Below are 144,179 nucleotides of genomic sequence, written 5' to 3'. Positions count from 1 at the left end.
ATGCATGGTGTTTGTACGTGACTGGGTGGGTTTTCTCCGGGTGCTCCGGTTTCCTCCCACATTCCAAAGATGTGCGGGCTTGGAGGTTCATTGGCTTCTGTGAATTACCGCTGGTGTGTAGGATGCAAAAGTGGGATAACATAGAATTAGTGTGAACGGGTAATCAGCATGGACTCAGTGGGCTGAAGGGCCTGTTTCCAGTTCTATCTCAAAAACTAAACTAAACCAAACTACAGAGGACAATGAGGACTTCATGAGTCTGATGAAGGGTCTCGATCCAAAACGTCACCTATTCCTTCTCTCCAGAGAGTTTGACCCACTTAGTTACTCTGGCATTTTGTGTCTATCTACGGTGGACAATTATAGTTCTCGGTTCTATCTATCACCATATTGGCTGGGACACTTTAAAAAGGGCCTGTCCCACTTAGGCGATCTTTTAAGCGACTGTCAGTCGTAGAAAGCCGCCAAAAAAACAGTGACTGGACCCCCCTCCCCCACGACGACAATGTCCACGACAATCTACAACAACCTGCCACCTAGTCAACGGCAAGCTACGGCAAGTGACCGACAACCGGCGACCCAATCGTCGCGACTTAGGACGTCCACCTACGACCGCACCTACAACAACCAACGACCACACAGGCGACAACCTACGACAGCTGTAGTCAACCTACGTCCACCCACGACACGCTACGACATGTTACGACACGCTATGACACGCTACGACCGTGTCGGCGACAACCTACGTCCACCCACGACACGCTACGACCGTGTCGGCGACAACCTGCGTCCACCCGCGACACGCTACGACACGCTACGACACGCTACGACCGTGTCGGCGACAACTGAAGATAATTCACTCCATTTTGGCCTCCAGTTTTGACGCCGGTACCTGTCGCCGGTTGACGTAGGTTGACGTAGGTTGTTGCCAATGGAATTCACCGAAGTCAGCACCAGGGACAACCTACGTCACCTGGTGACAACCTACGACAGCGCCCCCGCCAGGAGACGTCAGGCTACGATCATTAGCGTCAAACTAACAGTCGCCGAAAAATGTTAAACATCTCAAAATCCAGTGGCAATCGGATAAAGGCTACAGCTGTTTGGAGACGACCGGCGACCGTACAGGCGACACCCCGGCAACCGTACAGGTGACACCTTGGCAACCGTACAGGCGACACCCCGGCAACCGTACAGGTGACACCTTGGCAACCGTACAGGCGACACCCCGGCAACCGTACAGGCGACACCTTGGCAACCGTACAGGCGACACCCCGGCAACCGTACAGGTGACACCTTGGCAACCGTACAGGCAACACCCCGGCAACCGTCTGGCGACAGCCTCGTCGTCTGCAGTCGCCTAAACAATCGCCTAAGTGGGACAGGGGCAAGAGACCAAGTTCCAGAAGAAGTCTTATAGATGTGTATAAGATCATGAGAGGAATAGATCAGGAAGAAACACAGGGTCTCTTGCCCAGAGTAGGGGAATCGAGGACCAGAGGACATAGGTTTAAGGTGAAGGGGAAATGATTTAATAGGAAGCCGAGGGGTAACTTTTTCATACACAGGGTGGTGGGTGTATGGAACAAGCTGCCAGAGGAGGTAGTTGAGGCTGGGACTATCCCAACATTTAAGAAACAGTTAGACAGGTACATGGATAGGACAGGTTTGGAGGGATATGGACCAAATGCAGGCAGGGGGGACTAGGGTAGCTGGGACATTGTTGGGCGGTGTGGGCAAGTTGGGCCGAAGGGCCTGTTTCCACACTGTATCACTCTCACTCTAAGTGAGGAGTATGTCTCGGGTACATGTCGAACATAGAACAGTACAGCACAGGCCCTCGAGTCTTTGACATTTGCACCGTGGGGAAAGGTTCTGACAGTCTGTGCTAAGACCAGCTCTTATCTGCCTCACATTGTCACACGGTGACCAGCCTCACATTGTCACACGGTGACCAGCCTCACATTGTCACACGGTGACCAGCCTCACATTGTCACACGGTGACCAGCCTCACATTGTCACACGGTGACCAGCCTCACATTGTCACACGGTGACCAGCCTCACATTGTCACACGGTGACCAGCCTCACATTGTCACACGGTGACCAGCCTCACATTGTCACACGGTGACCAGCCTCACATTGTCACACGGTGACCAGCCTCACATTGTCACACGGTGACCAGCCTCACATTGTCACACGGTGACCAGCCTCACATTGTCACACGGTGACCAGCCTCACATTGTCACACGGTGACCAGCCTCACATTGTCACACGGTGACCAGCCTCACATTGTCACACGGTGACCAGCCTCACATTGTCACACGGTGACCAGCCTCACATTGTCACACGGTGACCAGCCTCACATTGTCACACGGTGACCAGCCTCACATTGTCACACGGTGACCAGCCTCACATTGTCACACGGTGACCAGCCTCACATTGTCACACGGTGACCAGCCTCACATTGTCACACGGTGACCAGCCTCACATTGTCACACGGTGACCAGCCTCACATTGTCACACGGTGACCAGCCTCACATTGTCACACGGTGACCAGCCTCACATTGTCACACGGTGACCAGCCTCACATTGTCACACGGTGACCAGCCTCACATTGTCACACGGTGACCAGCCTCACATTGTCACACGGTGACCAGCCTCACATTGTCACACGGTGACCAGCCTCACATTGTCACACGGTGACCAGCCTCACATTGTCACACGGTGACCAGCCTCACATTGTCACACGGTGACCAGCCTCACATTGTCACACGGTGACCAGCCTCACATTGTCACACGGTGACCAGCCTCACATTGTCACACGGTGACCAGCCTCACATTGTCACACGGTGACCAGCCTCACATTGTCACACGGTGACCAGCCTCACATTGTCACACGGTGACCAGCCTCACATTGTCACACGGTGACCAGCCTCACATTGTCACACGGTGACCAGCCTCACATTGTCACACGGTGACCAGCCTCACATTGTCACACGGTGACCAGCCTCACATTGTCACACGGTGACCAGCCTCACATTGTCACACGGTGACCAGCCTCACATTGTCACACGGTGACCAGCCTCACATTGTCACACGGTGACCAGCCTCACATTGTCACACGGTGACCAGCCTCACATTGTCACACGGTGACCAGCCTCACATTGTCACACGGTGACCAGCCTCACATTGTCACACGGTGACCAGCCTCACATTGTCACACGGTGACCAGCCTCACATTGTCACACGGTGACCAGCCTCACATTGTCACACGGTGACCAGCCTCACATTGTCACACGGTGACCAGCCTCACATTGTCACACGGTGACCAGCCTCACATTGTCACACGGTGACCAGCCTCACATTGTCACACGGTGACCAGCCTCACATTGTCACACGGTGACCAGCCTCACATTGTCACACGGTGACCAGCCTCACATTGTCACACGGTGACCAGCCTCACATTGTCACACGGTGACCAGCCTCACATTGTCACACGGTGACCAGCCTCACATTGTCACACGGTGACCAGCCTCACATTGTCACACGGTGACCAGCCTCACATTGTCACACGGTGACCAGCCTCACATTGTCACACGGTGACCAGCCTCACATTGTCACACGGTGACCAGCCTCACATTGTCACACGGTGACCAGCCTCACATTGTCACACGGTGACCAGCCTCACATTGTCACACGGTGACCAGCCTCACATTGTCACACGGTGACCAGCCTCACATTGTCACACGGTGACCAGCCTCACATTGTCACACGGTGACCAGCCTCACATTGTCACACGGTGACCAGCCTCACATTGTCACACGGTGACCAGCCTCACATTGTCACACGGTGACCAGCCTCACATTGTCACACGGTGACCAGCCTCACATTGTCACACGGTGACCAGCCTCACATTGTCACACGGTGACCAGCCTCACATTGTCACACGGTGACCAGCCTCACATTGTCACACGGTGACCAGCCTCACATTGTCACACGGTGACCAGCCTCACATTGTCACACGGTGACCAGCCTCACATTGTCACACGGTGACCAGCCTCACATTGTCACACGGTGACCAGCCTCACATTGTCACACGGTGACCAGCCTCACATTGTCACACGGTGACCAGCCTCACATTGTCACACGGTGACCAGCCTCACATTGTCACACGGTGACCAGCCTCACATTGTCACACGGTGACCAGCCTCACATTGTCACACGGTGACCAGCCTCACATTGTCACACGGTGACCAGCCTCCCATTGTCACACGGTGACCAGCCTCACATTGTCACACGGTGACCAGCCTCACATTGTCACACGGTGACCAGCCTCACATTGTCACACGGTGACCAGCCTCACATTGTCACACGGTGACCAGCCTCACATTGTCACACGGTGACCAGCCTCACATTGTCACACGGTGACCAGCCTCACATTGTCACACGGTGACCAGCCTCCCATTGTCACACGGTGACCAGCCTCACATTGTCACACGGTGACCAGCCTCACATTGTCACACGGTGACCAGCCTCACATTGTCACACGGTGACCAGCCTCACATTGTCACACGGTGACCAGCCTCACATTGTCACACGGTGACCAGCCTCACATTGTCACACGGTGACCAGCCTCACATTGTCACACGGTGACCAGCCTCACATTGTCACACGGTGACCAGCCTCACATTGTCACACGGTGACCAGCCTCACATTGTCACACGGTGACCAGCCTCACATTGTCACACGGTGACCAGCCTCACATTGTCACACGGTGACCAGCCTCCCATTGTCACACGGTGACCAGCCTCACATTGTCACACGGTGACCAGCCTCACATTGTCACACGGTGACCAGCCTCACATTGTCACACGGTGACCAGCCTCACATTGTCACACGGTGACCAGCCTCACATTGTCACACGGTGACCAGCCTCACATTGTCACACGGTGACCAGCCTCACATTGTCACACGGTGACCAGCCTCACATTGTCACACGGTGACCAGCCTCACATTGTCACACGGTGACCAGCCTCACATTGTCACACGGTGACCAGCCTCACATTGTCACACGGTGACCAGCCTCACATTGTCACACGGTGACCAGCCTCACATTGTCACACGGTGACCAGCCTCACATTGTCACACGGTGACCAGCCTCACATTGTCACACGGTGACCAGCCTCACATTGTCACACGGTGACCAGCCTCACATTGTCACACGGTGACCAGCCTCACATTGTCACACGGTGACCAGCCTCACATTGTCACACGGTGACCAGCCTCACATTGTCACACGGTGACCAGCCTCACATTGTCACACGGTGACCAGCCTCACATTGTCACACGGTGACCAGCCTCACATTGTCACACGGTGACCAGCCTCCCATTGTCACACGGTGAAGGAGCAGAGAAGAAACTGCTCTCCTTTTCAAAACCCCACTCGGCCATTAACATTGCTTTGTTAAATGTCCGTGTTCACCCCCCATCTGATCAAAGGCGGTCACGGTGGTGCAGCGGTAGAGTTGCTGTCTTACAGCGAATACAGCGCCGGAGACCCGGTTTCCATCCCGACTACGGGTGCCGTCTGTACGGAGTTTGTACGTTCTCCCCGTGACCTGCGTGGGTTTTCTCCGAGATCTTCGGTTTCCTCCCACACTCCAAAGACGTGCAGGTTTGTGGGTTAATTGGTTTGGTGTAAATGTAAATTGTCCCTAGTGGGTGTAGGATAGTGTTAGTGTGGGGGGATCGCTGGTTGGTGCGGACTCGGTGGGCCGAAGGACCTGTTTCCGTGCTGTATCTCTAAACTAATCTAAGCTAAATATTGGTGTCTAGAGGATTTATGAGCAGTTGATAACAGACAGGAAAAATCCACACATAGCACAGCACAGAAACAGGCCTTTCAACCCATCATGTCTGCTCAGAACCTAGGGTTGCCAACTATCTCACTCCCAAATAAGGGACAAGGTGGCATCACCGCCCCACGCCCCACGCCCCACGTGACCTCACCCAGCCAGCGGCCACGTGCTCCCACTCCACCAATGATGACCGCCCGGGCCAGGAGGCGGGTTGCTACGCAACCTCTGCTTGGTGGCGCCCGGGCCTCCGGACCTACACTGTCCGGGCCTACACTGTCCGGACCTACACTGCTGGGGGCCTACACTATCCGGATCTACACTATCCAGACCTACACTGTCCGGACCTACACTGTTCGGATCTACACTGTCAGGGCCTACACTGTCAGGGCCTACACTGTCAGGGCCTACCCTGTCAGGGCCTACACTGTCAGGGCCTACACTGTCTGGGCCTACACTGTCTGGGCCTACACTGTCCGGGCCTACTGTGTCTGGGCCTACTGTGTCCGGGCCTACACTGTCCGGACCTACACTGTACGGGCCTACACTGTCCGGGCCTACACTGTCCGGGCCTACACTGTCCGGACCTATACTGTCTGGGCCTACACTGTCCGGGCCTACACTGTCCGGGCCTACACTGTCCGGGCCTACACTGTCCGGGCCTACTGTGTCCGGGCCTACACTATCTGGACCTATACTGTCTGGGCCTACACTGTCCGGGCCTACTGTGTCCGGGCCTACACTGTCCGGGCCTACACTGTCCGGGCCTACAGTGTCCGGACCTACACTATCTGGACCTATACTGTCTGGGCCTACACTGTCCAGGCCTACTGTGTCCAGGCCTACACTGTCCGGGCCTATACTGTCCGGGCCTACAGTGTCCGGGCCTACACTATCTGGACCTATACTGTCTGGGCCTACACTGTCCAGGCCTACTGTGTCCGGGCCTACACTGTCCGGGCCTACACTGTCCGGGCCTACAGTGTCCGGGCCTACACTATCTGGACCTATACTGTCTGGGCCTACACTGTCCAGGCCTACTGTGTCCAGGCCTACACTGTCCGGGCCTACACTGTCCGGGCCTACAGCGCCCCCCGGGCCTAATACAGGACAAGGGCGGTCCCATGCGGGACAAACCAATGTAGCCCAATATACGGGATGTCCCGGGTAATACGGGTAGTTGGCAACCCTAGCTGAACATGATGCCAAGATAAACTAATCTCACCTGCCTGCACTTGATCCGTATCCTCTGCATATCCATCTGCCTCTCTAAAAGCTTCTTAAACACCACGATCGTATCTGTCCAAACCACCACCCCTGGCAATGCATTCCACACACACACGACCCTCTGTGTAAGAAAGCCTGCTCCAAACCTCCTTTAAACGTTGCCCCACTCACCTTAAAGCTATGTCGTCTCGTCTTTGACATTTCCCCCTGAGGGCGTGTTTCTCACTGTCTATCCTGCCAATGCCTCTCAGCATTTTACATTCTCCCACCAGGCCTCCCCCAGCCTTGGGCATTCCTGATAAAACAATCCAAGCTTGTCTTTAGTTTAGTTTAGTTCAGTTTAGTTTAGAGATTCAGGAGAAACAGGCCCTTCGGCCCACCGAATCTGTGCTGACCAGCGATCACCCCGTACATTAACACTATCCTAGACATCAGGGACAATTTACAATTCTTACCGAAGCCAATAAACCTACAAACCTGTACATCTATGAAGTGTGGGAGGAAACTGGAGCACCTGGAGAAAACCCACGCAGGTCACGGGGAGAACGTACAAACTCCATACAGACAGCACCCAGAGTCAGGATGGAACCCGGGTCTCTGGCGCTGAGAGGGCAGCTCTGGAGAGAAGGAATGGGTGACGTTTCTTCAGTCTGATGAAGGGTCTCGACCCAAAACGTCACCCATTCCGTCTCTCCAGAGATGCTGCCTGTCCCGCTGAGTTACTCCAGCATTTCATGTCTACCTTTACATATAGGATATCTAGTTTTGTTCAGTTTATTGTCACGTGTACCGAGGTACAGTGAAAAGCTTTGTTGTTGCGTGCTAACTCATCAGCGGAAGGACTGATGCCACCTGGTGGCACCATACGATGGCAGCCTCGCTCGCCCAGTCTGTTCTTGTCCCTTTCTTTTCTTGTTGTTTTCAGTCTGTTGTTAAATGTATGTTTCAGAGTATCTTTAGTTTTGTATTCTGTGGGGGGGGGGGGGGGGGGGACTTTTTAAAATCTCTTTCCTCAACGGAGATGCGACTTTTTCCGTGTCGTATCTCCGTCCGCACTGCGGCCTAACATCGTGGAGCTGGTGACCGCTTGCTGGGGATCGACTTTGGGAGCTCCAACCGCATCCAGCCCGACTGTGGATGGTTCAACCGCCCCGATCGCAGGAGATAAAGGAAGGAAGAAGTTAAGACTTTATTGCCTTCCGTCACAGTGCGCTGTGGTAGATGTTTCTGTTACATTTCATGTAGTTGTGTGTCCCTTTTAAAATCCACCATCCCTCCCTGCCTGAAGTCCGCCATAATCATCCCACTGCCGAAAAAGTCTGTCATCAGCGGTCTTAACGACTACCGTCCGGTAGCACTCACACCGGTCATCACAAAGTGCTTCGAGAGACTGGACCTGCAGCACATCAAAGCCAGCCTCCCACCCACCTTCGACCCACACCAGTTTGCCTACAGAGCAAATAGGTCTACAGGGGATGCCATCGACACTGCTCTTCACACTGCACTGACCCACCTTGAACACCAGGGGAGCTATGTGAGGATGCTCTTCCTCGACTTCAGCTCTGCCTTTAACACGGTCATCCCGAGCAGACTGGTCACCAAACTTTCCAACCTTGGATTTTCCCAAACCATCTGCCAATGGATCAAGGACTTCCTGACCAACCGCCCCCAGACCGTCAAAATAGGCCCTCACCTCTCCTCCACCATTACACTGAGCACCGGCTCACCACAGGGCTGTGTGTTGAGCCCCATCCTTTACTCCCTCTACACTCACGACTGCGCCCCCACCCATCCCACCAACACCATCATCAAGTTCGCGGATGACACGACTGTGGTTGGACTCATCTCAGAAGGAGATGAGACAGCCTATAGGGATGAAATCCAAAGGCTGGCAGCATGGTGTTCAGTGAACAATCTGGTCCTGAACTCCTCCAAAACAAAGGAACTTATAATTGACTTTAGAAAAACCGGTGGAGATTACGACCCACTCTACATCAATGGGGTCTGTGTGGAAAGGGTACCAGCTTTCAGGTTCCTGGGTACGCACATCGCAGAGGATCTTACCTGGTCTACCAATACCATCACCACCGTAAAGAAGGCACAGCAGAGACTCCACTTCCTGAGGATCCTCAGGAAAACCAACCTGCAGGAGAAGCTCATGTTGTCCTTCTATCGCTGCTCCATCGAGAGTGTGCTGGCATACTGTATAACCACATGGTATGCCAGCTGCTCAGAAAAGGACAGGAAGGCCCTTCAGAGGGTCATCACGACGGCCCAGAAGATCATCGGCTGCTCACTGCCCTCCCTGGAGCACCTGTTCAGCCTACGCTGCCTCAGTAGAGCAGGCAAAATAATAAAAGATCCATCCCACCCCGGCCACCGTCTGTTTGTTCATCTGCCCTCTGGTCGACGTTTCAGGTCGATCAAATCCCGAACAAACAGACTTAAGAACAGTTTTTACCCCAGGGCCATACGAGAACTGAACACTACCTTTGCACTAGGCAACACCGTTAAAAAATCTTGTACTTAATATAATTGTATTTTATTGTATTTATGTATTTATTTGTTTTTGCATTTATTGCATATATGTTTGTACGCACCGTCAGGATTGGCTATTTTTTAATTTCGTTGTACTCGTTGCAATGACAATAAATGAATATTATTATTATGGTGCTTTTTCTTGGTATGACTGAAAATGGCCAATCATATTCGTTGTATGTTCTCCTTACATACTTGGCGAATAAATTTCCTCATAATCATTGAAATGATCATAATTGAGCTATTCGCATATATTTTATAATATTTATTATATTTGTCATATAATATCATAATGATCTTTAAAATTCAATACGTTTGGTGTACATAATTTCGGATGCATGTTGAGTAGGCTGTTGAAATATAATCATTTCGTAATGCTTAAAGCCTTTTGCACATTTTAATTAGATTTCTATGTTTTGATATGATTACTACCACAATGGCCGTTTAGTTTAGAGATTCAACGTAGAAACGAACCCTTCGGCCCAACGAGTCCTCACTGACCGTCCTTCACCCATTCACACGAGGTCAGTTTATTGTCACATGTACCAATTAAGGTACAGGCAGTGAAATTCTATTTACCATACAGCCATACTAAAGAAAAACGCAACAAGACACACAACTACATAAAAGTTACCATAAACATCCACCACAGCGGATTCCCCACGTTCCTCACTGTGATGGAAGGCAACAAAGTCTAATCTTCTTTCTCTTTATTCTACCACATCGGGGCAGTCAAACCGTCCGCAGTCAAAGCCCCCGTCGGGGCGGTGGAAACTCTTGCGTCGGGGCGGTGGAAACTCCTGCAGCTCGTAGTCCCCGATGTCAGTCTCTAAACAGGGACCGTGGGCTCCGCGATGTTAAAGTCCCACGGCACCCACGGTTGGAGCCCCGAAGCCGACCCCCGACAGGGACCGTGGGCTCCACGATATTAAAGTCCCGCAGGCTCCCGCAATGGAGCTCCCGGTCGACCTCCCGCACGGCCGCCAACTCCACGACGTGAGGCCGCAGTGCGGACAGAGATACGACACGGAAAAAAAATCGCATCTCTGTCGAGGCAAGAGATTAGAAAAAGTTTCCCCCAACCCCCCCCCCACATATAACACTAAAACAACATACATTCATCACACACAATTAAAACACAAAGAAGGGAAGGACAGACAGACTGTTGGTGAGGCAGCCATTGCTGGCACCATCCGGTGTGATAGTTCTGTGATATCCCACCTTCTCATCCACTCCTGACACACCCACGGCCATTCACAGATGGCCAATTAACTTACAAACCCGCACGTCTTTGGGATGTGGGAGGAAACCGGAGCGCCCAGAGGAAACCCACGCAGTCACAGGGAGAACATGCAAACTCCACACAGACAGCACCTGAGGTCAGGATCGAACCCAGGTCTCTGACGCTGTGAGGCAGCAGCTTTACCCACTACTCCACCACTGGAGGTTCCTATCAAATTACTGAGAGAATACAAACAAGATTTAACTGGGTTGTCACTTTTTATAAGAAGATTCCCTACACAAGGAAAGATAATCTCATTACAGAGCCGTATCATGAATGGGCAATGCACTGGTCTGTGTTCACATCTGGACATTGAATTTTCAAGCTTGCCCTTATTTTGCGATGTTTGGAAATGTTTACTGAGAATAAAGACAGGCACAGAATGCTGGAGTAACTCAGCGGGTCAGGCAGCATCTCTGGAGAGAAGGAATGGGTGACGTTTCGGGTCGAGACCCTTTTATTCAGACTGAGAGTCAGGGGGAGAGGGAGACACAGATTTATAGAAGGGTAAGGTGTGAAAACGAGAGATCAAAAGGGACGAAGTAAAAAGAAAATGATTCCAGCAAGTTTGGGTGGAGAGTGGTATGATTACAGTACAGAATGAAGATACCTTATTATTGAAGGTGAAGGGTCTCGACCCGAAACGTCACCCATCCCTTCTCTCCAGAGACGCTGCCTGACCCGCTGAGTTACTCCAGCATCTTGTCCTTCTCTCCAGAGACGCTGCCTGACCTGCTGAGTTACTCCAGCATCTTGTGATACCTTCAATTTGTAGCAGCATCTGCAGTTATTTTCCTACATATCTTATTATTGAAGTCATGTTTACTGGAGATGAGTTACACCCAAATGTGATGACCTTTCCGATGATAACGCAAGCAAATGCCCTGCCGCTTTCACATTATCATCTCCCTCGCCTCCCTCTCTTAAGTCCCACTGAAGCTTTAAACCCAGAGGGCTCTCCCTCTTGCAGCCTGTCATCGTTAACTGCCTGCAGGTGTCAGCTCACACCAGAGTTATCCTGTTGGCCTGGTGATGTGTGCTGGCCTAACAGGCAGCAGGAGGTAAAGGAGTGAAAGGGAAGAGATGTGTTTAAACAATGATCCTTGTCCAAATGGCAAGCTGTGTTTCAAACCAGTTTGTGCTCAGAATGGGGTTGAAGCTAAAGGTCATTCATTCCACGTGTAGGAAGGAACTGCAGGTGCTGGTTTAAACCGGAGATCGACACAAAGTGCTGGAGTAACTCAGCGGGTCAGGCAGCATCTCTGGAGAGAAGGAATGGGTGATGTTTTGGGCCGTGACCCTTCTATGAATCTAGTTGACCATTGAGGACCACTGGTGCAACCAAACTCAACAGCAATCCGTGGAGCAAAGCTACCTTGGAGTGGTACTTCACTCGATGGTCGATGTGCTTTTATTGTCAGGTGCTAAGTGCTAACACACAGTGACATGACTTTCCTTACTAACAGTCCAGTAGAGTATTGGCATAGCCCCCATTAGCAAGTGTGCAGAAATAGTCCACTGACCCCGCCTGTAAGAGGCGCCATGTGTGGGCGCAAAGTCCACACTCCAGATGTGATGAGCGGAGCTTGTTCCAGGCGAGTCCCAGGCTGCTGTGGGGCCTCTAGCCATCGCCATGTCCCTCTCCTCGCCCGCCCGCCCACCTTTGTGCCCCGAGGGTGTGCTGTAGGCCCGGGGTATGCTGTAGGCCCGGGGTGTGCTGTAGGCCCGGACGCTGTAGGCCCGGACGCTGTAGGCCCGGACGCTGTAGGCCCGGACGCTGTAGGCCCGGACGCTGTAGGCCCGGACGCTGTAGGCCTGGGGTGTGCTGTCGGCCCGGACACTGTAGGCCCGGGGTATGCTGTAGGCCCGGGGTATGCTGTAGGCCCGGGGTGTGCTGTAGGCCCGGACGCTGTAGGCCCGGACGCTGTAGGCCCGGACGCTGTAGGCCCGGACGCTGTAGGCCCGGATGCTGTAGGCCCCGACGCCATAGATTCCGACAGTTTATGTCCCGACACTTTAGGATTTGGACAATTTAGCTCCGGACAGTTTAGGCCCGGAGGCCCAGGGGCCGCCTGACGGAGGTTGTGTAGCAACCCGCCTCCCGGCCCGGGCGGCCGCCATTGGTGGAGCGGGAGCACGTGGCCGCTGGCTGGGTGAGGTCATGTGGGACGCGGGGTGGTGACATCACCTTGTCCCGTATTTGGGAGTGAGGTAGTTGGCACCCCTACTAAAGATGGCACCGAGGGAGTGCCTATATCAGCCAGGGCAGCCTGCCAACCCCTTCCCACAGACGGCAATGAACACTGGACTTGCCTGGTGGCCCCAACTTCCACCAGCCATCGAAAATGAAGTACATCGCGGTTAAAAGTTAAACGGTGCGTGGAGATGTGAGAAAACAACTCCAGGCTCATTAAGGGCTGGACCTGATTATGCGGCTGAGATTGAATCTGAATATTGCTGCTCAGATTGATTCCAGAGGTGGCATGTCTGATGGTTTGATCTCCGCCAGAATTCTTTGTGACGCGCCTGTGATGTGCGGCTGTCTTTGATATTTCACCCTAATTGATGCCACATGACCTCCGCCAACCATAGCCATAGGTGTGGCACCTGTTTCTCCAACCAATGTTGACACAGACGTGTCTAGACTGTGACCACCTTCAGCAGGATGGTAGGACCCACTGCTCTGGGCGCCTTGGTGCCAATGCCATCCCTCCGTCCGTCTCATCAATACCCTGCGTGTGCTAACCTGGTGAGGCCATCACCCACCACTGAACCCATCACCCACCACTGAACCCAGCACCCACCAGCCACTGAACCCAGCACCCACCACTGAACCCAACACCCACCCACCACTAAACCCAACACCCACCCACCACTAAACCCATCACCCACCACTGAACCCAACACCCACTGAACCCAACACCCAGGCACCTTGCTTGAGACAGAGAGACAGAGAGACGGAGAGACGGAGAGACGGAGAGACAGATATCAAGACATATCGAGACATACAGAGTTGTAGTGTGACACGGTGTGAAAACTGTCCCTTCAGCCCAACCTGCCCACACCGGCCACCACGTCCCAGCTACACTAGTCCCACCTGCTCACACATGGTCCATATCCCTCCAAACCTGTCCTATCCATGAACCTATCTAAATGTTTCTTAAACGTTGGGATAGTCCCAGCCTCAACTACCTCCTCTGGCAACTTGTTCCATACACCCACCACCCTCTGTGTGGAAAGGTTACCTGACAGATTCATATTAAATGTTTTCACCTTACATCTATGTCCTCTGGCCCTTCAGCCCACTGAGTCCACACCGGCCAGCTGCCACTCCGTACACTAACACTATCCTACACACGAGGGAGAATTTACCATTTTTTTACTGAAGCCAGTTAACCTACAAACCTGCACGTCTTTGGAGTGTAGGAGGAAACCGGAGCACCCGGAGAAAACCCATGCAGGTCCCAGGGAGAACGTACAAACTCCGTACAGACGGCACCCACAGTCAGGATCAAACCTGGGTCTTTAGTGCTGTAAGGCAGCAACTCTACCAACCCCTTACCAACCCCTGTTTTTATGTTGCTGTTATTTTTATAAACGTGAGCAAGGTTTGACCTTCATTGACAGAACATGGAAAATACCTCTTCCCTTCCCACAAACGACAGCTTTTTAATGTGTCCTCAGTGATTTCCTACTCTGATTTTCCCATGAATGTGTAATAGTTTATTTCCTGTTGATCAAACTCAATATTTGAAACATCGTTCAATCCAGTCTAACAGTCGAAGAAAACACATTTTATCAGTCATAGTTTGAAATGGATTTTCATGACCAGGTAGCAGCTTTTTAACAGCATCTAGTAGGTTAATTGGCTTGGTACAAGTGTAAATTGTCCCTAGTTTGTGTAAGACAGTGTTAGTGTGCGGGGATCGCTGGTCGGTGCGGACCCGGTGGGCCGAAGGGCCTGTTTCCGCGCTGTATCTCTAAACTAAACTAAAAGTATCACCAGCACTTACAAAGAAATACAAGGTCAGGACCTCTGGAAATGTGGAGCTACACAATGTGTCATCCACATAACATAGTGTATACAGCATCGAATTTACCGTGAGCATAGAACATTGAATATTGAACAGTGCAAGATAGGAACAGGCTCTGGCCCATTCTAACTGTGCCGAACATGATCAATTGAACTAATCTCCTCTGCCTGGTACAGCACGGCACGGTGGCGCAGCCTCACAGCACCAGAAACCCGGGTTCGATCCCGACTACCGGTGCTGTCTGTACGGAGTTTGCACGTTCTCCCCGTGTCCTGCGTGCGTTTCCTCCAAGATCTTCGATTTCCTCACACACTCCTAAGACGTACGGGTTTGTGGGTTAATTGGCTCGATAGAAATGTACATTGTTCCCAATGTGTGTGGGATAGTGTTAGTGTGCGGGGATCGCTGGGCGGTGTGGACTCGGTGGGCAGAAGGGGCTGTTTCCGCGCTGTAGTTGTCATATGGTTACATGGTTATATCGCTGGGCGGTGTGGACTCGAGGGGCAGAAGGGTCTGTTTCCGCGCTATAGTTGTTATATGGTTATATGGTTATATCGCTGGGCGGTGTGGACTCGGTGGGCAGAAGGGTCTGGTTCCACGCTGTATCTCTAAACTAAACTAAGCCTGCACATGAGCCGTATCCCTCCGCTCCCAGCATATGCAAGTGCCCAAATAAAAGCCTCTTGACCACCACTATTACCAGCCCCCTCCACCACCACTGGCAGCACATTCCCAGCACCCACCACTCTGTGTATAAATAAATAAATATATCAACAGGATAGATAGATATAAAAACAATTGCCCCCACACATCACCATTAAACTATTCCCCTCTCTCCTTGAAAGCTTTGCCCTCCAGCCTTTTCTTGCACTACCCCCTGTGTTTAAAAAAGAAACCTTTTAAAGATATTTTTTAAAGTATTCATATCGTTGTAGCTGTTTTCACCTCCCCTGAATTGAATGACGCTTCCGAATTTTGCAGATAAATGTCGGTATTACAACCAGGGTTGCCAACTTTCTAACTCCCAAATAAGGGACAAAAGGTGACGCCCCACGTGACCTCACCCAAGTCAGCGGCCACGTGCTCCCTCTCCACCAATGACGGCCGCCCGGGCTGGAGGGCGGGTTGCTACGCAACCTCCGTTAGGCAAACACACTCCGTTAGCCTACACTGTCCGGGCCTACAGCGGCCCCCGGGCCCACAGGGTCTGGGCCTACAGTATCTGGCCTACAGCGGCCCCCGGGCCTACAGCGTCCGGGCCTACAGTGTCCGGGCCTACAGCGGCCCCGGGCCTACAGCGTCCGGGCCTACAGTGTCCGGGCCTACAGCGGCGTCCGGGCCTACAGTGTCCGGGCCTACATTGTCCGGGCCTACAGTGTCTGGGCCTACAGTGTCCGGGCCTACAGTGTCCGGGCCTACATTGTCCGGGCCTACAGTGTCTGGGCCTACAGTATCCGGGCCTACAGTGTCCGGGCCTACACTGTCCGGGCCTACAGTGTCCGGGCCTACAGTGTCCGGGCCTACAGTGTCCGGGCCTATAGTGTCCGGGCCTACAGCAGCCCCCAGAGCCTAATACGGGACAACGGCGGACCCGTACGGGACAAACACATTTAGCCCAAGATACGGGACGTCCCGGCTAATACGGGACAGTTGGCAACCCTAATTACAACCCGTGGTTTTGCCTCTTCTGTCTGCAATTCAGCTGCAGGTTTGTGATGTGAAGCTGCAGGCAAAGAGGGCCTGTAGCACGATACTCATGACGATACTCATGACGATACTCATGACGATACTCATGACGATACTCATGGCGATACTCATGACGATACACATGACGATACTCATGACGATACTCATGACGATACTCATGACGATACTCATGACGATACACATGACGATACTCATGGCCTGAAGCCTTCACCTCTCAGCTGGTCACAACTCTGACTGAACAGTGGTTGGTTTGTGGTATGGTTATATTTAGAGTTTAGAGATACAGCATGGAAACAAGCCTTGGGCCCACCGTCCACACTAACCATCGATCACACTAGTTCTGTGTTATCCTACTTTTGCATTCACTCCCTACTCATTAGAAACTATTTACAGAGGCCGATTAACCTACAAACCCGCACGTCTTTGGCATCTGCTCGACACACAGTCTCTCACATGGAGTAGATTTAATAGGAACCTGAGGGGTAACTTTTTCACACAGAGGGTGGTGGATGTATGGAACGAGCTGCCGGAGGAGGTAGTTGAGGATGGTAGTATCGCAACATTTAAGAAACATTTAGAGAGGCACATGTTTAGGACAGGTTTAGCGGGATATGGGCCAAACGCAGGCAGATGGGACCAGTGTAGATGGAGCACATTGGTGGGTGTGGGCAGGTTGGGCCGAAGGGCCTGTTTCCACACTGTATGACTCTGTGGAAACCCACATGGTCACAGGGAGAACGTACAAACTCCACACAGACAGCACCCAAGGTCAGGTACAGCAGGCAGTGAAGAAAGCCAATGGAATGTTGGCCTTCGTAACAAGAGGAGTTGAGTATAGGAGCAAAGAGGTCCTTCTACAGTTGTACCGGGCCCTGGTGAGACCGCACCTGGAGTACTGTGTGCAGTTTTGGTCTCCAAATTTGAGGAAGGATATTCTTGTTATTGAGGGCGTGCTGCGTAGGTTCACTAGGTTGATTCCCGGAATGGCGGGACTGTCGTATGTTGAAAGGCTGGAGCAATTAGGCTTGTATACACTGGAATTTAGAAGGATGAGGGGGGATCTTATTGAAACATATAAGATAATTAGGGGATTGGACACATTAGAGGCAGGAAACATGTTCCCAATGTTGGGGGAGTCCAGAACAAGGGGCCACAGTTTAAGGATAAGGGGTAGGCCATTTAGAACGGAGATGAGGAAGAACTTTTTCAGTCAGAGAGTGGTGAAGGTGTGGAATTCTCTGCCTCAGAAGGCAGTGGAGGCCAGTTCGTTGGATGCTTTCAAGAGAGAGCTGGATAGAGCTCTTAAGGATAGCGGAGTGAGGGGGTATGGGGAGAAGGCAGGAACGGGGTACTGATTGAGAATGAACAGCCATGATCGCATTGAATGGCGGTGCTGGCTCGAAGGGCTGAATGGCCTACTCCTGCACCTATTGTCTATTGTCTATTGTCAGGATCGGACCCGGGCCTCTGGCGCTGTGAGGCTGTGGCTCTACCCGCTGCGTTACCGTGCCGTATACTGGACATTCTACACCCTGTACCTGAGGTGAGCAACTTCAGCCCATTCTTTGGTCTACCCTTAGTACGAGAAAAAAATGACACAGTCATTTGGCAACTGATTGACTGACTGCAATGATGACATTATTAATTACACACTGCATGGGCAGTTCCTGGAAGCAATGACGGAAGGAATCCGGGTTATTGTTTACACAAAACCTGTTGGCAATTATTTCATTTATAAAACGGAATGTCCGGTCTTCTATTCATTTGCTGATGCAGTGTGGAATTTGCTGGCCCTGTTTCCCAGCACTTTAAAAGTATGGTGTTTGTGGTAAAGAAATACTCTGTTGCCAATAGTCCAAGGTTTCTGTGATAGTAGTAGGAAAAGAAACTGCAGATGCTGGTTTAAATCGAAGGTAGACACAAAGTGCTGGAGTAACTCAGCGGGTCAGGCAGCGTCTCGGGAGAGAAGGAATGGGTGACGTTTGGAGTCAAGACCCTTCTTCGGACAGTTTCTGTGATGGTGTCTCCCAAACCTAGAGCTTCCACCCTCAGGAGGAGAGTAGAGTGGTCACAAGGGAACATCTCATGGTGTCGCAGCGGGTAGAGCTGCTGCCTCACAGCACCAGAGACCCGGGTTCCATCCTGACTACGGGTGCTGTCTGTACGGAGTTTGTACGTTCTCCCCGTGACCGCGTGGGTTTCCTCCGGGTGCTCCGGTTTCCTCCCACACTCCAAAGGCGTGCAGGTTTGTAGTAGGTTTATTGCCCCTCGTGTGCAGGATGCGAAGCTGGCCCAACATAGACCTAGGTACATGTGATCATTGGTCGGCAAGGACTCGGTGGGCTGGAGAGCCTGTTTACACAAAATCACCACATCCACTTTATCTAGGCCTTTCATTATTTGGTAAGTTTCAATAAATCCTTCATCCCAGAAGCCAGAGGAAGCAATATAGATACGTGCAAAAGATCGACTCAAAGTGCTGGAGTAACTTAGCAGGTCAGGCAGCATCTCTGTAGAGAAATGATGGGTGACGTTTCGGTTTGGGACCCTTCTTCAGACTGAAGTGTCAAGTGTCTGACCCGCTAAGTTACTCCAGCACTTTGTCTTTATCTTTAGCATAAAGCAGCATCTGCAGTTCTTTGTTCCTAGATATATGCAATATCAGAAATGTCAGGGGACGTAGTGGAGGCAGGTACAGTACCAACATGTAGAAGACACTTGGACAGATACATGGATAGGGAAGGTTCAGAGTGATATGGATCAAACGTGGGCAGATGGGATTAGTGCAGAAAGGAACTTCAGGTGCTGGTTTAAACCGAAGATAGACACAAAAAACCTGGAGTAACTCGGTGAGTTAGATAGCACCTCTGGAGAAAAGGAATAGGTGATGTTTTGGGTCGAGACCCTTCTTCAGGCACTAGTCTGAAGTGGGACTAGTGGAACTAGTGTAGATGGGACATGTTGGTTGGTGTGAGCAAGTAGGGCCAATGGGCCTGTTTCCATGTTGTATGACTCTATGACTCTAATTTCGATGGAAGGGGAGGTGGAAGGGGAAAGTATGTGTGAGTCAAGGTGGGCCACGAGGAAGTGGGGGGGAGGGAGGGGGGGAGGGGGGTTCATAAGATCATAATTGACAGGAGCAGAATTAGGCCATTCGGCCCATCAAGTCTACTCCACCATTCAATCATGGCTGATCTATCTCTCCCTCCTCACCCCATTCTCCCATTCTCCTGCCTTCTCCCCATAACCTCTGACCCCCATACTAATCAAGAATCTATCTATCTCTGCCTTAAATACATCCACTGACTTGGCCTCCACAGCCGTCTGTGGCAAAGAATCCCACAGATTCACCACCCTCTGACTAAAGAAATTCCTCCTCATCTCCTTCCTAAAAGAATGTCCTTTAATTCTGAGGCTGTGCCCTCTGGTCCTAGACTCTCCCACTAGTGGAAACATCCTCTCCACATCCACTCCATCCAGGCTTTTCACTATTCTGTACGTTTCAATGAGGTCCCCCCTCATTCTTCTAAACTCCAGCGAGTTCAGGCCCAGTGCTGTCCAACGCTCATCATATGTTAACCCACTCATTCCTGGGATCGTTCTCGTAAACCTCCTCTGGACCCTCTCCAGAGCCAGCACATCCTTCCTCAGATATGGAGCCCAGATATGGGTTGTAAGCTACACAAGTGGAATAGGAGGTACTGCTCCTCGAGTTTGCCTATGGCCTAGCTCAGGCAATGGAGAAGGCCCAGGACCACATTGTCAAGAGACTCTCTGGTCAGGACCAAATGCCAGAGATGTTCTCCATTACCACAGCATTTGGCCCTCCAGCGGGAGGAAACTGCCATGGTTTTGAACAACTATTCTGAGCAAAGTGAACCATTTTCCTCCAGCTGAAGAAATTCTCAGAAATACATTCACTTTCTGAGCATGCTGCTTCTTTGTAGTCTTCCCATTGAGCCAAGTTTCAAATGTTCAGATGTCTGGCACATGTTCTGTCAAAAACTGTGAAAAGTTTAACTCTAAAAATGCTGCATATCAGCGGGGTTCAAGAATATTATTCATTGAGCATTATTTTTTACACAGGGACTGGGTAAATCGAACAGTGCCAGAAACTAAGTGCTGGCATTGTAATGTTCCCAACCTTGAGGCCCCAATTGTACCCGGTCACTCTGAGTATATTGGGTGGTGCAGCGATAGAGTTGCTGTCTCACATAGACAAGGTTCGATCCTGATTATGGGTGCTGTCTGTATGGAGTTTGTACGTTCTCCAGATGCTCCGATTTCCTCCCACATTCCAAAGATGGCATGTTTGTAGATCAGTCTGAAGAAGGGTCTCGACTGAGTTACTCCAGCATTTTGTGTCTATCTTCGATTTAAAACTACATCTGCAGTTCTTTCCTACAAGGTTTGTAGGTGAATTGGCTTCTGTAAATTGTGTAGAATAGAACTGGTGTATGGGGTGATTGCTGGTCGGCACGGACTCGGTGGGCCGAAGGGCCTGTTTCCACGCTGTATCTCTAAACTAAACCAAACTGAAAGTTGGAAAAGGTGCAGAGGAGATTTACTGTTTGAGGATGTTACCAGACTCCTGAAATAGTCGTGTTTGCCGCTTGGTCTCAGCAAGAAAATACAATGGGGTGCAGAGGAAATAATTTGAGAAACATAGAAAATAGGTGCAGGAGTAGGCCATTCGGCCCTTCGAGCCTGCACCGCCATTCAATATGATCATGGCTGATCATCCAGCTCAGTAGCCTGTACCTGCCTTCTCTCCATACCCCCTGATCCCTTTAGCCATAAGGGCCACATCTAACTCCCTCTTAAATATAGCCAATGAACTGGCCTCAACTACCTTGTTTTATCGAAACTTCCTTGCAAAGGTGTGACATCTCCAATGGCTGCTCCATGTCTCCACAAACCGAGAGAGCTTACACACAGCATAAATGGTGGCTTTATGCACACAATGAATGCACACCAACCTGCAACCCACCTCTAATCTGCACAAGGCCTGGTCTGCACACTATGGGTTGTCTTTAGTTGCAGTAAAGGCTTCATTTTTCTTTACACTAATATTGGAGTTATTAAGTTATTGATCTTTATTTATTATATTTTATTTATTTGTATTGTTGCGCAGCTCCTGGTAAGGTTGTCGTTGTTCCATTGTCAGTACATATGACAATTGCAGCCAACATAATCAAAGACGTGTCATTCCTTCTCCCCGCTCCCATCCAGCTGAAAGTAAAGGAGTTTGAAAGTGTACACCACCACTCAGGAACAGTTTCTTCCCCTCTGCTTTCAGGCTTCTGAACGGTTCCACCATCAGCCAGGGTACTGTCCAATTCATCTCGACCCTATTGCGGACATTGGACTTTGTCTGTGGGACTGGGGTGTTTCTATGCCAGGAGATATATTCCATACTCCCCTAGCTCTATCCATTGTACTTGAGTTTGACTTGATTGTATTTATGGAAGGTATTATCTGATCTGTTTGGATAACATGCCAGACAAATCTTTTCACTGTAGCTTGGTACATGTGACAATAATAAACCTAAACGTCCTTAATGTGGACAGATCCCACATCAATACAAATCACCTATCAGCTGAAAAATGAATAATAACAGCTGAATGTACCTCCCATATAAGCGTATCTTCCGACCAAGATACCCTTGTAGTTCTATTCAGAGGGGCTGACTCAGAGAGATGAATTACTTATCCTTTGTTAATGGGTAGAATATTAAAGTTATTGACAATGTTAGTGAAGTAAATTAGAACGTTTGCACATGCCTAATATTTAAAATTACATTTATATTTCATCAACTGGTCATTTCAGTCCATTTGTTTGGATAAATCAGATAGTTGCACTTCCCGTAAAATTTAATTTACTGAAATGATTTTTAATTTAAATATAGTATATATTTTGTAAATTAGTAATGGCTGCACAATAGTTTTTATATTTAGTTTTAGAGACATGGCTTGGAATCATGCCCTTCGGCCCATCCAGTCCACGCCAATCAACTGTCACCTGTTCACTAGTGCTAGTCTACACACTAGGCACAATTTACAGAGGCCAATTTACCTATAAACCCGCACGTCTTTGGAATGTGGGGGGAAACCGGAGCACCCGGAGGAAGTCCACGTGGTCACAGGGAACGTACAAACTCTGTACAAACAGCACCTGAAGTCAGGATCAAACCCAGGTCTCTGGCGCTGTATGGCACAATCGATGAATGGATAGATGCAGCGTGAAAATACTTAGCATCAATACTTAATTTTGAAATTGTGTGCAACATGATCTTAAAATGGTTACAAATATATGGCACTGACCGCAAATGAACTTGGACAATATTAATAAAAGTAGTGCCGCCTGACAAACATATTGCGTTTAAATTTTGCAAATGAACTGCGCCCAATTGGCATGATTAACACATTATTTCTTCAACTTCAACAGGTCTAAATCAACCATCATTAAATACATCCCGCAGCTCCGCTCTTGCTCCCCCTCCCCCCATTCGTAACAAGGAATCTGCCTAGCAGAGCTGGTTCTTACCCTCAACAACTTCTCCTTTGATTCCTCCAACTTCCTCCAAACCAGAGGCGTAGCTATGGGCACTCGCATGGGCCCTAGCTACGTCTGCCTCTTTGTCGGGTACGTTGAACAATCCCTGTTCCGGGCGTACACTGGCCCCATCCCCGAATTCTACCTCCGCTACATCGACGACTGCATTGGTGCTACCTCTTGCACCCATGCAGAACTCACTGACTTCATACACTTCACTTCCAATTTCCATCCCGCCCTTAAATATACCTGGACTATCTCTGACATCTCCCTCCTGTTTCTGGACCTCACCATCTCCATCACAGGAGACAGACTAGTGACTGACATCTACTATAAACCCATTGACTCGCACAGCTATCTGAACTACACTTCTTCCCACCCAGTTTCCTGCAAAAAGTCTATCCCCTACTCCCAATTCCTCCATCTCCATGAGACCGTTCCCTCCATAACTCCCTGGTCCGCTCGTCCCTTCCTACCCAAACCACCCCAACCCCGGGCACTTTCCCCTGCAACCACAGGAGATGCAACACCTGTCCCTTTACCTCGCCCCTCAACTCCATCCAAGGACCCAAACAGTCTTTCCAGGTGAGACAGAGGTTCACCTGCACCTCCTCCAACCTCATCTATTGCATCCGCTGCTCCAGATGTCAACTTCTTTACATCGGCGAAACCAAACGCAGGCTCGGCGATCGCTTCACTCAACACCTTCGCTCAGTCCGCCTTAACCAACCTGATCTCCCGGTGGCTGAGCACTTCAACTCCCCCTCCCACTCCCAGTCTGACTTTTCTGTCATGGGCCTCCTCCAGTGCCATAGTGAGGCCCACCGGAAATTGGAGGAACAGCACCTCATATTTCGCCTGGGCAGCTTGCAACCCAGCGGTATGAACATTGACTTCTCCAACTTTAGATAGTTTCTCTGTCCCTCTCTTCCCCTCCCCCTTCCCAGATCTCCCTCTATCTTCCTGTCTCCACCTATATCGGTCCTTTGTCCCGCCCCCCTGACATCAGTCTGAAGAAGTGTCTCGACCCGAAACATCACCCATTCCTTCTCTCCTGAGATGCTGCCTGACCTGCTGAGTTACTCCAGCATTTTGTGAATAAATACCCTCGATTTGTACCAGCATCTGCAGTTATTTTCTTACTCTATCACTAAATGTGGCATTCAGTTGATGGGCCTTACCTCCGTAAACTGTTCCATGTGTTTCTTCAAACACGATAGCACAATTTGTGAATTCTTGAGTCAAACTGCCTGAGTTCCAAGCCTATATTGTTGGTATGCACCAATGCACATTCCTGAGATCCAGAGGCAGCTGTTACTGCAACAGCTGATTTCACTCGAAAATGAGACTTTAATTTATCAAATGCTGTAGATTAGGAACGTTTCAACTGGCGCTGAGAATAATATTTTTCTGTTTAGTGTTCATAGAATGTTTGGTGTGCTTTTCATATGGATTTCATCGGTCTCTTTTTTTCATTTCAATGTCTTTACCTGTTACATGATAGGATTGTAAATCGAATTGGGAATCACGCAGTTAACTTTGCACCAGAATAAAGCAAACACGAATAAGTTTATTTCCATTTACAGTTTTAAACTTTTTTTTAATTACTTTTGTTATTATCCATTCATGAGTTACTATAAAAATATTAATTTTTATAAACATATAAAATACTTTAACTAATATTTCATAATGTTAAACTATATAGTTTAAGACTAAAACAAAATATTTTGGAAGATCTATTTAATTCTAATTCAATTTGGCAAGGATAAACTAATACTATATTTTAATGTCAAAGTAATTCTCAATTGAGAAATCAAACATATATATTTAATTTCAATGAAGCAATATCAAAATTAAAACAGAGATGATAGAAGCATTAATAAAATTTAAAATATGAAAAATGTATATGATCAATTACATTTATGGAAATACAAAGAAGGCGATAACGGAACAACTGATAGATACGCAAAATACCTCTCGTATTTATAAAAGAGGGAACAAAATGAGTGTGCCTCTAGAGATTCAATGGCTGTTGCTGGAAAAATAATATGATATGATAAAATCGTTGGCATTTGGCACGGTGGCGCAGCGATAGTGTTGCTGCTTTACAGCACTTGCAGCGCCAGAGACCCGGGTTCCATCCTGACTATGGGTGCTGTCTGTACGGAGTTTGTACGTTCTCCCTGTGACCTGCGTGGGTTTTCGCCGGGTGCTCTGGTTTCCTCCCACGCTTCAAAGACGTACAGGTTTGTAGGTTAATTGGCTTGGTATAAATGTAAATTGTCCCTAGTGTGTGTGGGGTAGTGTTAAAATGCTGGGCACTAGTCGGTACGGACCCGGTGGGCCGAAGGGCCTGTTTCCGCTCTGTATCTCTAAGCTAAACTAACATTTGGCAACTAGTGTATGGCCAGTTATTGAATATTTCTATCAAGGCCCTGACACTGTAATGTCCTATTAAGCACAAGACAAAAGCAGGGTGTCAAGGGTTATGGGGAGAAGGCAGGAGAATAGAGCTGTGAGAGAGAGATAGATCAGCCATGATTGAATGGTAGAGTAGACTTGAGCCAAATGGCCTAAGTCTGCTTCTATGATTTATGAACTTTGTAGCCAGAAACTTGCTCATATTGCCTCCTTTTACTTTATGATGAAGTGGGACTTGTATACATAATGAAGGCCCACTTAAGCGTGATTGCCAAACAAAGGCCATGGGGAATAGCACAATAACAAATTGCAGAAAGAGATTAATGAAGTTGTAGAAAAACCATGTATAAGTGGGATAAATGAACATGAAGATTGAGAAGGGAAGCATCACTTAGCAAAACTGATTAATGGATACACACAGCATGGAAACAGGCCCTTCGGCCTACCGAGTCCACGCCGACCATCGGTCACCTGTTGACATGTTCCATGTTATCCCACTTTCTCATCCACTCCCTACACACTTAACTAGGGGTAATTTACAGATCAAACTCGCGCGTCTTTAGGACATAGGAGGAAACCAGAGGCACAAGGAGAAATTGCACGCATTACAGGGGGAACATGCAAACTCCACCCAGACAGCACCCAAGGTCAGGATTGAACCCGGGTCTCTGGCGCTGTGAGGCAGTAGCTCTATCTATACTCTACTGTATAAATGCTGATAAAGATTGGAAATGAATCCCAGTGCTTTGTTTGGATATTTCACAAAGATAGAAATAGAATGCTTGTGAAAGCAAATACATAGCCCCTGAGTATTGAGCGCTTGGATAAATTGTGAGCATACAGTGCACCCGAGAAAGTGCAAGAAAGAATGCTGTGTAAACCGACTTGAGATCCATTCTATTTGTCAGCAGTTCATGATTTGTCAGGATTAGGAAACTGCAATTAGTAACCTTAACTTGTATGAATGCACGAGCACTTTGCAGAAGATACTTGGTTTAAGTTCATCACTAGGATCCAATATATTCAAGCATGTGCGATGATGAATAGTCTGGACGCATTGATTCCTTTCGCAAGCACCTTGAGTGTGGACGCAGACTATTTTCTTTTCACGGCCGCTGCAATCCTGTGTTTGATTTCACTGATGGATGCTGCCCCCCCCTTTGTTGGGTGCAGCACTGGGATGACAGGCAACGAGATGCAGCCGGCACTGTTTAACGGGCTGTTTTTTGCCGGGAGCCCTTGCAAGCTGTTGGCCTTTGACCAACTGCTGTTGGAGGGTGAGCTTTGCATCTTGCGCGCCTGGTTGCTGGCGGGCGAGGAGCAAGAGCTCAGGCTTCCTTGGCTGGCTGACAGCTGAGAACGTGCAAGCTCTCTGCTCAGCTTCTTCAGTTCCATCAGTTGTTCTCTGGCCTGACTGAGGGCCTCCGTCAGCTCATAGCGTTCCTCACACTCTCTGCGCACGGTTTCTGCAAGGAAAGTGTTCTGTACGGACAAATGAATGAATGAATGAACGAATGAATGAATGAATGAACGAATGAATGAACAAAACACATGGTGCTCGTGTTTTATTTACAGAATTGATGTTTTATTTGTGGATAGGACAGGTTTGGAGGGATATGGACCAAACGTGGGCAGGTGGGACCAGTGTAGCTGGGACATGTTGGCTGGTATGGACAAGTTGGGCTGAAGGGCCTGTTTCCATGCTGTATCACTCCATGACTATGAAAATGCTTAGAATTTACACAGAATTGAGAATAAATCGATCTGGAAATCGGTGTATTGTGAAACGTAGAAAGGCCTCTTGCCCAGAGTAGAGGAATCGAGGACCAGAGGACATTGGTTTAAGGTGAAGGGGAAAAGTTTTAATAGGAATCTGAGGGGTAATGTTTTCAGCCAAAAGGTGGTGGATGTATGTAACAAGATGCCAGAGAAGGTAGTTGAGGCAGGGACTATCCTAACGTTTAAGAAACAGTTAGACAGGTTTGGAGGGATATGGACCAAATGCTGGCAGGTGGGACTAGTGTAGATTGGTCGGTGTGGGCTCGATGGGCCAAAGGGCCTGTTTCCACACTGTATCACTCTATGACAGCAAGATCAGAGAACAATTGAGTTTAATAGACAGCTAACAGTTATTAAATTGGTCGTAGAGAGACACTAAGAGCTGGAGTAACTCAGTGGGTCAGGCGAAATTTCTGGAGAAAAAGGATGGGTGCCATTTCAGATTGGGACCCTGGCCATATTGAATTACATAATTAAAAACACTTACTTGTACAACAATGATTATATTACAGGAAAACATATTTTGTACGATTTTGATGATGACGGAATATTTTTTCAAAAGGAAAGTATTTTTCAGAAACTGGGAGAATATTTTCTGATCTATGTTCCCATTGAAGAAGACTATATGTTAACACAATATCTAAAAAAAAATGTACTTTCATCTTTATGTAGTAATGCATTAATGGAGTTTAGAGAGCAAAGTTGAAGTCAATAGCCAGAAAACATGGAAAGTGGAGAACAAAATATTTGGTAGAAACAAGGAACTGCAGGTGCTGGTTTATACCAAAAATAGATACAAAGTGCTGGAGTAACTCAGCGGTTCAGGCAGCATCTCTGGAGTCAAAGGATGTGTGACGTTTCGGGTCAGAATCATCTTCAGACAGAAGATCTCCAAGAAGGTCTGAAGAAGGGTCTCGACCCGAAACGTCACCCATTCTTTTTCTCCACAGACGCTGCCTGACCCACCGAGTTACTCCGTCACTTTGTAGTCTCTCGTTAACAAAATATTTGGGGCTGTTTGTGTACTAGATCAACAATTTATCTCTCTACATCATCATCTATATCTCAATAGACAATAGACAATAGACAATAGGTGCAGGAGTAGGCCATTCAGCCCTTCGAGCCAGCACCGCCATTCAATGCGATCATGGCTGATCACTATCAATCAGTACCCCGTTCCTGCCTTCTCCCCATACCCCCTCACTCCGCTATCCTTAAGAGCTCTATCCAGCTCTCTCTTGAAAGCATCCAACGAACTGGCCTCCACTGCCTTCTGAGGCAGAGAATTCCACACCTTCACCACCCTCTGACTGAAAAAGTTCTTCCTCATCTCCGTTCTAAATGGCCTACCCCTTATTCTCAAACTGTGGCCCCTTGTTCTGGACTCCCCCAACATTGGGAACATGTTATCTGCCTCTAATGTGTCCAATCCCCTAATTATCTTATATGTTTCAATAAGATCCCCCCTCATCCTTCTAAATTCCAGTGTATACAAGCCCAATCGCTCCAGCCTTTCAACATACGACAGTCCCGCCATTCCGGGAATTAATCTAGTGAACCTACGCTGCACGCCCTCCATAGCAAGAATATCCTTCCTCAAATTTGGAGACCAAAACTGCACACAGTACTCCAGGTGCGGTCTCACCAGGGCCCGGTACAACTGTAGAAGGACCTCTTTGCTCCTATACTCAACTCCTCTTGTTACGAAGGCCAACATTCCATTGGCTTTCTTCACTGCCTGCTGAACCTGCATGCTTCCTTTCATTGACTGATGCACTAGGACACCCAGATCTCGTTGAACTCCCCCTCCTCCTAACTTGACACCATTCAGATAATAATCTGCCTTTCTATTCTTACTTCCAAAGTGAATAACCTCACACTTATCTACATTAAACTGCATCTGCCATGTATCCGCCCACTCACACAACCTGTCCAGGTCACCCTGCAGCCTTATTGCATCTTCCTCACAATTCACACTACCCCCCAACTTAGTATCATCTGCAAATTTGCTAATGGTACTTTTAATCCCTTCGTCTAAGTCATTAATGTATATCGTAAATAGCTGGGGTCCCAGCACCGAACCTTGCGGTACCCCACTGGTCACTGCCTGCCATTCCGAAAGGGACCCATTTATCCCCACTCTTTGCTTTCTGTCTGTCAACCAATTTTCTATCCATGTCAGTACCCTACCCCCAATACCATGTGCCCTAATTTTGCCCACTAATCTCCTATGTGGGACCTTGTCGAAGGCTTTCTGAAAGTCGAGGTACACCACATCCACTGACTCTCCCTTGTCAATTTTCCTAGTTACATCCTCAAAAAATTCCAGTAGATTTGTCAAGCATGATTTCCCCTTCGTAAATCCATGCTGACTCGGAACGATCCCGTTACTGCTATCCAAATGCTCAGCAATTTCGTCTTTTATAATTGACTCCAGCATTTTCCCCACCACTGATGTCAGACAAACTGGTCTATAATTACCCGTTTTCTCTCTCCCTCCTTTCTTAAAAAGTGGGATAACATTTGCAATTCTCCAATCCACAGGAACTGATCCTGAATCTATAGAACATTGAAAAATGATCTCCAATGCTTCCACTATTTCTAGAGCCACCTCCTTAAGTACTCTGGGATGCAGACCATCAGGCCCTGGGGATTTATCAGCCTTCAGTCCCATCAGTCTACCCAAAACCATTTCCTGCCTAATGTGGATTTCCTTCAGTTCCTCCATCACCCTAGGTTCTCCAGCCCCTAGAACATTTGGGAGATTGTGTGTATCTTCCTCAGTGAAGACAGATCCAAAGTAACGGTTTAACTCGTCTGCCATTTCTTTGTTCCCCATAATAAACTCCCCTGCTTCTGTCTTCAAGGGACCCACATTTGCCTTGACTATTTTTTTCCTCTTCACGTACCTAAAAAAACTTTTGCTATCCTCCTTTATATTATTGGCTAGTTTACCCTCGTACCTCATCTTTTCTCCTCGTATTGCCTTTTTAGTTAACTTTTGTTGCTCTTTAAAAGAGTCCCAATCCTCTGTCTTCCCACTCTTCTTTGCTATGTTATACTTCCTCTCCTTAATTTTTATGCTGTCCCTGACTTTCCTTGTCAGCCACAGGTGTCTCTTACTCCCCTTAGAGTCTTTCCACCTCTTTGGAATAAATTGATCCTGCAACCTCTGCATTATTCCCAGGAATACCTGCCATTGCTGTTCTACCGTCTTCCCTGCTAGGGCCTCCTTCCAATCAATTTTGGCCAGCTCCCGCCTCATGCCTCTGTAATCCCCTTTGCTATACTGCAATACCGACACTTCCGATTTTCCCTTCTGCCTTTCCATTTGCAGAGTAAAACTTATCATGTTGTGATCACTGCCTCCTAATGGCTCTTTTACCTCTAGTCCCCTTACCAGATCAGGATCATTACACTCTCGTTTCCCTTTCCCCTAACTCGTCTGCAGAAGGGTCTCGACCCGAAACATCACCCATTCCTTCTCTCGGGAGATGCTGCCTGTCCCGCTGCGTTACTCCAGTTTGTTTTTCTTTGTGTCTATCTTCGGTTTAAACCAGCATCTGCAGTTCCTTCCTACACAATTTATTTCTCTGTCCACATTATTACAAGTGACCCCCCTCCCCCTCTCCCTCCCCGTGTTTATGCATTTGTCCCTATCGCAATGCCCTGTAAAGCAGAGGCTGGTTATCTGTGTGTGTGTGTGTGTGTGTGTGTGTGTGTGTGTCAAGAAATGAGAGTTGAAAAAGAACACATTTTGTGTAGATTTATTTACTTCATTCCCCACGTCTATTTTGTGAGAGCTAAACGTCATTCTGTGATTCTAACTTTTGAGCCGTGATTTGGGACTTCTGTAAGGGTGAATTTATCTAGCCCTAAGGGCCATAATGCAATCAATAATAATTAATCCCTTCCTCAGCTCCAAGTGTGTGGTCGTGACGTCATTGTAAATGTTAGCGTGCTATTTGACTGTCAACAGTAACCCAGCAAAACACTGTCAGTCTTGTCAATATGCTAACATAATTACAGTCAGTGAGAAAAGCACTTGTACAGAGTACACATGCTTAAAAATTCATCACTGGTGAATATGAGTAAATATGCTGTGAATAGTCTCATCAGTCTGACTCTTTTCTCAAGTACCTTGAACTTAGAGACAGACTGCTTCCTGTTTTACAGCTACTGCAATCCTCTATTTAAGTGCCTGGAACGGGCTGCCAGGGGCGGTGGTTGAGGCAGAATAGATTGTGGCATTTAAGAGACCTTTGGATAGGCACATGGATGTGCCTGGAATGGGTTATGTGCAAGCACATAAGAGTTGGTCTGCCTCACCTGAAAGGACTGTCGGGGTCCTTGGACGGAGTCGAGGGGGTGAACCTTCTTCAGCACTGCAACTGATACTCTTTGGTATAAACCAGTATCTGCAATTCTTTGTTTCTAAGGCACTTTATGTCTCCAGAGATGTTGCCTGACCTGCTGAGTTACTCCAGCACTTTGTACTTCCAGAGATGCTGTCTGACCTGCTGAGTTACTCCAGCACTTTGTGTTTCCAGAGATGTTGCCTGACCTGCTGAGTTACTCTAGCACTTTGTATTTCCAGAGATGTTGCCTGACCTGCTGAGTTACTCTAGCACTTTGTGTTTCCAGAGATGTTGCCTGACCTGCTGAGTTACTCCAGCACTTTGTGTTTCCAGAGATGTTGCCTGACCTGCTGAGTTACTCCAGCACTGGGTCCTTTTTTGTGAACCGGCATCTGCCATCTCTTGTTTCTACACTTTGGTTTGATATGTGTGGACCCATACCTCTTTCTCAGTCTGGCACAGCTCCTCTCTGAGTTGCAGTATCTCCTGTTGGCTTTCTCTTGTCTCGATAGATTTCTGCTGCACCTCAGTCCTCAGTTCCTCGTTCATGGACTCTACTCTGTTCTGTTCCTGTTTTAACTGGGTCTCTAGCAGAGAGATTCTTTTTCCCAGTTTACTGATTTCATCGTCTTTGCAGTGGTCCTTTTGGCTTAGTTGGCACTGGGCCTCCTGAAGCTTTCTCTTCACGCTGCTGATTTCCATCTGAAATTCTTTGGTTGCAGCATTGACTAAATCAGGAACCTGATGATTAAAACATTGAAAAGCTTAATTCACAGTAAACTAGCTGAAGTCAACGTGAACACGCGATTTCCCATTGCTTGGTTCGTATTGCCCTCCAACTAATAATTAGATCGATGTGTACAATTGTTTTAATTATAGTCTCTGGAACGTCAGTGGTTTGGCAGATATCTAGACCGGAGTCTGAAGAAGGATCTCGACCAGAAACGTCACCTATCTTTTTTCTCCAGAGATGCTGCCTGACCTGTTGAGTTACTCCAGCATTTTATGTCTATCTTAAATGTTTAGTTCAGTTTAGTTTATTGTCACGTGTACGGTGAAAAGCTTTTGCTACGTGCTAACCAGTCAGCGGAAAGACGATACATGATTACAATTGAGCCGTCCACAGTGTGCAGATACAGGACAAAGTGAATAATGCTTAGTGCAACGCATAGTCCAATTAAAGATAGTCCAAGTGTCTCCAAAGAGTAGATAGTAGTTCAGGACTGCTCTCTAGTTGTTGATAGGATGGTTCAGTTGTCTGATAACAGCTGGGAAGAAGCTGTCCCTGAATCTGGAGGTGTGTGTTTTCACACTTCTATACCTCTTGCCTGATGGGAGAGGGAGAAGAGGGAGTGAGACTGGTCCTTGATTATGCTGGTGGCCTTGCTGAGGCAGCATGAAGTGTAGAAGGTGTCAATGGAAGGGAGGTTGGTTTGTGTGATGGACTTGTCTGCGTCTACAATTCTCTGCAATTTCTTGCGGTCTTGGATGGAGCCCCAATCGTGCTGTGATGCGTCCTGATAAAATGCTTTTCAGTTAATGAGGAATAGTTCTTATTGTTGGAGTATCCTTGATCGTGATTAATTCTTTAAAAATACAAGCAATTAAAAAAAATAGCCTCTAGGAAAAGGGAAACAGAGTTAATGTTTCATGTCAAACTCCATTTGTTATTATAATAAATAGCTGTAAAAAAAAAAAGACCTAAAAATCAGAAATAATGATATTTGAAGCAAGCTATGAAGATATGGTAAAAGTCTAAACCTCATCAAAGAATAAAGTACATGTTTTATACGAAGTACTGAGTGAAAAGCCTGGTCCAGTTTACCAATGCCTTATTATTATGGAGGTTATGTTAGAACTTCATACTGATTTTATTAGCCTGGCTGCTTCTTCGTCTGGATCATGATGTTTCAGCCATTGGAATTCAGTAACACAGAAAATATTGAGATTTAGAACGATGAGCTAAATAACCTAACAAATTACAAAGTGCTGGAGTAACTCAGCGGGTCAGGCTGCATCTCTAGAGAACATGGATAGTCGATGGGCCTTCTTCCAACCCAAGAGATTGTCTGTGTAGGAAGGAACTGCAAATGCTGGTTTAAACCGAAGAGAGACACAGAAAGCTGGAGTAACTCAGTGGGTAAGACAGCATTTCTGAAGAAAAGGAATAGGTGACTTTTTGGGTCGAGACCCTTCTTCAGACGTGGGTCTGAAGAAGGGTCTCGACCCGAAATGTCACCTATTCCTTTTCTTCAACGATGTTGTCTTACCCGCTGAGTTATTCCAGCATTTTGTGTCTATCTTCTGGGAGATTGTCTGTCCATGTTCTCCAGATATGCTGTCTGAACTGCTGAGTTATTCCAGCATTTTGTGTCTGTTTCCATATTAAACCAGCATCTGCAACAAGGAACTCCTTGTGTCTAAACTTGAAATGAATTATTTAAGTGACATAAAAGTTAAGAGGTTGTATACAAGTTGGATGAAGGAAATACAAACAATATAAAGGGTAGACTGCATTGGCAACTCATTATTTTTAAATGCAATGTTAAACCAGGGCCATCATGTATAATTTCAGCAACATTACTATCTTTTATCTTATTGCAGTGAATGAGTTGCTGCTATTTTTAAACTGTCTGTCATGTTCTGTCCAACACACCCATATCTACAGTGTTGGTGAAGTGCTCTAGATATCGTAAGGACATGACAGCTTAACATAATGGAATTGTTTTGCCTTTCCTCTCAAATGACCAACAAGATTTCACAACAAAGGTAGACACAATACACAATAGACAATAGGTGCAGGAGTAGGCCATTCAGCCCTTCGAGCCAGCACCGCCATTCAATGCGATCATGGCTGATCACTCTCCATCAGTACCCCGTTCCTGCCTTCTCCCCATACCCCCTCACTCCGCTATCCTTAAGAGCTCTATCCAGCTCTCTCTTGAAAGCATCCAACGAACTGGCCTCCACTGCCTTCTGAGGCAGAGAATTCCACACCTTCACAACTCTCTGACTGAAAATGTTCTTCCTCATCTCCGTTCTAAATGGCCTACCCCTTATTCTTAAACTGTGGCCCCTTGTTCTGGACTCCCCCAACATTGGGAACATGTTTCCTGCCTCTAATGTGTCCAATCCCCTAATTATCTTATATGTTTCAATAAGATCCCCCCTCATCCTTCTAAATTCCAGTGTATACAAGCCCAATCGCTCCAGCCTTTCAACATACGACAGTCCCGCCATTCCGGGAATTAACCTAGTGAACCTACGCTGCACGCCCTCCATAGCAAGAATATCCTTCCTCAAATTCGGAGACCAAAACTGCACACAGTACTCCAGGTGCGGTCTCACCAGGGCCCGGTACAACTGTAGAAGGACCTCTTTGCTCCAAAGTGCTGGAGTAACTCAGCGGGTCAGGCAGCATCTCGGGAGGGAAGGAATGGGTGACGTTTCGGGTCGAGACCCTTCTTCAGACTAGACGGGTCTCGACCCGAAACGTCACCCATTCCTACTCTCCTGAGATGCTGCCTGACCTGCTGAGTTACTCCAGCATTTTGTGTCTACTTTCGATTTAGACCAGCATCTGCAGGTTTGTTTTCCGACAAGATTTCACAACAAATGGCTCAAAACTTTCAGAGTTATTTTCCGGTTCTAAATATCTCCAACAATGTTCATTCTCTCAACTTTTATTCGGTCAAGTATTGTGATGCCATAGAAAGCACACGATTGATTGCTGTTTGCTGTGATGGCTTAATCTGTATCAAACATCAATCAGGGAGATTGCAGCTTGTAATCCTGATATCTAACGTCTCTGAGATTTCAGAACTTCTGTTAAATATAACACTTTGAGACAATAGTAATTTTCCCCACTGTTGTGAGAACAATCCCAGCGAACAATGTGACTAAGGGGAAGAGCTTCACCTTTTGGCCGCTTACACCAAACAAGTGTGCATTAATAACTGTGGAATTATTATTTTTTGTTGTTGTTTAGTTTAGAGATACATTGCAGAAACAGGCCCTTTGGCCCACTGATTCTGTGCCGACCAGCGATCCCCACACACTAACACTACCCTACACTCTAGGGACAATTTATAATTTTTACCTAAGCAAATTAATCTACAAACCTGTACGTCTTTGGAGTGTGGGAGGAAACCAGAGTATCTGGAGAAACCCCACATGGTCACGGGGAGAACGTACAACCTCTGTACAGACAGCACCTGTGGTCGGGATTGAACCTGGGTCTCTGGCACTGTGAGGCAGCACATCTACCGCTGCGCCACCGTGCCACCCTTGAATTTCTGAAATAGTATACTTACAGTTACTGTTGTCAGTGTGAGTTTAGTGTCGGTGCCCCAGGGATGAATCTCTACCTTAACAGCATTATGGTAGTAGAATCATTGTTGTTATTTAGTTACACAGATGCACATAGTCACTGAGATGATAGGATGTTAGAAGTTATTTTGATCAAATGACTAGAGACCTTTGTCTGGAGTGCCTTGTATTCTTCTCTGTATTTGGTTATCAGTTCTTGATGTCTTTCTCTCTCAATATCTATTTCAAACGTTGCCTCTTCCTTCATTTGCCGTGTTAACTCCTTCAGATCCGAGGAGTGTTTTGCACGCTGCTTGGATAACTCTGAATCCATCTGGAAAACACAACAACGAATATTTACTGATTAGCATTATACCTTCGATAGACACGAAAAGCTGGAGTAACTCAGCGAGTGAGACAACATCTTTGGAGAAAAGGAATAGGTGACGTTTTGGGTCAAGACCTTCTTCAGACCGAGTGTCAGGGGAAAGGGAAACGAGAGATATAGACGATGATGTAGAGAGAGATAGAACAAATGAATTAAAGATTTGCAAAAAAGTAACGACGATAAAGGAAACGGGCCATTGTTAGTTGTGGCCTAGTTGAAAACGAGTATAGACAATGAGAGAACAAGACACCTATGAAGCTGGTACGACTTGGGTGGGGGAGGGATAGGGAGAGGGGGATGCTACACACAGAGTGAAGTTACAATGTACGGTAATCTTTCTCACCTGGTCTTTGAACCCATAATATGTTTTTATCCTACACATAGCAATCATACCTTACCTGCCCGAGCCATTGGGATTTTGTACTAACAATGTAAAATCTATCTAACAAGAGAATTGTTTGCTTCAGTATCTCTTTTTTACTTTTGTTATTGTGATACAAGTAGATGGGGTTTTTTCACAATCAAAGCATTATTATTACAATTGGAATATTAGTTATAGTTGAATTAAACAATTTTTTTTTAAAGGCACAGAGTGCTGGAGTAACTCAGCGGGTCAGGCAGCATCTCTGGAGAACATGGATAGGTGATGTTTCACAGAGTGCTGGAGAAACTCAGCGGGTCAGGCAGGGCCGTTTTTACAGCATTATGGGCTCCCGGGCAAAGCAGTGTACTGGGGCCCCTACCGTTACTCTCCCCCACCCCCCTTTCCCTACCAGCCCCCCCCCCCCCCCCCGTTGTGCCGGCGAAAAGCACTTACCGAAAAGCACTTAGCGATGGACTTAGGGTGCTACATTGTTGCGAAAAGCACTTACAGATCGCTGTGAGAAGCACTTAGGGATGGAAAATGTTGCAAAAAAAGCACTTATTGAACTTACATTTTTAAAGTAGTATTTATTTATTGCAAGTCACTTAACATACACAGATCAGCATGGGGCCCCTATGCTTGTGGCCCCCCGGGCAAGTGCCCATCAGGCCCATGCGTTAAGACGGCCCTGGGGTCAGGCAGCATCTGTGGAGAACCATGGATCGGTGACGTTTGGGATCGGGACCTTTCTTCAGACTTCCTCCATCCGAACCAGGGACCCAACCCAAAATGACACCTATCCATGTTCTGATGAGATGCTACCTGACCAACTGATATACTCCAGCACTTTGTGTCTTTTCCTGTAAGCCAGCATCTGCAGTTCCTTGTATCTCCAATTTATTATTTTTATTTGCATGTGGTGCAAAAAGAATAATACTTGGGAAAATCTCCACGTAGAGAAATTTTCAGTGCTACTTTATTCTTTTTAAATAACATTGCATATGCAGGCAATTCATGTTTTGTAGGTAGGGTCCCTGCTACAAAATGTCATGAGGACCAAGGTATCATGATAAATAAAACAACCCCTATAGTGCACTTCACAGTTACCTCCATTAGCTCCACCATTGTGGAGGAACGTGTGCAGGTTTGGGGCTGTGAAAGACGGGTTTGCTCAAAAGGCAGGATCGAGTCAATTTGGGGGCTTAGAAAATCAAGGGAATTTCACTTCAAGTCTGTGTTGTTGAACTTGCTGGTGATATTGTGCATCCAAATAACCACAAGGTTTTCAACACCCACCACTGGGAATATCATTCCACAAGTGGAAGAGCAGGTGCTAAAACACCCAGAAAAAAGAGCTTCACTCTATAACTATAGATAGGCTCACCACAAGGCTGCCTCTGTGCATTGCGGAGAATGAGAGCTTGACTTTAAGCACTATAACTATGAATTCTGTGGCTCTGTGCATCCCATCTGTGCTGTACTGTTACAATGTACAGTGAACTTCCTCACCTGGTCTTTGAACCCATAATATGTTTTTCTCTTTGCTAATACTTTCTATTTTTGTTATTCAACATTCATAGTCACGCAAGACAATGCTCTTCAAACTCAGTTACCTTTGTGTCAATCACGGCACACGCAATCACATTACCAAAACAAATTCTATGTGTATCATACTTTGTGTGTGTATGGAGCTTTAACAAATGTGTGACCCATGTGGCATTACTTGTTTGCCACACAAATGGAGAGAATTTGTGGCAGGGGGCGTTACAGTGGCACAGCGGTAGAGTTGCTGCCTCATCGCACCACAGACCTAGGTTCAATCCTGATTGCGGGTGCTGTCTGTATGGAGTTTGTACGTTTGCCCCGTGACCGCGTGGGTTTCTCCCGGGAGCTCTGGTTTCCTCCCACACTCCAAAGACGTATAGGTTTGTAGGTTAATCGGCTTCTGTGAATTGTAAATTGTCCCTGGTGTGTAGGATGGAAGTAGTGTATGGGGTAATTTCTGGTCGGTGTGGACTCGGTGGGTCAAAGGGCCTGTTTCATTGCTGTATCTCTAAAGTCTAAAATCTAAAGAATCGTAAAGAAGGCATATGCTTGCCTTCATTGGTCAGTATAAAATTTGGCAAGCCGTGTTTGGTTAAGGTTTATTGTAGTATTGTGTACAATTCTGATTGCCACATTACAGAAAGGATATGGGGGCCTTGGGGAAGGTGCAGAAGAGATACAATAAGGATGTTGTTTGGATTGAAGAGCATTAACGATGAGGAGAGTTTGTTCAACTTTGGATTGCTTTTGTTACAGCTTAGGAGGCTGAGGGCTGACCTGGTGGATGTATATCAAATTATACGAGGCACTGATTGAGCAGATGTTCAAAGTGTTATTCCCAGGATGGAGATGGCAAATACTCGAGAGCATAATTTTAAGGCGAGGGGATAAAAGTTTAAAAAGGATTTATGAAGCATATTTCCCCCCCAGTCAGGTTGTAAATGGCTCAATGCGCTCCCTGGGGAAGTGGTAGAAGCAAACACGATAGCAACATTTTAGAAGCATTTTGGAGAGTTCTGTATGTGAACAGACAGGGAATAGAGGGATATGGACGAAGATAGACACAAAGTGCTGGAGTAACTCAGCGGGTCGGGCAGCATCTCGGGAGAGAAGAGATGGGTGACGTTTCGGGTTGGGACCCTTCTTATAGACTACATCTTTCATTCTGAAGAAGGGTCCCGACCCAAAACGTCACCCATCCTTTTTCTCCAGAGATTCTGCCCAACCTGCTGAGTTACTCCAGCACTTAGTGTCTATCTTTGGTATAAACCAGCATCTGCCGTTCCTTTCTATGCAGAAGGATATGGACTTTGTGCAGACTGATGGGATTAAGATAGATCAGCATCATGGTCGGCATTGATGTTATGGGCCAAAGGGCCTGTTCCTGATTAATACTATCAATGTTATGTTGGTATGTTGAACACTGCAGATAGCTGAGAGCTGTTCGCCTTCAAACATACATACATAGTTGGAAGTTTTGAGCCTTACTAGATAGCCAAATGGAAGAACCAGCAGAAGTCACGATATAACAATTATGACAGAAAAATCACCAAAATATTAATGGTTGACTCAAGGAACTACGGATGTTAGAATCTTGAGCAAACACAGTGCTGGAGTAACTCAGCGGGTCAGGCAGCATCTGTGGAGAACATGGATAGGTGACGTTTCACAGAGTGCTGGAGTAACTCAGCGGGTCAGGCAGCATCTGTGGAGAACATGGATAGGTGACATTTTGCATGGGTCCTTTCTTCAGACTGATCTACATATAGTGTTGATTGATTTACCCCTAGTTTTGAGGCTTTGTATCCAGAGTCTATCTCTGCATATCCTATTATTTACAGGGCACCGTGCTATGCCGTGCCACCTTCTCCAGTGACTCAGCAAAGTGTTCACACTGATAGTAGTAAGGGGGAGAAAGCTCCCTCATTGGTGATCCTCAGACTATCCTTGATCAGACTTTGCTGGCTTTGCTTTGCACTAAATGTTATTCCCTTATCAAGTATCCATACACTGTAAATGGCTCGATTGTAATCATGTATTGTCTTTCTGCTGACTGTTTAGCACGCAACAGAAGCTTTTCACTGTACCTCGGTACATGTGACAATAAACTACACTGAACTAAACTAACCTAGATAGACACAAAACGCTGGAGTAACTCAGCTCAACTGTTGCAGCTGGAAAATATTATGGTGCTGTTTAAACCACCTAACTTATTATATATTTCTGAATTAAAATGTAAAATAGAACTAGTACCAGGCCTGTTCTATGCTCGACCAAGCTGAAACTTGAACAATGTTTTGGTTTCCATAACCATTGCAAAATGGGTCACACTTGAACTATTCTTACATTCTTGATTCGAGTGTCAATAACTCTGCAGCCTATCACTCGACTTCAATCAACGAGTTTGCCATTCTGAGCTATAAAGTGAGCCAATGCATCTGCTTCCTCATCTCTTCCCAAAGATACAGCTGGAATGCTCAACCACTGCCAGTAATGCTTCCAAAATAGGAGGAAGTTCAGCCACAGGAATGGCTGCATTCTTCAGGGTAGCTTTCAATTTGCTGTTTTCACTGAAAATCAAGTGGCTGAAGATTTACAGGCAGCAGTGTAGCGCAGGAAGGTGAATTATCCTGGAACTAGTTCCTCAGCAAACTCGTGAAACTCCAAGGTCAAAGGATACTTGCATCCCTCCCTCAAAACCAGATGGATAGAACTGGATGGACAAAATGGTGCGATCCCAAATTTAGTTTAGAGATACAGTGCGGAAACAGGCCCTTCGGCCCACCGAGTCCGCACTGACCAGCGATCCCCGCACATTAACACTATCCGACACCCACTGGGGACAATTTTTACATTTACCCAGCCAATTAACCTACAAACCTGCACATCTTTGGAGTGTGGGAGGAAACCGAAGATCTCGGAGAAAACCCACGCAGGTCACGGGGAGAACGTACAAACTCCGTACAGACAGCGCCCGTAGTCCGGATGGAACCCGGGTCTCCAGCGCTGCATTCACTGTAAGACAGCAACTCTACCGCTGCACCACCGTGACCACCTTTATTTATAATATGAATTTTTGATGGAAAGAATTATTAGAGAGAGGATAACGCCAGAAAATTATCCCTTGAAAATCCTTTCAATATGTATGTCGAAAGCATTTAATCTACTTTGTAACAACACAACAAGATTAACACACAGCTAAACAAAGCTGCATGAGGAATGTGCATTTTCTTATTACATGTAGTATTCATAAAAATCCCCAACCCGAAACGTTGTCTGTCCGTTCTCAACACAGATGCTGCCTGACTTGCTGAGTTACCCCAGCACTCTATGATTTGTGTATATTAAAAACCCACTATTTTCTTTGGCTGGCCCGGGCTGCAATTTTGACTAGTCATAGTAGCTGTTCTCCAGAAAGGCATTTGAAATAGGCAGAGAGTGATCACAAGGCTGAAGCTTTTATCAAAGCATTACGTGGGAAGGAACTTCAGAGCAGAAATGCTAGCATCTCCCTGGAGCAAGACAGATATCGGAATGTCAACAAATGGTATGTATCAAAAACACTGGCAGAAAACCCCCTGGGCCAAATCGCTCATTTCAGTGCAGTAGCATTTTATGAAATTGTAGCATCCTGAGATCCAGTTATAACAGGTATAACAGGTATAACAGAGCTTTATTTGTCGTTCGGTACCGAAGTACCGAACGAAACTACATAGCAGTCATAGAAAAAAAAAAAAAAAAGAACACAAGACACATGACCCCAACACAAACGTCCATCACAGTGACTCCAAACACCCCCTCACTGTGATGGAGGCAACAAAACTTCCCCTCTCTTCCCCACGCCCACGGACAGACAGCTCGTCCCCGACCGACCCGCACAGTCCCCGCACCGGGCGCTGAAACGTCTCGCGGCCGAACCGGGCGATGAAAGGCCCGCGACCAAGCCTTGCGCAGCTAAGTCCCGCAGCCGAGCCGCACCAGCGGTGAAAAGTCCCGCAGCCGAACCGCACCGGGCGGTGTTAAGTCCCGCAGCCGAGTTGCACCGGGCGGTGTTAAGCCCCGCAGCCGAGCTGCACCGGGCGGTGTTAAGTCCCGCAGCCGAGCTGCACCGGGCGGTGTTAAGTCCCGCAGCCGAGCTGCACCGGGCGGTGTTAAGTCCCGCAGCCGAGCCGCACCGGGCGGTGTTAAGTCCCGCAGCCGAGCCGCACCGGGCGGTGTTAAGTCCCGCAGCCGAGCTGCACCGGGCGGTGTTAAGCCCCGCAGCCAAGCCGCACCGGGCGGTGTTAAGTCCCGCAGCCGAGCTGCACCGGGCGGTGTTAAGCCCCGCAGCCGAGTAGCACCGGGCGATGTAAAGTCCCGCAGCCGAGTTGCACCGGGCACTGTTAAGCCCCGCAGCCGAGCTGCACCGGGCGATGTAAGTCCAGCGGCCAAGCCGCATCGGGATGTAAAGTCCAGCGGCCGAGCCGCACCGGGATGTAAAGTCCAGCGGCCGAGCCGCACCGGGGGATGTTAGGCCCCGCAGCCGAGCCGCACCCCGCGCCGTGAGGAAGAGAAAAGTTCCCCACCCACACCCACCCCCCACACACCACCACCCCCTCCCACACATACACAACCAAAAAAATATATATAAAAATCATCCCAACACCGACACTCAACAAAAAAAAGACGGACAGACTGCTAGTCAGCCGCTGCCGTTGGACCTGGAGTCTGAACACAGGACATTATAGGGCGTACAGCAAGCTCAGTGAAAACACACACTGCAGATGTTACTGTATATTTACCCTCCATAGAAGCTGGAGGGGAAAATTAAGGAGGGATATTTAGTTTAGCTTGGTTTGGTTTACTTTAGAGATAAAAGGCAGAAACAGGCCCTTCAGCCCACCGAATCTACGATGACCAGCACTCCCCAGGCAATTTATAATTTAACCAAAGCCAATTAACCTATAAACGTGTACGTATTTGGAGTGTGGGAGGAAACCGGAGATCCCGGAGAAAACCCACGCGGGTCACGGGGAGAACCATATCACTGCGGGAGAGATATATTTGGACATTTCTCAAATTTAATTAAAGTAATCGCTCAATTGTTACTCGGGTCAATATATTGTAAGGGGAAAGAAATGTACAATTTCATGACAAATGAAATTTTTAAGTGGTTATGAAAGAAAGTAAAATGGTGTAAAAGGGGAAAGCAATAATTCTACAGAGGTGTGGAAACAGATTTATAAGATCTCATATTCCACTTTGATAGCTGACAACCTAACGGTATGAATGTTGAATTCTCTACTTTGAACCTACAACTACCCAAGCCCTCTTCCCTCCCTCCCTCTTCCCATCTAGACGCACCTATTTCTCCCCTTCCCACTCTCCTTCCACCTACATCCCTTCCTCTGGGTTCACAATTTTCACCTCTTCTATCCTTATCTCACCTCTTTTGTCTTTTCATCTCTGGCCTTTGTCCAACCATCTGGCCATCAATCCCCCTCCCCTCTCCTGTATCCACCTATCACTTGTCGGGCTTTGTCCTGCCCCAGCTCTCTTCCAGCTTCCCCCCACACCCCACCACCCCACCTTCAGTTTGAAGAAGGGGCCCACTCAAAGATACTGCCTGACCCGCCGAGTTATTCCAGCACTTTGTCTTTTCTTTTGGTAAACCAGCATCTGCAGTTCCCTGTGTCTAAATTTCCAGTCTGGTTAGTTATGGTGTTTATAGTGACATACTGGTTAGTTATGGTTAGTTATGGTGTTTATAGTGACATACTGGTTAGTTATGGTTAGTTATGGTGTTTATAGTGACATACTGGTTAGTTATGGTTAGTTATGGTGTTTATAGTGACATACTGTACTTGTTATCATCTTCAACTACTCTATTTCCAATTATTGTACATTGACAAAACACACGGGTTTATTATCTGTAAATGCAAAATATATTTATGCAAACACAGCCTTCTAAATCTACCCGTGAGGTTGCTGAGTCTGAAAGAGTAGGTCAACCAGTGACATTTGACTCACTCCCTGTCAATCAGGAACCCACAAGGCAGGACCAGGACTGTGATGGAATATTCTGCACTTGCTTGAGTGAGTGCAGCTCTAATGCCTGTCAAGAAGCTGGACTCCATCCGGAACAGAGCAGCCCATTGTATTGGTACCCCGTCATAGCCTCATACAGCGCAGAAACAGGCCCTTTGGGCCACCGGGTCCGCGCTGCCCACCGATCCCCACACATTAACACTATCCTACACCCACTAGGGATAATTTTTACATTTGCCCAGCCAATTAACCTACATACCTGTACGTCTTTGGAGTGTGGGAGGAAACCGAAGATCTCGGAGAAAACCCACGCAGGTCACGGGGAGAACGTACAAACTCCGTACAGTACAGCACCCGTAGTCAGGATCGAACCTGAGTCTCCGGCGCTGCATTCGCTGTAAGGCAGCAACTCTACCGCTGCACCACCGTGCCGCCCGTTCCTTTAGGAGGGAGATGTGGAGGAATTTCTTTAGTTTAGAGGGTGGTGAATCATTGCCGCAGAAGGCAGTGAAGGCCAATGGATATTCTTAAGGCAGAGATAGATACATTCTAAATTAGTACGGGTGTCATGGGTTAGGGGGTGAAGGCAGGAGAATGGGGTTAGGAGGGAGAGATAGGTCAGCCATGATTGAATGGCGCAGTAGACTTGATGGGCCGAATGGCCTATTTCTGCTCCTGTCACTAATGAACTAAGGGGTGGGTACAGAAGTGTTTAGGATTCCACCAGGTTCTCGAAGTGTAAAAGCGCACACCTCCAAATTCAAGGACAGTTTCTTCCCAGCTGTTATCAGGCAACTGAACCATCCTACCAACAACTGGAGAGCTGTCCTGAACTACTATCTACCTCATTGGAGCCCCTGGGACTATCTTTGAACAGACTTCACTGGCTTTATCTTACGCTAAATGTTATTCGCGTTATTCCCTTCATCGTGTATCTGTATACGGTGGATGGCTCGATTGTAATCACATACTGTCTTTCCGCTGACTGGTTAGCACGCAACAAAAGCTTTTCACTGTGACAATACACGTGACAATGAACTAAACTCAGACTAAATATTCACTCCCTCCACTGGGTCCCATCTATGAAATGCACTGTCGTTCCTCGCTGAGGCTCCTCTATCAACACCTGCTAACCTGTCACCTCTACACCATGAAGGACAAGGGCTTCAGGCGCTTGGGAACATTATCACCAATGGAGCCAAAAGCACCGATAGTGCTTTTTGTTTGGAGACAAAATGGTGGCGGTACGTTCGGAACCACCCTCGTGACAGTGCTGGCTGCTATACATCAGGGCGGCACAGTGGCACAGCGGTAGAGTTATTGCCAGAGACCCGGGTTTGACCCCGACTACGGGTGTTGCCTGTACAGAGTTTGTACGTTCTCCATGTGACCATGTGGGTTTTCTCTGGGTACGCTGGTTTCCTCCCACACTACAAAGATGTACAGGTTTGTAGGTTAGTTGGCTTCAGTTAAAAATTTGTCAATTGTGTCTAGTGTTTAGGCTAGCGCTAGTGTACAGGAGATCGCTGGTCGGCACGGACTCGGTGGCTAAAGGGCCTGTTTCTGCGCTGTATCTCTCAACACCAATCTCATGTGCCGTCACTAAAACGCACTCCATAAGAATACATTTCAGTTTCCATGTCACAATTGGGCCTGTGTTCAGGGTACAGCTTTCCCAAGAGAAACTAGGGATGAACAATAAAGGCTGGCTTTATTAGTGATGTCAAGCTCTCAGAAAAGTGAATAAATGAACAAAAAAGACATCCTATTCCTATTGTATTCTTTAGTTTAGTTTAAAGGTACAGCGCTGAAACAGGCCCTTCGGCCCACCAAGTCCACACTGACCTGAGATCCCCGCACTTTAACACTATCCTATAGACAATAGACAATAGGTGCAGGAGTAGGCCATTCAGCCCTTCGAGCCAGCACCGCCATTCAATGCGATCATGGCTATAAAATTAGGGACAATTTACATTTTATACCAAGCTAATTAAGCTACAAACCTGCACGTCTTTGGAGTGCGGGAGGAAACGTTCAGAAGCAAGAATGTTTGAATTTATTCAGGAACAATAAATCTGTCCCAGTTGTTATTTGCTTAGATGAATTCTTTAATCTTTGGTGAGGACTAATCTATTTACACACCCTATTCATAAACAAAAATTCTATTCATAATCCGCTGAATCACGTTAAAAACGAAGTGAACTATTAAATAAAACAAAGTCCAGGGCAAAATGACATTCATTAGATGGAATGAAAGATAATCTCTGTGTTGGCAGGCTGTACACTTTCATAAGTGAAATTAAAAACATTAATAATACACTTGCACAACAATAAAATCCACCCAATTAAACATAATCTTTGAGATACGTTAAAATCCTATATCTTATGAATATTCAGTATAAAAATCCAGTTAAACCATTTGTCTAGTGAGGCAAAAGAGAAGTGTAGTTTTATATTTTGTATTTGACTTCTTTACTTTCTTTAATACAACCTATGAATGCCATCAATATCCAGGATCACATCGCCATTCAATATTAGAAATATAATCTATGGCGCGGTGGCGCAGCAGTAAAGTTGCTGCCTTGCAGCGCCAGAGACCCGGGTTCAATCCCGACTATGGGCGCTGTCTGTACGGAGTTTGTACGTTCTCCCTGTGACTGCTTGGGTTTTCTCCGAGATCTTCGGTTTCCTCCCACACTCAAAAAATGTACAGGTTTGTAGGTTAACTGGCTTGGTATAAGTGTAAATCGTCCCTAATGTGTGCAGGATTATGTTCACATGTGGGGGTAACTGGTTGGTGCGGACCCGATCGGCCGAAAGGCCTGTTTCCGCACTGTGCCTCTTTACTAGACTAAAGCTACGTAGTTGATTGTTTCACACATTAATTAAAGATTGATCATTTATTTTCATTTATTGTATCATTTGAGTTCAATTTTCAATAACATTGGGAGAAAATAAAGGTATCACAAAATGCTGGAGTAACTCAGAGGGTCAGGCAGCATCTCAGGAGAGAAGGAATGGGTTACGTTTCGGGTCGAGACCCTTTTTCAGACTGATGTCAGGGGAGGGGGCGGGACAAAGAAAGGATGTAGTTGGAGACAAGAAGACTGGTGGGAGAACTGGGAAGGGGGAGGGGAAAGAGAGGGACAGAGGACCTATCTGAAGTTAGAGAAGTCAATGTTCATACCGCTGGGGTGTAGGCTTCCCAAGAGAAATATGAGATGCTGTTCATCCAATTTGCGGTGGGCCTCACTATGACAATGGAGGAGGCCCAGGACAGAAAGGTCAGACTGGGAGTGGGAGGGGGAGTTGAAGTGCTGAGCCACCGGGAGATCAGGTTGGTTAAGGCGGACTGAGCGAAGGTGTAGAGCGAAATGATCGCCGAGCCTGCGTTTGGTCTCGCAGACGTAGATAAGTTGACATCTGGAACAGCGGATGCAATAGATGAGGTTGGAGGAGGTGCAGGTGAACCTTTGTCTCACCTGGAAAGACTGTTTGGGTCCTTGGATGGAGTTGAGGGGGGAGGTAAAGGGACAGGTATTGCATCTCCTGCAGTTGCAGGGGAAAGTGCCCGGGGTTGGGGTGGTTTGGGTGGGAATGGACGAGTGGACCAGGGAGTTACGGAGGGAATGGTCTCTGCGGAAAGCAGAATGGGGAGGGGATGGGAAGATGTGGCCAGTGGTGGGGTCCCATTGTAGGTGACGGAAATGTTGGCGGATGATTTGTTGGATCCGCTGGCTGGTGGGGTGGAAGGTGAGAACGAGGAGGATTCTGTCCTTGTTGCGAGTGGGGGGAGGGGGAGCAAGAGCGGAGCTGCGGGATGTAGAAGAGACCCTAGTGAGAGCCTCATCTATAATGGAAGAGGGGAAGCCCCGTTTCCTGAAGAATGAGGACATCTCTGACGCCCTAGTGTGAAACACCTCATCCTGGGCACAGATGCGGCGTAGACAGAGGAATTGGGAGATGGGGATAGAGTTTTTACAGGAGACAGGGTGGGAAGAAGTGTAATCAAGATAGCTGTGGTAGTTAGTGGGTTTGTAGTAGATGTCAGTCACTAGTCTGTCTCCTGTGATGGAGATTGTGCGATCCAAAAACGGTAGGGAGATGTCGGAGATGGTCCAAGTATATTTAAGAGCAGGATGGAAATTCGTGGTGAAATGTATGAAGTCAGTGAGTTCTGCATGGGTACAAGAGGAGTAAATGATGTTAGATATGGAAGTCAATGATGTTGTGGCAGTGGAACTAATTGTCCTGACACTGGTTCTGTTGGTTGAACCACAGCAGGTTGCTAAAGATCTACATGATCTGGTTCAGTAATGAGTGAGGGTATAGGTAAGAGTAATAAAGTGAGTCTGCAGTGAAGGTTAAAAGTAATGGCTCAATTATAACATTTAGAGTCAGAGGGATTTATGCCTCTAATTTCGACTTTTAAACTTTAGAGATACAGTATGGAAATAGGCCCTTCGGCCCACCAAGTCCGTGTTGACCAGCGATCACCCCGTACACTAGCACTATACTACACACTACGGACAATTTACAATTTTACAGAAGCCAATTACCCTACAATCCTGTACGTCTTTGGAGTGTGGGAGGAAACTGGAGCACCTGGAGAAAACCCACATGGTCACAGGGAGAACGTACAAACTCTATGCAGACACCACCCGTAGTGGGGATCGAACCTGGGTCACTGGCGCTTAAGGCAGCAACTTTACCGCTTAGCCGTTCTATGCTGCCTCTAATTTTAAATGGAATTAGGATAAGCAGGCATCATGGTTGGAGTACCCAGGAGTTTATTTCAATGTAGTTGGGTCAAAGGGAGGAACTTAATGGACTTCTGCATGAGCAGATTAGAGTGCTGTGGATATCATCATCAGGTGAACCTACTTTCCATTCAACAGATTTGCACTGCAGCTGTGAACATGTTTAATTCAATGCAGATGTAGTTGTATATGTGAATGAGCTAGAAGGAGTGACTGGTCCCAGCAGCAGTTCTAAATGGGAAAGCCAGAGAATCAGCATTTAAAGTAATTTCAGAATTGACCCCGAGTAAGTTTGGGTTTGAATCTGTGGCTGCACACTGTCCCTAGGCTCCCCATAGCCTGAAGGAGCAGGGACCAGCCTAGCTGAATTCCTCAGCACTGCAATGAGGAATTGCCGTGATGGTCTGGGCAGAGAGAGTCACACAGTTGCCTAAACCAGAAACAGGCCTCTCGGCCCACCTCGTCCATACCAACCGTGGTCTATCCATGCTCATTCCATTTGCCTGCCTTAGACCCATATCCCTCTTCTTTCCTTTCCTTTCCATGTACCTGTCCAAATGTTTTTTAAACATTGTCATTGCATGTGACTCCACAACTCCCTCTGGCAGCTCTTTCATGTACCCGCCACTGTCTCTCGGGCCTCCTTTAAATTTCTCTCTTCTCACCTTGGACCTTTAGACAATAGACAATAGACAATAGGTGCAGGAGGAGGCCATTCGGTCCTTCGAGCCAGCACCGCCATTCAATGTGATCATGGCTGATTATTCTCAATCAGTACCCCGTTCCTGCCTTCTCCCCATACCCCCTGACTCCGCTATCCTTAAGAGCTCTATCTAGCTCTCTCTTGAATGCATTCAGAGAATTGGCCTCCACTGCCTTCTGAGGCAGAGAATTCCACAGATTCACAACTCTCTGACTGAAAAAGTTTTTCCTCATCTCCGTTCTAAATGGCCTACCCCTTATTCTTAAACTGTGGCTCCTGGTTCTGGACTCCCCCAACATTGGGAACATGTTTCCTGCCTCTAACGTATCCAACCCTTTAATAATCTTATATGTTTCGATAAGATCCCCTCTCATTCTTCTAAATTCCAGTGTATACAAGCCTAGCCACTCCAGTCTTTCAACATACGACAGTCCCGCCATTCTGGGAATTAACCTAGTAAACCTACGCTGCACCCCCTCAACAGCAAGAATATCATTCCTCAAATTTGGAGACCAAAACTGCACACAGTACTCCAGGTGCGGTTTCACTAGGGCTCTGTACAACTGCAGAAGGACCTCTTTGCTCCTATACTCAACTCCTCTTGCTATGAAGGCCAACATTCCATTGGCTTTCTTCACTGCCTGCTGTACCTGCATGCTTCCTTTCAGTGACTGATGCACTAAGACACCCAGATCTCGTTGTACTTCCCCTTTTCCTAACTTGACACCATTCAGATAATAATCTGCCTTCTTATTCTTACCACCAAAGTGGATAACCTCACACTTATCCACATTAAACTGAATCTGCCATGCATCCGCCCACTCACACAACCTGTCCAAGTCACCCTGCAACCTCATAGCATTTTCCTTTCAATCTGTGGAATTCATTGCCACAGATGGCTATGGAGGCCAAGTCATTGGGCATTTTTAAGGCAGAGATTGACAGATTCTTGATTAGTCAGGGCCGATGGGGAGAAGGCAGGAGAATGGGGTTGAGAGGAAAGATAGATCAGCCATGATTGACTGGCAGAGTGGACACAATGGGCCGAATGGCCTAATTCCGCTCCTATGAACCTTCTAGATTTATGCTGCCCCACCAAAGGAAAAATACGTTTTCAGATAGTGTCATGGAGGAACCATTCACTGAAGGTTTTTCAGAAGAAATTTCTGCTTCTTTGCATTGAGTCTTTAAAAAAAAGGACATTCCTAAGATCTCAAACAGTCGTTCTGGAGCAACCGTGACATTTGGTCCAGGTGCCTCTCATGACCATGTCCACCAGTGATACTGAAATAGGGCATCCAGAATGAGAATCTCACCAATTAACCACACTTTTGTAAAAGTTACTTTCAAAATAAGACAATGGAGAGAAAAATCGCAGATATTTCTCTTCAAAACAAAAACAGAATTCAGCATCAGTTGAGTTCATAAGTCATTGGAGCAGAATAAGGCCATTTGGCCCATCAAGTCCACTCCGCTATGAAATCATGGCAGAGTAGACTTTCATTCCCTCTCAACCCCATTCTCCTGCCTTCTCCCCATAACCCCCGACACCATATAAATTATACCCTATAGTTATAGATATTTTACGCTGCGTAGGAGTGACTCATTTGAAAAAACAAAAAAAGCCGTAAAGATTTATATTGCGACAATAAAAATGTGAAAAGATTTAGCAGGTTCCTTACTTTTGCTCTCCAGCTTTCTTCATTGCTTAGCTTCTGTCGAAAGCTTTCTTGTAACTGCTCAATCCTGTTTTGATGTGAAATTATCGTCTGTTCCCTGTAAGAGATCAATCCGTATACTGGTAAAACCCTTAACAAAAACTAACTTGCTGTTAACATCGTATTCAATACATCGTTTCACAAAATAAATAACCCTACAATTATCTGTTTAACCAAATCATTCTGCTGAACAACCAAATAGAAATAGACTGAACCCAAGTTAATAGGAAATCTGTGGAAAATGTTACTCAATTGATGGAAAAGATGGTGTAATATTGGCAAATGACTATCCCTGTAGATAAGGATGAGCTCATTCTGACCGCATGGGCCAATGGTCTATTCTTGTGCGGCAAATTCTATGTGACAGAAGGAGGTTGGGACATGGTTGGTTGTGGTTCTTTTGGTTTCAAACAGACCTTTTGAGATCTTGGAGGATCTGTATGAGAAATATGATTCTCCAGAAAAGTTAACATAATTTTAAGAGATCTCAGTTTTAAAATGCTAAAATGGTTCATTGGAAATAATCAGATGTACCTTAACTAAAGGACCCAAAAAACTGGAGTAACACAAAATGCTGGAGTGGGTTTCCTCCCACACCCCAAAGACGTACAGGTATGTAGGTTAATAGCTGGCTCGAAGGGCTGAAGGGCTGGCTCGAAGGGCCGAATGGCCTACTCCTGCACCTATTGTCTATTGTCTATTAATTGGCTTGGTAAATGTAAAAATTGAATCTAGTGGGTGTAGGATAGTGTTAATGTGCGGGGATCGCTGGTCGGCGTGGACCCGGTGGGCCGAAGGGCCTGTTTCCGCGCTGTATCTCTAAACTAAACTCAGCGGGTCAGGCAGCATCCATGGAGGGAATGGACAGGTGACGTTTTGGACCCTTCTTTAGTTCGATTTTGCCTGCTTTTCTTGTCAAATAACATACCTATTTCACAGTGAGACTGCAAGTACTCAATCAGCATAGACTGATCCCATTGTACAAACTGCAGGGCTTGTTTTTTTTAAAGAGATCCTGAACAGGGGTGCTTCTCCAATTCCACAAGAATTGTGACACTTCTGGAAAGGATCCGTGTGGGACAATGAATCATCCTGACAGATTATTCTAAGTTAGGACCAAGTCTCTAATGATTCAGAACTGGACCCGTTTGTGCTGTTCATTCTGTGTGCAAATAGCGCACAAAAGCCATCTTGCATCTATTCGACCATGAAAGTAGAGACAATTAGCAATCGTTCGGGAAATTGGCCAAGACACTTCTGTGTGTGATTCTCAGCTGACCAAATCATAGATGGCACAGCACACATTTTGCCTACAATGGCCAGAAAATGTGAATGTCTTAAGGCAGCCTTTGTTGTTAATTCACAAAGAAGCTAAAAGCACATTATGCAGCTTAGGAATGAGATGAGAATGAAAGGATCTATAGATCTCGTAGACCGCATCTTCCAGCCTCAATTTGTAATGTGCAGGAAGGTACTGCAGATGCTGATTGACACCGAAGATAGACACAAAATGCTGGGGTAACTCAGCGGGACAGGCACCATGTCTGTAGAAAAGTAATACGTGACATTTCGGGTCGAGACCCTTCTTCAAACTCAGTATCTTAAGAAGGGTCTCGACCCCAAACGACACTCAATTTTTAATGGGCAGCAACAGATTAACTACATCACGGAAGCTTTGTCTGCTCCTTACAGCCATTATTGTTTGCAAATCTATTGTGTGTCTCTATGTAAGGATCACCGGTACTTTGATCAGCCCACACCCAGAAGCTCAGGAGCACTTGTGGCACAAAAGGTAGTAATCCTATTGACAAGCACAAGGTCGCAATGCTTCAATTCAATGGTTCAATGCTGCTTCCTTGTCACTTGAGGGTTTAATGAAGATCGATGCTGTGTGGATATTGTTCCTGATGGGGCAGGGTGTCCAGAACCAGGAGCCATAGATTCGGGAACAAGGGGCGCCGAATGGAAGCGACGAGGAGAAATTCTTTTTCTCTGAGGTTATGAATCTTTGGAGTTCTCTATCCAGTGGTCAAGAATTTTCTATCCAGCGAGACTGATTTTTGGACCACAGAAATCCTGACCTAAGGGAATAACTTCCTGTCCTGTCCTGTCCTGTGGAGTTGGAGCCACTTGTGGTCCAATGGTCACAGGACAGGCACATCAGGCTATGTGACCTACTCTTGCCCCCCTGCTACTGTTTCAATGATCCATTGTGAAAGCAATTAAGGTGTTATCTTCTTGTTAATTGTTTGGTCCAATAGCTAATCTTGAATTGATTTTGAGGAACTCGTTAGCATGAAAAATTCATCTTATAAAGCTTCATCACTCCTGCGGGAAGAATCGTGCAGGTTTAAATATTTTCTGTCGAACACTGCAAAATGTTAGTCACTGTGAAGCAAGGTACAAAATGGCTTGCCTAGTAACGTTAGAGAGTGGCAGGATTTATGAGGAGACATTTCAGGATAAGGACGAGCCCAGACAATATGTGTCAGATGTATATGCATTTAGTTTAGCTTAGTTTAGATTAGTTTAGAGATACAGAGCAGAAACAGGTCCTTCGACCCAACGTGTCCACGCCGACCAGTGATCCCTGCACATTAACGCTACCCTACACCCACAAGTTTTACATTCACCAAGCCAATTAACCCACAAACCTGTACGTCTTTTGGAATGTGCGAGGAAACCGAAGATCTCGAAGAAAACCCACGCAGATCACAGGGAGAACGTACAAACTCCGTACAGACAGCACCCGTAGTCGGGATGGAACCCGGATCTCCGACGCTGCATTCGCTGTAAGGCAGCAACTCTACCGCTGCGCCACCGTGACCGCATTTGTGAGCCTCCGTGAATTTATCTAAATAATGCTGCCATTTTTGACGTGCCCATGGACTTTTAGTTTGGTTTAGTTTATTGTCACGTGTGCCGAGGTACAGCGAAAAGCTTCTGCTTTCCATGCATTGCATGCATTTCCAGGCATTCTGTTCTGCATACATGATGGAGATTTGTACACTTACAAGAATGAAGAGGAAGCGAGGTGAGAAAAAAAATAGAAAAGTCAAGTCCTAAGGAAAAAATAAATAAGTCAAATGTAGCTAAACATATTAAGAAATATAGAAAAATAGGTCAGCTTTTTCAACTGAAACCACGATTCCTGATGAGCTCAACTCATATGTGCAAGGGCCAGTTTATGTGGCAAGAGTTTTGGCTGAACTTCTGTGTTTCTCAGTGGGAACCTGTTTACATTCATTTATAACTGCCATATCATTTGGCAAAATATTTGACAAGTTAATAATAATAATAATAATAATATTCATTTATTGTCATTGCAACGAGTACAACGAAATTAAAAAACAGCCAATCCTGACGGTGCGTACAAACATATATGCAATAAATGCAAAAACAAATAAATACATCAATACAATTAAATTAAGTACAAGATTTTTTAACGGTGTTGCCTAGTGCACAGGTAGTGTTCAGTTCTCGTATGGCCCTGGGGTAAAAACTGTTCTTAAGTCTGTTTGTTCGGGATTTGATTGACCTGAAACGTCGACCAGAGGGCAGATGAACAAACAGACGGTGGCCGGGGTGGGATGGATCTTTTATTATTTTGCCTGCTCTACTGAGGCAGCGCAGGCTGAACAGGTGCTCCAGGGAGGGCAGTGAGCAGCCGATGATTTTCTGGGCCGTCGTGATGACCCTCTGAAGGGCCTTCCTGTCCTTTTCTGAGCAGCTGGCATACCATGTGGTTATACAGTATGCCAGCACACTCTCGATGGAGCAGCGATAGAAGGACAACATGAGCTTCTCCTGCAGGTTGGTTTTCCTGAGGATCCTCAGGAAGTGGAGTCTCTGCTGTGCCTTCTTTACTGTGGTGATGGTGTTGGTAGACCAGGTGAGATCCTCTGCGATGTGCGTACCCAGGAACCTGAAAGCTGGTACCCTTTCCACGCAGACCCCATTGATGTAGAGTGGGTCGTAATCTCCACTGGTTTTTCTAAAGTCAATTATAAGTTCCTTTGTTTTGGAGGAGTTCAGGACCAGATTGTTCACTGAACACCATGCTGCCAGCCTTTGGATTTCATCCCTATAGGCTGTCTCATCTCCTTCTGAGATAAGTCCAACCACAGTCGTGTCATCCGCGAACTTGATGATGGTGTTGGTGGGATGGGTGGGGGCGCAGTCGTGAGTGTAGAGGGAGTAAAGGATGGGGCTCAACACACAGCCCTGTGGTGAGCCGGTGCTCAGTGTAATGGTGGAGGAGAGGTGAGGGCCTATTTTGACTGTCTGGGGGCGGTTGGTCAGGAAGTCCTTGATCCATTTGCAGATGGTTAGGGAAAATCCCAGGTCGGAAAGTTTGGTGACCAGTCTGCTCGGGATGACCGTGTTAAAGGCAGAGCTGAAGTCGAGAAAGAGCATCCTCACATAGCTCCCCTGGTGTTCAAGGTGGGTCAGTGCAGTGTGAAGAGCAGTGTCGATGGCATCCCCTGTAGACCTATTTGCTCTGTAGGCAAACTGGTATGGGTCGAAGGTGGGTGGGAGGCTGGCTTTGATGTGCTGCAGGACCAGTCTCTCGAAGCACTTTGTGATGACCGGTGTGAGTGCTACCGGACGGTAGTCGTTAAGACCGCTGATGACAGGCTTTTTCGGCAGTGGGATGATTATGGCGGACTTCAGGCAGGGAGGGATGGTGGATTTTAAAAGGGACAGGTTGAAGATTTTTGTGAAGACCTCAGATAATTGGTCTGCACATTCCCTCAGCACTCTGCCCGTCACACCATCGGGGCCTGCAGCTTTCCTGGGATTCACTGCTCTGAGCACTCGCTTAACGTCATACTCCTGCACAGTGAAGGTGTTGCTCTCAGGTGCTGGAGAGGGTGTAATGTCTGCCACTGTAGCTTTCACCTCGAAACGAGCAAAGAAACAGTTAAGTTCCTCAGCCAACGAGGCGTCGCCGTCGGCAGTCGTGCGGTTGCTGGTCTTGTAATTGGTGATGTGCTGGATGCCTTGCCATACCCGCCGTGGGTCATTGTTGGAAAAGTGGTCCTCAATCTTCCTCTTGTAGGACGCTTTGGCATCCTTGATGCCTCTCTTCAGGTTGGTTCTAGCAGCACTGTATAGAGCTCTGTCACTAGACCTGAAGGCGGTGTTACGGTCCTTGAGGAGAGACCTGACATCCTTTGTCATCCAGGGTTTTTGATTGGGGTACAACCGGATGCGTTTGTCGACGGTGACATTGTCAACGCAGTTTTTGATGTAGCAAAGTACAGTTGATGTGTACTCCTCCAAGTCCTGATCCTCAAAAATATCCCAGTTGGTCCTTTCGAAGCAATCCTGCAGCTGCGAGGAAGCTCCTTCAGGCCATGTCTTTACAGTCTTTATGGTGACTGGAGCTTTCCTCCTGAGTGGGGTGTATGCTGGGGTTAGGAATATGGACAGGTGATCTGACTGCCCCAGGTGTGGTAGTTGAACTATCAGAGGACAACTATAATTTATGGAAAAGGGGGTGTGATTACTTTCTTGGCAAGGACGGGTGAGCAGAAGAGATAAACATAGAACATAGAAAAGTACAGAAAGTGCTGGCGTAACTCTGCGGGTCAGGCAGCATTTCTGGAGAACATGGATAGGTGACGCTTCGAGTCGGGATCTGAAACGTCACCTAGTCATGTCTCTCCAGAGATAGACTCCAAAATGCTGGAGTAACTCAGCGAGACAGGCAGCATCTCTGGACAGAAGGAATGGGTGACGTTTCGAGTCGAGACTGAATCAGGGGAGGGAGATACAAAGATAAGGAAATGTAAGGTGTGAAAACGAGACAAAGGGGATGGAGATTAAGGAAAATGTAGAATTGATAATTGTTAGCAAGAAGTTAACAACAAAGCAAACAGAGATAAAATGTAAATGAGGACAGTCACTCTAGTCAGAGAACTGGGAAATGGGGGAGGGATGGGGAAAGAGGGAAGGCAAAGGTTACTTGAAGTTAGAGAAGTCAATATTCGTACCGCTGGGGTGTAATCTCTCCTGGCCTGACCTACTGAGTTACTTCAGCACTTTGTGTCTTTTTGTGTAAACCAGCATCTGAAGTTCCTTGTTTCCACATAGAAACATAAAGCACAAGAGCAGGCCCTTCAGCCCACAATGTCAATGCTGAACAAACTCTTATCTGCCTGCATCTGATCCATGTCCCTCCATTCCCTGCACATCCATTTGCTAATCCAAAAGCATCTTACATGCCATGAATGAAGAAATTGAATATTGAAAAATTATTACTGACACCTTCATATGGGTTAACTGTTCTAGAAATTGCTCAAAAAAACCTATTTGACCACTTACATTATTGAGATAGTTGGAATTAACAGTAGTAATCCAAGTTTTCCCTCCATTAGCTAAATAAGTAAACACTCCATTTTCACCCTTTGAATGGGACCATAGCACTTGGGGGATTTAATTTCATTTGAGATATGGTACCATTGAACATTGAAACTACTGAAGCCTATCGGACCACAGTGCTATCATTTTTGACGCATCTCTGCCTTTATCTCCCGCAAAATCTCATCTCCCTGTTTGCTACTCCCGCGACATAAATTCATTGACTGCCAGTAAATTCTCCGAGGCTCTCACAGCTGCCCCCAACATCTGCACTATTGAGGCCTCTCCCCCCCATCTCAGCACTGAGGATCTCGCCTCTTTATTTAATATCACTTGCTCTTCCATCCTGGATTCTATCGCTCCCCTTAAAATGAAAAAGCCTAAGCCCAAAGGTCGGCCGTGGCTCAATGACACCACCAAAGCCCTAAGAAGGGAGTGCAGAAAATCAGAAAGGAGATGGAAATGTGACAAGCTTCAAATTTCATTCGAAATTCTGAGAAACAATCTTCTCAAATACCAGGAAGCAGTAAAGTCTGCTAGAGCACAATACTTCTCCGACCTTATTTCGAAAAACTCTCATAACTCCAAGGTCCTATTTAGAACAATTACCTCTGTCATATGTCCCGCCCCCAGTACCAGCTTAGTTGGGTCCCCTGCTAAGTGCGAAGAATTCGCTAAATTTTTCACCAACAAAGTTGAGAATATTAGAATGAACATTTCCCCTCCCACCCGTGACCTAGCTGTCTCACTAGTCTGTTCATCTAAATTGGACTGCTTCCAACCCGTCACTCTATCCTCCCTTGCAAAGCTTGTCTCCACTATGAAACCTGCAACCTGCCCCCTTGATCCTGCCCCCACTGCCCTTCTGAAGGATGTCATTGCAATAGCTGGTCCCAGCATCCTCTCTATTATCAACAGTTCTCTGGCCACTGGCACTGTTCCAACCAGTTTCAAGCACGCGGTGGTCCAGCCCCTACTGAAAAAACCTAACCTAGACCCCACCTTGCCTAGCAACTACAGACCCATTTCCAAACTGCCATTCCTGTCAAAAGTCCTTGAAAAGGCAATCCTTAACCAATTAGTGCCCTACCTGCACCAATACACCATCCTGGAAAGTTTCCAGTCAGGTTTCAGAGCCCACCACAGCACAGAGTCTGCCTTGTTGAAGGTACACAACGACCTGCTTCTCGCCATCGACACCGGCGACTGTGCAATCCTGCTCCTTCTCGACCTCAGCGCAGCATTCGATACAGTGGACCACACCATCCTTATTGACCGTCTCCGGTACGCGGTTGGCATTGATGGCACTGCCCTGAGCTGGTTCGCTTCGTACCTCAAAGATAGGAGTTTCGCCATCAACATAGGCAGTTATTCCTCTGCTCCAGCTAGCCTCTCCTGCGGAGTTCCACAAGGCTCCATCCTAGGCCCCATTCTCTTCTCTCTATACATGCTCCCCCTTGGCCAAATCATTCAAAGGCACGGCATTTCTTTCCACTGCTATGCCGATGACACTCAGCTTTACCTCCCCCTGAAACCCAACAACCAGTCAAATTTAAACAGCCTCTCACACTGCCTTGAGGACATAAAATGTTGGATGGCACAGAACTTCCTCCAATTAAATGAGAGCAAGTCTGAGGTCATCCTATTCGGCCCCCCCGACTCCATCAAATTGATAACAGGCAGTCTTGGAAGCCTATCCTGCCTAGTCAAACCGCATGTCAAAAACCTCGGCATGATATTTGACTCTGCATTAAAATTTGATAAGCAAGTCAACGCTGTGGTAAAAGCCAGCTTCTTCCAACTTCGAACCATAGCTAAAATCAAACCTTTCCTCAAATTCGACGACACAGAAAAAATCATTCACGCTTTCATTTCCTCCCGCCTAGACTACTGCAACTCCCTATACACTGGGATCAGCCAATCTTCCCTGTCCCGCCTGCAACTGGTCCAAAACGCCGCAGCGAGACTCCTGACGGGTACCCGTAAAAGGGACCACATCACCCCGATTCTGGCCTCTCTCCACTGGCTCCCTGTACGGTACAGAATCAACTTCAAGCTCCTCCTATTCACGTATAAAGCCCTAAATGGACACTCCCCCCCCTACATCAAAAATCTTCTAACCCCCCTCTCTAACTCCAGGTCCCTCAGATCGGCCGACTTGGGGCTATTCACTATCCCGCGGTCTAGGCTTAAACTCAGGGGTGACCGCGCTTTTGCGGTTGCAGCTCCTAGACTGTGGAACAGCATCCCTCTCCCGATCAGAACTGCCCCCTCCATCGACTCCTTTAAGTCCAGGCTCAAAACATATTTCTACTCCCTAGCGTTTGAGGCTCATTGAGGAGGCGCTGTGAACTGTTTGCGTACTACTGTATGTTTTCATTTTTTTTTTTTCTATTGGAACCTAATCAAATGTACAGCACTTTGGTCAACGTGGGTTGTTTTTAAATGTGCTATACAAATAAAATTGACTTGACTTGACTTGACTTGACCATCGAGATACATTTTTTTCCCTGTATGTGGCATTCCTACCAGCATCATATCGAGAGCCAGTTCAACATTGAGCAGTACGGAATTTAGAAGGATGAGAGGGAATCTTATCGAAACATATAAGATTATTAAGGGGTTGGACACGTTAGAGGCAGGAAACATGTTCCCAATGTTGGGGGAGTCCAGAACCAGGGGCCACAGTTTAAGAATAAGGGGTAGGCCATTTAGAACGGAGATGAGGAAAAACTTTTTCAGTCAGAGAGTTGTGAATCTGTGGAATTCTCTGCCTCAGAAGGCAGTGGAGGCCAATTCTCTGAATGCATTCAAGAGAGAGCTAGATAGAGCTCTTAAGGATAGCGGAGTCAGGGGGTATGGGGAGAAGGCAGGAACGCGGTCCTGATTGAGAATGATCAGCCATGATCACATTGAATGGTGGTGCTGGCTCGAAGGGCCGAATGGCCTACTCCTGCACCTATTGTCTATTGTCAGTCCAACTAATCTCCAAATCCCAAATACTGCATTCTATGCTTTACACCTGCAATTTTGGTTCTTTGATTTGTTACCAACAACTTACTTATTGTTTAGACATTCTGGTCAACATTATCTCACTGATAATCTCACCGATAACCTACACATATTATCTCACTGATCACACGTACTAGCCAGCTACATTACAAAATATATATATATACTTTTCATGAGAAATATTTAACAAGTTTAAACCGAGCATTTATAACCACAAAAGGAAATAACTATTACAAACAGTAGCTGATATTCCATTAATGCCAGCCCAATGTCTAACCACCAAGGACACCGAATCTGACTTTAAAAAATATTCATGCCTTTATAAATACATTTTTGCCTTTTTATGTTTTGGATATATTTACACAAAAGCACCGATAGAATAGTTGAAAGTTACGACAAGGTTCCCAAACAAGGAAGAAGAGAGAGGTCAAGTCTGAAACAACTCATTAATTTGAGTGAGGCTTTTATCCACAGTTCATAACAAATGTGGGATATAAAAATTCCACATTATAAATGTATAATCCGCTTTGCATCATTTGATTGTACAGGGTGTAACGAGAATTTGAAAAACATTACTCCTTCTGTCAGTCTAAATGGAGGATGTCATGACCTGCAGTATATACTTTGTAGACTGGAGAAACACTGGAATGGAAATGTGGATCTTTGGCCAAATCAGAAAATGTCCAGACTATCAAATCTTTGCATTTGTAATTTCACCATACTAAATGAGCAGTAGATACGATAGGATATGATACAATACCATGTTATTTATCCCAGCGGGAAACTGGTCTGCCACCAGTCAAATGATACAAGGGATTGAAAGTGTCACGTGCATTATAATAATAATGAAATAATAATGAAATAATGAATAATAATGGAATTTAAGTGACCAGTTATTGCACACACATGTATGACCACACAAACATGAAGGGGGGGGGGGAGGGCAGTCAGTCTACCCCACGACAGGCGGGAGGAGTTGTACAGTTTGATAGCCACAGGGAAGAAGGATCTCCTGTGGCGTTCTGTGCTGCATCTTGCTGGGACCAGTCTGTTGCTGAAGGTGTTCCTCAGGTTGACCAGTGTGTCATGGAGGGGGTGAGAAGTATTATCCAAGATGCTCTGCAGTTTGAGGAGCTTCCTCCTTTCTGAGACCATCTCCAATGAATCCAACTCCGCTCCCAGGATGGAGGCAGCCTTCTCATGAGGGAGAACTGTTAACTATCGTTTCTCAATGGAAATGGGGCAGAACTGCAATTAAAATAGGTTAGTTGCCGTGGAAAAAATAGTCAGTGGGTGCTTAGGCTGATAAAGTGGCAGACATTTCAATCATATCTATAACTTAAACTGCTGTTACTTTAATAAAACGATGATAGCCTTTTAATTGCAGCGTTATGTGAATGGCCCAGTCAGTAATTAATGTGCTGAAGATTGGAGTAGGTCATGAAAAGCAAGTGTTAAACTCTGTTGTGAGATCAGAAGAAGCAAGATAAGATGTCTATCTGAGCTAGTCCCATCTGTCTATGTTTGGCCCCTATCCCTCCAAAATTTTTCCTATCCATATAAAATCATAAGAGGAATAGATCAGGTAGATGCACAGAGTCTCTTGCCGAGGACCAGAGGACATAGGTTTAAGATGAAGGGGAAAAAATTTAATAGGAATCTGAGGGTAACTTTTTCACACAAAGGGTGGTGGGTGTCTGGAACAAGCTGCCAGAGGAGGTAGTTGAGGCAGGGACTATCCTAACATTTAAGAAACAGTTAGACAGGTACATGGATAGGACAGGTTTGGAGGGCTATGGACCAAACGCGGGCAGGTGGGACTAGTGTAGCTGGGACATGTTGACCGGTGTGGGCAAGTTGGGCTGAAGGGCCTGTTCCCACGCTGTATCACTCAGTGATTTGTCTAAACTTTCTGAAGAAGGATTCCGACCCAAAACGTCACCTATTCTTTTTCTCCAGAAAAAATGTAAACATCTATTTCATTTCTAGATCTTTGATATTGGCCTTTCAATAATTATAAACGGAAAAAGATCTGAAAATGATCATGGTCAGGTATGGTATCACAAAATGCTGGAGTAACTTAGCGGGTCAGGCAGCATCTCTGGAGAGAAGGAATGGGTGACGTTTCGGGTCGAGACCCTTCTTCAGACTTTTCCAGCTCATGGTCAGGTATGTGTCTGTTGGAGAAGAAAATATTGTTCTGTAAGGATTAGGCACGGCCTCCAAATATGTTCTTAATGCTTAGGGAAGAATCTAAATATGGCCTTATCTTTTCCAAAAAAAACAACTAAAGCCAAGTAAAAATGGTTTCAAAACCAACTAGGGCTGAGAATGAACAGATTTACAGTTGTGTGTGTTACTAAATATCCTGCTCCTCGGTATGTCAAAAGATCAAAGCGCCCAAATATTGTGCATAACTGGCCAGAAAATGACACATTAGGTGTTGAGACCTGAACAATGCTCTTATCGTTGTGAGCATAGATTCTATCCTATAAATAAATTTTAGAAATCTACTGGAATCTCATGTGGAATGTGGAATTGCACCAAGTTTATTCCTCGTACAGGTCAGGCAGACTCCAGTTACAATACAATACAATATACAATACAATACAATATATCTTTATTGTCATTGTACAGGGGTACAACGAGATTGGGAATGCGCCTCCCATACGATGCAATAAATTAATTAGCTAATCAGTATAAATTTATATCATTAATTTATAAATCTCATGATACAGCCTATTGTTGCAGAAATGCCCCCTGGATATTCTCAACATTTTGGTCCAGACGTAATGAAGAAGGGTCTCGACCGGAAACGTCACCCATTCATTCCTTCTCTCCAGTGATGCTGCTGCCTGAGTTACTCCGGCATTTTGTGTCTATCCTCGGTGCTCAACTCTGATATGGGTTTGATTTCATGAATCACCCTTTAAAGAAATTAGCCGAATCAGGCATAACATTTATCAACCAAAGTTTGAAACATGAATCTGGTCATTAGTTAATTTATTTTAGATCTACAGACTTTGCAGGTTGTTTATCAGGACTCATCAAACGTTGCTCTCTCTGTTCATTTATCAGTCTATGCTTAGAAATGTTTCAATGCTAAATAATGCTGCTTAGACAGATTTGATTGAAATTTTCTTCCTGAAATAAAAGGAGTTTGGAAAACTTCTAATTGAATGCAAACTTGTCAATCTTTTGTGTGGGAAGAAACTGCTCTAAAAATAGGGGGAGAAAAGGGGAACTGAACAACATTGCGATATTGGTTGCAAAGAGTGGCGCAAATAAACTTATTCAATAAGGAAAAGTTCAAGAAAATATTATTAGTGTTTGAAACAACGATATAGCTTAGGTAATGAAGATAGTTTGAGGCTCTCCAATGAGACAGATAGTAGCACAGGACTGCTCTTTAGTTGTTGGTAGGACGGTTCAGTTGCCTGATAACAGCTAATATCAGAAATGGTGAGCATTTAGTAACTTAACTTTTCTAAAGGGGAAAATATTTGTCAGATTTAGCAATTTAAAAAGTTAAAATTGATTTCCTTTTTGAAATATAGCATGGAATACAACAGTGGAGAGTTTATGCTAGAACTCCATATCAGGTTTGTAATACCACAGCTTGAATATATCTGAGAGTTCTGGTCACAACATTGCAGAAAGATGTGACCAGACTGGACATGAGATTCAGAGATTTATAAGCGTTTTGCCAGGACTGGAATAATGTAGCCACGAGGAAAGATTGGATAAGCTAAAGGATTTTTGGAATAGACAAAACTAAAATGTAAAAAGATTGTGAAGGCTGTATAAAGAGTATATGAGAAGGCCCTATTTCCTTTTACAAAGGGATCAAATGTATGGGGCATAGATTCAAAGTATTTGGTGAAAGGATTTGAGTGGCAATGAGATAAAATGGTTGCAAATGAGACAGTGCTAGGGTTTTCTTGATATCAGTCAAGGGTGGTTGAGGCAAAAACACTTAAAAATGTGATGAGGGTATTTGGATGTTTTTTGAAGTGCCTTTTATGGGCTTTGGACCAGGAGGGCGAGCACGTGGACCGCACGCGGCCTACAGCGGTGGAGCAGCGGCGGAGAACGCCACGGTTATGCTTGGCCAGGCTGACCCTGCAACGCCACCAGGACAACAGACCTTCATGGTCAGATCAAGAGAGTTGTGAATTTGTGGAATTCTCTGCCACAGAGGGCAGTGGAGGTCAATTCACTGGATGGATTTAAAAGAGAGTTAGATAGAGCTCTAGGGGCCAGTGGAATCAAGGGATATGGGGAGAAGGCAGGCACGGGTTACTGATTGTGGATGATCAGCCATGATCACAATGAATGGCCTCCTCCTGCACCTATTTTTAATGTTTCTGTGTTTCTAAGAACCCTGCAGTTACAACAACTGGAACTTGAAAATGGCGCCAAACTGGTGACTCTGTATACCTGCTCAGTGTACTACTGCGATACACATACTGTATCTGAGATCTTATCTAATATGTATCCAATTGCTTATATATAATGATACTTGTACTGAACTGCATACAAAAAAGAATGTCACTGTACCTCAGTACATGTGGCAAGTAAAGAACCATATCATGGAGCTGGATTTGAGGGGTAGCTCTTCCACAACTGGCATAATTTAATGAGCCAAAGGTCGCCTTTGATGGCAGAACCTTTTTATGACTCCACGATTATCTCCTTGGTTTCTTATCAGCCCCACCTGATCTTTTACCACCCAGTACAGTTCACATTCACGTAGAATATTTTTAAGTCCCTTATGCTGCTCTATTCCATTATTCTTTCTTTGCCTGACTAGTTTTTCTTCCATTCCATTTCTTAGCTCAATATATTCAGCCTGAATTTCACATCATTTATATACTTGGTATGTACCATACATTCTCTTTTTAATGTTTTATTATATTCTCTATCTCTTGTGACATCCAATGAGCTCTTGGTATGATCTCTTTACCTTTCGGCATTTTGGGAATGTCCCTGGCCTATGCTTGGAACTTCACCAATGAAGATGTTCCATATTAGATTATCTCTCTGTAAGCCATTCCCCACCATTTTCAGGATAAAGCACGCTGTTAATGTTTAGTTTAGTTTAGTTTAGAGAAACAGCGTGAAAACAGGCCCTTTGGCCCACCGAGTCCGTGCTGACCAGCGATCACCCTGTACACTAGCACTATCCTACACACTAGGGACAATTTGTTTTTACCAAAGCCAATTAACCTACAATCCTGTACATCTTTGGAGTGTGGGAGGAAACTGAAACAGCTGGAGAAAACCCATGCGGTCACGAGGAGAACGTACAAACTCCATACACACAGCACCCACAGTCAGGATTGAATCCGGGTCTCTAGTGCTGTATGGCAGCAACTCTACCGCTGTGCCACTGTGCCGCCCTTGTCTAGTATAAACAATTATGCTCATGTATTTGGAGAACAATGTTATGCACACCCTTAGCGGTCAGAAATACAAGACGCCATTTTTACGTTTTTAAATGGTAATTATGCAAAAGTAAAATATTTAATATCATCCAATCATTGAATTGTTATTCCATAGAAAGAGGCCATTCATCTAACATGGCATCATGTTTGGCACAAACATTGTGGGCCGAATGGCCTGTTCCTGTGCTGTACTGTTCTATGTTGGCAATGTAGTCAGACAATATCTTTCTACTTGCATTCCAATGATCTTATTGTTACTTGTTCATACTATTATTTAGTTTTTAAAATGATTTAATATCATAAATGGTGGAAAATGAGATGAATAGAAAATAAAATGATCTGAATGTTTCAGAATTTGACTGGTATATTTTGCTTCTGATCTTCTAACAAGTTCTCACACGATCAAATTCCAAACTATAAGTTTGCATGCCGCTCGATCATCTGGACCAAATTTATAGGTGACTTTGATTTATACGTGACCAAGTTAACTTCAAGAAATTTGGAACATACATTTGCAAATGAAACAATATGAATTAATTTGAATTTTATCGTTTCAAATAATTACAAAACACCCCCCAAAAATTTGTGTTTCAAGGAATTAATTATAGAAACGATGCAAATACACTATTATCTGCAAAATGTGGACACTCAATTTATTGTAGGCACATGGATGGAAAAGTGGAAACATGTTTGGATCAATGAGCATAATTATAGATATCAGAGTCTTTTAACCAGAGTGAGTGAATCAAGAACCAGAGGACATCGGTTTAAGATGAGAGGGGAAAGATTTAATGGGAACCTGAGAGGTAACTTTTTCAAACAATGGGTGGTGGGTGTATGGAACGAGCTTCCAGAGGAGGTAGTTGAGGCAGGTACTATAACAACATTTAAAAGACAACTGGACAGTTACATAGATAGGAAAGGATGAGAGGTATATGGGCCAAATGGGGGCAGGAGGGACTTGTGTAGATGGGGCATGTTGGTTGGTGTGGGCAGGTTGGGCTGAGAATCTGTTTCTGTACTGTATTCGTTATTGACTATCTCAAGGAGGTGGAGACTTTCCAAAGTTGAAATAATTTGCATAGACATGCCGTTGCACAAACGTTCTTTCTTACATTTTAATGATAATTTCCTTACTTGACACCAAAGTCACGAGACTGTACCTTTCCTGTTGTAATGCCACTAACTTCTCTTCCACTTGACCAAGGGCATCTTTTTGAGTCTTAATTTCACTCAGAGATTTTGAAGATTGGTTTTCCACTTCTGATTCCTTATGGACTTTCTCCTCCAGTTGCTCTGCTAAGCCTTTACACTTCTGGTCACAATGCAGCCATTCTTCCTCTTTTTCTTTTATTTCCTTGCAATGTCTGTGAAAAACAAAAAGACCAGGAATCAAATTGACTTTCTGGTTACATTACCAGTAATACACAACTGTAAGCATAGGCCTATCATGTACCTGGATCGCTGTTCTTCATGTGCACACTCCAGTTTAGTTAGCCTTGATAGAAGATCTGCCACTTCTTTAGATTTATTCCTGTGATGGGGATAAAAGTCTTAGCATCAACTTTGTCTTTTCAAAACTTACATCTAAGAACGGGGCGGCACGGCAGAGTTGCTGCCTCACAGCGCAAGAGACCCGGGTTCGATCCTGACCTCAGGTGCTGCCTGTACAAAGTTTGTACCTTCCCTCCCCGCGACCCACGTGGGTTTTCTCCAGGTGCTCCGGTTTCCTCCCACATAATTGTCTTTGGTAAGATTGTAAATTGTGCCTAGTGTGTAGGATAGTTCTAGTGTACAGAGTGGTCGCTAGTCAGTGTCGACTCGGTGGGTCAAAGAGCCTGTTTCCGCGCTATATCTCTAAAGTCTAAACGTGGAACAGTACCGCCAGAATATAGAACTTGGAAGAGTACAGCACAGAAACAGGCCCTTCAGTACACAATGTCTGTGCGAACCTAATGCCAAATTAAAGTGATCTCCTCTGCACATGATCCATATCCTTGCATTCTCTGCATATCCATGTGCCTTATCTAAAAGCCTCTGAAATGCCACCATCGTATCTGCCTCCACCACCACCCCCGGCAGCACATTCCAGGCACCCACCACCCTCTGTGTAAAACAACGTGCTCTGCATTTTTCTCCTCTCACCTTCAACCTATGTCCTCTAATCTTTGGCAATCCTGCCCTGGGAAAATGGTTCTGACTGTCTACCCTATCTATGCCTGTCATCATTTTATATTCCTAACACATGTTCCCTCAACCTCCGATGCTCCAAAGAAAATAATCCAATTTAGTCCAACCTCTCCTTATAGCTAACACCATCTGATCCAGGCAGCATTCTGTTTTCCCCAATTTTAGATGCCTGTGCAACCTCACCACTCTTTGGTTGACTACATTGGCCATGTCCTAACCATGTCCAACTCGTACAGTAAGGAGGTTCCTCTCTGAACCTCTCTGTTTTTCCATTTACCCCCATCTTTTAAACTGATATTTGGTCGCTTGACTAACGTCCCATTACATGTATTGTAGTTTCTTTGATTATGATCCAGTGAAATTCTTTATGATATTTTACTGTGATAACAACGCTATGTAAATGCATCAGTTTCTACCTTCAGAAAAGTTCTGACACAGCCAGAATTAAAGTTCTAAGTCTAAAATTCTACAAGGGAGAATGTTAGGCAAATACAGAATACTATTATTCCAGCTTGTTGATATGAATAAATTAATGATGATTTGTTTAATGAGAGGAACAGGATTTGAATTATTTTTAAATGTTACAAGGAAGCAAATCATAACAATTGTTCTGTTTTTTTCTGAATTAAATAGGTTAATAAAACGTTATTGATGCCAAATTCATTTTATTTATATTGGTGAGGTGTGGCATCAATAAGGGGTCACAGAGTGTGTTGAATTTTAGAAACAAGAAACTGCAGATGCTGGTTTATAAAAAAAACCACACACAGTGCTTAAGATAGGTGCGAACACTACAGAGTACTAATGAATGTATAGATGCCGAGAATTTCCAAAAAGGTTTTGCACAGTTTTGGTGTTGTACACTATTTTTTATTCTGAATAAAGTTTATTTTTGGAAATAAAAAGACACAAAGGGCTGGAGTAACTCAGCGTGTCAGACGGTATCCCTGAAGAACATGGATAGGTGACGATTTGGGTCGGGGTCCTTCTTCAGACTGAGGAAGGGTTCCCAACCAAAATATCAAAGATGCAAGACAAAGCCTGGCGAGTGATAGGTGGATACAGGTGAGGAGGGGTTTTGAGGCAGATGGTTGGACAAAGGCCAGAGATGAAAAGAAACAAGGTGTGATAGAAGAGGTGCGAATTGTGAAGCCAGATACTTATAGACAGGTTGCTTTTGTGAGTTTAGTACGCAATTCTTGCGCAATTTGCAGCAACTTTGTAAAAAGCAGAGACTTTCAGAGTATAATTACTATTTTTACAAAGCTAAGGCGTCATGAGGCAAATTGACCAGGAAAATAAGGCGAAGTGTTCTGCCTGAGTCAGAACAATTTTCTTGAATTACTTTTTGAAATCAGTGGGAATATAAAGATTGGCATGAGAAAAAACATCTTACAAATAGGTACATGCATTGTAATTTTAAGAGCAAGGACAACTGAAGGAGGAAGGTTCTCTGCAGCACCTATTTTAGTCCACAGTATGCACTTAGACACTGTTACACGGGAATCAATAACCCGAGGTTATGTTTTACAGCCTACACTCATGGAACATATTGTACTACTGATACAAGCAAAACACAGTCAACACAGAAGTCACAATATTTCTCCTACAAGTAGTTGAAGTAACTTAACTGCTAGTTTCACTTTAGAACTATCAGTTTGATAGTTCTCTGCACACGCAATGTTTTCAGTTTTATTTTTGTATATGTTCTTTTCTTTCTACGTGTCCCTGTATCTTTGTGTGGAGCAGCATCAAAAATGAAACCTTAACCTGGCACTTATTTCTGTAACAATGCAGAAGTTCTCAACTTCTGCACACCAGATTCCTAATTATGCTTCAGAATTGGACTCAGCACAGGCATGTGAACTTCTGCATATTTTACAGCAACTGTGCTTCCCTCCAGATATGAGTTGTGATTGTTGCTTTGTTGAAGTTGGGAAGGTGGTAACATAATGCGGTATACCTAAAACCCATGTGTGTTTCAGGTAAAGACATCTTTTTAACATTTATGTTCTTTTGCTATGTTACAGAAGAGGCAACACTGATTTAAAAAAAAAAAAAATCAGAATCCATCTATGTTAATATCATTGAACTACTTTGGGTCTGAAGAAGGGTCTCGACCCAAAACGTCACCCATTCCTTCTCTCCAGAGATGCTGCCTGTCCCGCTGAGTTACCCCAGCATTTTGTGTCTATCTTATGTTAATATCATTGATTGATAGGAACAGGCCCTTTAGCCCATTGAGTTCACACCACCCATCGATCACCCGTTCACACAGATTTTATGTTATCCCACTTTCGCATCCACTCCCTACACACTTCGAGCGATTTACAGAGACCAATTAATCTACAAACTGCGTTCGTCTTTAGGATCTGGAAAGAAACCGGAGGACCCAGAGGAACCCATGCGGTCAAAGGGAGAACATGCAAACTCCGCACAGACAGCACCAGAGATCAGGATTGTATCTGGGTCTTTGGCGCTATGAGACAGCAGCTCTACCAGCTGCACCACAGTTCTGCCCACGCACTGCCTTTTCTGCACATTGCACATGTGTTTTTTCCCCCCCTCACTGTTCAATGTAAACTATGTGCCGCTCTAAGTTAAACATTGGAAAATGGCAAATTTTACAATCTTTGGCAGTTCTGTGAGTTTGCTGGCTGCAGGGATGAATTGTCCCAGCTAGTTAGACTATTGGTACGGAAAATAACTGGGAAGAGTAGCAGTCCAACCTTTGCTGGAAGCGTACAAGCTGAAACAACATGCTGACTTTGAGCTGGCTGTGGCCAGTGGTTCCAAGGCCTGCCTCACAGAGCCAGGTCTTGCTATCTATCACTGCATTCCCAATGGAAACATAGAAACATAGAAAATAGGTGCAGGAGTAGGCCATTCAGCCCTTCGAGCCTGCACCGCCATTCAATATGATCATGGCTGATCATCCAGCTCAGTATCCTGTACCTGCCTTCTCTCCATACCCCCTGATCCCTTTAGCCACAAGGGCCACATCTAACTCCCTCTTAAATATAGCCAATGAACTGGCCTCAACTACCTTCTGTGGCAGAGAATTCCACAGACTCACCACTCTCTGTGTGAAGAAATGTTTTCTCATCTCGGTCCTAAACACCTTCCCCCTTATCCTTAAGCCGTGACCCCTAGTTCTGGACTTCCCCAACATCGGGAACAATCTTCCCGCATCTAGCCTCTCCAACCCCTTAAGAATTTTATATGTTTCTATAAGATCCCCCCTCAGTCTTCTAAATTCCAGCGAGTATAAGCCTAGTCTATCCAGTCTTTCTTCATATGAAAGTCCTGCCATCCCAGGGAGTCCAACAGCAGCGCACAATCCTGCTGGGGTTATAAAATAGTGCACTGGGAATACAGCTTTCCAATTATACGCCTGTTAGACCTGGTTGTAAATTATATTTATTTCAAAAGGGATTCTCTGCCTGGTAAAAGAGGAAGGAAAATATATATTTTTTTGTGGTACTTGAATGTTTTAATTGATTTGTGAGTGTATTAGCAGGTTAGATCTGACCTACAGCAAGCCTTTATTTTCACATTACAATGGCTGTGACCCCATGACATCGTATCAATGGAGAAGCTGTCTGCTTCTCTGGGGAGCCCTGCAATGTCTAGACAATGGCGTGCACTGAAGCCTAATGAAATCTGTCGGTGGCATTCCTTAGCTGTGGACTTCTTTGGGATGGGGTATGACGTGAGGCGGCTCCTTGAAGCTCAGCTCTGCACATACAATGCACCTCCGTCGGGCAAAAGGACTAGACACGACACTGGGGGCACTCAGGATATTCGGAGAGGAGGGCGGTTAAACAAATACTTGGCCCTGAATCAGTCTTGTTTTAATTGTTTTCCCAAAATACCCTTGAAGGGTGAGCTGATTACTACTTACAGCCGATCTCCCTTTACGGGGGGGGGGGCTGGATTCCTAGAACGGGCCCATGCCACAATTTGCCGTAACAAAATCATATTTCTCATTGAATCCCATGTTATAAGTGGAGATGCATTCCATTGGCTGTTGTTGTGCCAATGGTGATGATGAGTATTGTTGCTGCTTCATGGCAGGCCCAAGGGATTGCCTTGCAAGGTTCCCTATCAAATCTCTTAAGTGGTCCCCAGCTTTAAAGAAACGTTAAAGATTTGCAAATCATTGAGTGATATACAGCATGGAAACAGGCCCTTCAGCCCACCTTTCCATGATGACCAAGTTGGCATACTGGGCTAGAACCATTTGCCTGCATTTGGTCCATAGCCTTCTAAACCCTTCCTCTTCATCTATCTGTCCATATATTTCAATAATCAGATTTATTTCAATAAGATTTCTTATTTCATAATAAGAAGTTGAAATCACACATTTCAATTGAAATTGAGATCACTAATTTCTTATTTTTTACTAAAAATTTTAGATGCATATTCTTCACTCACAGCGACAATTCCTTGCAGTGTTCCTTTTCCTCGGTCACTTTCTGGAAATTTAGCTTCTGTGTGTTAACTTGATTTTCCAGATCTGTTGCAGATTATAAATGGCAGTGTTAACAACAGCTCGGTGACCTAGCTTGTGCAAAAGAACCTTCTCCAGGTTCACCATGGCATATTTTGTAATGTTTATTTTTCTACTTCACCAATCAATTAAGACAAACAAAATCACTAGCTGTTTTCTAATTCTAAATATTGCAAACATTGCGCCAAATCAGTAAATTAGCATCAAAGAAGTGGAATAAAATGACACAAATGGAAGTTAGATGACCTTTGTGCTTCTGTTGGCTCTGCTGAAAGAGCTTTTCAAATAGTCTCACTTCCTCATAACCCAACAAAGTTTCCCCTTTAATTATCTATCCACTTTACCTTTGGTGGATTAACATGATGAGGCGCACGGTGAAGTTCACTTCTTCTCCCCTGGTTTAAAATGTTTTGACCTCAATCACCAGGGGGAATAGTTTTCTCCTTATTTACTCCATCAAAATTCCAACTGACAGTCAGAACCTTTCCCCAGAGTGGAAATATCTAAGACTAGAGGGCACGGCATTAAGGTGAGAGGGTGAACATTTAAACATGTAAATATTTTCCTGTACACAGAGGTAGTGGGTGCCTCGGCCCTGCATGTAGGGGTAGTGATGGAGGAAGATACGATGTGGTGTTTGAGGCTTTTAGGTAGGCACAGGGATATGCAGGGAATGGAGGAATATGGATCAAATGCAGGCAGAGGAGATATTTTATCTTGGCATCATGTTCGGCCCAGACGTTGGAGGCTGAAGGGCCTGTCCTAATGCTGTTCTGTTCTCTATTTTATGTTGTATGAGGTTTCTCATTCTGGTAAATTTCTTCCATAGCCACCCTAGGGCCTTGACATTCTTTTGCCAATGTGTGGTGCCAGAAGTAGTTACCGAGATTTATCAGTCATTGGTTGGGTTTAATGAGAATTCAGTATGACTTCCTTTTTGAAAGCTGGAACGAACAGTATTACCCCAGAGATAAACTAGGACAAAGTAGGGTAGGAGAAATTAAAAATCTGAAAACGCAACGCCAATCTGCTTGCAACGTCTGCTTTTAATAAAATTTGTATGGAGTGCCCAAGATTTTATCTCCATTCTAGTTGGCTCCATTTCCTGGACCCCAGAGTTGAAGGGAAGTGAGAATGACTGCAAGGAACAGATAAATGTTTCTGCATGAAGCTAAGCTGGATGGGTTTGTCCTGACCAACCACATTCACCTTCTTTGACCGCTCAGAGCTGACTCTGTACCCACGCAATTGCAGTACTCTCCATTTCTAAAAAAAAATTTGGATGATTTTCACCAATTTCCTAAACTTTCCTCCAATCCCCTGTTATTGAAGGTGCCTACGCTACTATTTCTAAAGCCATGGGCCTTACATTTTACTGACAGCCTCATTCACTTGGCCTGACTCACTCATCAGTATACAGCTACAGAGCATGGAAACACAACCTTCGGCCAACCTTGGCTATGCAACCAAGTTGGCATACCTGGCTCGTCCCATTGTTCTGACTCAGTCATAGTGTAGAGCTACAGACCATAGAACAGGTCGCTCGGCCCACCTTGTCTATGCGATCAGGTTGGCGTACTGGACTAGTCCCATTTGTCTCTCAACATCCTTTCCTACACCTGTCCATATATCTGTTCAAATGTCTTTTAAAAGGCATCTGCTTCAGTGCAATATTTGTGAATTTGAACCACCAGGTCTTCTGTTCCCCTCCATTTGTATAATTTCTAAAGCTTGATCTACTCTAAGGGAAGGACAAGTGATTGAAGTGTGCATGAGCGAGCCTTTTGAGAGCAGTGACCACTGTTCTATTATCAGTGACCACTGATCATTGTCTATTAGCTTTAAAATAGTTATGGATAAAGACTGGAAAGGCCCACAAGTTAAAATTCTGAATTTAACAGTAATGTCCATGATAATTAGGGGCCTGGAACAGCACAAACATGTATTAAAGTAAGACACCACAGATATAGATGTAACAAATTATCTCCTTCCATTCTCCGTCTCTACCACCACACTCCCCTCCCCTCACCTGGCTCCATTTGTCTACTTTTGCTCCCATTATTTGTTTCTACCTATTGTCCGCCACTCACTATCTCCCAACTCTTCCCTCCCCTGCCAGACGTGGCTCCATCTATCTATCACCCTCCTCCTCGCCTGATTCCACCTATACCCTAAGCTCCTGCCTCTCATCATACTGGTTATCTCTCCTCGATACACTCGGTCCTGATGCAGAGTCTTGAGCAGATAGGATGGCCATCTCTTTGCCTCCACAGATGCTGTATTTTTAAATTTTATTTATTTTATTTAGAGATACAGTGCGGAAACAGGCCCTTCGGCCCACCGAGTCCGCGCCGCCCAGCGATCCCCGCACATTAACACTATCCTACACCCACTAGGGACAATTTTTACATTTACCCAGTCAATTAACCTACAAACCTGTACGTCTTTGGAGTGTGGGAGGAAACCGAAGATCTCGGAGAAAACCCACGCAGGTCACGGGGAGAATGTACAAACTCTGTACAGACGGCGCTCGGTGTCAGGATCGAACCTGAGTCTCCGGCGCTGCATTCGCTGTAAGGCAGCAACTCTACCGCTGCGCCACCGTGCCGCACTGTTTGACCCACTATGTTTCTTCAGCAGTTTGGTTTTGTTCCAGATGCCAGAATGTGCAGTCTCTTGTATGTCCTAATCCCATATTCAATGTAGATTGAATACAAGGAATCATGTAAACATCATCCCTCTACTCACTCATTCCATTCTTCCCTTAAAGAATGTAAGACAATTTAAAGATACTATTTTAGTATAAAGTATGGTTTATACTATAAACTATATAGAAAGTGAAAATCAAAAAGTGCAGATAGAACATAGAACAGTACACGACAAGAACAGGTCCTTCAGCTAACAATGTCTGTGCCGACATAATGCCAACACCAACTCCTAGTTGCCTGCATATAATCCATATTCTTCCATTCCCTGCATGTACATATGCCAATCCAAAAGTCAATGCTGGAAATAAAAACAGTAGAATCTGTGGAAAGTGAAACAGCAATAATATTTCATGTCGATGATTCCCCCTTTAAATGATGCACTGAGAAAACAAGTTAATTTGAAGTTGCAGAAAGGGAGGGGGAAAGACGATTAGGAGAATAAATGTTGATTGCGTGAGCCAAGGCCACAGTATATGGAGCTGTCTGCTTGCAGATCAGAGCCGTTGCTGAAACTGAAACCACAAGGGCAATGCAGCAAATGCTTGGTTAAGTTTATTATCATAACTTCATCAGTTCTAGGAGCAGAATTATGCCATTCGCCAATCAAGTCTACACCGCTATTCAATCATGGCTGATCTATCTTTCCCTCTCAACCACATTCTCCTGCCTTCCTCCCATAACCCCTGACACCCGTACTAATCAAGATTGTTGTCATCATTATTGTCACGTGTACAGTGGTGCAGTGCAAAGCTTTTTTGCTGCGTGCTATCCAGCCAGTGGAAATGATTGCAATCAAGCAGCACATCTGCAGTCTTTGTCGAGAAGAACTGCATTTCACAGCTTTACACGGCCATTTGTTTGCTTTCTCTCTTTCTCTCACCACTCTCATTAATCTTTTTACAGGACAGTACCATAATCATGGAAATCTGTCTGGCAAACCTGGCTTCCTCTCAGATGCTCTGCCTTAACTGTGCCTTGTCCATCCCCATAGCAACCTTTCACTTTCCAGGGTCTTCAACCCAAAATATTAGCTCTATTTCTCTTCCACAGATGTTGCCCAACCCGCGGAGAGTAGCCAGCATTTTCTGTTATTATTAGATTGCAGCGTAAATGAATATACTTGTAGTAAGTACATGGCAAGTGTTTTAGCATGATTTGTTTATCCTGCTTTAAAAGGTATTTTACTTTGAAGTAAGCTAATAAGTATTATGTTAAATTATAATTGCTGCAGCCTGCATGTGTAGCTCATAAGTGATGGAAATTTGTTACTAAGACTACGTTGGCCCTAAAACCAGTACTTGGATCAAATTCTTATTTGCAAATTCTGCGCACTAGATCCAAGCAGCAGGGCAAGTTGCCCCGGTCTGGCAGGGGCTTTCAATAATATTTTGCATAAAACACTGCCTGCTCTAAATGCCAAACAGCTGTGAGGACAGAGTCACTGGGTTGGGTCCAAGACCAGAAGCAACAATGCAGTGCTATGTCAACCTATTATTACAAAGACCAGCTTAGAAGTAAATCAATTTTGCAATAAAAAACAGCCAAACCGATAACCTTGGAGAATCATTTCCTATTTTGAACAGCTGCTAACAAAACAACTTTTCATTAGCCTACGCCTTGTGCCTTGTTTAAGAGCGAAACTATTTTTGAAGTTTGAACCAAATCATGAGCAGTTTGAGAAAGCAAAGCAAAGATTTGCACAAAGAAAAGGTTGCAGTTTTTCCACCTTACCATTATCTGAATATATTTTGGAAATGGAATAAATGTTTACAAAAAAGTAGTCCTATAAATGGAATATTCATTGGGATTTCATGGGCACGTATGACTCCATTGGGCCAAACGCAGGCAAATGGGGCATCTCAGTCGGCATGGACGACTTGGGCTGAAGGGCCTGCTTCTGTGCTGTATGACCTATCACCCAAAGCCCTCCTCACCTGTACCCACCTATTACCTGCCTGGGTTTGTCCCGCCCCCACTTCCCTTCCAGTTTTCACCCCCCCTAATGCTGTTATCAGGCAACCGAACCATTTTATCAACAACTGGAGAGCGGTCCTGAGCTACCTTCTACCTCATTGGAGATTCTTGGACTATCTTTAATCGGACTTTACCAGACTATTTTGCACTAAACGTTATTTCCTTTATCATGTATCTGTACACTGCGGATGGCTCGACTGTAATCATGTATCGTCTTTCTGCGGACTGGTTAGCACACAACAAAAGCTTTTAACTGTACCTATACACATGACAATAATCTAAACTACTACAATCAGTCCAAAGAAGGGTCCTAACCTCAAAGTCACCCATCCATGTTCTCTAGAGATACTGCCTGACCCGCCGAGTTTCTCCAGCACTTTGTGTCTTTTTTTGTAAACCAGTTCCTTGTGTCTACATATAATTATTATTCAGGGAGGCTGATATCAGAAGATGATGATCACGCACCTTTTTGCTTCACATTGGCTTAGAGATGATAGCCGAACTTCTGTATGTAAGTGGATCATTATACCTCATTTCCAAAATGTATGCAAAAATGTCATTAAGGAGAGTCTGCAGACAGCCCTTGAGGTGAACGGGCCTTCCTTCTCCATTGCGATAGGTAACAAAATACGTCTCCGTTTAACTAGAGTTTGATCCGTGCAAGTGATTCTTATGCTGCGTAACACCACTATTCTAACATAATTCCGTCATTTCTTTCCCCACCAACATGTAGGCACCACAAATCAAAATGGGATTCTTTGTATGCTTAATTACACTAAATGTTTGCTGGTCACTATGACCTTACAGCTATGGGACTTCAGCTTCAGCATGCTGGAGTTTTTTAATCAGATACATCTTACATGACGAAGTCAATATTCTTCAGCTGCATTTTCACTTACCGAGTGCATGTTCCTGCAACTCATGACATGTGATTTGAAGCACAGACTTCTTCTGTGCTAAGTCTTTAATTTGTTGGGTTTGTGATACAACCGTACTTGTTGAAAGATGTAGCTCTTTTACTTGATGTTGAAGAGCATCAACCTCCTCGTTTGATTTCTTAAGGCTTTCTTGCAATCCAAACATTTCTGAAAATATAGAAAAATAAACAGAATGCCATTATCAGAGCACCTTCCATTTTGCCCATCCTCAATCCTGCTTAAATGCACTTTGGTCTATCAGCATTCTTGTACAAATCCAAGGAAGGTTCCATGAATAAGCACCACAATCCTACTCCATGCAGAAATGATCAATTGGCAACTTGTGCAGTGGCAGACCTTTCTTGCTGAGAAAGAAGTTGCTGGAATAACTGTCTTTATTGGCAGGAAACAGAAGTAATTATTTACCATAGTTTCACAGTGTCTCCTCACAAGCAATGAGATCAGATATCTAAGTATGCCGTGTTCTCCAATCCCTTTCATGAATTATGACAAACAAGTATTCCTAATTTAGTTTAGTTTAGAGACAGCATAGAAACAGGCCCTCCGCCCATCATGTACACGCCGCCCATCATGTACACGCCGCCCATCATGTACACGCCGACCATCAATCCCCCGTACACACAAGTTCTATGTAATCCCATTTTCACATCCATGTCCTACACACGGGGCAATTTACAGAGGCCGATAAAACACAAACCCGCATGTCTTTGGGATGTGGGAGGAAAGCGGAACAGCCGGGGGAAACCCACTCTCAAGGGAAATCTACCCATGAAGGAGAACATGCAAACTCCACACAGACAGCACCAAGGTTCTCTGGCGCGGTGAGGCAGCAGCTCTACCGGCTGTGTCACTGTGCCGCTGCTAATGTGGCATCTGCTTTGTAAAAAATAATTATACACAAAGAATATATGTGAAGAAACCATGATCATGACCCAGCTGATGTGTTGATGTGTGGGGACAGATGTATGCAGGATTCGTGTAGATGGGCAGAGATCAGCATGGACAAGGGGCTGGAGGGCCTGTTTCTCTGCTGTACAACTCTACAACACTGTACAACTCTACAACACTGTACAACTCTACAACACTGTACAACTCTACAACACTGCACAACTCTACAACACTGCACAACTCTACAACACTGTACAACTCTACAACACTGCACAACTCTACAACACTGCACAACTCTATAACACTGTACAACTCTACAACACTGCACAACTCTATAACACTGTACAACTCTACAACACTGTACAACTCTACAACACTGTACAACTCTACAACACTGTACAACTCTACAACACTGTACAACTCTACAACACTACAACTCTACAACACTGTACAACTCTATAACACTGCACAACTCTACAACACTGTACAACTCTACAACACTGTACAACTCTACAACACTGTACAACTCTACAACACTGCACAACTCTACAACACATGCACAACTCTACAACACTGTACAACTCTACAACACTGTACAACTCTACAACACTGTACAACTCTACAACACTACAACTCTACAACACTGTACAACTCTATAACACTGTACAACTCTACAACACTGCACAACTCTATAACACATGCAAGCAAAAGTACCAAAGAAGCAAAAACATTCAACTATATTTCCTATATAAAAGCTCCCAACATGTGTCTGTACACCTGCCGTGCAGACATTTTAGACAAAGTTGCTCAAACAGATACCAATGCTCGCAAAATTGTTTGACATTCTAGGCCGTATAAAAATGACAATATTAATTAACTGTCAGGACTGTGAAAGGGAGCAATAGGAAGTTTGACTGGAAGCAGGATATTAAAATGTGCGTACTTCCTGTAATCTGAGCAAGGTGAAATATAGAAGGATAAATTTGAATACAGTATTCAAACTATTGTCTGCAGTCTTGTTTGAATGGGTACAATGCAAAAGTCTCACAATCTGGAAGAAAGCCAAATTTAGAGATATTTGTTCCTTTAAGGTCATAAATGCCTCTAATCTACCTACTCATTTCCCATTTCTTTTCTCCTTTACGCCACACGTATTGTGCATGACTGCATCTTCCTCACCTCTTGCCACTGTGACTGGACTCAAGATTGTTGTCAAATCTGCACCTAATTCTTGTGGAAATGGAATAGCCATGCTGAGGAGAGTGTGCTTGTTTTGAAAGCTTAACGTTGTGAACTTCTTATTATCATATAACAAGCTCTGGAACGTTTTTAATTATGTGCCTTAAACGACCAAAGTTGAGGAAAAAGACACACCCGCTCTATCTACCTCTGGATGACCAGTTGGAATTCTACACAGACTTGAAAAAATGTATTTCTGCTATTAATATAAATTGAATTATGCTGATCAAGTGGAAATACCACGGTGGATAAGAAATTAAATCATGCAGCCAGTGTTTAGGGGCCGAACAACAGAATATTTTTGAAAACCAAATCACATACTTTGACAACTATTGGTGTGCTTCTGAAATTTCAATCCAATTCTTACTAGTGTATGACATATATGCACAGTGAGGCCTTTGGATGTGGTGACAAATAATGGAACACAACATTAATGTTGATGTTACACGTGCACATTTCTACAGTGCAAATAAGCCCAGTATATAATACTTGGGTCCAATATCCAAGCACATTTTAACCAAAGAACATACTTTGGTTTACACATAGTCTGAAGAAGGCTCCCAACCCGAAATGTCACCTATCCATGTTCACCACAGATGCTGCCTGACCCGCTGAGTTACTCCAGCACTCTGTGAAACGTCACCTATCCATGTTCACCAGAGATGCTGCCTGACCCGCTGAGTTACTCCAGCACTCTGTGAAACGTCACCTATCCATGTTCACCAGAAATGCTGCCTGACCCGCTGAGTTACTCCAGCACTCTGTGAAACGTCACCTATCCATGTTCTCCACAGATGCTGCCTGACCCGCTGAGTTACTCCAGCACTCTGTGAAACGTCACCTATCCATGTTCTCCACAGATGCTGCCTGACCCGCTGAGTTACTCCAGCATTTTGTGTCCTTTTGTGTAAACCAGCATCTGCAGTTCCTTGTTCCTACAATCGAGCATACATTCATACCAATTAAAGGGTACACTCCCTCTACAGATGCTATCTGACCCGCTAAGTCAGATTTTGTCTAACTCTAACCAGCTCGTTTGTTCGTCTGTTCTGGTTAAGACGCTGTACACGTGGCTGTCAGCCATGTTGCCGTTCTGGTTAAGGCGCTGTACACGTGGCTGTCAGCCATGTTGCCGTTCTGGTTAAGACGCTGTACACGTGGCTGTCAGCCATGTTGCCATTCTGGTTAAGACGCTGTACACGTGGCTGTCAGCCATGTTGCCGTTCTGGTTAAGGCACTGTACACGTGGCTGTCAGCCATATTGCCGTTCTGGTTAAGACGCTGTACACGTGGCTGTCAGCCATGTTGCCGTTCTGGTTAAGACGCTGTACACGTGGCTGTCAGCCATGTTGCCGTTCTGGTTCAGGCGCTGACCATGTGGCTGTCAGCCATGTTGCCGTTCTGGTTAAGACGCTGTACACGTGGCTGTCAGCCATGTTGCCGTTCTGGTTAAGACGCTGTACACGTGGCTGTCAGCCATGTTGCTTGTCGTTTTCTTTTTTTTCTCACTTTTAATTCAATTTTAATTTCAAGTTTTCGTGTACCTTGTTGTGTGTTGTGACTGTTGGGAGACCAATTTCCCTCTGGGGATGAATAAAGTTTTATTGCATCTTATCGTAAGTTCCTCCAGTATTTTTTATTTGTTTTTTGCCACAACTCAGGTTGTTTATATCAAATTATTAATGAGCAGGATGACTTAACAAAGATAGCAACTTGTAAATCTGCATTACAAAAACTGAATATTAACTTTAGTAGCAGCCAGATATGAGGTTGTAAACTGCTGAACTCTACATGAACAAGTCTCTCTGGTTAACAAAATTGTTAGGTTCTAGAGACCATAATGCAAAAAATCAATTATCAAGGGATGCAGTAAACCCTTAACTTTCACAGGGAATATCAGTTGCTACCAAAGTTCATAAGTTCATAAGTGATAGGAGCTGAATTAGGCAACTTAGTCCATCATGCCTACTCTGTCATTCAATCATGGCTGATCTATCTCTCCCACTCAACCCCATTCTCCTGCCTTCTCCCCATAACCCCTGAAAGCTAGTCAATGTTCTCCCAGTAAGGATGCAGTAATGCAAAAGCAAACCACACTCAATTTAGTGTTAGCGCATTCAAGCTGAAACTTACAAATCATTCATCCAACACAAAAACAGAAAATGCTGGAAATACTCGGCAGGTCAGGCCAAATCTGTGGGAAGAAAAACAAGTCACTCATTCAATGAGATTTTCTTTCACTTTAAATAGCTGAGTTATTTCACAACTCTTTCACATTAACCTGATCAGAAAGACTGTTAAATGTGCCAGTTTTCATGCACCTTGGACCTGTTTTCGACATTCAGTTGTCAATGACTTCCTTCATTATACCTATCTCAAAACCTCTTAAATGTCACTATCGTATCTGCCTCCACCACCAGTCATGGCAGTGCTTTCTAGGCCCCTGCCACCCTCTGTGTAAATAAAAACTTGTCCAGTACATCTTTAAACTTTGCCCCTCTCGCCTTAAAGCTATGTCCTCTAGTCTTTGACATTTCCACCATGGGAAAAAGATTCTGACTGTCTACCATATCTATGCCTCTTATAATTTTATAGACTTCTTGTAGACCTCCTTTCAACCTCCGGGGTTCCAGAAAGGGCAATCCAAGTTTGTCCAACCTCCCGTTGTAACTAATACAACCTAATCCAGGTAGCATTAAGATAAACCCTTTCAGTGCTCTCCACACCCTTCCTGTAATGGGGCGACCAGAACTGTGTGCAATACTCCAAATGGATAGTTTGTCTGTTTGTTTTTATGTTTGATTGTTTATGTAAAGCGCTTTGAGCACCTGATAAGGCGCTATATAAAATAAATGCTTATTATTATTATTATTAAATGTGGCCTACCCAAAGACTCATAGAGTTGCATCAGTTCTTCATCTTGAAAACTGCAGTTGATTAATCTGTTGTACATGGTGCACAGGCATTAGCTTTTGGAGTATTTGGGCAACAAATATCTCTCGAGTAGCAGCAGCAGCAGCAGCATCATTTGAAGGCTTGGTTCAGACTAATGTCAACTAAAGCTACCGCATATCCTTCCTGAAGAAGGGTCTCGACCCGACACGCCACCTATTCCTTTTCTCCAGAGATGCTGCCTGAACCTGCTGAGTTACTCCAGCATTTTGTAGTTCCTTCCTACTCATATTCTTCTCAATTTATGTTGCTTGGTGACACCTGTAATTTGTTAGTCTTAGCTTTAACTTTTTACATTCTCTATTGACATGGATACCTTTTTGCTAAGTAAAATGTTGCAGAGGATGTTTAAAAATATTCTGATTAATCCCCAAAAAAAAAATTTGGGGCTAGGTATTATCACAAGAGCACCAGTTTTGTGATACTGACTTTGGAGCTGAATCACTGAAAAGTCCCCACTCCTTGACTGGAAGCGTATTCACTGGGCCATATTTATGCATTTTAATTAGTAATTCTATTTCACACTTCAAACAGCTTGACACCAAGCTCTGTTTACTTTGAATTAATTTAAAAAAAATCTATTTTCAGCATTAAATTACACTCTTGCTATTTACTTTAGACATTTTTAAAAAAAAAAACATTTTCAAAATCATCACTACACTATTTGCATCTCCTTCAACAAACCAGTTTGTCTTATTGATAGATTACTTGCAGCCAGTCAGCAGAGTCAACAGTGAGATATTTCCTTCTGAAGTGGCCACCTGCTGATGATAAGGGTTTATACATTTCTCACCAACCCTCATATGCACAAAAACAACCGCGACGCTCTCACGAGAAAGAAAAGTTAGGAATGAAGACCTGCAGATGCTGGTTTATACAAAAGAAAGACATAAAATGCTGGAGTAATTCAGCGGGGCATGAAGCATCCCTGGATAACATGGATGGGTTGCGTTTTGGGACAGAATCCCTCTTCAGACGTCTGACCTGAACCATCACCTATCCATTTTATCCAGGGATGCTGCCTGATGCTCTGAGTTACTCCAGCACTGTGTGCCTAGTCGAAAGAAAGTCACTTTTTTTAAACTGTTAGGGTTCTGACAATTTATCAGTTCCAAAGATTTTAAAAATATATTAAGTATTTCTTTAAAGTATTAGTGAACAAGAGACTAGTACCCACAAATTTCTCACTCAGGGATCCCTGCCACCTGCGTGTTTCTGACATATGAACCACCCATTTCTGACATGTGTAAGCACTGGAGAGACAGCAATAGCCCCGTCTCCCACAAATTCCTCCAAATCCACTGCCCAGGCAAGCAAGCCAGTCTAGTGTCCTCACTTCCCAGACCAATCCAGTCTAGTGTCCTCACTTCCCAGACCAAGCCAGTCTAGTGTCCTCACTTCCCAGACCAAGCCAGTCTAGTGTCCTCACTTCCCAGACCAAGCCAGTCTAGTGTCCTCACTTCCCAGACCAAGCCCGTCTAGTGTCCTCACTTCCCAGACCAAGCCAGTCTAGTGTCCTCACTTCCCAGACCAAGCCAGTCTAGTGTCTTCACTTCCCAGACCAAGCCAGTCTAGTGTCCTCACTTCCCAGACCAAGCCAGTCTAGTGTCCTCACTTCCCAAGCCAACATTGCCAGCATTGAAGACCTAATTGCATTCAAATAGCTCAAATACACAAATCGTCTCATTCTCATACATGGTGTGAACATAGACCATGGTCAGTATAGCACAGGAACAGGCCATTTTGCCCCCTCAATGACCGCGACAAACATGATGCCAGGTTAAAATAATCTCTTCTGCCTGTACATGGTTCCTATCTCCCATTCCTTGCTTATCCAGGTGCCTATCTAACTAAGTTGCAGTATGCAGTTCCGGCCAAGCACTAAAGGAAAGATGTGGTTGCACTGGAGAGAATGCAGAAGAGATTCACCAGATTGTTGCCTGGATTGGAGGACTTTACTTATGGGGAAAGATTGGATTGAATAGGCTGCATTTGTTTCCCCTGGATTGAAGGTGGTTAAGGGGCAACTTGATTGAGTGTATAAAATGAGGCGAATTGATGGGGTGGATGGTCAGAATCTTTATCCCACGGCAAAGATGGTATCGAGAACAAGATAGCAAAGGCTTACGGTTAGAGGAAGGAGCTTTAAAGGGGATTGGAGGAGATAGGTTTATTTTTTGTACTTAGGGTGGGCAATAACTGGAATTCACTGCCAGAGGATGTGATGAGGCCAGATACTACATTAAAGAGACATTTAGACAGACACAAATAGGCAAATCATAGAAAATAATAATAATAATAATAATAATACATTACATTTATATAGCGCTTTTCATATACTCAAACACGCTTTACAGGGATTTAGAGAACATAGGGAAGTGAATAAATAGATAAATAAGTAAACGAACAGAGAAAGAAGACAGAAGGTGGGGTGACCTTCAGTGGTTGAAGGCAGTACTGAATAGGTGAGACTTCAGTGATGTTTTGAATGTGGTGAGTGTGGAGGAGTCTCTGACTGTTTGAGGTAGTGAGTTCCATAGGGTGGGAGCAGCGATGGAGAAAGCCCTGTCCCCCCAGGATCTGAGTTTGGTCCGGATGTGGGGGGATAGGAGATTGGCAGCGGCAGAGCGGAGGGTGCAGGTGGGAGTGTGCCTGTGGAGGAGGTCAGTCAGGTAGGATGGGGCCAGGTTATGGAGGGCTTTGTAGGTCATGAGGAGGATTTTGTACTGGATTCTCTGGGGGATGGGGAGCCAGTGGAGTTTGTAAAGGACGGGGGTGATATGGTCACGGATCGGGGTGTGGGTGAGTAGACGGGCAGCGGAGTTTTGAATGTATTGAAGTTTATTGATGATTTTTGAGGGTGCGCCATAGAGCGCCTAAATGGACTTAATAGACAATAGGTGCAGGAGTAGGCCATTCGGCCCTTCGAGCCAGCACCGCCATTCAATGTGATCATGGCTGATCATTCTCAATCAGTACCCCGTTCCTGCCTTCTCCCCATACCCCCTGACTCCGTTATCCTTAAGAGCTCTATCCAGCTCTCTCTTGAAAGCATTCAGAGAATTGGCCTCCACTGCCTTCTGAGACAGAGAATTCCACAGATTCACAACTCTCTAACTGAAAAAGTTTTTCCTCATCTCAGTTCTAAATGGCCTACCCCTTATTCTTAAACTGTGGCCCCTTGTTCTGGACTCCCCCAACATTGGGAACATGTTTCCTGCCTCTAACGTGTCCAACCCCTTAATAATCTTATACGTTTTGATAAGATCCCCTCTCATCTTTCTAAATTCCAGTGTATACAAGCCTGGTCGCTCCAGTCTTTCAACATATGACAGTCCCGCCATTCCGGGAATTAACCTAGTAAACCTACGCTGCACGCCCTCAATAGCAAGAATATCCTTCCTCAAATTTGGAGACCAAAACTGCACACAGTACTCCAGGTGCAGTCTCACTAGGGCCCTGTACAACTGCAAAAGGACCTCTTTGCTCCTATACTCAACTGCTCTTCTTATGAAGGCCAACATTCCATTGGCTTTCTTCACTGCCTGCTGTACCTGCATGCTTCCTTTCAGTGACTGATGCACTAGGACACCCAGATCTCGTTGTACGTCCCCTTTTCCTAATTTGACACCATTCAGATAATAATCTGCCTTCCTATTCTTACCACCAAAGTGGATAACCTCACACTTATCCACATTAAACTGCATCTGCCATGCATCCGCCCACTCACATAACCTGTCCAAGTCACCCTGCAACCTCATAGCATCTTCCTCACAGTTCACACTGCCACCCAGCTTTGTATCATCTGCAAATTTGCTAATGGTACTTTTAATCCCTTCATCCAAGTTATTAATGTATATTGTAAATAGCTGCGGTCCCAGCACCGAGCCTTGCGGTACCCCACTAGTCACTGCCTGCCATTCTGAAAGGGACCCATTTATCCCACTATTTGCTTTCAGTCTGTCAACCAATTTTCTATCCATGTCAGTACCCTACCCCCAATACCATGTGCTCTAATTTTGCCCACCAATCTCCTATGTGGGACCTTGTCAAAGTCTTTCTGAAAGTCGAGGTACACCACATCCACCAGCTCTCCCCTGTCAATTTTCCTAGTTACACCCTCAAAAAATCCCTGGAGATTAATCAAGCATGATTTCCCCTTCGTAAATCCATGTTGACTCGGAACGATCCTGTTACTGCTATCCAAATGCTCCGCAACTTCGTCTTTTATAATTGACTCCAGCATCTTCCCCATCACTGACCAGATGGAAGGTGAGATGTTTTCACAAGTTGGAGAATACCATACACGGGTCCTAACCACAAGATTAGACCGATACGTAGTCATTTTCTTCTCACAGATGGTGTTTTCTGCAATTCACTGCCCCAGCAGGCGATGGAGGCTAGAATCATTATAAATACTTGGCAAATATACAATAGATCGATGAATAGAGGGGTATGGAGAAATGGCATATAACAGGGGTTGAGGCCAGCAATAATCAGCCACGATCATATTAAATGAAGGAGACAATTTGAAGGGACTGATGGCTTACTCCTGCTTCTGTTTTCTTATGTTCTTGTGATACTGACCTAATGAAAGCAAATGGTGGACAAAAGTTTGGAATGGATGTAATGCGTTGAAAGGCCTGGTTCTGTGCTGTACGGGTCTATAACGCCAAATGTGTGCCAATATGCATAAATGTTCAACAACTAACAGTTGATTATAAGTCAGTAAATGAGTGGTGATTATATTACAATAATTAATTTTTTTCAAGTGAGTATTTTCAATCTGTACACATTAAATACATAAAGAAATAAAACTGGAAAATGCTGGAAGCATTCAAGAGGCCAAGCTGCATCATGGACAGAGAAACAAACAGTCAGTATTTTAGGTCAAGGGTCTTCATTTTAAGTTGCAGAGAGGAGGAAAGTGGAGGGAATACTGGTAATGTTTGTTAAAGGGTACAGATCAGAGTTGTCAAGGTAATGAAACAAAAGCCCAACAGGATGCAGGAGGTCTGGAAAAAAAACAGTTGTTGGAAATTTTCAGATTTTTTCATCAACCACAGTGGAGAGGCTGAAAACAGAACTAAAAGCAGAAAATTCTTCACAATATTCATAGCACATATTTAAAAGTGTATGAGTTTATGTGCTGTTCTGAGAATATTTTTATTCATACGCTCACACTATCAGTCTCCTCGAAATTACCCAAACCTATTATTCTGCATACTAAACTATGTCTACAGATTTAGAAGCACTCATCTAAATTCAGGTAAGTGTTGGATGGCTCAGCCTGTATCAAGGTAATTGTAGCCTCAAATTGCTATTACATCTTCCTTGCAATAAAAGGAATGGTACATAAAATTTTGCAATCAACAGTTCACCAAGTTAAACAACTGCAACATCAGAGAGCATTTACTGTGATTTAGGACATTACTACTGAAGAGCACAGAGACATAAGCAGTAAATTAAGGTGATGAACCTAATAAAGAAAGGAATTCTGTTAGTCAATCTGGAATCAATAACAGAATAATTTGCATTTACAGTACACATTTAGCCCATTCGATCTATACTGCCCCAACAGAACCATTTATATATTCCAGCTCCTGCTGGGAAAGTTACATTGAGTGCTCATCCTTCCTTTGTCCCGCCCCCCTGACATCAGTCTGAAGAAGGCTCTCGACCCGAAACGTCGCCCATTCCTTCTCTCCTGAGATGCTGCCTGACCTGCTGAGTTAATCCAGCATTTTGTGAATAAAAACCTTCGTTGAGTACTCATCTACAGTCTTTTTAAACGTGGTGGGATTTCTACATTGATCCCCTACAGACTGAGTTTTAGACACCTGAACACTCTTTGGAGAAAGAATTCCTCAACATTTCTCCAATCACCTTTGTGATAACATCAAACCATGTCCCCTAGTAATTTAAGGCTTCTGCTAAGGAAATGATGTCTGAAGAAGGATCCGACCCAAAACATCACCATAATCCATGTTCTCCGGAGATGCTGCCTGACCCGCTGAGCTACTCCAGCATTTTGTGTCTTTCCAAAACTATGTCCTTCCTGTTCGTTTCTTCTCAGACTGTCATAATAATGGCCGCTTTGATTAAATCTTCCCTTATTTTTTACAAACAACACAACCACAGCCACAAACTAGCTCTCCTAAGCTCTGGTATCATCTGCATATATCTCCTCGGTACCTTCTTCACCAGTGCTATTCTTCCAATAGTGTGGTGACCAGAATTGTACAGATAATTTTAGTTGTGATCTAACTATTGTTTTTGTAGAATCCCACGTTAATGTTCTTGCTCCCCACTTCTTATCATCTTTTTTATTCAACACATGAGTGGTCGCAGGCCTGTTCCATACTGTACTTGTCTCATAAATGCACTTCATTGAACATCATCAGCAAAAGACCATCAGCTATTTTTGCTTAGTCTCACATCATTCAGACGTTTTTAGGGCACAACAGAAATAAGATAAACTTATTTAATCTTCCTCACTTCTATAACAGGCAGCTCGATATCTGTTGACTGAAACTCAACATTATGATTTTAACAACCCTTAACATAATATGTCGAGGAAGGAACTGCAGATGCTGGTTTATACCGAAGATAGACACAAAATGTAGGAGTAGCTCAAGGGGTCAGGCAGCATCTTTGGAGAAAAGGAATAGGTGACATTTCGGGTTGAGACCCTTCTTCAGACCCTAACTCTGAAGTCTGAAGAAGGGCCACGACCCAAATCGTTGCCTATTCCTTTCCTCCAAAGATGCCGCCTGACCCGCTGAATTACTCCAGCATTTTGTGTCTATCTACATAATATCATCACACAACTGAAAGCATCCACTAGAGAAAGAACTGGTACTTAAGACTATTGTCCATGGATGCTCTATTGCAGATGACATTGCAGCAGCCACACTGTCCACAGTGCTCTGATGTTTCTCAACGTAGTCACGTATACTGGCACAGATGGAGCTGCTTGGATTTTTTCCTTTGTTCACTACTTTTAACATTTTCAAATGCCTAAAATACATAGTTGATTTTCAAATATCAGATCTGGTTTGCAATTTAGTCTAAAGATGACTTAATAACAATGACGTGATAAAATCAGACCGTTTAATGGATGAGTTATGGGCCTGTAATTTTGTTTTTATAGTGTATGACCTCAATGTGAGGGAGGGAAGGAGGGAGGGAGGCAGGGAGGGAAGGAGGGAGGGAAAGTTACAGCATAAAAACAGGCCCTTTGGCCCACAATGTTCATACTGACCATCACTCGTCCATTCACACGTTCAAACTTATCCAACTTTCTCATCCACTCCCAACACACAAGCGGCAATTTACAGAGGCCAAATAACCTACAAACTCACACATCGTTGGGATTAGTTACACACGGTGCGGGGGGAGGAGAGGGGAAGTTTTGTTGCCTCCATCACAGTGAGGGGGTGTTTGGAGTCACTGTGATGGATGTTTGTGTTGGGGTCGTGTGTCCTGTGTTCTTTTCTTTTTTGCTGTGTCTTGTGACTGCTGAAATTTCGTTCGGTGTTTGTGCCGAGTGACAATAAAGTTTTGTTATGTTATGTTGGAGGTAACCAGAGCACCCTAGGGAAACCCATGCAGTCACAGGGAGAATGGGCAAACTCCATACTAACAGCACCCGAGGTCAGGATCTAACCCAGGTCTCTGATGCTTTGAGACAACGGCTCGACCAGCTATGCCACTGTGCCATCCATTACACACGACATTGACAGTCCTGCTGAAGTTGTCTCTAAAATGTTCTCCACTAGCACCTCCAGTTGCTGCCAGTTTTAATGAACAACAGCATGAACCTCCAGCAAAACCAAGCAAAGTGATAAAAATGGTATTGTCAGTGTGATTATAACTTGTGATCCAATTTACAGTCGTGAACATGGACCCTGCTTGTTTCCCACTGGCGCTCTGGTCACCAGGTCAAAGACCCGATCTGAAAATTGAGGCAGGCAGACACAAGCGACATGTTTCAAATCTGTTTGCTTGATTAGCTCTACTGCTTCTCTACTTTTAGATGCAAACACGGCACAGGGACTTGAAATCATCTTGATGTTGTGTACCATTGACAACGTTTAACAAGTTCTGATTTAAGTGAAAAATATCAATGGAATAAAAGTCATAAGGAACAACATAGCTTCATTCTGTGTAGGAAGGAACTGAAGATGCTGGTTTAAACTGAAGATAGACATTAAAAAGCTGGGTCTGACCACTACGAGACTACAAAAAGCGACGGTCTCAACCCAAAACGTCACCTATTCCTTTTCTCCAGAGATGCTGCCTGACCTGTTGAGTTACTGAGTTTGGGCCCATATCTGAGGAAGGATGTGCTGGCTCTGGAGGGTCCAGAGGAGGTTTACAAGAATGATCCCAGGTATCACAAAAAGCTGGAGTAACTCAGCAGGTCAGGCAGCATCTCAGGAGAGAAGGAATGGGTGACGTTTCGGGTCGAGACCCTTCTTCAGACTGGCGTCAGGGGATGGGGTGGGACAAAGAAAGGATATAGGTGGAGACAGGAAGACAGTGGGAGAACTGGGAAGGGGGAGGGAAAGAGAGGGACAGAGGAGCTATCTAAAGTTAGAGAAATCAATGTTCATACCGCTGGGCTGTAACCTGCCCAAGCGAAATATGAGGTGCTGTTCCTCCAATTTGCAGTGGGCCTCACTATGACAATGGAGGAGGCCCATGACAGAAAGGTCAGACTGGGAGTGGGAGGGGGAGTTGAAATGCTGACCCACTGGGAGATCAGGCTCATACTTTGCTTGGGATTAGAGGCCCAGTGCCGACATAGAAAAGGGAGAGTCAAGAACAAGAGGTCATAACCTCAGAATTAAAGGACCTTCTTTTAGGAAGGAGATGAGGAGAAATTTATTTAGTCAGAGGGTGGTGAATCTGTGGAATTCTTTGCCACAGAAGGGATATTTTTAAGGCAGAGATAGATAGATTCTTGATGTGTACAGGTGTCAGAGGTTATGGGGAGAAAGCAGGAGAATGGGGTTAGGAGGGAGAGATAGGCCAGCCACGATTGAATGGCAGAGTAGACGATGGGCTGAATGGCCTAATTGTACTCCTATTCCTTATGACTCCAGCTTTTTCTGTATGACTTCATTTTGAATGTACTTCATAATAACTTTCTTTAAGCAAATACAAAATGTAATTATGAATTCGGTGCAGGGTTTTCATCTCACAACGTATTAGCTAATTTTGCAAGTTCAATACAAAAACATTGCCTGATTGAAGAAAAATGATTAAATCAGCACCTGCACAGGGAACTCTCAAGGGTATATTTTCGAAATTAAAATGATCAATTTGAGTCCAAGTTTTGTTAAATTCATTTCACTAATAAAAATTGGTGTATAAAAAATGCTGACCATTTTTTTCTGTTTTTGAACCAATAACAACATCGCACTCACCCAACTGTACAGAACTGTTTGTGACCTTCAGGCAGCGTGCCAGCGTTTTGCTGAAGGGGTCCCATATCGCCAAATTGCCCCTTACGCCGTCCTTAAGCTTTGCTAGCTCAATCCTTATTCCATGAAGGGAAGAGGCAGCTTGCTCCACAACGTGTCCTTGCTGCTTTGTTCTTTCCCTGCGAAATATGATATTGATTCAGATCAAAGGAGGATTCCTTTCTGTTAATTTACTTAGGCCAGATTTTAACGTGGTGCTAATTTAAACTCAATCGCATAAACTCGAAGCAAACCTAAATACCAGTATGTTTAAAGTGAAAAGCTGGGCTGCATCGATATAACAAAAATATATGTCCATGAACTCACACGATTACTTTGCCTTCACTAAGGAAACTGCTGCTTTTAATTACTTGTGCTGATGCCATGAGCGTGCAATGTGTCACCTGTTTTGTTTGATCCTCTTTATCCACTGGAAACCAAAAGAATCTGCATGCTTGCTGGGACATTATAATTGTTTGAAAGCTTCAAAACAGCCAGACAGTTGTTAACCATCTGCTGCCTTTTTCCTACCATGCTATCCTGATTATTTATTCACATGCCATGGATTCTTCAGGCAACACAATGGTACAGTGGACTTCAGTCGTGTTTTAATTTCCCATATTTTAATAATTGCACGCAGTTTTACAGATTTTTATTACCTGAAAAGTTTTAGTTGGCTCTGTGCTTCCATTAGCTGGTCTGAACTGACCTCCGTTTTCAGGAGCGTGTCCTCCAGTTCTTTCTGTTTGGCTGCAAGTTGTCCACTCATGACGTTCAATCTGAAAAATGTGACAGTAAAACACCAGGAAAGATAGAGAACGATGCAATAACATTCTGAACAAAATGTATGTCAATGTTTTAAAAACTAAACTTAAATATCACTTAAACTAACTAATCCTCTACCCCCTCTTTCTACCACACATTTCTCCCACCAGGCCTGTCACCTTGCTCCTTCCCTCCTTCTCATTCCTGAATACCCCATTTCCCATTTTATCCACTGTCTCCCCTGACCCTGACAACCCATATCCTTCCCTCCATCTTTTCACTCTTCTTATCTAACACCCTTTTGTCTCCCTTTTCACCTCCAGCTTTCATCGCTTACTGTCCGTCTTCCGATTAAACCCCCCACCCGTATCCAATTATCATTTGCCAGGTAGACACAAAATGCTGGAATAACTCAGCAGGTCAGGCAGCATCTTGGGAGAGAAGGAATGGGTGACGTTTCGGGTCGAGACCCTTCTTTAGACTCCAGCATTTTGTGTCTACCTTCGATTTAAACCAGCATCTGCAGGGTTTTGTTCCTATCATTTGCCAGGCCCACACCCACTGCTCCTTTCCAGCTTTCTCCCCCTTACTCCAATAAATCTGAAAAAGGGTCCTAACCTGAAATGTCACCTGTCCATTCCTTCCACAGATGCTGCCTGACCTGCCGACTTCCTCCAGTAAGTGTTTAGCTTACAATTTTGTGAGTGCCTTCAGTGACAAACTTCTTAAAAGCACTGATTCACGCTTTTTCACACCATGTTGTATGACAGATAACGATAGCCTCCTAAATTGACTGCAATTTCATGTGTATCTGGCACTTTGGAGTCACAAAGTCACAGAGTGAAACAGCATGGAAACAGGACCTTCGGCCCATCGTGTCAACATGGACTTTCATTTACATTAGAGTGGAAGTCCTTGGGATCCAAGGCAAGTTGGCAAATTGGATCTGAGGTTGGCTTGGCTACCAGAGAGAAAGGTTCATGGTGGAAGATTTACATTGTAAATAGAAGCCTCTTCTAATTAGATTCTTGTGCCACAGGAATCAGTGCCAGTACCTTCACTGTTTATCAAACACGTTAATAATTTGGAAATTAATGTTGAAAGTATGATCAGTAACTGCAGATGACATGAAAATTGATGGTGTTATTGACAGTGAGGAGGTTGATGTATTTATTTAGTCAGAGTAAAATCTTACTAACTCACTGCTTATTTTTATCCAAAATATTATCTGTTGTCATTTAGAAATGCTTTGACCGATCTGGCTTTGTGACTACAATGCTGTACACATATTCCCCAATAAATGCTTCTTTAAATGCAGTGCAAACTAATGGTTAAATATGACAAACCCAGAATTATATTTGCCAGTTACCAAATACTTAGTAGAAACATTAAAAAAATAATGAGAGAGTCAATGGCATGATTTGTCTTTCCCAAATAAATTGCAGCATTAATGGCAATTATGATACAGAATACAGAACACAACGTGCTGGTGTAACTCAGTGGGTCAGGCAGCATCTCTAGAGGGAAAAGATAAGTGATGTTTTGGGTCATCGCCCTTTTTTAGATGAGAGTACGGCGAGAAATCTGGAAAAGAGATGGGGGTGGGACAAAGCTTGGTAAGTGATAGGTGGATAGAGGCGAGGGTGGTTTGAATGACAGATAGGTGGACAAAAGCTAGAGATGAAACGGAGACAAAAGGGAGAGGAGAGAGAAGAGGTGAAAAATGTGAAACCAGAGGAAGGAATGTTGATGGAAGGGGACATGGGGGGGAAGGGGACATGGGGGGGAGTGCAAGGGGACATGGGGGGGAGGGGAGAGCAAGGGGACATGGGGGGGGAAGGGGACATGGGGGGGAGGGGAGTGCAAGGGGACATGGGGGGGGAAGGGGAGTGCAAGGGGACATGGGGGGGAAGGGGACATGGGGGGGAGGGGATATGGGGGGGAAGGGGAGTGCAAGGGGACATGGGGGGAAGGGGACATGGGGGGAAGGGGTTGCAAGGGGACATGGGGGGGAAGGGGACATGGGGGGGGAAGGGGACATGGGGGGGAAGGGGAGTGCATGGGGACATGGGGGGGAGGGGAGTGCAAGTGGACATGGGGGGAAGGGGACATGGGGGGAAGGGGAGTGCAAGGGGACATGGGGGGGGAAGGGGACATGGGGGGGAAGGGGACATGGGGGGGGAAGGGGACATGGGGGGGAAGGGGGTGCAAGGGGACATGGGGGGGGAAGGGGACATGGGGGGAAGGGGACATGGGGGGAGGGGAGTGCAAGGGGACATGGGGGGGAGGGGACATGGGGGGAGTGCAAGGGGACATGGGGGAGGGGAGTGCAAGGGGAGTGCAAGGGGACATGGGGGGGAAGGGGACATGGGGGGGAAGGGGGTGCAAGGGGACATGGGGGGAAGGGGACATGGGGGGGAGGGGACATGGGGGAGGGGAGTGCAAGGGGACATGGGGGGGAAGGGGACATGGGGGGAAGGGGGGTGCAAGGGGACATGGGGGGGGGGAGGGGACATGGGGGGGAGGGGACATGGGGGGGAGGGGACATGGGGGGAAGGGGACATGGGGGGGAAGGGGACATGGGGGGGAAGGGGACATGGGGGGAAGGGGACATGGGGGGAAGGGGACATGGGGGGAAGGGGACATGGGGGGGAAGGGGACATGGGGGGAAGGGGAGTGCAAGGGGACATGGGGGAAGGGGACATGGGGGTGAAGGGGGCATGGGGGGGAAGGGGACATGGGGGGGGAAGGGGACATGGGGGTGAAGGGGGCATGGGGGGGAAGGGGACATGGGGGGAGAAGGGGAGTGCAAGGGGACATGGGGGGAAGGGGACATGGGGGGGAAGGGGACATGGGGGGGAAGGGGACATGGGGGAAGGGGACATGGGGGAAGGGGACATGGGGGGAAGGGGACATGGGGGAAGGGGACATGGGGGAAGGGGACATGGGGGGAAGGGGAGTGCAAGGGGACATGGGGGGGAAGGGGACATGGGGGGGAAGGAGACATGGGGAAGGGGACATGGGGGGAGAAGGGGAGTGCAAGAAATGGATCTTTGTCTCCTTTTGTCCCCTTTTCATCTCTAGCCTCTATCCACACATCACCTTTTCATCTCTAGCCTCTATCCACACATCACCAATCTCAAATTCCCCTCACCTGTCTCGACCCGAAACGTTGCCTATCCGTGTACTCCAGAGATGCTGCCTAATCCGCTGAGTTACTCCAGCACTTTGTGTTCTGCATCAGATTCCAGCATCTGTAGTGTCTTGTGTCTCCATGGTACAGAATATATTCTGGGCAAGAGACAATGCACAAGTTTTGCTGAAAGGGAAAAATTAAAACTATACATTCTAATGTATTGATCATTAGAGCAGAACAATTTTTTTTAACGTTAAAAGATAGTCGAAAAGATATAAAATTATGAGAGGCATATATACAGTATAGGGTAGACAGTCAGAACCATTTTTCTTGAGAGGAAATGTCAAAAGACTAGAGAGCATGGCGTTTAGGTGAGGAGGCAAAGCTTAAAGGGGATGTGCGGGGAGTGGTGAGTGCCTGGAGCATGCTGCCAGAGATGGTGGTGGAGCAAACATCATAGTGGCAGTTACGAGAGGTACATAGATATTTAGGGAATGAAGGCATATGGGTCACATGCAGGCAGAGATTAGTTTAACTTGGCATCATGTTCGGCACAGACGTTATGACCCAAAGGACCTGTCCTGTGCTGTACTATGCTATATTCTTTGTTCAAAAATATGGTGCAACCTTTGTACCAACCGTTCTTTCTTCTCGTTGTTATCATTTTTCAGCTGTTCCACACACTGGTTTATTGAATAAAGCTCTCCTTGCAATTTTTTTTCCCGGACAACACTGTCACGGTAATATTCCAATTCTGCTTCCATTGCTTTTACTTTTTCTTCCATTAATTTGAATTCGTGATGTATCAGGTAACTAACTCCACAATATTTACAAATGGTCTCATTCTGTGGCATCTAAAGTAAGGAAAGAACAGTATAACACAAATTACCATCAGGATACATAAGTGGCACTGTTTAGGAAAAAAACTGCAGATGCTGGTTAAAATCAAAGGTAGACACACAATGATGGAGTAATTCAGCAGGTCAGGCAGCATCTCATGAGAGAAGGAATGGGTAACGTTTCGGGTCGAGACCCTTCTTCAGAAGTGGCACTGTTTATGTACATGAAGTTTTTCAATATATTTCCCACATAATGAACAAACTCTATTTATAACATTACCTCAGAAAGTATAGGTGCACCTGTTAATAAACAAGCCTCTGTAACATTTACATTATAAGGTTCAGTAGCAGTTCAGTGGTTAAGTTACTGGACTAGCTGCCAGATTCCTGGACCTTTTATCTAGTGATTGGAGGTCAAACTGCAGCCAATGCAGCTGGAGAATTCAAATACAAATAAATTAAACAATCTGGAATTTTAAAGAAAGCTAATTTTTATAACGGCAGACATGAAACTACTACATTGCTGTAAAAACTTATCTGATTTGTTAATGTCCTTCAGAGAAAAGAATCTGCTTTCTTTATTCACCCAGGGCTATATGTGATTACTGGACCAGTAATGTCTCTTAATTGGGACGATTTGGATAGACAATAATTGCCAGCAATGTGCCTGCAGGAAACAGTCAAGTGTCTGCACTACTTCCATAGAACAAGTCAGGGTCACCTCAATCTGAGGTTTGCAGGCTGACTCTGCTAAAACATGTCACATATGACAGTGATGCCCAGTGCCACATTGTGGAAGTCAGGAAAACAACCAGTGAGGTGGGGAACTGTTTTTTTTGGCAAATGCAACTTTTGCATTCTTACTGAAGGAGCATCTGACTGTACACAATGCTTCTAAAAGTGTGGCCGTTCATCGGGGGCAATTATGCCTACCCTGGTGACTCAGTGATAATTTGCTGTCACAAATGCCACATGTTTCATTAGATAAAATTCCTTTAGGCATATATTTCTTTATGACATCGGGATCAAGGCACGTTTTGCTTTTTGTAGGATTTCTGCTGGTATTTCTGTTCACTTCATTACGAGCAACATCCTGAAAATACCCTGCGGAGGTGATGACTATGGTGCCAATTTGAGTCAGTGTACTTGTGGTTTGTCTTCTCGAGGGCTGTATGCCACTCTGCCTTTGACCTTTAAATAACATTCCATTTCAGTTTTCAGTGATATTAATAACTTTTCTTTCCGTGAGACAACGACAGTTATGAATTTGGTCAATGTGGTTGCAAATGTTGCCAGAAACAGAGTTTGGACACTCTATTGCCATTTGGGTGAGGTGGAAGACCAATAATAAAGATCTAGGGGGTCACAAATCATCTCACAAAACGTACAACCTTATTGGCAATAGTCACATAGAAATAAGGGCACGTTTTATCAATCCAATTATCATCTTCACAGAGCCTGTGTTTTGGGTGTTGTACCAACACATTTCTCGGCCTATTTAAGTGGCACAATTCCTCAACAAACAGTATTGTGCCACCCTGTATAAGTTATGAACTTATCATGACATTTGATGTCTTCTTATGCTCTCATCCGCACTTGATTAGTTTGTTGTGTTGTCCTCCACTAGCTCTCTTCCCTTATCCAACTTCATGGCACTTTTTGATGCTATCGTTAGATATAGGACAGTCAATTCATCTCCACCAGTATCTTCTTTTCATTCCATGCACGGTGACCCCTGAATGAAAAGGATATATTTATGGACCCTCCCGTTCCTTATTTATATGTTGCCACTTGGATCCCACCCAATGGATTCAATATCCAAAAGTCAAAGCTGCAGAAATGGCAGTATTTATGAAGAAACATTTTTCTTTCAGGTCGATGGGCTTTTAAAATTTTTCATTCAGTGAATATTTTCAACATTTTCTATTACTATTTCATAAATCTAGCAACCACAGTATTTCTCTTCAGCATTAGGTTTAAGTGCACGTGTGCCGATGAGATGATGATTATTTCTATACCATTAGCCCCAAATCCACTACCAGCCACCTCTCCATGTACCATTTACATGAATCGATGCTCCCTTATCTAGAAATCTTGATTAATTACCCTAGTCTTCATAGCATTCATAGCATTAACCCAATGAGTCTGAACTAAGATCCCGACCCAAAATGTTGCCTATCCTTTCCCTCCACAGATTTTGCCTGACCTGCTGAGTTACTCCAGCAATTTGTTATTGTTATTGATGGAACCTCCAAGAGCCAGTGTACTCCTTAAAACCCCATCATTCAAAAAAGCTCATTAAGCTTAGCACAGGCTGCATGTGGAATATCAAACTGCTTCTAGTCAAGGAAATTAATGGTCCTATATTTAAAAAAATGTTAATTTACTTGAAAATATTGATTCAATTTATGTCGGATTTCTTAGGCTTTTAAGCATTCCCAAAGTAATTAGAAAACTGCTTGCCTTCAAAGGAGGTTGAAGTCTGCTCTACCCAGAGGTCAGCCAAACACACAAACAGCACATCTTACTTCCACAAACTCTCTCACAGACCCATGAAGTAAATGTCTTCCTTGCACATCCATCAACACTTCCATAATGCAAAATATGATTGTTTAAATGTTAAGAGCCCCAACCAGTAAATCTGTTCAGTCAGAGAGTTGTGAATCTGTGGAATTCTCTGCCTCAGAAGGCAGTGGAGGCCAATTCTCTGAATGCTTTCAAGAGAGCTAGATAGAGCTCTTAAGGATGGCGGAGTCAGGGGGTATGGGGAGAAGGCAGGAACGGGGTACTGATTGAGAATGATCAGCCATGATCGCATTGAATGGCGGTGCTGGCTTGAGGGGGCGAATGGCCTCCTCCTGCACCTATTGTCTATTGTCAAAGTTTAAAAAATGTTTAGCGTATCCTTCTTATTAGTACATTTTAATTTGCTTCTGTGACGATTGTCTTTTTTTCCCATTCGCCCACAACCACATCATCTGATTGTAACTGCGTACACCACTCCCTGTTAAATCAGGAATCTTTGGCTGAGTGCAAAGGTAAATTGGCCGACACAGATGGATACATGGCATTCTTCAAGGAAACACAGGAATGTTCCCAATGACCCAGCCAAATCACCTCTCTCAATCAATGACTTTGAAATAAACTATTTGGGCAAGTATTTTGGTGTGGCCGTGGGCCATTGATTTGTAGACTTTGACTGTTGTGCTTATCATTATCATTACAGTGATTATAATTCAAAAGTATTTTATTGGCTGAGAAACCAATAGTGCTGTCTGATGCCATTGTTATATCTGGGGCTGTCAGTTCATTACCACCAATATCTTCTTTGTCATTCCATGCACAGTCACCTGAGACGTCAGAACCATTGATGTCTCTTAATTGGGACAATTTGGATGGACAATAATTGCCAGCAATGTGCGAGAAATGCTCCCTGCAGGAAACAAGTCAAGTGCCTCCACTGCTTGCACAGAACAAGTCAGGGTCACCTCAATCTGAGAAACCTTTGCAGGCTGACTCTGCTAAAACATGTCACGTATGGCACTGCAGCTCATTACCAGGTTGCAAAATACAATACAATACAATACAATACGATCTATCTTTATTGTCATTGTACAAGGGTACAACGAGATTGGGAATGTGCCTCCCATATGATGCAATAAATTAATTAGCTAGTCAGTATTAATTTAAACAACCCAATGAAACAAATTAGAACAGTTTTAAAACAGTATAAAGTGCAAGTAGGTCTGTGCCGGTTCACTATGCGATGTGACCATCCGGCTCAGCAGGACCAGTTCATAGCAGCTATGGCCCTGGGGATGAAGCTGTTCCTGAGTCTGGAGGTGCGGACGTAGAAGGCCTTGTATCGTCTGCCCGATGGTAGAAGTTCGAACAGACTGTTGCAGGGGTGTGAAGAGTCTTTGTGGATGCTGGTGGCTTTTCTGAGGCATCGTGTGTTGTAGATGCCCTCCAAGGCTGGTAGCTGTGTTCCGATGGTCCTCTGAGCTCTATGGACTACCCGCTGAAGAGCTTTCCTCTCTGCCTCCGTGCAGCTGAGGTACCACACAGGGATGCCATGTGTTAGGATGCTCTCTATGGTGCAGCGGTAGAATGTCGTCAGCAGCTGATGGGGCAGACCAGACTTCTTCAGTGTTCTTAGGTAGAACAGTCGTTGCTGTGCCTTCTTGACCAGCGCAGCAGTGTTATTTGACCATGTTAGGTCCTCCGAAATGTGAGTGCCCAGAAACTTGAAGCTGGACACTCTCTCCACACTGTCCCCGTTGATAAAGATCGGGGCGTATTCCCCATTATGTGACCTACGGAGGTTGATGATCAGCTCCTTGGTCTTGGTGGTATTTAGGGACAGGTTGTTATCCGAGCACCAGTCCGCCATGTTCTGCACCTCCGCTCTGTATTTTATTTCATCACCGTTGGTGATCAGCCCGATCACCGTTGTGTCGTCTGCAAACTTGACAATGGTGTTGGTGTCGAATGCAGGAACACAGTCGTGTGTGAAGAGGGAGTAGAGCATGGGGCTCAGAACACAGCCCTGTGGTGTGCCGGTACTCAGGGTGATAGTGGAGGACAGGTGCGGGCCCATTCTCACTGCCTGCGGTCGCTCCAGCAGGAAGTCCAGGATCCAGTCACATAACGACGAGCTGAGGCCTAGCTGGTGGAGTTTGGTGATGAGCTTGGTGGGGATGACCGTGTTGAAGGCAGAGCTACAGTCAATGAATTGCATCCTCACGTACGTGCCCTGTCTCTCCAGGTGAGTCAGGACATTGTGAAGAGCCAGAGAGATGGCGTCCTCTGTGGATCTGTTTGCCCTGCATGCAAATTGATGTGGGTCCAGTGAGTCAGGGATGTTGGATTTGATGTGTGAGAGGACCAGCCTTTCAAAGCACTTCATGACTATCGGAGTTAGGGCAACCGGACGGTAGTCGTTCAGGTTGGTGATCTTGGCTTTTTTCGGCACCGGCACTATGGTAGCCAACTTCAGGCACTTGGGGACCTTAGCCAGAGATAGTGACAGGTTAAAGATCCTGGTGAATACCTCAGCCAGCTGTTCAGCACAGACCTTAAGTACCCTTCCTTGAACTCCATCGGGGCCTGCAGCCTTGCGTGGGTTGACCCTTGGCAGAGCGCGTTGTACTTCCTGTGTGCTCAGTTGCAAGACCAGTCCCTCCGCCTCGGCTGTGGTTCTTCCACTCAAGGTGGTGTTGCCAGTTTTGAAGCGGGCAAAGAAGGTGTTTAGCTCATTGGTTAGTGTCATATCGCTGTGGGGGCAGGCAGGGCTGCTCTTGTAGCCAGTGATGTCCCTGACACCCTGCCACATGCTTCTGGTGTCCGTGGTGTTGAAGTGGTCTTCCACCCGTTGCCTGTGGGTGTCTTTGGCCCTTTTAATACCTTTGTTCAGGCTTGATCTGGCAACACTGTATGCTGAAGTGTCACCAGATTTAAAGGTATTGTTGCGTGCCCTCAACAGGTTCTGTACCTCCTTGTTCATCCATTGTTGCGTGCCCTCAACAGGTTCTGTACCTCCTTGTTCATCCAGGGTTTCCAGTTTGGGTACATCTTTGTTTCCTTGTCCTCCGTGACATTCTCCACACAGCAGTTGATGTAGGAGAGCACAGTGGATGTGTACTCCTACAAGTCTACCTCTGAACCGCAGGTCGCCTGTAGTGACAAGAAATCTCAACCAATGAGCAAAGAAACCTTTTATTTCTTTTGACAAATATAACTTTTTCATTCATACTTGGAAGGAGGATTTGACTGCACATAAGGCTTCTGAAATGCTGGCACTCATCCTCGCCCCGGCACCCCAATGGTAATTTCCTGCCACAAATTCCACCTGTTTTACTGGTTGGCATTTCTTTAATTTTTATTTCTTTATGGTCTGATGAACATGGCAATATTTTGCTTTTTGCAGGAATTCTGCTGGCATTTAAATCGCATAGGATCTATACATCAGGAGGTGCAGATCCAGAGCCAGCAACATTATGGGGGACCCCTACCACCCCAGCAACGGACTGTTCCAGCTGCTACGGTCAGGCAAACGCCTCCGCTGTCACGCTGTGAAAACAGAGAGGATGAGACGGAGTTTCTTCCCACAGGCCATCAGCACTGTTAACTCTTATATCACCAGGGACTCATTTACTGTATTAATTTATTTCTTGTGTTGTGTCTTTTAAAAAATATATATATTTCTATTCTGTTTTGTAGTTTAGCACAATCCGCAGGTGTTGCCACTTTCATTTCACTGCACATCTTGTATGTGTATGTGACAAATAAAGTTGACTTGACTTGACTTGGCTTGATGCTGGAGTAACCCAGCAGGTCAGGCAGCATCTAAGAGAGAAGGAATGGGTAACGTTTCGGGTCGAGACCCTTCTTTAGACTGATTGGTTGGTTAAGGGGACTGAGCGAAGGTATCGAGCGAAATGATCGCTGAGCCTGCGTTTCGCTCAACACCTTCGTTCAGTCCGCCTGTCTCCACATATATCCTTTCTTTGTCCCGCCCCCCTGACATCAGTCTGAAGAAGGGTCTCGACCCGAAACATCACCCATTCCTTCTCTCCTAGATGCTGCCTGACCTGCTGAGTTACTCCAGCATTTTGTGATACCTTTGATTTGTACCAACATCTGCAGTTATTTCCCTACTAAAACAGGTGGTATTGTAGATTGAAGATGGTTATCAAGTATTACAATGGGATCTTGATCAGATGGGTAAGTGGGCCGAGAAATGGCTAATGGAGTTTAATGTGGATAAGAGTGCATTTCGGGAAGTCAGACCAGGGAGACCTTCACAGTGAATTGTAGGCCCCTGGAGAGTGTATAAAAGTAGAGGCATCCAGGAGGATAGGTACACAGTTCCCTGAAGGTTTCATCACAGGTAGATAGCAAGATTTATGAGGTTGTTGCCAGGACTCAGGACTATAAAGAGAGGATGGGTAGACTAGGACTTTATTTTTTGGAGTGCAGGAGGCTGAGGGGTGAATACAAAGGTGAATAAAATCATGAGAAATAGATAGGATGAATGCACAGAATCTATTTCCCAATGCAGGGATTTCAAGAACTGTTGTTGTTGTTCGTCCTTCGGGTTGGAAGATGACCATGACTTCACTTTCAGTTGGAGGATTGGTGACTGTGGGTCCGGAAGTGACTGGTGAGGCCAATCCGGGCCTGGAAGGCACGCCCACACGGAGGACACAAGTGGATGGGTGCTGCAGTGGAAGTGGAGGTAGCTTGGGCCTTGCGCCAAGAACTAGAGGGCTTAGCTTTAAAGTGAGGAACAGAGGTTGGTGGGTAAATGGAACGAGCTGCCAGAAGTAGTGGAAGCAGGGTCAATAACAACATTTAAAAGACATTAGGGCAGATATATGGATAGGAAAGGTTTACAGGGATATGCAGGCTAATGGGACTACCTTAGATGGAACATCTTGGTTGGCATGGACAACTTGAGCCAGCTGTTTCCATGCTGTAAGACACTATTTCTGGCCATTTCATTGTGAGGACCTTCCTGACATCACCCAGGGGCAGTGATGACCCGGATGCCAACTTAAGTTAGTCGACTTGTGGCTTGTTTTGCAGAGGGTTGTATACACCTCTGCCTTTGACCTTTAAATAACATTCCATTTCAGTTTTCAATGGTATTAATAACGTATTTAGCTGCGAGACACTGACAGTTAGATTTAGGTCAACATGGATGAAAGTATTGCTAGAAACAGAGTTTGGACACCCTGTCACTAACACATCATTTGGGTGAGCTGGACAACAACGAGACAGCACTGGTATTCACATTTTTATTCCGCAAAAAAGTAAAGCCTTATTAACCGATAAGGTCTGATATAACTGAAGCATAACCACCCCGCTTTTGTATTCAATTCCTCGTTAACTTATCCATTTGCTTAATGGAGTCATACAGTGTGGAAACAGGCCCTTTGTCCCAACCTGCCCACACCGTCCAACATGCCCCATCTACACTAGTCCCACCTGCCCACACCGACCAACATGCCCCAACCACACTAGTCCCACCCGCCCACACCGACCAACATGCCCCATCCACACTAGTCACACCTACCCACACCGACCAACATGCCCCAACCACACTAGTCCCACCCGCCCACACCGACCAACATGCCCCATCCACACTAGTCCCACCTGCCCACACCGACCAACATGCCCCATCTACACTACTCTCACCTGCCCACACCGACCAACATGACCCATCAACACTAGTCCCACCTGCCCACACCGACCAACATGCCCCATCTACACTAGTCCCACCTGCCCACACCGACCAACATGCCCCATCCACACTAGTCCCATCTGCCCACACCGACCAACATGCCCCATCTACACTAGTCCCATCTGTCTATGTATGGCCTATATCCCTCTAAACCTATCCTATCCATGTACATGTCGAAATGTTTCTTAAATGTTGTGATAGCACCTGCCTTATCTACCTCCTCTGGCAGCTGATTCCTTATACCTACCACCCTTTGTGTAAAAGAGTAGGCCCTCGGGTTCCTATTAAATTTCTCCCCCCCCCCCACCTTAAACCTATGTCCTCTGGTTCTTGATTCCCGTACTCTGGGTAAAAGACTCTGTAATGTTTGTGCCTTTTGTGAATCACATACTAAGGCATTCTAGATCCTCAACATCTCAGATCTATCGTAAACCTTTTGCTATTAATGAACAAAATATTACCACTGAACCGTCTATATTTTTTTCATTATTCTTGGAGGATAACATCTGATGTCAATAACACAATATTTTCTTTCCATGAGGTTGTTGTGTTCAGAGTCCTTGCTTACTTTAATGAGTTAAATTAATTTTCAGCTCAATTATAAAATGTTTCAATAACACTGAGGAAATAAAGTCATGTTTCCAGAATAGTTAACATTACTGCAAGTATGGAATAAATCCAATTTTGCAGGTGCTACGATTGGCTTCCCACAACAGGTCACACAATCCCCTCAAGATAAACAAAATCATTAAACTGAACTGACGCATTAACTGCAAAAGGGAGGAAAGAAGCACAATATTAAAATTTCCTCCCACCAAAACTACTTACAGAATACCCTGGAGTACATAAATATAAAGCAAGACTTCTGTTTCAATATGTCAGACGTACTGTATTGAGTTTGTACTGGCATTTTAGAAAAGAAGAAAATGTTCACTTCTTGACAACTGTCAACTGTCATCCTTCATTTTGATTAAAAGGATATTTCCAATGAAGAATTTACATTAAATATTGTGCTTGACTAGAACAAATGCTGGAGGTGATTATTATTGCATGTCGTCAAGGGAAGGATTATTTCTAAGAATCTAATGGTATCTATTTAATATGCAGACTTTTTCTGGAAAATTGAGCATTAGGTCATCCTTATTTGTGGTTGCCTTGGGCAATGAACTAGTGAACAATACTTGCTGTATGGATTAAACAATACTTGCAACATAGATCACAGAATATTGAAGCACTTTCTCGAGGTTGAGTAGGCATGGGTCTCTATTCCATGGAACGCAGGAGGATGAGGGGAGATCTTATAGAGGTATACAAAATCATGAGAGGAATAGATTGGGTAGATGCACAGTCATTTGCCCAGAGTCGGGGAATCGAAGGCCAGAGGACATAGGTTCAAGGTGAAGGGGAAAAGATTCAATAGGAATCTGAGGGGTAACTTTTTCACACAAAGAGTGGTGAGTATATGGAACAAGCTGCCAGAGGAGGTAGTTGAAGCTGGGACTATCCCATTATTTAAGAAACAGTTAGACAGGTACATGGATAGGACAGGTTTGGAAAGATATGGACCAAGCGCAGGCAAGTGAGACTAGTGTAGTTGGGACATTGTTGGCCGGTGTGGGCGAGTTGGGCCTTAGGGCCTGTTTCCACACTGTATCACTCTATTACTCTAAGCGAAATGGAACCATTTCTCAAATATATTTATTCTGATTTTACTCATTTGAGATGGTGACTCTTGTTTCAGGCTACCCCAGGCAAAGGAAACATCATCCCTGCAACTAACCTGTATAATGAATTAACCCCTCACTATATCAATGTAATGAACCTTTGCTGCACTCCCTACATATTAACCTTCAGTGATTCATGTACAAGACACGAGGTGCTCTCATTAACAGCTGTCAAGTGATCATTTACAAAAGCAAAACTTACAGTTTTGGGTTTTCCTATTAATAACCACAATGAAAGAAGTTAAAGCTGAAGGACATAGCTTTAACCCCCAAAATTGATAAGAGTTCATATATAAAAATTATCACGACCAATTCGCTTCAAACGACACAGATGGAAATTCAGTAATTCACAGAAGCTGAAACTATTTTCATCAGACTTCAGATAGACATAAAATGCTGGAGTAACTCAGCGGGACAAGCAGCATGTCCGGAGAGAAGGAATGAATGGATGACGTTTTGGCTCGAGACCCTTCTTCAGGCTTTATCTCTCCTCACAGTTTTAGTACTGGGCAGTTGGGTGAGAAGCCCGATGGCTCGGGAACAGCAGCAGAAGTGATCTCCCCACGGCCCCCAAACAAACGTTTTTGTCACTCCTCCACTGGATCAATAATCCAACTCTCAAAGACTAACAACTACTGCCATCCTACTGCCATCTGTCCCCTCATCTTTCCATGATCAATCCCACCCAATCCAAGATTAACCCGTGACTAATGAAACCACATTGCACTGACCGAAAACTACCACTGTGATCTCTTCCAATGTGGTTCCCACTAAAGACAGAGCAAAGCCCACCAAGTAGGCTGGCTTCCAAATGGGGAATGTGTTTCAAAAAACTTTAGAAGTTCATAAATATTATAAATCCACCTCTTGCCAACTGCAAGGAGTATACGTAATAAGGTGGATGAATTAAATGTGGAGATAGTTATTAATGATTATGATATAGTTGGGATTACGGAGACATGGCTCCAGGGTGACCAAGGCTGGGAGCACAACATCCAGGGATATTCTATATTCAGGCGGGATAGACAGAAAGGAAAAGGAGGTGGGGTAGCGTTACTGGTTAGAGAGGAGATTAAAGCAGTGGAAAGGAAGGACATTAGCTTGGAGACTAGGTCAGGGAGAGTGGTCGGCGTGGACTGGTAGGGCCGAACAGACCTGTTTCCATGCTGTAGTTGTTATATGGTTATCTGGTTATATGGAAGTGGAATCGATATGGGTAGAGCTACGAAACACTAAGGGGCAGAAAACGCTAGTGGGGGTTGTGTACAGGCCACCTAACAGCAGTAGGGAGGTTGGGGATGGCATCAAGCAGGAAATTAGATATGCATGCACTAAAGGTGCAGCAGTTATAATGGGTGACTTCAATCTACATATAGATTGGGTGAACCAAACTGGCAGGGGTGCTGAGGAAGAGGATTTCTTGGAATGTTTGAGAGATGGTTTTCTAAACCAACATGTCGAGGAACCAATGAGAGAACAGGCCATTCTAGACTGGGTATTGAGTAATGAGGAAGGGTTAGTTAGCAGTCTTGTTGTGCGAGGCCCCTTAGGCAAGAGTGATCATAATATTGTAGAGTTCTTCATTAGGATGGAGAGTGACAAAGTCGATACAGAAACAAGTGTTCTGAACTTAAAGAAAGGTAACTTTGAGGGTATGAGGCGTGAATTGTCCAAGATAGACTGGCGATTGATGCTGAAAGGGTTGACGGTGGACATGCAATGGAAGGCATTTAAAGGTCGCATGGATGAACTACAACAAGTGTTCATCCCAGTTTGGCAAAAGAACAAACCAGGAAAGGTAGTGCATCCGTGGCTAACAAGGGAAATCAAGGATAGTATTAAAACAAAAGATGAAGCATACAGATTAGCCAGAAAAAGTAGCATACCAGAGGACTGGAAGAAATTCAGAGTCCAGCAGAGGAGGACAAAGGGCTTAATTAGGAAAGGGAAAATAGATTATGAGGGAAAACTGGCAAGGAACATAAAAACAGACTGCAAAAGCTTTTATAGATATGTCAAGAGAAAAAGATTAGTTAAGGCAAATGTAGGTCCCTTGCAGTCGGAAACAGGTGAATTGATCATAGGGAACAAGGAGATGGCAGACCAATTGAACAAATACTTTGGTTCTGTCTTCACTAAGGAATACATAAACTGTCTGCCGGAAATAGCGGGGGACCGGGGGTCTAAAGAGATGGAGGAACTGAGGGAAATCCAGGTTAGTCGGGAAGTGGTGTTAGGTAAATTAAATGGATTAAAGGCAGATAAATCCCCAGGGCCAGATAGGCTGCATCCCAGAGTGCTTAAGGAAGTAGCCTCAGAAATAGTGGATGCATTAGTGATAATTTTTCAAAATTCTTTAGATTCTGGAGTAGTTCCTGAGGACTGGAGGGTAGCTAATGTAACCCCACTTTTTAAAAAGGGAGGGAGAGAGAAAACGGGGAATTATAGACCAGTTAGCCTAACATCGGTAGTGGGGAAAATGCTAGAGTCAGTTATTAAAGATGTGATAGCATCACATTTGGAAAGTGGTGAAATCATTGGACAAAGTCAGCATGGATTTACCAAAGACAAATCATGTCTGACGAATCTTATAGAATTTTTCGAGGATGTAACTAGTAGAGTGGATAAGGGAGAACCAGTCGATGTGTTATATCTGGACTTTCAGAAGGCCTTCGACAAGGTCCCACATAGGAGATTGGTGTACAAACTTAAAGCACACGGTATTGAGGGTTCAGTGTTGAGGTGGATAGAAAATTGGTTGGCGGACAGGAAGCAAAGAGTAGGAATAAACGGGTCCTTTTCGGAATGGCAGGCAGTGACTAGTGGGGTACCGCAAGGTTCAGTGCTGGGACCCCAGTTATTTACAGTGTATATTAATGATTTGGACGAGGGAATTGAATGCAACATCTCTAAGTTTGCGGATGACACGAAGCTGGGTGGCAGTGTTAGCTGGGAGGAGGATGCTAGGAGGCTGCAGAGTGACTTGGATAGATGGGCAAATGCATGGCAGATGCAATATAATGTGGATAAATGTGAGGTTATCCACTTTGGCGGCAAGAACAGGAAAGCAGAGTATTACCTGAATGATGACCGATTGGGAGAAGGGGAGATGCAACGTGCCCTGGGTGTCATGGTGCACCAGTCATTGAAAGCAAGCATGCAGGTGCAGCAGGCAGTGAAGAAAGCGAATGGTATGTTGGCATTCATAGCAAGAGGATTTGAGTTTAGGAGCAGGGAGGTTCTGCTGCAGTTGTACAGGGCCTTGGTGAGACCGCACCTGGAGTATTGTGTGCAGTTTTAGTCTCCTAACCTGAGGAAAGACGTTCTTGCCTTAGAGGGAGTACAGAGAAGGTTCACCAGATTGATCCCTGGGATGGCGGGACTTACATATGAGGAAAGACTAGATAGACTGGGCTTGTACTCGCTGGAATTTAGAAGACTGAGGGGGGATCTTATAGAAACATATAAAATTCTTAAGGGGTTGGAGAGGCTAGATGCGGGAAGATTGTTCCCGATGTTGGGGGAGTCCAGAACCAGGGGTCACAGCTTAAGGATAAGGGGGAAGTCTTTTAGGACCGAGATGAGAAAACATTTCTTCACACAGAGAGTGGTGAGTCTGTGGAATTCTCTGCCACAGAAGGTAGTTGAGGCCAGTTCATTGGCTATATTTAAGAGGGAGTTAGATGTGGCCCTTTTTGCTAAAGGGATCAGGGGGTATGGAGAGAAGGCAGGTACAGGCTACTGAGCTGAATGATCAGCCATGATCATATTGAATGGCGGTGCAGGCTCGAAGGGCCGAATGGCCTACTCCTGCACCTATTTTCTATGTTTCTATGTTTCTAACCCCACACCAGTAAACATCGAGAACACTGCATCTCAAAATGTTGTGTTATGCATTATCAATCAGACCAATATTGGTCCAGAAATAATTCTTACAATTATCATTGCAATTCCTAACATTTACTTTTTAAATGTGGTTATTTGTCTTGTCTATTTATATTAAAAAATATTTATTCACTACAAATAGTTAGCATTTGAAATCCCACTTTTCAAATCTTAAATTATGTGGGATTTCTATAAAATATTGATTTGCTATCAATTAATTATAAGAATCAAGACTCCATACAAAGGTGATGGTATTCACAATCAAAAGTTACTGATTTATTATCATTATGAAACAGAACTTCAGTTTTATATTAAGAAATTCAAACCATAAACTGGATTTGCCCTTAGTGTTAATGTGCCATTGAACCTGAAAATTAATAATTGCCAACATTAAAAGAAAAAACTGTGGCGGCTCCCAAGGGTCGGGCCATACTACTACCGACCCCTCGGCACGGGAATGGACCAGTCCCGGGAGGCGGTCCTGGACTCAGGGATAAAAGGACAAGGTTTGGGCGCCAAGCCATTCCGGCAGACTAGACCCGTCTGAGACCCACGAACCAATAAATATACCTTCCCAAAATACCTGGCTCCTTGCCTTTATCAACACGCTACATTGGTGACCCCGACGGTCCATTCATTAGGATGGACAAGAAAACAGAAGCCGACCGCCCGTCCGGCTCGCAGGCCGACCAGGCCCCAGCTGTCGACGCGGTAGGCATCAAGCTCCCGACCTTCTGGACCACCCGGGCTCGCATTTGGTTTTACCAGGCGGAGGCCCAGTTCCAGCTGCGGGGCAACGTAACGGATGACACCCGTTTTTTCCACCTGGTAGGAGCCCTTGACCAGGACGCGGCCGAAGAGGTAACGGAGTTCCTCCAGGACCCACCGGCCGACGGTAAATATAAAGCCCTTAAGGAGCTGCTGCTCCAAACCTACGGGCTAACCCGAATGGAGCGGGCCGAAAGGCTCCTCCACATGCCAGGCCTCGGTGACCGGCGCCCATCTAGCCTCCTGAAGGAGATGGTCGCGCTGCTCGACGGGCACAGACCGTGCCTGATGTTCGAGTATACGTACCTGCACCTGCTGCCGGCCGACATTCCGCCCTTACGTGCCATCGGCCCTCCAGGACTGCGCCTTTGTGTTCCTGCGCCGTGACGCCCACCAGGCGCCACTCCAGAGGCCGTATGAAGGCCCGTACCGGGTGCTGGAGCACGGGCAGACAACCTTTGTTTTGGACATGGGGGGCCGGCCGGAGGCCGTGTCAATTGACCGCCTGAAGCCGGCCCACTTAGACATCGACCAACCGGTACGGGTGGCCCAGCCTCGGCCACGAGGTCGCCCCCCTTTGCGGGTCCCACCGCCTGTCTCTCCAACTGTGCCTCCGCCGGCCCCTCTGTCAACCGATTACCGTACGCGGTCCGGTCGGGTTGTGCGACCACCAGTGCGTTTCGTGCCTCCGGATCTGGGGGGGGGTACTGTGGCGGCTCCCAAGGGTCGGGCCATACTACTACCGACCCCTCGGCACGGGAATGGACCAGTCCCGGGAGGCGGTCCTGGACTCAGGGATAAAAGGACAAGGTTTGGGCGCCAAGCCATTCCGGCAGACTAGACCCGTCTGAGACCCACGAACCAATAAATATACCTTCCCAAAATACCTGGCTCCTTGCCTTTATCAACACGCTACAAAACAGTAATATACAATCTATTCTCATTAGGAAATGAACATTGAGAACCAAACATTTTAAATGTTATTACAATGTGTGCATCAGAGTAATTGTCCTCTTGACACAATATAAAATGTACAAGCTGGTCAAACTTGTAACATCCATTTGTAAATTCTCCAAATAACATTGATTTTGAGTTATTAGTCTACTTTAACCCCACTCTGCTCTCCATGGCTCCATCTAACGCAGATTAAAGAGTACAAAAAATATCTGAAAATCCTCTCTCCCTTCCAGCCCTCAAAAGATACATTGTTCAGTGTTTGTGCAAAATATGGTTCCATGTGAGAGAGATCAATAATTTTTTGAACCAGAAAAATATGACATAATTTCAGCTAGCAACATACAAACTGAGTACAGCATATCAAATCCCATCGATCAGTGTATATCGTATGCACAAAATGTCTGTGAGCCTGTGAGCTGCAGAATATCATAACCAGAAGTGCCAGATCAAATTTCATCTCACAAACGCACGACAGGCATTGCCAGTACTGCAGGCTTTCCCAACTGGAGACATAAAAAATATCAGATAAGAAAAAATACATTACACCCCTCATGCCCTTTCTGGCATTTGATAAGGTCACCTCTGATCCTCGACCTCAGTATCATTTTCCTGGAAAACAGGAAATATGAACATCCTTTGTTATCCACAATATAAAAACTCTGCCTGTAATATTGTTGTGTTGATAATGTACCTCCTCCATTGGTATCCAGTCATCGCCATTCTTCTGTCATGTCCTGCACACCTATTCTGTAACTCTTTCAACAATGTGTAAATGGTGGGGAGGTTTGTTTGGGACAGAATCTGTGCGTCTGGAACCTTGTCTTGCCACTTGATGTGAGGTATTCTGCACAGGCAGCTCATGTGGAAGTGGTTAAACTGTACACTGTCCATGTCTCATAGGCATGGAGTTAAGTGGGTGTGACAACAGCACAATACATTGTCAGCTTGTTCTTTAGGTTGATTCCTCTTTGTTCCCACACTTTACTTCTCAGTTTTCCAAAAAGCAAAACTGGCTTTTGCCATCCTGTTGTCATCAATGTTGATTGATCTCAAGAGTGTACAGCCAAGGTATATTTTGTTGAGTTTATAGGACTTGATATTACAATCCCTACTATAATTGGCACGTTCTTCATCTCTTGAGTGGGGGTTGGGGTAAAGACTTCATTGGGGTCATCAGGTGGGCACCCTCCTGCCTTGGTGTTTCGTTGAAAGGCACACGACACCTCCAGAGGGCTCGACAGCGACACCTGGCGTCCCAGGTGCGCTCCCCTCCGTTTTTACCCCTGTTGCTGGTCATTTTGCAGCCCAGTTGGAGTCTTTCCTCTTCAGCCACAGCCAGTTGCTGCTTCGCTCGGCAGTCTCTGACAGCGACCTGGCGACCTGACGGAAGGCCTGTCCTCGGACTCCCATTCCCTTCAGGAGTCTGGTTGTTGACATGGCTACAAACCCTCTACAACCAACCTCAACAGGGAGCACCTGGGTACTTGTTCACTACTCAAATTCTCTGACCACTCACGGGATGTTTGGTTCAGAGTATGAGGTGTTGGGTGCATATTTTCTGTTTTCTTTGTGCTAATTATGAGACCAAGATTGTCGCAGACGCTGACAAATTTGTACAAGCTTTCCTGCATGTCAGCTTCTGAGCTTTCATCGCCTGTAAAGTCATTGGCAAAGAGGAATTACTTAATTATGAAGAATAAGGCGGTTTCTTGTATTTTGGTTTTGGCTGCGAGTCTCCTTAAGCTAGAATGAGCACCATCTGTCCTATATCTAAGGTTTAAAAGGGTAGACATCAGACAACATTGCATAGAACCATACTGAGAGCAATATGGGGGCAAGCTCACAGCTATGTTTCACACCATTGGTATCAGGAAAGGTGATTGGTAATCGGAACCATGCTTTGAATATGTTCAGCAACTAAACATACACAATCCACTTAGATAAAATTATCCTCCCAGTAAAAAAACGTTTGTTTTAGTTTAGAGATACAGCACGGAAACAGGATAGTCAAACCAAATGTGGGTCCATTGAAGTCAGAAGCAGGGGAATGTATTATGGGGAACAAGGAAATGGCAGACGAGTTGAACCGGTACTTTGGATCTGTCTTCACTAAGGAAGATACAAGCAATCTCCCAGATGTTCTAGTGGCCAGAGATCCTAGGGTGACAGAGGAACTGAAGGAAATTCACATTAGGCAGGAAATGGTGTTGGGTAGACTGATGGGACTGAAGGCTGATAAATCTCCAGGGCCTGATGGTCTGCATCCCAGGGTACTTAAGGAGGTGCCTCTAGAAATTGTGGATGCATTGGTGATCATTTTCCAATGTTCTATAGATTCAGGATCAGTTCCTGTGGATTGGAGGGTAGCTAATGTTATCCCACTTTTTAAGAAAGGAGGGAGAGAGAAAACGGGAAATTATAGATCAGTTAGTCTGACATCGGTGGTGGGGAAGATGCTGGAGTCAATTATAAAAGACGAAATTGCGGAGCATTTGGATAGCAGTAACAGGATCGTTCCGAGTCAGCATAGAAAATTGGTTGACAGACAGAAAGCAAAGAAAGGGGATAAATGGGTCCCTTTCAGAATGGCAGGCAGTGACTAGTGGGGCACCGCAAGGCTCAGTGCTGGGACCGCAGCTATTTACAATATACATTAATGACTTGGATGAAGGGATTAAAAGTACCATTAGCAAATTTGCAGATGATACAAAGCTGGGTGGTAGTGTGAGCTGTGAGGTTGCAGGGTGACTTGGACAGGTTGTGTGAGTGGGCGGATGCATGGCAGATGCAGTTTAATGTGGATAAGTGTGAGGTTATCCACGTTGGTGGTAACAATAAGAAGGCAGATTATTATCTGAATGGTGTCAAGTTAGGAAAAGGGGACGTACAACGAGATCTGGGTGTCCTAGTGCATCAGTCACTGAAAGGAAGCATGCAGGTACAGCAGGCAGTGAAGAAAACCAATGGAATGTTGGCCTTCATAACAAGAGCAGTTGAGTATCAGAGCAAAGAGTTCCTTCTGCAGTTATATAGGGCCTTAGTGAGACCGCCCCTGGAGTACTGTGTGCAGTTTTGGTCTCCAAATTTGAGGAAGGACATTCTTGCTATTGAGGGCGTGCAGCATAGGTTTACTAGGTTAATTCCCAGAATGGCGGGACTGTCATATGTTGAAAGACTGGAGCGGCTAGGCTTGTATACACTTGAATTTAGAAGGATGAGAGGGGATCTTATCGAAACATATAAGATTATTAAGGGGTTGGACACGTTAGAGGCAGGAAACATGTTCCCAATGTTGGGGGAGTCCAGAACCAGGGGCCACAGTTTAAGAATAAGGGGTAGGCCATTTAGAACGGAGATGAGGAAAAACTTTTTCAGTCAGAGAGTTGTGAATCTGTGGAATTCTCTGCCTCAGAAGGCAGTGGAGGGCAATTCTCTGAATGCATTCAAGAGAGAGCTAGATAGAGCTCTTAAGGATAGTGGAGTCAGAGGGTATGGGGAGAAGGCAGGAACGGGGTACTGATTGAGAATGATCAGCCATGATCACATTGAATGGTGGTGCTGGCTCGAAGGGCCAAATGGCCTCCTCCTGCACCTATTGTCTATTGCATTAAGATTCAACATTCCATTTCCTTCCCTAATCACTTGATGTACCTGCATATTTAGTGTCAGCCATTCATATGCAAAGACATCCAGGATGGTACAGTGGGTATGGGATGCTTGTTTACAACTCTAGTACCTGGATTACAGCGAAATACATGGGATTAATGAGATTGCTCTGAGAATCAACATAGATTTGATGGGATCCTTGTATGTCATGAGAGTTTTTTAAAAATTGTGGCCATTCTGAACATAAACATCTATCAATCTTTTACCATTTCCATTTATTACACCAAAATTAGATGACGTCACAATTGTCCACAATTTCTTCTTTCCTTGCCCACTCATTTATTCTGTTTATTTCCCTCTAAAGCCTCTTTGCATTCTCCTCACAGCCCACACGACCACAAGGTTTTGTATCGTCATCATACTTGGCCACATTACAATGGACGCCCTCATCCATTTCACTGATACAGATGTTGAACAACTGCAGTGTTAGTGCTGATCACTGTAACATTCCTCCAGTTACAGCCTATCAAACAAAAGACCCGTTTATTTCTACTTTCTATTGTCAGTCCAGTAAACAGTTCTCAAACTACAACAACATATTAGCCTAATCACATGTGCTACAACTGTGCAAACAATCTCTTCGTGAGACCATATAAGGGCCTTTTGAAAAGTACACCAAATGGATTTTTTTTTTAAATGTCATAGTCATACAGCATGGAAACAGGCCCTTTGGCCCAACTTTCCCAAGCCGAACAACATGCCCCATCTGCACTAGTCCTAACTGCCTATGTTTGGCCCATATCCTAAATCCATCCCATCCATGTACCTATCTAAATGCTTCTTAAAAATTGAGATAGTCCCTGCCTCAGCTGTATCTATTTATTTACATTTTCATGTCAAATTTTGTAAGAGCAAATTTGTATTTAGCATCCCAGATTTTCTGGTAGAGATTTGTGAATTCTCTATGGCCAATATCTGTTACCTGAACTGCCAAAATGTGGGGATCATCTGTACTTCCTGAATGATAGATTCTGGTGTTTTCCCAACTGCTGACATCGGGGTAACTGATCGGTAGTTTCTCCTTTTCTCACTCCCTCTATTTTAAGTAATGAGATTATATTTGCTGCATTCCTGTTTTACTGTGGGAACCAGTTTAGAATATTTGGGATTCTGGCAAGATGGCAACAAGTGCATCCATTATTGCCAAAGACATCTCTGTCCTAACTTTGAGATGTCAATCAGCAGATACTAGCATTTTTTACCTTTAAGTGCGATTAATTTCTCCAATACTTTTTTTACTAAAGTTAATTTCTTTGAGCATTAATAGACTCCCCAGTAATGTCGATGGAGGCCACAAAGGGCTGTGTCCTTCATGCACAAGAACGTGCCCCCTGTCTGCATTGTTCATGCACTTGCCACCCAGGTTAAACTGACAACTGGGAGAAGCTCCCCCACCCTTTCTCCCATTGTTCGTTCAGGAGCAGCATTCCAATGGCTGGGGGAGTCTTTCTGCTATCGTACGGTGGGTCCCCTAAGGAAATGAACGCTGACTGCTACAAGAACTTGCAACACATCAATATGAATTCTCACACCGAAATGTTAGTTTCAGCACAGGGAACCTGAATGCTTTTCTGTAAACTTCATAATTAGGGATCTCAAACTGCATCTGATTTTCACAAGCAGCATTAGGATGACCTATAAACTTGCTGCAACTGTATTAAAAGAAATAATCTAATTTCTAGCAAATAGTGTGTATTTCTGACATTCGAAGGAAACAAATAATTAATCACGGAATAGTAGTTACCAAGGTAAGACAAGAAAATAAACAATTTTTGGAAAAAATAATGGCACTACAACAAATTTCCAATTGTCTAATTTCCATCCACAAAGCAGGCATTTTTGGCACCAGCTTCTAAAGCTTTACTAATTCAAAAATAATCCCATTAAATTGGAAAATTCCAAATGCCACTTCATTATTGAACAAAATTGAAAGTAACCAGTTTGTCACGTTGAGGTGAATTTAATGAAATCCATAATTAAAAGAAATGTGACTGAAGATTCAGAGGAATTTGAAGTGATTAGAAAGAGTTAACGCAGAACTATAAAAATGTAGATCATATCCAAAAAACAATTGGATTTTTGAGGATATGACTAAGGTTTGTTCAGGAACGTGTAAAGGAAAAAATAGCTAGATCCAGATTTTGTTATATGTAAAAACACAATTATAAAAAGTACAAGAATATAAAGGGGAGAGAACTTTGTCACTGTAAAACAAAATCCAAGTTAGTCACATCCACTTTGCACTACAATTAAAAACAGACATGACCTTGGAAAGGCCCTTGGCAGAGATCCACCAGATTGTTACCAAGACTTCAAGGGTTAATTTATGAAGAGAGATGACAAAAACCAGGGGGTTTACATCTAGAACATAGAAGAATAGAAGGGATTTGATTAAGGCATTTATATTTCAATAAGGAATTGAAACCATAATTAGCACCATTTTGAACTGTGCAGAAAATCCGGCACTGTGAGAAATTGCCTTCAACTGGATCCAGGTTATTCAAGAAAGAAGCTGGGAAATATCAAAGTGGGAGAAGCATCCCTTAAAATATAGAAATGAAGAATAAATTAATAATTTTAAATGTGTGACCTGGTTCTTTCTTTCTTAACTAGGGATACTAAGGAATCTGAAGTCAAGGTCAATAAATTAAGTTGACGTATTATATAAACACTTTAAAAGTTGAAGTAGCTAAAAGGAAACTTCTCTTATGTTATTTTTGAGAATATAAAATCCTTATTATTTTCCTTTCCAGATCTGACAAATCAGGAAGATACAGTCAACTCATTCCCAAATTTACAAAATGTCCAAATCCCAAATATGTACTCATAAACACTGGGGCAATTGGGTGAATGTTTACTTTTGGCTTCTTTGTGGTACCTCTTTACAGAAATGAAATAGGAAAATCAAGATGCAGAAAAATGAAGAGAGATACTGGCTTAACATTGATCTAGTCCACTTCCATATAAGGATTTAAATGATGGTATTTCCAAATGTAAAATGCATCAATCTCCCGGCCACAATTTATGAAAGTAACCTTCCTGGAAATCTAACCCAACCATATCTTGATAGATTTTCCTTGTTATCATCCAAAGATTGATTTTCTGAAATTATACCATTTAATGCTACAAAAAAAAGAGAACGTCAAGTGATTTTATTCTGCGAATAAAAATCTGCGAATAAAAATCAAGTACAAGGGACAACTTAAACCAGGCTGATGATGAAAAGAACACTCTGTTCTTACAAGCTGTCACTTCTTTTCTTTCTGAACAAACAAGCTTAGATGTTGTACATACTGGCTCCCAAAGCTGCTGTCTAGAAGCAACCAACCAACCTTTCACAACTTAAGTACTTCAGCCAAAATTCTTTTTAACTTCTATTCCAAATATACAGATCTGATGGTTAACACTTCAGTATCATGGGTCTAGATTCATAGACAATAGGTGCAGGAGTCGGCCATTCGGCCTTTCAGGCCAGCACCACCATTCAATGTTACCAAGGCTGATCATCCACAATCAGTACCCCATGCCTGCCTTCTTGCCTTATCCCTTGATTCCACTAGCCCTAAGAGCTCTATCTAACTCTCTTTTGAATCGGCCTCCACTGCCTTCTGAGGCAGAGAATTCCACAAATTCACAACTCTCTGGGTGCAAAAGTTTTTCCTCATCTCAGTTCTAAATGGCCTACCCCTTATTCTTAAACTGTGGCCCCTTGTTCTGGACTCCCCCAACATCGGGAACATGTTTCCTGCATCTAGCGTGTCCAATCCCTTAATAATTTTATATGTTTCTGTAAGATCACCTCTCATCCTTCTAAATTCCAGTGAATATAAGCCCAGTCACTCCATTCTTTCATCATATGACAGTCCCGCCATCCCGGGGATTGACCTCGTGAACCTACGCAGCACTCCCTCAATATCAAGAATGTCGTTCCTCAAATGTGGAGACCAAAACTGCACACAGTCCTCCAGGTGAGGTCTCACCAGGGCCCTGTACAACTGCAGAAGGACCTCTTTGCTCCTAACTTCTCAATTGTTGCAAACTGTTAAATCTCTTTAAAAAAAAACCATTTTGTAGATAAGAAAGAAGCAACAGAAAACGCAGATATAATCTTTCTTGGCAAGAATAGATTAGGGCTTGGACATTCTTTTACATAAAATACCCAGCACAAAGGTATTGTACAAAAGACCCATGCCAATCTGTTCAGCACTACTTCCATAAAATATTAATTAATACACCTTGTACCAAGTCAAACTGTTAAGAGGCACAAATGGTGACATTTTGGCATTGCACACACTAACTGAAAATAATTTCAGGGGTCCTATGTAGAAGCTTAAACTATCCTTTGGAAATATACTTCATTTTTGTGAATCTAATGGAGATGATACTTGACTACAGCCTCTGCTGTAAATCATTGGATGTAGCCTATAAGGATAGACAGGACTGAGCTCAACATCTTTGCAAAGAGGTGACCACTCGAAAACATGTTCTGCATGACCTAGTAGAACCAGTACTAGAATGATTGGCAGAAAGTGGCCAGAATTGTCAATCTATAGTGATGAATATGTGTACTTAATGATCATATGACCCATTATGTACTTACATATTTAGGACAACTGAAATATTCCCAGATTTACCTCTCGCCTTATATACACTACACACAAAGGAATGGGGATAACATCACTGCATGTACCTGTTAAGCATTTCACTTTTTAAAATTCCTTATCACATTTGGGTGGCGTGTACTACTGTGAAGTCGGCATCTTTTGCTCATCTCTAATTGCTCTTAATGATGATAAAGCATCACCTTCTTAACATATTCTGCTACTTGTGGTGAGGGGATTTCAACCGTGTTGTCACAAAATCAGATTCAACATAGTAAATGTGTGCACATGCAGGAAAGGGAATATATATTTCCCAAGGGGGAGGTTGGGTGATGTGATCACTCATTTAATTGATACAAAGCCTGACAATATCAATTCTTGGTGATATAGATAAAGCTTTGTCCACCTATTGGGAAGCGAACTGAGACAAGCTGCTTCTAGCTGGTTGATATATGTCACGCGCTGTGGATATTGATACATGCTGGACTGCAATGTAAGTTCAGTGGATAACAAGAATGGCAATGCAATGTGAACTGCTAAATATCCCAAAGATCCTTCATAGTATCTAAGTAGTTGTAGAGATGTTTTTCTAACTTGATGTGCTTTATAGAAGGTGGAACAGCTATCAGAAGTATGTTGTCCCTCATTTCAAAACACCTGGCAGTCGGCATGGCCTTGCAGTCAGTGCAATTGAGCACCACAAACAATATGCTGGAGGAGCTCAGTGGGTTGAGCAGAATCTGTAGAGGAAAAGGAACTGACTTTTCAGGTTAAAACCTGTAATAGGAGTGGAGGTGGGCAATGGCCAGTAGCCAGCATAAAGAGCAGAGGGGCAATGGTGAGACAGGGACCAGTTGCTCCTGATTTCAGCATCTGCAGACTCTTGTGTCTGCACTGCAAGTAAGTGCTTGGTGAGATAATGGATAATTGTTATAAGAAAATAACTGCAGATGCTGGTACAAATCGAAGGTATTTATTCACAAAATGCTGGAGTAACTCAGCAGGTCAGGCAGCATCTCAGGAGAGAAGGAATGGGTGACGTTTCGGGTCGAGACCCTTCTTCAGAGTGATGTCAGGGGGGCGGGACAAAGGAAGGATATAGGTGGAGGCAGGAAGATAGAGGGAGATCTGGGAAGGAGGAGGGGAAGGGAGGGACAGAGGAACTATCTAAAGTTGGAGAAGTAGATGTTCATACCACTGGGCTGCAAGCTGCCCAGGCGAAATATGAGGTGCTGTTCCTCCAATTTCCGGTGGGCCTCACTATGGCACTGGAGGAGGCCCATGACAGAAAGGTCAGACTGGGAATGGGAGGGGGAGTTGAAGTGCTCGGCCACCGGGAGATCAGTTTGGTCAATGCGGACCGAGCGCAGGTGTTGAGCGAAGCGATCGCCGAGCCTGCGCTTAGTTTCGTAAATAAGTTGACATCTAGAGCAGCGGATACAATAGTTGAGGTTGGAGGAGGTGCAGGTGAACCTTTGTCTCACCTGGAAAGACTGTTTGGGTCCTTGGATGGAGTTGAGGGGGGAGGTAAAGGGACAGGTGTTGCATCTCCTGCGGTTGCAGGGGAAAGTTCCTGGGGATGGGGTGGTTTGGGTAGGAAGGGACGAGTGGACCAGGGAGTTACGGAGGGAACGGTCTCTGCGGAACGCAGAGAGGGGAGGGGATGGGAAGATATGGCCAGTGGTGGGGTCCCGTTATAGGTGACGGAAATGTTGGCGGATGATTTGTCGGATCCACTGGCTGGTGGGGTGGAAGATGAGAACGAGGGGGATTCTGTCCTTGTTGCGAGTGGGGGGAGGGGGAGCAAGAGCGGAGCTGCGGGATGTAGAAGAGAACCTAGTGAGAGCCTCATCTATAATGGAGGAGGGGAAGCTCCGTTTCCTGAAGAACGAGGACATCTCTGAAGCCCTAGTGTGAAACACCTCATCCCGGGCACAGATGTGGCGTAGACGGAGGAATTGGGAGTAGGGGATAGACTTTTTGCAGGGGACCGGGTGGGAAGAAGTGTAGTCCAGATAGCTGTGCGAGTCAGTGGGTTTATAGTAAATGTCCGTCACTAGTCTGTCTCCTGCGATGGAGATGGTGAGGTCCAGAAACGGGAGGGAGATGTCGGAGATAGTCCAGGTATATTTAAGGGCAGGATGGAAATTGGAGGTGAAGTGTATGAAGTCAGTGAGTTCTGCATGGGTGCAAGAGGTAGCACCAATGCAGTCGTCGATAGAGTTCGCATATCGGCTACCTTAGCGGTGGTAGAGTTCGGGGATGGGGCCGGTGTACGCCTGGAACAGGGATTGTTCGACGTACCCGACAAAGAGGTAGGCGTAGCTAGGGCCCATACGAGTGCCCATAGCTTGCCCTAACTTATTTACATCGGCGAAACCAAGCGCAGGCTCGGCGATCGCTTCGCTCAACACCTGCGCTCGGTCCGCATTGACCAAACTGATCTCCCGGTGGCCGAGCACTTCAACTCCCCCTCCCATTCCCAGTCTGACCTTTCTGTCATGGGCCTCCTCCAGTGCCACAGTGAGGCCCACCGGAAATTGGAGGAACAGCACCTCATATTTTGCCTGGGCAGCTTGCAGCCCAGTGGTATGAACATCGACTTCTCCAACTTTAGATAGTTCCTCTGTCCCTCTATTCCCCTCCTCCTTCCCAGTTCTTCCCCTATCTTCCTGTTTCCACCTATATCCTTCCTTTGTCCCGCCCCACTGACATCAGTCTGAAGAAGGGTCTCAACCCGAAACGTCACCCATTCCTTCTCTCCTGAGATGCTGCCTGACCTGCTGAGTTACTCCAGCATTTTGTGAATGGATAATTGTTATATTGTTTGTAATAGTGAGATAGGCACAAAGATGATGGTCATCATTATACTAGAGCCAATGTTACATTGCACTTTTATGCTCCAAAGCAAGGTGTGGCTAGTGCACTCTGCTGCTCAGTGTGAAGCCTGGTTGCAAGGATATCGAGCCTGTGCTTTGCCTGTGTTGGGACATAGAGTATAAGAGTCCAGAAGTCATGATGCAACTTGAAAGCACTTTGGTGAAGCCACATTTGGAAATATTGCGTACAGTTCCAGTCGCCCCATTACAGGAAGGATGTGGAGGCTTTGGAAAGGGTGCAGAGGAGGTTTACCAGAATGATGCCTGGATTAAAGGATATTAGCTTGGACAGGCAAAGGAGTGTTTTCTCTGGAAAGCCGGAGGTTGCGGGGAGACCTGACAGAAGTATATAAAAATATGAGAGGCAGAGATAGGGTAAACAGTTGGAACCTTTTTCTCAAAGGTGGGAAAATTACTTACTAAAGGGCATAGCTTTAAGGTGAGAGGGGTAAAGTTTAAATGATATGTGTGGAGCAACTTTCATTTAACCGAGAGGGTGTCGAGTACTTGGAAAGTGCTACTGGGGTTGGTGGTGAAGGCTGATATGATAGTGCCATTTGAGACTTTTGGATAGGCTTATGGATATGTAGGGAATGGAGGGAGATGGATTATGTACAAGCAGATAAGAGATAGTCTTGGCATTATGTTTAGCACAGACATCGAGACTCTTCTTCAAACCCGAAACGTCACCTATTCCTTTTCTCCAGAGATGCTGCCTGATCCGCTGAGTTACTCAATCTTTTTGTGTCTGTCTTCAGTTTAAACCAGCACCTGCAGTTCCTCCTTTCACCTCTACGAGCACAGGAGTTAAGGCCCAAAAGGCTGTTCACAGTTAACATAACATAACATAACATAACAAAACTTTATTGTCACTCGGCACAACACCGAACGAAATTTCAGCAGTCACAGCAAAAAAAGAAAACACAGGACACACGACCCCAACACAAACATCCATCACAGTGACTCCAAACACCCCCTCACTGTGATGGAGGCAACAAAACTTCCCCTCTCCTCCCCCCGCACCCACGGACAGACAGCTCGACCCCTACCGAGGCAACCGACACGCACAGCCCCCGCAAGGGGATGGAAGGCCCCCCGGCCGAGCCGCCCCGGCACTGAAACGTCCCGCGGAGTTTTGGATGCCGAAGGCAAGATCTCTCGTGGTAGCAGCCTTTGAAATTTTTTAGCTCAAGATACATTATTGCTGGGATAGGTAGCAATACAAGCATCGAGGATAGAATGCTCTTGGGATAGGTCCTCCTGACAGGATCTCTTCAGCTCCTACTCCTTCTATCTTCTTTGTTTCTGAAGCCTTGCATCAGTCTTCTCCTGACCCATGCTGGAGAATTAATGGACAAAAGTGCATGTTCTCTTCTAAAGAAAATGAAAGATTTCATCTCCAAAGTGGTCTGACCTCTCCAGAGGTGTTGTGGCTCTAAATTCTATGTTGGTGATGCTGACAGGTTCTGCACCAACTGATTCTCCAGCAATCTTGCAGATACTTAGTGATCCCCTTCAGTCGGGCAGGTGCAGGTCTTGTTCCTGCACTTCTGAATTGATTTCTTGTCTTTGGCACACAAGGTATATTTGTTACAGTTTCACAATGAGCTATTAAATGGGCATTACATCATGACTTATGTCCCCTCTGCATGCTTGAGGCAAGCGCACATAGCATGCGCATAAGAGAATGAACAAACCTTTCATTAATCTTATTGAAAAATATAAGATTATTAAAGGTGTTGGACACATTAGAGGCAGGAAACATGTTCCCAATGTTGGGGGAGTCCAGAACCAGGGGCCACAGTTTAAGAATAAAAGGTAGGCCATTTAGAACGGAGATGAGGAAAAATCTTTTCACTCAGAGAGTTGTAAATCTGGGGAATTCTCTGCCTCAGAAGGCAGTGGAGGCCAATCCTCTGGATGCTTTCAAGAGAGAGCTAGATAGAGCTCTTAATGATAGCGGAGTCCAGGGGTATGGGGAGAAGGCAGGAACGTGGTACTGATTGTGGATGATCAGCCATGATCACATTGAATGGCGGTGCTAGTCAATGGCCGAATGGCCTACTCCTGCACCTATTGTCTATTATGCATGAGGCTGCAATAAACTAGCTATAATGATTCACAACCAATTTTACACCGCAGTGCAATCTTGTGGTTCTTAAAAACGTGGACCATGAAACCCTTAACCCAAAATTCCAAGTTGGTTTATTTTGTCAAAGAACATTGTCGATATACCATAATTTTGCATTATATATATATAGATAAAACTATATAATACTTCTTTAAAAGATCCCCACGACCCTAAAGAGCTCAAGAAAAATTCATAATATTTTATCTACACGTGACATTGTCCTGAATAAAAACAAATCCCGAAAATCTTCATAGTGTTTTTTTGTTAACAGAATTAAAATTGTGCACAGAATTTGTCCAACAATGGACAATGAATGAAAATTTAGTAAAGGGGCTCTCTGATAAACATTGTAAGATGACTTGTAAACATACTTCTCGAATATGGTCAGATGATCTGTTCTTGAATCTTTTTCTGAACAATCATGAGTCACAACACAAATTTTAAAAAAAACAGAAAACATTGAAGGAATTTACATTTTGTATAAATACTTGATGAAATCAAGAATCAGGGAAATTTTGTTTTATTTATTCATTTTTTCCGATCACAGATATTTGCATTCCTCTAGTCCTCACTCACCTCCCCCAACATCCTTAATCCATAATAAGTCAGCAGTTTTTCATGGAACAAAATCAAGCACAATCATTAAAAGCTGATGTCCAGAATAAGACCTGACACCTATCATCGTCCTGGGGTGGGTTTGTTAATAAAGAGTGTGAGTAGCTACTAGTCAGCACCATTAGCCAAACTGAGAACAAATAATTTAAATTCCACGTACTATTTTAGGATAATTATGGGTTTGTTCGTTTTTTTTAAGAAAGACAGAATGATGCCACATCAAAATGTGTGAGCATTAAATAAGAACTAGATAAGATAATTAGTCAAAACTGATTATTTGGTAACTTACCTCATTGCAATTTTGCCTAAGTGGTTCCCACATTTTCATCGATTCATAGGCCATGCGAGTAAATCTATTGGCCCAACCCATCCATGCCACCCAAGATGTCCATTGGCCTGGCCATTGGCTTGCATTGGCACCATATTCCTCTCACCCATTTTTATCCATGAAGCTGTCTACATGTCTTTTAAACGTTGTAATTGTATCCATCTCTACCACCTCATCTGGCTCCTCATTCCATATACTCACTATCCTTTGTGTACAAAAATTGGCCTCTCAGATCCATTTAAAATCTATCCTCTCTCACCCTAATCCTACATCCTCTAGTTTTAGATTCCCAGATCTGGAGAAAAAGACGGTGACTATCTACTCTGTTAATGTCCTTCGAAATTTTGTAAACCTGTATGAGATCACACCTCAGTGTCATATACTCAAAGGAAAACAGTCAAAGCCCTTCCAGTCTCTCCTTGTTACTCCAGCTTTCCAGTCTTTCCTTGTTACTCAAGCTTTCCAGTCTCTCCTTGTTACTCAAGCTTTCCAGTCTCTCCTTGTTACTCAAGATTTCCAGTCTCTCCGTGTTACTCAAGATTTCCAGTCTCTCCTTGTTACTCAAGATTTCCAGTCTCTCCGTGTTACTCAAGGAAAGTAACAAGGGGGATCTTATTGAAACATATAAAATTCTTAAGGGGTTGGAGAGGCTAGATGCGGGAAGATTGTTCCCGATGTTGGGAAAGTCCAGAACCAGGGGTCACAGCTTAAGGATAAGGGGGAAGTCTTTTAGGACCGAGATGAGAAAACATTTCTTCACACAGAGATTGGTGAGTCTGTGGAATTCTCTGCCACAGAAGGTAGTTGAGGCCAGTTCATTGGCTATATTTAAGAGGGAGTTAGATGTGGCCCTTGTGGCTAAAGGGATCAGGGGGTATGGAGAGAAGGCAGGTACAGGTTACTGAGCTGGATGATCAGCCATGATCATATTGAATGACGGTGCAGGCTCGAAGGGCCGAATGGCCTACTCCTGCACCTATTTTCTATGGTTCTATGTTTCTAAGCTTTCCAGTCTCTCCTTGTTTCTCCAGATTTCCAGTCTCTCCTTGTTACTCCAGCTTTCCAGTCTCTCCTTGTTACTCAAGCTTTCCAGTCTCTCCTTGTTACTCCAGCTTTCCAGTCTCTCCTTGTTACTCCAGCTTTCCAGTCTCTCCTTGTTACTCAAGCTTTCCAGTCTCTCTGCGTTACTCCAGCTTTCCAGTCTCTCCTTGTTACTCAAGCTTTTCAGTCTCTCCTTGATACTCCAGCTTTCCAGTCTCTCCTTGATACTCAAGCTTTCCAGTCTCTCCTTGTTACTCAAGCTTTCCAGTCTCTCCTTGTTACTCCAGCTTTCCAGTCTCTCCTTGATACTCAAGCTTTCCAGTCTCTCCTTGTTACTCAAGCTTTTCAGTCTCTCCTTGATACTCAAGCTTTCCAGTCTCTCCTTGTTACTCCAGCTTTCCAGTCTCTCCTTGATACTCCAGCTTTCCAGTCTCTCCTTGTTCTCCAGCTTTCCAGTCTAGGCAACATTCCTGTGATTGAGTCCCTGGAAAATGTGAATCACATTCTGTAATTCAGGAAATATAACTCAGAGAGGGCAAACATCAACAATCCAACACTATCTCCAGTGCACCAAAATAACTACCTTTGGTTACTTGAGGAAAAGAGTTTCTGAAGGTCATTGTTTCCAACCTGTTACTCAGCTTGATCTTCTGAGCAGCCTTCTCTACCCTATGGAGACATAGATCATTTGCAGTCGGGCATTGGAAGGGGCACCACCAACGTTGCCTTTACAAATTTATCCAAATCCACTGGAAAGATATCCACAGTGCCCTCTCCCAGAACAAGATCACCAGCAGGCAAACGTGGGAAAATGCAACTTGCATTTTGCAAGAGGATTCTTGGTCGGCATACAGTCCGGCTGAGGGACCCCATTTCCATGCAGTATGTCTCTCTCCAGTTTTGAGCATCTGTGAGTCACACCATTCACAGTCCTGACACAAACGCATTACCCTGAGCTCCATCGCTGCAAGCAATTTCAAGGAGGACGGAGAAAACTCTTCAAAGATACCCCAAAGTCTTCTTGGATAAAAAAAAAAGTTAAAAGTGTCAGGATTACTAGGCCCAAAACTATGCAAGCTTTTGGAAAACCATCAATGATGTCTCCAGGCACCACGAGTTTCTCAAATAGTTGTATGTAATATGCACGTGGAAACAACAGATGAACAATCCAAACAAACACACCCCACCTGCCCCACAATCCTGCAGAGGATTCATCACTCACCTGAGAACCCACAAAACTTGAGCGGAAATGAGTTATTCTTAATCCGAGGGAACTGACTAAGAATTAAAAGAACATATTTTCCAACATTACACATTAACTAGAATTAAAAAACCATTATGTTGGCTTTTATATGCTCTGAGACCTTAATGCCATAGAAAGGTTCTATATACAAATGCTGTAAATACTACATGATGTTTTGAATATAAAACAGATTGTATGATGATGACATTTACAAGATACGTGGTCCAGAGGGAAACTAATAACAAGACCCATTGCAGAGGACCTACTATTATTTCCCAGCTTTTACTTGTTCCTCACATCATCTCTGCAAGGATAAGATAGATAGACAAAATACTGATATTCATTTAGTTTAACTTGGGTGTTTTCCATTCAAAATAATTGGAAATTCAAACTTCTCCCTCCGGTTCAACAAATAACGAGTTGATTCACAAGTTTTATTCATTCAGTGGAAAATATATACTTGTTATTTTCCTTACTGCGAACAAAAAGGATTAATTCATAAGATAACATCTCACTAAAAACTAAGCATTCAAACATCAATTCTTCATTGGTCTCTTTGGTGTCTACTCAGAATGGTTAAAAGCCAACCAGTAAATTTCACTGCTCTACCCCTAGACATGTAATATTAATGATAGACACAAAATGCTGGAGTAAATTAGCAGATCAGACAGCATCCCCTGGAGAACATGGATCAGTGATTTTTCTGGTCAGAACCCTTCTTCACACCAAATGTAATATTAATGTCTTACAGCAGATCATTGTTATAAAATGGTTTAAATAATTTTATTCTAAAAGAGTTAATATTCATACCAAAATTAGTAAAAGATATAATTAAATGTATCTGTTTCTAATGAGTTGTCTTTAATTTGTCAAAGTCCATGTCACGATAAAAGTTGCTTTCACCCATCTGGTTGAAACAAGTGGTGCTATGTTACAAAGGATGAGGCCTCAATCGGATTTGAGGTTAATGCTCCACTGCAGTTAAAAGCAAGATTTGAAGTGCATTTGTAACAGTGAGCAGAGTTTTATTCGGTACACTCATACAGCTGATGTGCTTGTGATGTATTTTTGCTTCCGATTCAGTTTTTAACAAGGCCGGTTACATTCAGTTGTATTGACTCAGATATCTGATACTCACACACATTGGGCCAGTGTTAACCATTATAACAACCAAATCCACAAATTCCGTTTACTTACTTAGGGAAAACAATGTTTCACAAACAAAGCCAAGTTTAGTGAATGCACAATGCAATGGTTAATTTTATAAACCTGGAAAAAATATTGAGTCATATTTAATATTGGCCGATGTCAGTAGCATTGCAATTGCAAAACGTATGATGAAGCATATAAAATTGGACTAATGCTGGAACTTAGAAGAATAAACACAAGAAAGAGCCAGCAACTTTCATGCACCCAAAGAGATAATCCACAACAATTCTAATTCTCATCTTGACATTTGCATTAACAATACAATTAAATAAAATCCTTATCTGTTTATAGGAATGGGAGAAATTGTTGAATCATTTTAAGTTTCAGTCGCTGAAATATGCCAAGTTGGCCTGTAGTGGGGCATCTGGTATTGTCCATAATCATAAGCTTTGTTCTGTACTTTCAGTTCCTGCAAAAACCTGGCTAAGCTGAATGTGCATACAATATGTGAACCAATCAATCCCACAAGCTGAATAGCCAGTTCTTTCAGAACATGAGTACTAAAAAGGCATGTCCGCTGAAACATAAACCTTTGTGTTTAAGCATCTGTTATTCGCAATCAGCGATAACTAAGACAATTCCATTTGCATTTACAAATTGTCCTAAATTCTGCACAGGCCAACTAAATATTTGATGCATGCCAGAAATAGTTTTATGGTGATAACAAGTAGGCAAGAGTGAAGGGCACTTATTTTCATACAGTTTACAAGGCTTTCAATATAATGATGTCATTCAATTTTGAGATCGTTTTACCTGTTGGATATCTTCAGGTAAGGGGTGAATTGGGATATGGCGTTCCATATTGGTCTGTTTAGGCTGAAGGCCAAAACTGCTCCACGTTACCATAGATCTACAGCTGCTCCTGTGACAATAAAAAAGGTTGTGAGTCAATATCCATTTTTCTTGACCACAGAATACCTGAAAATAGCTTTACAACTAAGAGTACAAACTAAACTAAAACTATGTAATGTTAGAAAAAATAGAGTCATAGAGTGATACTGTGTGGAAACAGGCCCTTTGGCCCAACTTGCCCACACCGGCCAACATGACATAGCTACACTAGTCCTACCTGACAGCATTTGGTACATATCCCTCCAAACCTGTCCTATCCATGTACAGTACCTGTCTAACTGTTTCTTAAATGTTGGGGAAGTCCCTGCCTCAACTACCTTCTCTGGCAGCTTGTTCCATACACCCACCACCCTTTGTGTGAAAAAGATCTCCCTCGGATTCCTATTAAATCTTTTCCCCTTCACCTTAAATCTGTGTCCTCTGGTCCACGATTCACCTACTCTGGACCAGAGACTCTGTGCATCTACCCGATCTATTCCTCTCATGATCTTATACGCTTCTATAAGATCACCCATCATCCTCCTGCGCTCAAGGAATAGAGGCCCAGCCTACTCAACCTCTGCCTATAGCTCAGACCATCTAGTCCTGGCAACATTCTCGTAAATCTTCTCTTTACCCTTTCCAGCTTGACAACGTTGGACAAATGGCAACCAATTTAGCATAAAATTCCCCCAAAACCAATGTAATAGTGACAAGATGTCATTGTTGTTCTTGTGAGTAGTAGTGGGAGATGGTTTGATTGAGGAATCAATATTGAGCAGGCTACCAACAATATCTCTCTAGATAGACACAAAATGCTGAAGTCACTCAGCGGCCCTGTCCCGTTGAGTTACTCCAGCATTGTGCGTCTCTCTTCAGTGTAAGCATCCACAGTTCCTTCTTAAACAATATCTCTGTTCAACTTTAAAAGAGCAGCACAGAATCATTTATGCTCACTTAAGAACACATTCAGGACCTCAGTTTACTGCCTCAGAAGACTGCAACTTCATCTGTGAAGCAGTTCTTCAGTACAGCTTGAGATTGTCAGCCTACATTTTTGTATTTGGATCTCTGGAGCGGGGCTTTAACCCACATCTGAATCACAGCTGACGCAAATATATGATAACAAAAATGTGTTGACAGCAAAATAAATTGCAGTTTTAAAGAAGTCATCTGTGTCACCTGATGCTTGACTACATCATGGCTTGAAGAGTAGCGCAGCTATGAACTGAAAGTTTGGCCAGACAATTGGGAATCACAGTGAAAAATAGCAGTGTCTTTGACATGCCACAGCTCTGTGAAATATTCCAGACTTATATCAAATTCCTGTATGACGACCGTTGTTCACAGAAGTTGAAAATTACAGTGTACTTTAAACTTTAACAGTTTACAAAGAAACTGCTGCATTGCGTCATACACATTTTTGACAACCTTTGGAAAGCTAACAGGTACACTAGTATCATTGTATATTAGCCATCAGCTCAACATGAAAATAAGCAATGTATTGATATTTGTAATCAAACTTCCATCCAAGCTCATCTCTAAACTCGTGGAACTTGAGAGTCAGCACTCACCTCTGCAACTGGATCCTTGACTTCCCAACTAACCAACTAACAGACCACAAACCTTGACTTCCCAACTAACCAACTAACAGACCACAAACCTTGACTTCCCAACTAACCAACTAACAGACCACAAACCTTGACTTCCCAACTAACCAACTAACAGACCACAAACCTTGACTTCCCAACTAACCAACTAACAGACCACAAACCTTGACTTCCCAACTAACCAACTAACAGACCACAAACCTTGACTTCCCAACTAACCAACTAACAGACCACAAACCTTGACTTCCCAACTAACCAACTAACAGACCACAAACCTTGACTTCCCAACTAACCAACTAACAGACCACAAACCTTGACTTCCCAACTAACCAACTAACAGACCACAAACCTTGACTTCCCAACTAACCAACTAACAGACCACAAACCTTGACTTCCCAACTAACCAACTAACAGACCACAAACCTTGACTTCCCAACTAACCAACTAACAGACCACAAACCTTGACTTCCCAACTAACCAACTAACAGACCACAAACCTTGACTTCCCAACTAACCAACTAACAGACCACAAACCTTGACTTCCCAACTAACCAACTAACAGACCACAAACCTTGACTTCCCAACTAACCAACTAACAGACCACAAACCTTGACTTCCCAACTAACCAACTAACAGACCACAAACCTTGACTTCCCAACTAACCAACTAACAGACCACAAACCTTGACTTCCCAACTAACCAACTAACAGACCACAAACCTTGACTTCCCAACTAACCAACTAACAGACCACAAACCTTGACTTCCCAACTAACCAACTAACAGACCACAAACCTTGACTTCCCAACTAACCAACTAACAGACCACAAACCTTGACTTCCCAACTAACCAACTAACAGACCACAAACCTTGACTTCCCAACTAACCAACTAACAGACCACAAACCTTGACTTCCCAACTAACCAACTAACAGACCACAAACCTTGACTTCCCAACTAACCAACTAACAGACCACAAACCTTGACTTCCCAACTAACAGACCACAAACCTTGACTTCCCAACTAACCAACTAACAGACCACAAACCTTGACTTCCCAACTAACCAACTAACAGACCACAAACCTTGACTTCCCAACTAACCAACTAACAGACCACAAACCTTGACTTCCCAACTAACCAACTAACAGACCACAAACCTTGACTTCCCAACTAACCAACTAACAGACCACAAACCTTGACTTCCCAACTAACCAACTAACAGACCACAAACCTTGACTTCCCAACTAACCAACTAACAGACCACAAACCTTGACTTCCCAACTAACCAACTAACAGACCACAAACCTTGACTTCCCAACTAACCAACTAACAGACCACAAACCTTGACTTCCCAACTAACCAACTAACAGACCACAAACCTTGACTTCCCAACTAACCAACTAACAGACCACAAACCTTGACTTCCCAACTAACCAACTAACAGACCACAAACCTTGACTTCCCAACTAACCAACTAACAGACCACAAACCTTGACTTCCCAACTAACCAACTAACAGACCACAAACCTTGACTTCCCAACTAACCAACTAACAGACCACAAACCTTGACTTCCCAACTAACCAACTAACAGACCACAAACCTTGACTTCCCAACTAACCAACTAACAGACCACAAACCTTGACTTCCCAACTAACCAACTAACAGACCACAAACCTTGACTTCCCAACTAACCAACTAACAGACCACAAACCTTGACTTCCCAACTAACCAACTAACAGACCACAAACCTTGACTTCCCAACTAACCAACTAACAGACCACAAACCTTGACTTCCCAACTAACCAACTAACAGACCACAAACCTTGACTTCCCAACTAACCAACTAACAGACCACAAACCTTGACTTCCCAACTAACCAACTAACAGACCACAAACCTTGACTTCCCAACTAACCAACTAACAGACCACAAACCTTGACTTCCCAACTAACCAACTAACAGACCACAAACCTTGACTTCCCAACTAACCAACTAACAGACCACAAACCTTGACTTCCCAACTAACCAACTAACAGACCACAAACCTTGACTTCCCAACTAACCAACTAACAGACCACAAACCTTGACTTCCCAACTAACCAACTAACAGACCACAAACCTTGACTTCCCAACTAACCAACTAACAGACCACAAACCTTGACTTCCCAACTAACCAACTAACAGACCACAAACCTTGACTTCCCAACTAACCAACTAACAGACCACAAACCTTGACTTCCCAACTAACCAACTAACAGACCACAAACCTTGACTTCCCAACTAACCAACTAACAGACCACAAACTTTGACTTCCCAACTAACCAACTAACAGACCACAAACCTTGACTTCCCAACTAACCAACTAACAGACCACAAACCTTGACTTCCCAACTAACCAACTAACAGACCACAAACCTTGACTTCCCAACTAACCAACTAACAGACCACAAACCTTGACTTCCCAACTAACCAACTAACAGACCACAAACCTTGACTTCCCAACTAACCAACTAACAGACCACAAACCTTGACTTCCCAACTAACCAACTAACAGACCACAAACCTTGACTTCCCAACTAACCAACTAACAGACCACAAACCTTGACTTCCCAACTAACCAACTAACAGACCACAAACCTTGACTTCCCAACTAACCAACTAACAGACCACAAACCTTGACTTCCCAACTAACCAACTAACAGACCACAAACCTTGACTTCCCAACTAACCAACTAACAGACCACAAACCTTCCAAGTGACCAAGTCACTTTCCAATTTAATTCCACACTGGTGCCCCACAAGGATGTGTTCCCAGCCTACTCCTAAACACCCATGACTGTGCAGTCAAATACAGATTTAATTCCACGATACTGGTGCCCCACAAGGATGTGTTCTCAGCCTACTCCTAAACACCCATGACTGTGCAGTCAAATACAGATTTAATTCCATTTACAAATTCACAGACAACAGCGCACGAGATAGAGTAGAAGATTGATAACCTCGTAACATAGTGTCAAGACAACCACCTCCATGTCAGCAAGACAAAGGAGATTGTGATCAACTTCAAGCAGCGAAACATTACACATACCCCGGTATACATTGATGGCACCGAAGTAGAGATGGTTGAAAGCTTGAAGTTCTTTGGTGTAAATATCACAGCAACTTGTCCTGGAACATCCATATCAAAGTAATGACCAAGAAGGCACACCAACATCTCTACTTCCTTAGAAGACCTTGGAAGTTCAGCATATCCTCAACAACTCTCACCAACCTCTATAGATACACCATAGAAAGCATTTTATTAGGATGCATCACAGCATTGCTCTGGAACAATCCATCCAAGACAGCAAGATAATGCAGAGAATTGTGGACATAGCCCAAACCATCACGCAAATCAACCTCCCTTCCATTGACTCCATTTACACTTCACTCTGCCTCGGAAAGGCAAGCAGCATAATCAAGGATCGCCCTGGTCACTCCCTCTTCTTGCCTCTCCCATCAGGCAAGAGGTAGAGAAGTATGAAAACCACCACCAGATTCAGGGATAGTTTCTTCCCAGCTGTTATCAGGCAAATGAACAATCCTATTGCCAACTAGAGTGCGGTCCTGACCTACCATCTACCTCAATGGAGACCTTCGAATTATCTTTATTCTGACTTTACTGGACATTACCTTGCACTAAACTTTATTCCCTTTATCCTGTATCTGTATACTGTGGATGGCTTGATTGCAATCACGTAGAGACACAAAATGCTGGAGTAATTCAGCGGGTCCGGCAGCATCTTTGGAGAAAATGGATAGGTGACATTTCGGATTGTGACCCTCTTCAGACTGATTGTAGGGGGAAGGAACTGGAAGCAGGAGACAGATGACATCAGGCAGGGTGGTTCCGATAGGCCGATTGTTGGCTAGCAATGGTGTGAAACTGTGATTATTATACATTATATATACATTATATATTATTATGCATTGTAATAATGTATAGTCTTTTCGCTGAATGGATGCATCAAACAAAAAAGCTTTTCACTATACCCTGGTACACGTGACAATAATAAAGTTAAAAAAATTTTTTTTTTGTGCTGGCCCAAAACATCGCCTATCCATGTCCTCCAGCGATGCTGCCTAACCCGCTGAGTTACTCCAGCACATTTTTGTCCTTTTTGTGTACACCAGAGTCTGGACTTCCTTGTTTCTCCCTAATCCAGTGTTAAACTAATATTTATCATAACACTTTCTGGCATTTTCTCACTAGAGGTATTAATAAGATATCTTCAAATTGCCAAACCTTTCACAAAAAAAAATTCTGCTGCAAAAATAATCAATAAACATGAACAATATATAAACTACCATTATTTCTCTGATTAAACTCTATTTGGGAAATGAAAGTAAAGCCAAGATGTAAACAAGACCCTAAGGAATCATTGTAAAGAATGAAGCCACACACAAACTGGAGGATTAGCACCTCATATTCCAGTTGGGTAGCTTACATCCCAACAGTATGAACACTGAGTTCTCCAGTTTTAATCAATACCCCACCCGTACCCCAGTGTGGACCATTTTACCCACTATCCTGGCCCCTTTACTCCCTCCTCTCCACTTCCACCTATAATTCTCCCTCTGGCTTCACATTTCACTCCTCTCCTTGTGTGACACGCTTTGTCTCCTTTTTATCTCTAGCCTTTGTCAGTTACTCCACTCATCTACCATTCAAACCTCCCCCCACCATCCCTTACCTGTATCCACCTATCATTTGCCAGGCTTTGCCCTGCCCCTATCTCTCTTTTCCGGCTTTCTCCACCCCATTACAGGAAAAATGTTCCCAATGTTGGGCGAGTCCAGAACCAGGGGCCACAATCTTAGAATAAAGGGGAGGCCATTTAAAACTGAGGTGAGAAGGTACTTTTTCACCCAGAGAGTTGTGAATTTGTGGAATTCTCTGCCACAGAAGGCAGTGGAGGCCAATTCACTGGATGGATTTAAGAGAGTTAGATAGAGCTCTGGGGTCTCATGGAATCAAGGGATATGAGGAGAAGGCAGGCACGGGTTATTGATTGTGGACAATCAACCCACGATCACAATGAATGCCAGTGTTGGGTCGAAGGGCCGAATGGCCTCCTCCTGCACCTATTTTCTATGTTTCTACATTACAATCAGTCTGAAGTAGGGACCTGGCCAGAAATATTGCCTATCCATTCCCTGCGGAGATGCTGTTTGGCCCTCTGGGTTCTTCTAGCACTTTGTCTTTGCTGGATTAGAAATGAGTGTTAACAAGTTGTCGTGAGAAATGTAGCAAGAAGTGCGATGCTGAATGTTGCAAGCGCTGAAGTACTATAATCAGCTGCATGGAGATGACGGATCTCTGAAAAAAATCAGTCAAAAGACTGATCAAAATAACTACAGAATAATCATCCCAGAAATTATTATGGAGAACATGCTCTCAGTTAATTTTATCTGGTGAATATAATGCAAATAATTTCTGTATCCGTGTATTCTTACGTGTTAATATAAATAAATGCTACTTTCAATAGCTAAATTAGTAGCATGACAGCTTAATATGCGTTGCATTGAAATTTATTGAAGTTATTGTTCACTAAACCGGGTGGTTTGCACTTGGGAGCACAAGGTTGCCACGACTGGCATCCTAAGATTAATGCAAGGTGTTTAAATCAAGTTCCAATCCACAGAGTGGAGATTAACAGGCGGACACAAATTGTTGCAGTTTATGGCAGATTAGGGAATCGTTTAAGGGTCAATCCATCTTGGGTTTCGCTTTTGCCACCCACCTGTAACCAAAGTAAATAATTAACCAGCAGATCACAGTGGTTGGAGTAACTCTACATTTTCCCAGAGTGAGACGTTGAGGTTGGGCAGTGTTGCTAACAGGTATGTCAGTATAGTGATGACTACGCCTTGCCTACAGTCTGCCTCCAACTGATAGGGTTCCCAAACACTTGCCAGCGGTGCGCCAAGGCCTGCCGGATCTCCTGATTGCAACCATTTTACGTCCTCTTCCCAGTCCCATACCTACCTTTCTGTCCTGGGCCCCTTCCATTGTCTCCTCACCTGTATTCACCTAACACTTGTGTAGGAAGGAACTGCAGATGCTGATTTACACTGAAGATAAATACTTCTGTGTATCCTATCTGAAACCCTTCTTCAGATTGTACCTTTTCATACCTCTAGTTTCCCTCTCCCCTGACTCCAAATTTGAAGAAGGGTCTCGACCCGAAACGTCACCTGTTCCTTTTCTCCAGAGATGCTGCCTGACCCACTGAGTTACTCCAGCATTTTGAGTCTATCCACCTAACACTTGCCAGGCTTTGTCCCGCCCCCACCACTCCTTTACAGCACTTCCCCCCATACTACAATCAGTCTGATCAAACACCACTTATCCATGTTCTCTACAGATGCTGCCTGACCTGCTGAGTTACTCCAGCACTTCGTAGTCTAAACAGGAAGGCTCGCTGACAGAGTGCACACCACCCAGCAGTCACGCCATTCCCATATATGTATATATATACACCGATCGGCCAAAACATAATGACCACTGACAGGTGAAGTGTATAACATTGGTTATCTTGTTACAATGGCACCTGTCAAGGGGTGGGATATATTAGGCACCAAGTGAACAGTCTGTTCTTGAAGTTGATGTGTTGGATGCAGGAGAAATGGGCAGGAGTAAAGACCTGATCGACTTTGTCAAGGGCCAAATTGTTATGGCGAGACGACTGGGTCAGAGCATCTCTGAAACGGCAAGGCTTGTGGGGTGCTCCCGGTCAGCAGTGGTGAGTGCCTACCGACAGTGGTAAGAGGAGGGACAAACCACAAACCGGCAACAGGGTGTTGGGCGCCCAAGGCTCATCGATGCGCGAGGGCAACGAAGGCTATCCCGTCTGGTCCGAACTGACTGTGGGAAGACAACAAGCCGGTGATGCTCTGGGCTGGGAAACCCTGGGTCCGGCCATTCATGTGGACGTCCATGTGACACGTGTCACCTACTTAAACATCGTTGCAGACCAGGTACACCCCTTTTTGGCAATGGTATTCCCTGATGGCAGTGGCCTCTTTCAGCAGGATAATGCGCCCTACCACATTGCACACATTGTTCGGGAATGGTTTGAGGAACATGAGGAAGTGTTCACGGTGTTGCCCTGACCTCCAAATTCTCGAGATCTCAAACCCATTGAGCATCTGTGGGATGCGTTGGATCAACGTCCGATCCAATGCGGGCGGCTCCACCTCGCAATTTACAGGAATTGAAGGATCTGCCGATATTTTGGTGCCAGATACCACAGGACTCCTTCAGGGTACTTGTGGATTCCATGTCTCGGCGGGTCGGCGCTGTTTTGGCAGCACATGGAGGACCAACAGCATATTAGGCAGGTGGTCATAATGTTTTGGCTGATCGGTATATATTTATACCTTTTCAAAAACAGCATCGGCAGTTCCTTCAGGAACTGCAGATGCTGGTTTACACCGAAGATAGACCCAAAGTGCTGGAGTAACTCGGCAGGTCAGGCAGCATCTCTGGAGAAAAAGAATAGGTGATGTTTCGGGTCCAGACCCTTCTTCAGACTGAGTCTGGGGAGAGGGAAGTGAGAGATATAGATGGTGACATGGAGAGATATTAGAACAAATTAATTAAAGATATGCAAAAAAGTAATGATGATAAAGGAAACAGCCCATTGTTGGCTGTGGACTAGCTGATGACGAGTTGCAGAGAATGAAATTCACCAGGGCGACAGTGAAACCCTCAGCTAACAATGAGCCCATCCTGCATTTCCTTATCATCGTCTGCTTTGATCAGTCTGAAGAAGGGTCTCGACACGAAACGTCACCCATTCCTCCTCTCCAGAGATGCTGAATTACTCCAGCATTTTGTCTATCTTCTGCTTCGATCTGACGTTTTCATGTACCCTTCTGAATCTGAATTACCTTTATTGTCATTCAAAATGAAATCATTTGCCACGCAGCCACAACAGTAGAGTAAAAGACACAAGACACACAATTTTAACACAAACATCCATCACAGTGACTCCTCCAAACACCCCTTCACTGTGATGGAAGGCAAGAAAATTTCTTCTCTCTTCCACCATGCTTCTCCCACGGGCAGATAGTTCGACAGTTCCATATCTCTACTAGACTCCCTCTCCCCCGACTCTCAGACTGAAGAAGGGTCTCGATAGAAGAAAGCGAATGGTATGTGGGCATTCATAGCGAGGGGATTTGAGTATAGGAGCAGGGAGGTTCTGCTGCAGTTGTACAGGGCATTGGTGAGACCACACCTGGATTATTGCGTACAGTTTTGGTCTCCTAATCTGAGGAAAGACATTCTTGCCATAGAGGGAGTACAGAGAAGGTTCACCAGATTGATTCCTGGGATGGCAGGACTTTCATATGAAGAAAGACTGGATAGACTCGGCTTGTACTCGCTGGAATTTAGAAGATTGAGGGGAGATCTTATAGAAACTTACAAAATTCTTAAGGGGTTGGACAGGCTAGATGCGGAAAGATTGTTCCCGATGTTGGGGAAGTCCAGAACAAGGGGTCACAGTTTAAGGATAAGAGGGAAGTCTTTTAGGACCGAGATGAGAACGTTTTTTTTCACACAGAGAGTGGTGAATCTTTGGAATTCTCTGCCACAGTAGGTAGTTGAGGCCAGTTCATTGGCTATATTTAAGAGGGAGTTAGATGTGGCCCTTGTGGCTAAAGGGATCAGGGGGTATGGAGAGAAGGCAGGTACGGGATACTGAGTTGGATGATCAGCCATGATCATATTGAATGGCGGTGCGTACAGGCTCGAAGGGCCGAATGGCCTACTCCTGCACCTACTTTCTATGTTTCTATGAAACGTCACCCATTCCTTCTCTCCAGAGATGCTGAGTTACTCCAGCATTTTATCCAGCTTCTGCTTCGACCTGACGTTTTCACGCCTTACCCTTCCATATCTCTACTAGACTCCCTCTCCCCCGACTCTCAGACTGAAGAAGGGTCTCCATCCGAAACGTCACCCATTCTTTCTCCACAGAGACGCTGCCTGTCCCGGTGAGTTACTCCAGCATTTTGTGTCTACCTTCGGTGAAACTAGTCCAACAACTAGACTAGGGTGGAGGAGGGGCAGGCAGACAGAGTGATTGAAATTAGAGAAATCAATATTCACACCGAAGACACACACAAAATGCTGGGTTATAAGCTACCCACTAATGTAATATAACTATTTTGACGTGGGTTCCCGGTGCTGGTGCTGGTGCTGGGCTTGCGGGCACTCACTTTGTCGCCGGCGGCGCTGAGATAGAGCAGGCGGCTTCCACCCGACCCGCACGCCAGGCCGCTGGAGCGGTAACCATGGAGACAACGCAGCGGGCGGGGGCGGGGCATCGGGCGACGTGCTGACGTCACGCCGCGCTGTGAGTGGCCGGACAGCTCGCCCCCCTCTGCAACGTCATCACGTCCTCCCCCCCCCCGGTCTCCCGCCCCCACCCGCTGCGTGGTCTCCATGGTTACCCTCTCCCCGGCGCCAGCGGCCTGGCCACCCATCGCGCCGTTGCTGGGCGACGCCAGGGAGAGGTATGCCCCTTCCTTACCATAGAGACGTCTCAAAGCTTTTAATTTAATAGAAGTGTTTTAAATACATGGTGCAATGGCAATACATGGTACAATGGCATCCTGCAAAGCAGGGGGAAATGCGATTGTAAAGTTAGTACATTTACCATCTGTGGTGAATCTGTGTGGGATTCTTTGCCACACACAGCAGGCTGTGGAGGCCTCAAGTCAGTGGATATATTTAAGGCAGAGATAGATTGATTCTTGATCAGTACGGGTGTCAGAGGTTAAGGGGAGAAGTCAGGAGAATGGGAGTTAGGAGGGAGAGATAGCCTTGATGGGCCGAATGGCCCATTTCTACACCTCCTACTCTACACCTAGCATATTCCTTGTATTGGCCAATAAACGTATTCATTCATTCATTCATTCATTCATTCATTCATTCATTCATTCATTCATTCATTCATAAAACACTAGACTCTTGATTTAAATCAGAAGCATTGTGAATATCTTCCAATAGCAGTGTTTCATATATGGAAGTTTCTCCAGGTGCCTGGGCTATAGGGAGAGGTTGGGCAGGCTTTATTCCTTGAATCGCAATAGGCTGAGGGATGATCTTATGAATATATGTAAGATCATGAGAGCAATAGATAGGGTAAATGCACTGAGTCTTTTACCCTGAGTTGGGGAATCAAGAACTAGTGGACATAGGTTTAAGGTGAGAGGGGAAAGATTTAATAGGAACCTGAGCAGCAACCTTTTCATACAGAGGGTGGTAGGGTTATGGAATGAGCTGCCAGAGGAAGTAGTTGAGGCAGGTACTATAACAACATTTCAAAGATATTTGGACAGGTGCATGGATAGGAAAGGTTTAGAGAGTTATGTGTCAAACGTG

The 144,179-nt window shown here is 44.9% G+C and overlaps 1 protein-coding gene across 1 annotated transcript; it reads right to left on the bottom strand.

Moving 5' to 3' along the window:
* Window positions 1-25,039: 25,039 nt before the first annotated feature.
* Window positions 25,040-143,062, bottom strand: lekr1 (Leucine-, glutamate- and lysine-rich protein 1). The gene is made up of 13 exons (XM_078410106.1): window positions 143,012-143,062; window positions 132,056-132,164; window positions 97,808-98,022; window positions 93,927-94,046; window positions 93,232-93,407; window positions 78,680-78,865; window positions 73,023-73,104; window positions 67,852-67,929; window positions 67,559-67,762; window positions 51,535-51,628; window positions 36,235-36,399; window positions 32,199-32,498; window positions 25,040-27,102 (listed from the first exon to the last, which is right to left on the bottom strand). Exons 2-13 carry the CDS (start codon window positions 132,146-132,148, stop codon window positions 26,716-26,718), a joined length of 2,100 nt encoding a protein of 699 aa, XP_078266232.1. The 5' UTR covers window positions 132,149-132,164; window positions 143,012-143,062; the 3' UTR covers window positions 25,040-26,715.
* Window positions 143,063-144,179: the final 1,117 nt, after the last annotated feature.

The sequence above is a fragment of the Rhinoraja longicauda genome, chromosome 13 (genome assembly GCF_053455715.1).
Source record: "Rhinoraja longicauda isolate Sanriku21f chromosome 13, sRhiLon1.1, whole genome shotgun sequence".
Classification (NCBI taxonomy): Eukaryota; Metazoa; Chordata; class Chondrichthyes; order Rajiformes; family Arhynchobatidae; genus Rhinoraja; species Rhinoraja longicauda.
This window is presented reverse-complemented; position numbering and strand designations above follow the sequence as displayed.

Coding starts and splice junctions, on each gene's coding strand:
- lekr1 (XM_078410106.1), bottom strand. CDS start 132,148: ATGGTAACGTGGAGCAGTTTTGGCCTTCAGCCTAAACAGACCAATATG. Junction 93,408..93,926: donor AGCCAACTAAAACTTTTCAG/GTAATAAAAATC, acceptor CATATTTCGCAG/GGAAAGAACAAAGCAGCAAG. Junction 51,629..67,558: donor GTGGCATTACAACAGGAAAG/GTACAGTCTCGT, acceptor GATCTCTTACAG/GGAACAGACGATAATTTCAC.